This window comes from Chelonia mydas, chromosome 23 (assembly GCF_015237465.2).
Source record: "Chelonia mydas isolate rCheMyd1 chromosome 23, rCheMyd1.pri.v2, whole genome shotgun sequence".
NCBI classification, from domain to species: Eukaryota; Metazoa; Chordata; order Testudines; family Cheloniidae; genus Chelonia; species Chelonia mydas.
This window is the reverse complement of record NC_051263.2, coordinates 11,389,634-11,533,812: the sequence shown is the minus strand read 5'-3', so window position 1 is coordinate 11,533,812 and position 144,179 is coordinate 11,389,634. Positions and strand designations below refer to the sequence as shown.

At 47.6% G+C, this 144,179-nt stretch overlaps 1 protein-coding gene across 1 annotated transcript; it reads right to left on the bottom strand.

Annotated features, from left to right (window-relative positions):
• Positions 1–41,176: 41,176 nt before the first annotated feature.
• Positions 41,177–137,620, bottom strand: LOC119564825 (butyrophilin subfamily 1 member A1-like). Its single transcript, XM_043534788.1, has 13 exons — positions 137,540–137,620; positions 132,131–132,229; positions 122,751–122,771; positions 119,711–119,731; positions 118,165–118,188; positions 117,512–117,538; positions 95,125–95,151; positions 89,840–89,863; positions 59,676–59,696; positions 55,372–55,392; positions 51,201–51,221; positions 43,722–43,748; positions 41,177–42,122 (listed from the first exon to the last, which is right to left on the bottom strand). Exons 1-13 carry the CDS (start codon positions 137,598–137,600, stop codon positions 41,593–41,595), a joined length of 924 nt encoding a protein of 307 aa, XP_043390723.1. The 5' UTR covers positions 137,601–137,620; the 3' UTR covers positions 41,177–41,592.
• Positions 137,621–144,179: the final 6,559 nt, after the last annotated feature.

The window sequence follows — 144,179 nt, the reverse complement described above, 5'->3', positions numbered from 1 at the left end:
GGTTTTGGGAAGTATTTTGGGGGGAAAGACGTGTCCAAACAGCTCTTCCCCAGTAACCAGTATTTGTTTGGTGGTGGTAGCGGCCAATCCAAGGACAAAGGGTGGAAAATTTTGAACCTTGGGGAAGTTTTGACCTAAGCTGGTAAAGAGAAGCTTAGGAGGTTTTTCATGCAGGTCCCCACATCTGTACCCTAGCGTTCAGAGTGGGGAAGGAACCTTGACATGGTAGCAGAGTGGTGGGATTAACCTGAAATCATTTTGAGATCAATTTGAGATTTTTTGAACTAGAAATACAGATTTTAAAAAGGAATTTTTTTTTCCTTTGGAGCTGCTGGAAAAACAGCTTGTTTTCTCTCTGCTTTAGAGCCAGAGCTGAGACAAAAGGGGATTATCTTTGTGAATTGCAGGTTGTCTTTGCCTGGAGGCAGGGTACTTAACTCCTGCAGGGAAATTCACAGTCTTCCAAACCGGAGTTTTTTTTCCCTAAAAGTAAACGGGGGGGGAGGGGGGTGTTCTACCCATTTGCCTGGAGACAAAAGTGGCAAGAGGGTTTGTTTTTTTTTGGATTTTAATTTTTTACAAGGAGCACAAGTTTGAAAAGGAAATTTTTTTTTTCCTTTGGGCTGCTGGTAAGCAGGTTTCCAAGTAGTTGGAGGTTTTTTGCTTTGATTTGGGCCCAGAGCAGAGACAAGGGAATTGTCTTTTTCTGTAGGCTGACAATCACTATCAGAGAATAGGTATTCTATTCCAGCACAGCAAAATTTTACAGCCAAGTTTTGTTTGTTTATTTCTAAACCTCGGGTGTAAAGTTAGTTAAAAACAGAGAGGTAAAGATGACAGACACCAAGGCACTACACAAATTGGAGTTAGGCAAACTGGAGACAATGAAAGCAACCGAAAAAGCTCTAGAAGCTGCTCACAGGAGAGCAATGGAGGCAAAGGACAAAGAAAGGGAGGCAAAGGACAAAGAAAGGGAGGCAGCGAAAGAGGCAGAACAACACCAAGTGGCTGCTCACAGGAGAGCTATGGAAGCAAGGGACAAAAAAATGGAAGCAAGGGACAAAGAAATGGAGGCAAGGGCCAAAGAACTGGAGGAGAAGGAAAAAGAGAGGAAGCATGTGGAGGAGATGGAGAAGATAAAGGCTCAGCGGAATATCCCAACAAACCCTAGCAATCCTTCTCCAGGTACCACTTCCCATCCCAGAAAGTTCCCCACCTACAAGGCAGGCGATGATACTGAGGCCTTCTTAGAAAACTTCGAAAGGGCCTGCCTTGGGTACAGCATCTCTACCGACCAATACATGGTAGAGCTGAGGTCACAGCTCAGTGGACCCTTAGCTGAGGTGGCAGCTGAAATGCCTAAAGAACACATGAACAAGTATGAACTGTTTAAATCCAAGGCGAGAGTCAGAATGGGGATAACACCCGAGCATTCTCGTCGGAGGTTCAGAGCCCTAAGGTGGAAACCAGACGTGTCATTTACCCGACATGCCTACCACGTTGTGAAACATTGGGATGCCTGGATATCAGGAGCAAGTGGTGAGTCTCCAGTAAATTTGCCCTTCCTAATGCAAATGGAACAATTCTTAGAGGGTGTTCCTGAGGAAATAGAAAGATACATCCTAGATGGGAAGCCCAAAACTGTAATCGAGGCAGGAGAGATTGGAGCCAGATGGGTGGAGGTGGCAGAGAAGAAGAAAACTGGTCGCAGTTGGAGAGGAGACCAGAAGGGACAACCCCAGACCACCCCCTATTACCGGGTCCGCCCAAGGCCCCACCTACCTCCCAAAGAACCCTCCAGACACCTTATCATCCCACCACCCCGTTCTCCAGCAACCCACCTCGCCCCAGTGACCCGTCAGCTGGACGATGTTTTAAATGTAACGAGCTGGGGCATGTAAAGGCCAACTGCCCCAAGAACCCCAACAGATTACAATTCATTGCACCGGAATCACACCAGAGGTCCGAAGGCCCAGATACCTCCCAGATACCCTTGGAGCGGAGGGAAACTGTGAGAGTGGGCGGGAAGAAGGTCACCGCGTAGAGGGACACCGGAGCACAAGTGTCAGCTATCCATGCTTCCTTAGTGGACCCCAATTTAATCAACCCAGAGATCCAGGTGACGATTCAACCCTTCAAGTCCAACTCTTTCAATTTGCCTACAGCCAAGTTGCCTGGCCAGTACAAGGGCTGGTCAGGAACGTGGACTTTTGCAGTCTATGATGATTATCCCATCCCCATGCTGTTGGGGGAAGACTTGGCCAATCAAGTGAAGCAGGCCAAGAGGGTGGGAACGGTCACCCGCAGCCAGGCTAAACAAGCCGTGAGGCCTAGCTCTGTTCCGGAAACTTCTATCAGGACCCGGTCAGAGGTGATGGACCCGGACCCCAGGCCAATGTCTGCAACAGCAGTAGAGGATCCAGTCCCAGAGACCCAGATGGAACTAGTCCCAGAACCGGAACCAGCCGAACAACCAACACCAGACCCATTGCCAGCACTGAATCCGGTACTTGCAACCTCAACACCAGAGGGCCCCACCAAACCTGAACCGGCAGCAGCCCATAACCCTACACAAGAGGCTCAGCCGGAGCCTGAATCCCAACATAGTGCACCAGCGGAGAGCGGTTCACAGTCAACAGAAACAGCTCCATCCCCTACATCGCTTCCAGAGGGACCAAGCATAGGTCCACAATCCCATGAGGAACTGATGTCTCCAACATCAAGGGAACAGTTCCAGATCAAACAGAAAGCAGAGGAAAGCCTCCAGAGAGCTTGGACGGCCGCACAGAGCAACCCACCGCCTCTCAGCTCTTCAAATCGATCCAGGTTTGTTGTAAAAAGAGGACTTTTATACAAGGAAACTCTTTCTGGTGGACACCAGGAAGACTGGCATCCTCAGAGACAGTTGGTAGTTCCAACTAAGTACCAGGCCAAGCTCTTGAGCTTAGCCCACGATCACACTAGTGGCCATGCTGGGGTGAACTGGACCAAAGACCGTTTGGGGGGGTCATTCCACTGGGAGGGAATGGGCAAGGATGTTTCTACCTATGTCCGGTCTTGTGAGGTGTGCCAAAGATTGGGAAAACCTCAAGACCAGGTCAAAGCCCCTCTTCAGCAACTCCCCATCATTGAGGTCCCATTTCAGCGAGTAGCTGTGGATCTTCTGTGTCCTTTTCCGGAAAAGACACCCAGAGGAAAGCAGTACATACTGACTTTCATGGATTTTGCCACCCGATGACCGGAAGCAGTAGCTCTAAGCAACACCAGGGCTAAAAGTGTGTGTCAGGCACTAGCAGACATTTTTGCCAGGGTAGGTTGGCCCTCCAACATCCTCACAGATGCAGGAACTAATTTCCTGGCAGGAACTGTGGAAAGCCTTTGGGAAGCTCATGGGGTGAATCACTTGGTTGCCACCCCTTACCATCATCAAACAAGTGGCCTGGTGGAGAAATTTAATGGAACTTTGGGGGCCATGATATTTAAATTCGTAAATGAGGACTCCAATGACTGAGACCTCATGTTGCAGCAGTTGCTCTTTGCCTACAGAGCTGTACCACATCCCAGTTTAGGGTTTTCACCATTTGAACTTGAATATGGCCGCGAGGTTAAAGGGCCATTACAGTTGGTGAAGCAGCAATGGGAGGGATTTACACCTTCTCCAGGAACTAACATTCTGGACTTTGTAACCAACCTACAAAACACCCTCCGAACCTCTTTAGCCCTTGCTAAAGAAAACTTACAGGATGCTCAAAAAGAGCAAAAAGTCTGGTATGGTAAACATGCCAGAGAGCGTTCCTTCAAAGTAGGAGACCAGGTCATGGCCTTAAAGGCGCTCCAGGCCCATAAAATGGAAGCATCGTGGGAAGGGCCATTCACAGTCCAGGAGCGCCTGGGAGCTGTTAATTATCTCATAGCATTCCCCACCTCCAACCGAAAGCCTAAGGTGTACCATATTAATTCTCTAAAGCCCTTTTATTCCAGAGAATTAAAGGTTTGTCAGTTTACAGCCCAGGGAGGAGACGACGCTGAGTGGCCTGAAGGTGTCTACTACGCAGGGAAATGTGCTGGTGGTGTGGAAGAGATGAACCTCTCCATGACCCTTGGGAGTATGCAGCGACAGCAGATCAAGGAGCTGTGCACTAGCTACGCGCCAACGTTCTCAGCCACCCCAGGACTGACTGAACGGGCATACCACTCCATTGACACAGGTAATGCTCACCCAATTAGGGTCCAACCTTACCGGGTGTCTCCTCAAGCTAAAACTGCTATAGAACGGGAGATCCAGGATATGTTACAGATGGGTGTAATCCTCCCCTCCGAAAGTGCATGGGCATCTCCAGTGGTTCTAGTTCCCAAACCAGATGGGGAAATACGTTTTTGCGTGGACTACTGTAAGCTAAATGCTGTAACTCGCCCAGACAACTATCCAATGCCACGCACAGATGAACTATTAGAGAAACTGGGACGGGCCCAGTTCATCTCTATCTTGGACTTAACCAAGGGGTACTGGCACGTACCGCTAGATGAATCCACCAAGGAAAGGTCAGCCTTCACCACACATGTCGGGCTGTATGAATTTAATGAACTCCCTTTCGGGCTGCGAAATGCACCCGCCACCTTCCAAAGACTTGTAGATGGTCTCCTAGAGGGATTAGGAGAATATGCAGTCGCCTACCTCGACGATGTGGCCATATTTTCGGATTCCTGGGCAGACCACCTGGAACATCTACAAAAAGTCCTTGAGCGCATAAGGGAGGCAGGACTAACTGTTAAGGCTAAGAAGTGTCAAATAGGCCTAAACAGAGTGACTTACCTTGGACACCAGGTGGGTCAAGGAACTATCAGCCCCCTACAGGCCAAAGTGGATGCTATCCAAAAGTGGCCTGTCCCAAAGTCAAAGAAACAGGTTCAATCCTTCTTAGGCTTGGCCGGTTATTACAGACGATTTGTACCGCAATACAGCCAAATCGCCGCCCCACTGACAGACCTAACCAAACAGAAACAGCCAAATGCTGTTCAGTGGACCGAAAAGTGTCAGAAGGCCTTTAACAAGCTTAAAGCGACACTCATGTCTGACCCTGTACTAAGGGCCCCAGACTTTGACAAACCGTTCCTAGTAACCACAGATGCATCCGAGCGTGGTGTGGGAGCAGTTTTAATGCAGAAAGGACATGATCAAGAATTCCACCCTGTAGTGTTTCTCAGCAAAAAACTGTCTGAGAGGGAAAGCAACTGGTCAGTTACTGAAAAAGAATGTTACGCCATTGTCTACACTCTGGAAAAGCTACGCCCATATGTTTGGGGACGGCGTTTCCACCTGCAAACCGACCACGCTGCACTGAAGTGGCTTCACACCGTCAAAGAAAATAGCAAAAAACTTCTTCGGTGGAGTTTAGCTCTCCAAGATTTTGATTTCGACATCCAACACATCTCAGGAGCTTCTAACAAAGTGGCTGATGCACTCTCCCGTGAAAGTTTCCCAGAATCAACTGGTTAAAATCGTCCTTGAGATGTGGAAAATATTGTTAGTCTTTATGTACTTGGTAGTATATTTAGAGGTGCATGTGTCTTATTAACTCTGTTTTCCTAGAGCTCCAGGAAGAAATCCCAGCCAGTGTTTCACCCTAGCTGAGATTTGGGGGGCGTGTCATAAAAATAAAGGGAAGGGTAAACTCCTTTAAAATCCCTCCTGGCCAGAGGAAAAACCCTCTCACCTGTAAAGGGTTAAGAAGCTAAAGGTAACCTCACTGGCACCTGACCAAAATGACCAATGAGGAGACAAGATACTTTCAAAAGCTGGGAGGAGGGAGAGAAACAGAGGAGTCAGTCTGTCTATATGCTTTTTTTGGTTGGGGATAGACCAGGAATGGAGTCTTAGAACTTTTAGTAGAGTAATCTAGCTAGGTATGTGTTAGATTATGATTTCTTTAAATGGCTGAGAAAATAATTGTGCTGAATAGAATAACTATTTCTGTCTGTGTATCTTTTTTGTAACTTAACGTTTTGCCTAGAGGGGTTCTCTATGTTTTGAATCTAATTACCCTGTAAGGTATCTACCATCCTGATGTTAAAGGGGGGATTTCTTTACTTCTATTTACTTCTATTTCTATTAAAAGTCTTCTTGTAAGAAAACTGAATGCTTTTTCATTGTTCTCAGATACAAGGGTTTGGGTCTGTGGTCACCTATTCAAATTGGTGAGGCTTTTTATCCAACATTTCCCTTGAAAGGGGGGTGCAAGTGTTGGGAGGATTGTTCATTGTTCTTAAGATCCAAGGGTCTGGGTCTGTAGTCACCTAGGCAAATTGGTGAGGCTTTTTATCAAACCCTGTCCAGGAAGTGGGGTGCAAGGTTTTGGGAAGTATTTTGGGGGGGAAAGACGTGTCCAAACAGCTCTTCCCCAGTAACCAGTATTTGTTTGGTGGTGGTAGCGGCCAATCCAAGGACAAAGGGTGGAAAATTTTGTACCTTGGGGAAGTTTTGACCTAAGCTGGTAAAGAGAAGCTTAGGAGGTTTTTCATGCAGGTCCCCACATCTGTACCCTAGCGTTCAGAGTGGGGAAGGAACCTTGACAGCTCTGTTTTCGAGTGCTCAGTTTTACAGATTTCAGTACAATTCTATTCTTTATATGAGGAGCCATCCCCGCAGAATCACCAATATATGTAACTATAATTTCACAGGCAATTTTTTTCAGATCACCTTTCTTCTGGCTGCAAAGCATTCAATTACTTTGGTGCATCTTGGTCAGTGCCATGAAGCATAGTAGGGCTTTGGCTGAGTTGGGTCAACAAAACAGAGCATAAAAGCCATTTCAAATTTATGAACAAATTCTCATTGTTGTTTCTTTGTGGGAATTTCTAAAAAAAGGATAAAACTTTCCTGAGAATGAACAATCGTTAAATGTGAACACCAGAGTCCCCTCAGTTACACTGAAAAAGGTCACCTGCCCCTCTTGGCAACTAAGATAAACTCCAATTTTCTTGGGCTTTTCCTGCACCATGACTGCCGTCCATGGAGCTGTTTTTGCCCAGTAATTGCTCCCACACAAACCCATAATCCAGAATCCCTCTCTAGTGGAAAAGGAAAGTTTTCCTTTTCTCTGTGTTGATTTTCTGGCCACTCCCAGGTCCCAGTCAGTGCTTGTCCCAACATCCACCTCCCAGTAGTGCTTTCCAGAAGAGAATCCTTCAGAGCCCAACACAGAGACAATCAAATCAAACCTCTCTGGATTTGGTGAAAGTCTTTGAGGTTGAGCTTCATGTGCAAAAGTCTTCCTATCCCAAGAAATTTTGAGATGGGGTGGGCTGTTCCTGCATCAAGAATGATGTTATCTGCAAAGAGAGATTGGGTTTTCAAAAACACTAGTCTAATGTCCGTCTGAGCTGGGATAAGGGGATGTTGACAGGATGGGCCTCATCCTGCGCTCGGTTCTCAGAGGGGCATTTTGCCTGCTTGACAATGTTTTTGTTGTATTGAAATATTTCAGATATATGAGAGTTGTGTGAATTTCACATAAAACTGAAAGTGATTCTGAATTATTTGGGTGGCATTCACAAGGGGGAGACAGCCAAATAAGTCCAACATATAGGTGAGACTGGAATCCATGACACCCTTGCTAAGCTGCTGCCTAGCTCTTCAGGCACATAAATTCACTAGGCATCTAGGTTTTCACCATTAAAGTGCCAAAACTTTGGCAGCTGGGTCTGCACTTCGCCACCTGAGTCCTGACATTGCTGAGCAGCACGGCACCTAATGCATGCCCAAGCCCCAGCAGGATTCAGAAACTAGGTACTTTGTTAACTAGGTACCTGTCTAGCCTGCCTTTGGGGCCTGATCCAGTAGATGTGAGAGAGACAGGGTGAGTGAGGTAATATCTTTGATTGGACCAACTTCTCTTGTTGAGAGAGACAAGTTTTCGAGCTACACAGAGCTCTTCTGCTCACTAACAGAAGTTGGTCCAATCAAAGACAAACACCTCACCCACCTTCTCCCACTAATATCCTGGGAACAACACAGCTAGAACACTACTGTATATACCACTAGATGTTCTCAGATGAGGAGGTGCCATTGTTATATGTGCTTGAAGTTTATCCCATGCTTAAGTACCCTGCTGAATTGAGGCCAAGAAAAAAATGTTAATATTCAAACAGCCAATCAGGTTGTAGAGAAGAAAATTATTACACCTAGTATGTTGCATCACTGTATTTCTGTATTGTATTCATTATTGCACTACAAATGTTGTAATGGACTATCTTAGTAATAAAAATAATTTTTTGTCTAGAAGCAGGGATTGAGAGTCAGCACTCCTGAGTTCTATTGACTTCTTGACAATGACTCATTGAGTGTTCAAATATCTTAAGCAGTCTCTGTGAACTGTGTATAATACCTACTTCCCTGACGGATCGAGCCAGCTGGACAAATATTTGCAAAGAGCTTTGAGATAAGAAGAATATTTCAATAAAATGTGAATTACTGTCACCACTGTCATATACATATCAGCCATAAATCACCATGATTACAGCTGTCTTTCACCATCCCCTTAATGAATATCATTCAGTCTGATATTCAGTTTTTTCCACCATCAATCTCAAATCAACAGCATCACCACTGCCAGAGCTAACTTTTCCCCACTGTCTTCATCAATACCAAATGCATTCACGATCCCGTACGTTTCACTCTTGCACACAAGTACCCAGCATCATAACCGCTGTCATCATTACACTTATTACTATGATCAAAGGAATCACCATCACCACAACCACCTCATCTGTGCTTTTACCCTGCTCCAAATCCTGAGTCCCTGATTTAGGGTTTCCTCAGATAAAACTCTCATTTTGGCTGATTCTGATCTCACATCAGTGTAAATAAGGAGTGACTCCACATAAATCCATGAAATCATACTGGTGTGAAATTGTTATGAGGTCAGAATCAGGTCTTGATATAAATGTGATTGTTGCACAAGTAAACACTGTGTGAAAACTTAGCAATGCTCTCAGGAGAACAGCATTTTATGGTATGTTTCCACTTTGATTGCTGTATTAACACAATGATTGCTGAATAATGTGTTTTCTGTTGCCTGTTTTATCACAAGCCCTTCTCCATTCTGAAATCAGAGTGAGAAATAACAAATATTGAATTAAAAGAGGTCCATGCGAAAGATTTCTCTCATTCTGGCAGTCAGATACTCCAGACTGAGGATGCATTAAAGGACTATTTAATTGTGCAGCAGAAAGAAATGTAGATATTAATATACACAAGAATGTGCCTAGAATGCACACAGAGACACACATAGTACACCATACCTACATGTGGGTTTTTCTGAACTCCTATGATTAGAAACCTGAGCAGTGGTGTCACGGGGCACAGGCCCTCATTGCCACTCTGGCACCTCCTCCTGGCTGTTCTGGGGATTAGCTTCTGCCGAATGCCCATGTCCATGGTCTGCACGCTGGCACTCTGTCACTGCTCCTGCGTACGGCTCCTTTCTCAGTTCCCTAAACCACAGCATCCTCTTTGTGACTCAAACCTCTGGCTGTGTCACAAGCTGGGTTTTCCCCCCTCGAGGTGTGTGTGGGGTGGGGATCTCTGTCCCACAGTCCAGTCACTTCCCCAGTGCTGAGTGGGGGAGACCCAGGCCTGCCCACTACTCTCGGCCCTAGACCAGGGACCCTGTAAATAGCAGGCTCCTGCTGCTCTTCTGTAACCTCTCTCAATGCTGCTATATTTCCCTGGGCCATTTCCCCATGTCCCCAGCACCTTCTTCACCCTCAACTCAGGGCGCTCAGCTGCTCAATCCCAGCAGCCAGCCAGGAGCTCCCTCTTACTCTGTCCAAGGGGCTTAGCTCTCTCAGCCCTCCAGGGACACAGTCCTTACTCCCTGGGCTCACAGCAGCAAGTGACCTACTCTGCCCTGCAGCTCCCTTTTATCTGAATCTGCCAGTCCCAGATTGGTCTCTCCCTGCAACTCCTCCCTGATTGGTTGTGCTTCATGCAGCCTCTCTGGGTCAGTCAGAGGACTTCACTCCATTCCTCCTTCCAGGGCAGAGCATGATTATCCCCTTCTATGCCATGACATTACATTGACATGAAATTGATATGAGGTGAGAATTAGGTCCTGATATAAATGTGATTTTTGCACAAGTAAACATTATGTAAAAACTGAGCATGGTTCTCATGATTTGTTCTCAGGATAACAGCGGGCTATGGGATATTTATAGTTTGGTTGCTATATTAACACAATGGTTTCTTAATCCTGGAAGAAATGTGTATTTTGTTACCTGTGTTATTGCAAGCCCTTCTCCAGTCTGAAATGAGACTGAGAAATAATAGACACTGAAGGAGGACCATACTGAAGATTTTCCTGCCTCTGACAGTAGGAGGTTCCAGACTAAGGAAGCATTAAAGGGTCATTTAATTGCACAGCAGAAAGAAGTGTAGATATTAATACACACAAAAATATCCCTAAAATGCACACACAGACAGACATAATACACAATACCTACATATGGACTTTTCTGAACTGCTATGATTAGAACCTGAGGCCTTGGTCTGCCTAAGAACTGCTTTGTCGGTCTTGCACCGCAAGCCAATGCCTCATCTCATCATGTAACCTGCTCATTTTGCGGTGTGGTATGTTTTCAGCTATTTCGTACACAAATCAAACTCCCTCATGCTTCCCCCTCATCTACACACACTGTCCCAGACCACTGGAGACTATTTTGGCAGTTTGGCTGTAGCATTACACCTCAAATAACATACAGACTAGGGATCAAAGCCATAAAATGACTTGACTGTTGCAGCATCTAACTTTTAGGCACCTAGCTACCCAATGTAATTCACAAGGCCTGTTCTCTGCTCCCTATTCACTGCATAGTGTAGTTTGTAATTAATAAATTAATCTATTATTAGAGCTGGATATAAAAGACTAATATCTGATAGATGATGGGTAAAAATAGAGTTTAAGGTTTAATCATAGAATCATAGAATATCAGGGTTGGAAGGGACCTCAGGAGGTCATCTAGTCCAACCCCCTGCTCAAAGCAGGACCAATCCCCAATTAAATCATCCCAGCCAGGGCTTTCTCAAGCCTGACCTTAAAAACCTCTAAGGAAGTAGATTCCACCACCTCCCTAGGTAATGCATTCCAGTGCTTCACCACACTCCTAATGAAAAAGTTTTTCCTAATATCCAACCAAAACTTCCCCCACTGCAACTTGAGACCATTACTCCTTGTTCTGTCATCTGGTACCACTGAGAACAGTCTAGATCCATCCTCTTTGGAACCCCATTTCAGGTAGTTGAAAGCAGCTATCAAATCCCCCCTCATTCTTCTCTTCTGAAGACTAAATAATCCCAGGTCCCTCAGCCTTCATAAGTCATGTGCTCCAGCCCCCAATCACTTTTGTTGCCCTCTGCTGGACTCTTTCCAATTTTTCCACATCCTTCTTGTAGTGTGGGGCCCAAAACTGGACACAGTACTCCAGATGAGGCCTTAACAATGCCAAACAGAGGGGAACGATCACGTCCCTCGATCTGCTGGCTATGCCCCTACTTATACATTCCAAAATGCCATTGGCCTTCTTGGCAACAAGGGCACACTGTTGACTCATATCCAGCTTCTCGTCCACTGTCACCCCTAGGTCCTTTTCCGCAGAACTGCTGCCTAGCCATTCGGTCCCTAGTCTGTAGCGGTGCATTGGATTCTTCCGTCCTAAGTGCAGGACTCTGCACTTATCCTTGTTGAACCTCATCAGATTTCTTTTGGCCCAATCCTCCAATTTGTCTAGGTCCCTCTGTATCCTAACCCTACCTGCCACCGTATCTACCACTCCTCCTAGTTTAGTATCATCCGCAAATTTGCTGAGAGTGCAATCCACACCATCCTCCAGATCATTTATGAAGATGTTGAACAAAACCGGCCCCAGGACCGACCCTTGGGACACTCCACTTGATACCGGCTGCCAACTAGACATGGAGCCATTGATCACTACCCGTTGAGCCCAACAATCTAGCCAACTTTCTACCCACCTTATAGTGCATTCATCCAGCCCATACTTCTTTAACCTGCTGACAAGAATCCTGTGGGAGACCGTGTCAAAAGCTTTGCTAAAGTCAAGAAACAATACATCCACTGCTTTCCCTTCATCCACAGAACCAGTAATCTCATCATAGAAGGCGATTAGATTAGTCAGGCATGACCTTCCCTTGGTGAATCCATGCTGACTGTTCCTGATCACTTTCCTCTCGTGTAAGTGCTTCAGGATTGATTCCTTGAGGACCTGCTCCATGATTTTTCCGGGACTGAGGTGAGGCTGACTGGCCTGTAGTTCCCAGGATCCTCCTTCTTCCCTTTTTTAAAGATGGGCACTACATTAGCCTTTTTCCAGTCGTCCGGGACTTCCCGCGATCGCCATGAGTTTTCAAAGGTAATGGCCAATGGCTCTGCAATCACATCCGCCAACTCCTTTAGCACTCTCGGATGCAACGCATCCGGCCCCATGGACTTGTGCACGTCCAGCTTTTCTAAATAGTCCCTAACCACTTCTTTCTCCACAGAGGGCTGGCCACCTACTCTCCATGCTGTGTTGCCCAGTGCAGCAGTCTGGGAGCTGACCTTGTTTGTGAAGACAGAGGCAAAAAAAGCATTGAGTACATTAGCTTTTTCCACAGCCTCTGTCACTAGGTTGCCTCCCTCATTCAGTAAGGGGCCCACACTTTTCTTGGCTTTCTTCTTGTTGCCAACATACCTGAAGAAACCCTTCTTGTTACTCTTAACATCTCTTGCTAGCTGCAGCTCCAGGTGCGATTTGGCCCTCCTGATTTCATTCCTACATGCCCGAGCAATATTTTTATACTCTTCCCTGGTCATTTGTCCAATCTTCCACTTCTTGTAAGCTTCTTTTTTATGTTTAAGATCCGCTTCCATGACTTCAGCCTGTGGTGGTCAGGAGCTGCAGGCTCCCCCATTGCCCATGGGGTCAGGAAGCTCCCGGCTGCCACGGGAGGCTAGGGCACCCCACTGCTCCCAGCCACCACTGGCAGCGGGGGGAGTCCCAGAGCTGCAGGCAGCAGGGATACCCTGAAGCCTCCAGCTGCTGCAGGCAGCTCCTAGCCCCTATGCAGCTGCCCCACTTCAGGCCATGTGGGGACCCACAGATCCCCATTTTTTTAGTGATATTTTTAGTAAAAGTCACAGACTGGCCATGGCTTCCATTAATTTTTCTTTTTTGCCTGTGCTCTGTCCATGACTTTTACTAAAAATATCCGTGACAAAATCTTATCCTTATTGTTAACCTCTCAGGATAGGTGTGACACAGGGCCAGAAAGGGTTAAACAACTTGTGGGCTAATTGACCCAGATTCAATCTTTAGAGACATATTAGTCGATAATGTTTGTGTTTTTGTGTGTTTACATATATGTTGTTAGAGGTTAACAATGTAACCAAATAGTTCCTGTCTATCAATGTATTCTGTTAATTCAGAGATCAAAAGAAGATGTTAACATTTAAATGAACTGTAAATATAGTGATATCACTCTTAATTTATCTTTGAAGTTTGTGGTAAATCACCTGCAAATGGTGGGAAATAGGCAATTGCCTTTTGTTAATCCACGTAGCTAATTACAGGTGATGTTTAGGAAATAGGAGGTCATTTCAAAGACACTATTGTTCACTCAAGGACTGCATGCTGTCAAGAGGCTATCATAGCCTGCCAGTAATCTCTATACAAATTCTTGGGACCTGATCCTTTCATCTCAAATGTGCTTATGCTTTTTCAGTGGAAGCTTGAAATACAAGATTGAGGGCTCCAGTTCCATTCTTGATCACCTTGATTTTGCACATTGGATGGAACCTATGGACTAATTCTGAAAGAACTTTTTGCAACTCTAAAGCTCACCATCTCTAATATTAAACGGACCTAAAAACTCTATTCATAGCTGTACGTATAATGACCTTTAACCAATATTCTCTCTCTTTTCTTTTTTAATAAATGTTAGTTTAGTTAATAAGAATTGACTGTAAGTGTGGGTAAGCTCTGAAATATTTGCGTAAGATATGAAATATTCATTAACCTGGAGGGTAATGTGTCCCATCCTTTGGGAAGGGTAGAACTTTTAAATGATTAACAAGATTTTCAGTAATCCTCATCATATTTGACTTGGCTGTCTCGGAGGAAGCCCAAGCCTGGGTTGCTTTAAGGAAGATGTTTTATTGCTGGCTTGGTAAATCTAAGTATTAAAATAACCACCAGTTCTGGGGATTGGCTGCCCCATTCTTTGCAGTTTTCCCTAACTGAGCAATCTCAGCATGCCCCCCCCTCGAATCCCCGCCCCAATAGGATAAGAAGAAATGGGCTTAAATTGCAGAAAGGATGTCTTAGGTTGGACATTAGGAAAAATTTCCTAACTGTCAGGGTAGTTAAGCACTGGAACAAATTGCCTAGGGAGGCTGTGGAATCTCCATCACTGGAGATTTTTTAGAGCAGGTTAGAGAAACACCTGTCAGGGATGGTCTAGAAAATACTTAGTCCTGCCTTGAGTGCAGGCTACAGGACTTGATGACCTATTGAGGTCCTTTCCAGTCCTACATTTCTATGATTAACACTTCCCTAAAATAAGTTACTTTTTTAAAATCCCCACCCTTAAAATAATACACAAAACTAAGATAGCAAATAAATTTAAAAAAAAAGAATACATTTTTTGATTTAGGTAAGAAATAACCCCTCTTTAACATACATTTTTCTTTCAATAAAGATTGAGTGCCAACTCCAGAATTTAGCCTTATATTATAAATATGTAAAAAGTCTAGAAATGTATAAGATTTTTCATACTTAAATAACAAATTCTGAAGATGATCCCAATGTTGATGATGAAGAAAACAACAGGGATAACAACTATGCCCATGGAAATCATGTTGTCTAGGACTAGTTTAGTCACATCCATTTTTTCTATAGAAAAAGACAAAAAATGGTCAGAAGTTGCTGAAAATATCTAATACCTATATTTGTCCTGCTCCAGAAATGTATTTTCCATTTTAAAGATAGAGAATGATTCTAGATTGTCTTGGTATTTTGTTATGTGTGTTTGCTGAAAGCACAATTATAATTATTTGACAAATGAAATGGATAGAGAACTGTTGGACTTTCAAGAAAACAAGGAGAACAGCATCATAATGTATTCTTATGTTTCTCACTTTTTATTTATTTATTATTATTATTAGTAGTAGTAGTATTCAGTATTCCATATTTTAAATAGCCTTCACAACATACACGATCTTCAAGCATAAAAAGGGGAAAGTTATGGTCTATAATTTATTCCCATGAATCACCAATAAATCCTGCTCACAAACTGACTCCATAGGTTTGGGTGCTCAGGAGTTTTGTTAAGTCCTCCATAGAATTCCTGCATTTCAGATGCTCAAACACACTTATTCTCCTTTGAATCTCTTTAAAGTTCTCAGTGACTAAAAGCACTATTTGCTGAAGGTTACTGAACATATTCCTGAGCAGTTCATTAGAGATCAGTCCAACTGTTCCAGTAATCACTGGGATCATCTTTGTTCTAGTTTTCCATAATCATACTAAGTTCTTCATACTTTGCTATCTTCTCAACAGTCTATTGAGCTGCTTAGAAACAGTGAGCTATGTGTGAGTGGGGGAGGAGGAAATGTATTCCATTTACAGATCTAGTCCATTTCAGTTAGCAATGGTTCATGCAGTCCATAGCTGACAATATCATTTGCTCCCAAAAATACTCTGGGGTTTTAAATGTTGTCCAGAAATATGCTGGGGGTGGGGAGAAGGAAGGCAGTGGAGTTCTATGTGTTTGCATGTAGCCATAACAGGGAAAGCCATGTGGAAGCTAACATAGCATACCGTTGATTCCCTCATGAATTCTGACCCAATCCTGGGTACTGATAGCTGCAAACTTTTCCTAAAGCAAGAATTCCAAATAGGTAGTCACATTTTGGGGAAGGACATATTTTCCAGGGCCACCTTGGTAGCTGACCAGTACACTCCATTCAGAGATGTTCTGTTGAGTCACTATATGTTTGAAAACTTCTGTTGCATAAACTTCAGGTTTTCCCACCAGCAGCTTGGAATAACATCTCCCTTTGCCAGTCAGGCAACACAAAAACTGTTATGTCCTCCAAAATGTGGAGGGTGCGAAATGATAGAAAAAGCTTTTGTAGCCTGGGCACTGATGGGAGCCACCCACCCTGACCCAGTTAGTTTCAAGATTTTCTAAAATAAAAAAGCAGCTTTACATTTTCAACTTCCTGTTGTGCTGTAAATTATTTCACTGGGATTAGCCAGGCTGTGTCCAGGGAGCCTCTGCCATCTGAATCATCCCTCTCACGATATATTGGAATTTGGTTTGTAAAAGTATCATTTTATGTCCTTGAAATTTCACAAAGAATTTTTTATGCATTCCTGCAGTGAATTATTTGGGACAATAACCAGCTGTGTCTTGTCCTGTTCTAGGTCTCTGAGCCTCTACTGGCTGCAATACCTCCACAGCTCATCCACAGTGCAGTACAAGGCTGGGCCAAAGAACCTTCGTGGACTGTTCCAAGAGGAATTATTTTTGTGACAAACTTATGGTTGAAGTTCTGGAGACAGCCAACAAGAAGATCCAACACCAAAACCGGATGAACTTGTGGCTAGAGGAATGGTATGGTGAGATGCAAGAGGAATGGCTCAGACTGGCTTCACACCTGGAAGACAAGGTTTCAGCACAGGAACAGGCATTTAATTCACAGTTCCTGGAACAGGAATGGCTGCTAAGGGAGGAGGACAGAGCTCAGCAGAAAGAACTGTTCCTTTGCCCCCATGCAGCCTTCCATATTTATCCCCTCCCTGTGGATGCTTCCACCCCCTCCAGTAATTTCATAAGTGGTCATGTCATTGCATGGCACTAAAATTCCACACCTATCCCCAAGCACCCCCATCCCTCCTGGCAATCATTAATCCCCTGTACCACCTACCCCAACAAGCACATTCATAAAGGTACTATTCCTCCTCTCCCACTGGGTCATGCAAATCCATAATGTGGGAGCACCAAGCATCCCTGACTCCTGTTGCCTAGGTGCATCCACCTCCAGCAGTGATAGCTCCACTTTCTGGCTGAGCGTACCCATTCAGTAGCCCCTCGCTGTCATGGGTCCATTCTAGGGGAAATGGCTCGCCTTTGGCTTCACAAAGATTGGGGAGAGCACAGCAAGTCACAGTAATGCAGACAACATTGATGACAATGGAAGTTGCAGTGGGGGAGGTTTAGGTTGGATATTAGGAAAAACTTTTTCACGAGGAGGATGGTGAAACACTGGAATGCATTACCTAGGGAGGTGGTGGAATCTCCTTCCTTAGAAGTTTTTAAGGTCAGGCTTGACAAAGCCCTGGCTGGGATGATTTAATTGGGGATTGGTCCTGCTTTGAGCAGGGGGTTGGACTAGATGACCTCCTGAGGTCCCTTCCAACCCTGATATTCTATGATTCTATGAATCCAAACAGTTCTGTAAACCTCTCTAATGTGAGTTTAATCTGCCAAAAGCACATTCAGCAACCATTCCACACCTGCTGAGAGTGTAATTAAACCTTCTTTTGCCTGGGCCTCTGAAATCAGGGTTCAGTTCCATTGGCCAAGGCAAAAGCGTGTATGCAGGTTCCCTCAGAATAACCATGGGGGACAGAAACTCTGTTTATGACAATGTCATTGGGTGGGAATAATGTCCCATCTTGTCCATGAATGTAGACTCCCAAGTAGTAATAAATACTGGCATTGTGAACTATCCGAGAACAACCCACATTAACATTCATAAATGGTCTTCTATGGTCCATAAGGATTTGCATAACAATGGAGTTGTTGGCAGTTTATGTACCACATGCTCCTTAAGGAGGACAAACTCCGCCAAGTGCAAATTGGAAACCCCATTCTCCCAAACCGTGAGAAATTAGTTCTGTAACATCTTTTATGCCAGCCACTTTTTGGTGAATCACACGTCTGATTGTCTCAGAAAACTCCATCACCACTTTACCCACACTTGAGTTTCCAACCCCAAACTAATTTTCACCAGACTGGTAGCAGTCTGGGGTAACCAGCTATAGCAACCTGCTTCTGGACTGGCAAGACTGGCATCATGCATGTGTCTTTATGCTGGAGGGTCAGGGTAAGCTACTCACAAAGTTCCAGAAATGTGGCTTTCTTCATGCAGAAGTTCTGGATCCACTCCTAGTCATCCCAGGTCTACAAGACAATGTGATCCCACCAGTCTGTGCTTGTGGCCTTGCGCCAGAAGCACCAGTTTAAGCAGGGGACTCAGTGGCTGTACTGAATATCAAGAGCAGCATCAGCCACTTTCAGTTTGCCAGGTGAGCGTATGCCTCCTACTCCTCCATCGTATGCCTCCTACTCCTCCATCATAGAATCTCAGGGTTGGAAGGGACCTCAGGAGGTCATCTAGTCCAACCCCCTACTCAAAGCAGGACCAATCCCCAATTTTTGCCCCGGATCCCTAAATGACCCCCTCAAGGATTGAACTCACAACCCTGGGTTTAGCAGGCCAATGCTCAAACCACTGAGCTATCCCTCCGCCACCCACCCAACCATACATACCCTACAAACCAAATAATAAATTGTGTCAGGGTCAGAAAATGCTGCCAAAATGTCCACCAGTATCTCATGGAAGCTCTGCCTGTTTCCTGACACAGGAGTGAGACCACAAGCAAGAGAAGTTCATTAAAAGGTGATCCTCCATGTTGCTGGCTTTGGCAGCTGAAAGCACACGGACCAAAATGACCATTCAGCAGGCTGTGTTGGTGTTAGTTGTTTAAACTTCCTGAAACATGCAGGCTGGGCAGTAAAGTTTTCCGACAGTGCTCTACTTTCAAAGGACTTGAGTGACCACATTTCCAGCAGGTCCTTGGAAGTCTGGGATGTGGCTGGTTTGACTCAGGTCTGTGTACTGCAGTGTGGATGCCAAAGGCCCAGGTTCAAGCTGGGGTTAGAAAATTCGTAATGTAGAGTTAACAAGCAGTGTAAATGTTCTAACCCAGAGTCAGCTGACTCAAGCCCCACTAATCCAGGGCTTACATAACAATGTAGACATACCAAACCCATATTGTCTTTTTAGGACATAGCTGTATCCATATTTCTGTGAATAACAGATCACAGACTATTAGAACCAGATGGATCCAGTAAAAACCTACTCTCAAACAATTCCCTGAATTAGAAACCAAAGTTACATTTAGCCAGTTCTCAACTGTTTGTTCTTTGTTGTTGGTACAGTTTTATGAAAGTGCAGTACACCCTGCAAGGAGATCCACTGGCAGAATCTAGCCTTTAGGCTTCGTGTACACTGGGGAAATGAGGTGTGTTAGCAAATGTGTTCACTGTTATGCTTCAGTTAACACCTTTTAAACATCACAAAGCACCTAGTGTACACAAAGACAGTTGTGTTGACATTAGTGTGACAATATGTGACACTTCAGTAATGATAGTTTAGATGTGTGACTGACGAACACTTTTAAAATTAATCCTAAAAAATATTTTCCTAGTGCTTACAATCCAACACTGATGGAGATAAGTTCTCTGACAAACAAACGACTCTGGATTTGTCCTCATTATTTATAAAGGTGAGTTTTTTTCTATAAACTGGAGTTGTGCCAATTGGAAGCAACAGAGGAGGAGAAAGACCTGGGTGTATTAGCTGATCACAGGATGACTATGAGCCACAAATGTGATGCAGCTGTGAAAAAAGCTAATGGAATCCTAGGATGCATCCTAGGATGTCCCCCTAGGATGCAGAAGGTATTTCCAGGAGCAATAAGGAACTGTTATTATTATTGTGCAAGGCACTGGTGAGACCTCATCTGGAATACTGTGTGCAATTCTGGTCTCCCAAGTTTGAGAAAGTTCAATTCAAACTGGAACATGTGCAGAGAAGGGCTACGAGGGTGATCAGAGGAATGGAAAACCTACCTTATGAGAGGAGAGTCAAGGAGTTTCATTTATTTTTCCTAACCAAACGAAGGCTGAGGGGAGATATGACTGCAGTCTGTAAATACATCAGAGGGATAAATACCAGGGAAGAAGAGGAGTTATTTCCGTTAAGCACTAATATTGACAAAAGAACAAATAGATATAAACTGGCCATCAACAAGTTCGGTGTTGAAATTACATGAAGGTTTCTAACAATCTGAGGAGTGAAGCTCTGGAATGACCTTCCAAGGGTAGAAGGGGGGGCAAAAAAACCTAACTGGCTTCAAGACTGAGCTTGAAAAGTTTATGGATGGGGATGTTATGACAAGGTTGCATATAATGGCATGTGGCCCAGCTGCAACTGCTAATAGTAAATACCCCAATGGTCTCAAAGGGGGATACTAAATAGGGAGGGCCCAAAGTTACTTCAGATAATTCTTTCCCAGGGGTCTGGCTGGTAGGTCTCACCAACATGGTCAGGGTATAATTGATTGCCATAATTGGAGTCAGGAAGGAATTTTCCACCAGGTGAGGTGGCAGAGACCCTAAGGGGCAAGGGGGAGTTCACTTTCCTCTGCAGTTTGGAGTATGGGTCCCTTGCAGGTATAAACTAGTGTAAAGGGTGGGTTCTCTATTAATTGAAGCCTTTTAATCAAGATTTCAGTACTTCAGTAACTCATCCAGAGGTTGTGCATCTATTACAGGAGTGGGTGGGTGCAGTTCTGTGGGCTGCAGTGTGCAGAAGGTCAGACTAGAAGGTCATGATGGTCTCTTCTGGACCTTAATTTTATGAGTATTAATGAATGAAATAAATTCAAAACAAAATATGCAAGGTGTTCATCCATAAGTAAATCATGTTAGCTGTGTTATTAAATCTTTAGGTTTTATTGCATGAATGTGAGAACTTTAAACTAGTAAATATGGAAAGGAATTCTAAGGCATGAACCTATCCATTAATGCATGCAGCAGCCTACACATCCATGTTTACCTGCTATACAGTGGTTTGTGCAAATAGCTTTGAAAAGTACCTACAGATCTGATATTTTCCTTTCATTTTCACTAATAGCCTTGGGTTATCACACAGGATTTATTTATGAATTCTTAGAAACCAGATAAAGTTCTTCCACATTCTTTCATATTAATATAAAAGAAGGAATTCTTCTATATAATTTCCTCATACATGGCTGGATCTTATACTCATTCTAATTAGTGGAAATACTTTAACTGAGTTCAGTAAGCATTCTGTTAGGCACATAGGGAAACTATGTATATTAATTTTGGGATTTCACTCTAAATAAACCAATGCCTGCAGGCATTCTTAACTTTGGCAGTTCCCTGATTCCTGAGAATATTACCATGACATCTCATGTGACCCACAATAACAGTCTGTCTCTTTTTCTCCAGATAATACCCAGACCAGATTGAGAGGTTTATGAGTCTGCTATAGACTTCAGGTTGATTGTTGTAGTGCTTTATCTAAGACTGTAACAAATCCTGCCTTTAGATACAGGGAGCCTGGGTTCAGTCCCCACAGATTGCATATTATGCTACAAAATTTGGTTGACCTAACTTACATCAGCATATGGCCATTGTGATAATTACATCACTTTTGCATTTCTACATTTTGCTCCTTGTGTTGGTGGTTTGCGTCCTCAGGAGGCGCACTTGTATTGATTGCACTGTCAGTGTTGGATGGCTTCTGAGAGCCAGTAACAGTTGAGGTAAGCAACACAATGTCTATGTTAACACCTCATTGACCTAACTACATTGATATTGACTTTGGTGGGAGCAAAATTTTAGCGCAGAGACTTACAGAGTAAGGTTGATGTAAGCTGCTTTGTGTTGACCTAACTCTGTTGCGTAGACCAGATCTCTGCTATGGCATCATTACCATTGAGCATCAATGTGGGGAACTGAATTTCTGTGGAGCACTGAAACCCAGGTTGGGCTACTCTAGCCAGTAGCCAGCATGGCTTTCTGTCCCCTTCCAGTGACTACATTGTGTACACAGATATATGAGTCTGGTCCTGCCTCTGAGCACAGTAACCTGAATCCTGAGCAATTATAGTCTATTCTTTCTGATCTAGAAGTCCTGGGTTCAGCCCCCTCAAGGGGCATTGTTATACTTAACATTCATTTAACATAGATTTTGCATGAAATAAAACTAAAATTTCAGCAAAGTTGAAGCTGGGCAAATACTTTAAAGAATTATATGACTATTCACTTCAATCTTTAAATGAATTCAAAGCACAAAGTATGCAAATTGTTCACCCGGAAGTAAATCATGCTAGCTGTGTTATATTGCTCTGTTATTAAATCTTGGGTTTTATTGCATGAATGTGAAAACTGTAAACTAGTATATACGGAAAGGAATTCTAAGGCATGAAACGATGCCTTAATGCATGAAGCAGCCTACACACCCATGTTTATCTACTAAGCGATGGTTTGTGCAAACAGCTTTGAAAAGTACCTACAGATCTGATATTTTCCTTTCATTTTCACTAATAGTCTTGGGCTATCACAGAGGATTTATTTATGATTTCTTAGTAACCAGATAAAGTTCTTCCACATTCTATCATATTAACATAAAAGAAGGAATTATTCTACGTAATTTCCTCATACATGGCTGGATCCATTCCTCAACCTAATTAGTGGAAATAATTTCATTGACTGCAAGAGGCATTGTATCAGGCACATATGGAATCTTAAATTGTCAAATAGATTTTGTGGGTATGGGGAAATTTTATTTCTGTGAACTGCTTATTTTTCCAAGAGTATCTATGGCAAACCTGAAATAATTTGAAGAACAAAAAGCTTGGGGAAAGAGAAGTCCCTTGCCTGTTTGTAAAGCATCCCCCTGAATCTGCAGGCAAAGCAATGTAATAGGAATCAGGTTAGCAGGGTTGGTGGCTGAAAATGGAAATGTGAGAATCAATACAATGCCAATTAAAGTGAGAGTTTTGTGTTGAACAGATTAATGTTAGAGTCACCTATAACTGAGATGATATTTGTCACAGTTCAGGGCAATGGCATCAGTATTCTTCCTCATGGTCCATCAAGGGCACCCACTTTCAGGCTCCCAGCTCCCCACCCATCTCCTCTCTTGGGTGGAGACATGAGCCTGTCTCCCTTCTGACTGTGTTTTTTTCCAGGCTGCACAGTTCTCTGCCTTCAGTGTGATAATCCCAGCAAGCCAGACTGGTAAAGGAGGCCAGTGTCTGTGTTTTCCTTTGTCTTCATGGGATATAAACAGTATAATTTGGAAATCTAACCCTAGTGAAGCCAATAAACAGCAGCTTAAATTACATCATCCAATAAGTAAGAAGACTTTTAGAAGGGTCAAAATGGATTTGAGGAGCAAATCACAAAAGATGAAATAACAAATGAGATTCTTTAAGTCTTTTGAACGTGAATCATTTGCAAAATAATTGTTGGGTCTGCTGAATCAGCCCCGGGGTAAAAGGAACTATTTGGGAGGATAAGGAAATTGCTGAGAAGCTAAAGGATTTCTTTGAATCCATCTTCATGACAGGGAGAGAGACTTATACCAGCTCTACCACTTTCTGGCAATAGACATGAGGTACTCTCTGAAATGGAGGTTTCAGAAGAAAAAAATCATAATTTCAGTTCCAATGAGCTCAGGGATGGGCTCAGATGGTCCATCCAATAGTTCCAAAGGAGATTATGTCTGATATGTTGAACTGCTATCAAAAATATCCAATCCCTCACTACAAACTGCTACTGTTTCAGTAGACTGGATGGTGGCAAATGTTGTATATATATATATATATATATATATATATATATATATATATATATATATATATATATATATATATACATTTGCCACCATATATATATATAAAAGGCTCTAGGGGTGATCTGGGGAATGAGAGACTAGCAAACATTAGATCTGCACCTGGCAAATTGGTTGAAACAATTAAAATATATAATAAGAAAACACCTGGAAGATCATGGACTGACTAGCACAGATTCTGTAAAAAGAACATTGTGTCTCACTAATCTCTTTGAATGTGTCAATAAAGTAGTGGATAAGAAATATTTGCAATAAACAAAATGTATTTAGGCTTTTTTCCAAGTTTCCTCATTAGAAGCTACTACAGAAATTATTTAGTCATGGGGCAGAGACAAAGTATCATCATGGATCAAAACATGGCTAGGAGAGAGAAAATAAAAAGTAGGTCAATATCTCCTTATGGCTAAAAGTTGAGAGTGGGATGACAGTTTAATTTAACAAGTGTAGTTTAACATGTTCACTAATTATCCGGAAAGTGGGGTGAATAGTGAGGTAACAACCGTTGCTGATGTCACAAAGTTATTTAGATTAACCGGGAACAAAAACAACTGTGAAGAATTTCAGAAATAATGAAAAGAGCTGGGTGAATGGGCAAAATGATGGCAATTAAAGTTCAGTGTTAATAAATGCAAAACAACAAACAAAGAAGAGGGACTGTGTTACTTTGAAAGTGTATGTTATGAGATGTTGTTATAGGATAAAGGTTCTTATTTTACAATGGGGTATGTTGTTGGGTGAAGATCAAAAGAAATACATGCCATTGGGTGCCCAGAGACACAGAGGCAGTGACTCCTGGACAGAAGCTCTACCCTGATGGCTTGTTTGGAATTTGTGGGATTTTAAATTTAAGGCTTTTGTGTGGCTCCTGAAGACAGAGGGAGAAGTATTGCTGGGTGCGCTAGGGAGTTAGATAGTGATCAAGAAGAAAAGCACTGCCTGAATTTTTTCAGATTAGATTTCCCTAGTGGAGTAAGACCAGGTCTACTCTCAAAAGTTAAATCAACCAAATTATATCACTCAGAAGTGTGAAAAATCCACATCCTTGAGCTACGTAGGTAAACAAACCTAATCCCCAGTGTAGACAGGGTTGGATTCTTCCATCGTCCTAGTTGCTGCCGCATAGGGAGCTGCATTAATTAAACCAACAGGAGCTGACCCACTCTGGAGTTTCCAGTGTAGACAAGTCCCTGAGAAGTAGAAGTGTTATTGATTGCTATTGTTAAGGTTGTTTTATATTTAGTCTGGTTGATTACAAGCTTAGAGTCTTTCCAAGCACATCAGATGGAGGAATAGTCAACCAATCAGTGGGCAGCGGGGTGTGTGTGTGTTTTAAGAGATCTGCAGGGCCATTGGAGCAGAGTTAGGAAAAACAGTCAGGATTTCCTGATATTCATAGGCAAGTGTCCTCAAATGAGCCTTAGAGGGATGTCAAGGTTCCTTCCCCACTCTGAACTCTAGGGTACAGATGTGGGGACCTGCATGAAAGACCCCCTAAGATTATTTTTAACACCTTAGGCTAAAACTTCTCCAAGGTACAAACTGTTTTACCTTTTGTCTTTGAACCTTTATGCTGACACCACCAAAGTGTCTCACAAAAATAACAGGGGAAGTGCCCACTTGGAAACATCTCCCCCCCCCCAAATATCCCCCCAAGCACTACACCCCCTTTCTTCGGGAACGCTTGATAAAAATCCTCACCAGTTTGCATAGGTGAACACAGACCCAAACCCTTGGATCTTAAGAATAATGAAAAAGCAATCAGGTTGTTAAAAGAGAATTTTAATTAAAGAAAAAGTAAAAGAAAAACCTCTATAAAATCAGGAAGGGAAATACCTTACAGAGTAGTCAGATTCAAAACATAGAGAATCCCTCTAGGCAAAACCTTAAGTTACAAAAAGACACAAAAACAGGAATATACATCCCATTCAGCACAACTTATTTTATCAGCCATTTAAATAAAACAGAATCTAACACATATCTAACTAGATTGCTTCCTAACTCTTTACAGGACTTCTGACCTGCATTCCTGCTCTGGTCCCGGCAAAAACACCACACAGACAGAGAGGACCCTTTGTTCCCCCCCACTCCAGCTTTGAAAGTATCTTGTCTCCTCATTGGTCATTTTGGTCAGGTGCCAGCGAGGTTATCTTAGCTTCTTAACCCTTTACAGGTGAAAGGGTTTTTCCTGTGGCCAGGAGGGATTTAAAGGTGTTTACCTTCCCTTTATATTTATGACACCCCCCCCCCAAATCAAAGATAGGGTGAAACGGCAGCTGTGATTTCTTCCTGGAGCTCTAGGAGAAAAGAGTTAATAAGATACATGCACCTCTAAATATACTGCCAAGTATATAACGACTAACAATATTTTTCAGATCTCAAGGACGATTTTAACCAGTTCATTCTGGGAAACTTTCATGGGAGAGTGCATCAGCCACTTTGTTAGAAGCTCCTGAGATGTGTTGTAGGTTGAAATCAAAATCTTGGAGAGCTAAACTCCACCGAATAACTTTTTTATTTCCCGTGTCGGTATGAAGCCACTGTAGCACAGCATGGTCGGTTTGCAGGTGGAAACGCCGTCCTCAAACATATGGGCATAGCTTTTCCAGAGTATAGACCATGGCGTAACATTCTTTTTCACTGACTGACCAGTTACTTTCCCAATCAGACAGCTTCTTGCTAAGAAACACTACAGGATGGAATTCTTGATCCGGTCCTTCCTGAATTAAAACTGCTCCCACACCACGCTTGGATGCATCTGTGGTTACTAGGAACGGTTTGTCAAAGTCTGGGGCCCTTAGTACAGGGTCAGACATGAGTGTCGCTTTAAGTTGGTTAAAGGCCTTCTGACACTCTTCAGTTCACTGAACGGCATTGGGGTGTTTCTTTTTGGTTAGGTCTGTCAGTGGGGCAGCAATTTGGCTGTATTGTGGTACAAATCGCCTGTAATATCCGGCCAAGCCTAAGAAGGATTGGACCTGTTTCTTTGACTTTGGGACAGGCCACTTTTGGATAGCATCCACTTTGGCCTGTAGTTCCTTGACCCACCTGGTGTCCAAGGTAAGTCACTCTGTTTAGGCCTATTTGACACTTCTTAGCCTTAACAGTTAGTCCTGCCTCCCTTATGCGCTCAAAGACTTTTTGTAGATGTTCCAGGTGTTCTGCCCAGGAATCTGAAAAGATGGCCACATCGTCAAGGTAGGCGACTGCATATTCTCCCAATCCCGCTAGGAGACCATCTACAAGTCTTTGGAAGGTGGCGGGTGCATTCTGCAGCCCGAAAGGGAGTTCATTAAATTCATACAGCCTGACATGTGTGGTGAAGGCTGACCTTTCCTTGGCGGATTCATCTAGCGGTACCTGCCAGTACCCCTTGGTTAAGTCCAAGGTAGTGATGAACTGGGCCTGTCCCAGTTTCTCTAATAGTTCATCCGTGCATGGCATTGGATAGTTGTCTGGGCGAGTTACAGCATTTAGCTTATGGTAGTCCATGCAAAAGCGTATCTTCCCTTTTGGTTTGGGAACTAGAACCACTGGAGATGCCCATGCACTGCCAAAGGGGCAGATTACACCCATCTGTACCATATCCTGGATCTCCCGTTCTATAGCAGTTTTAGCTTGAGGAGACACCCGGTAAGGTTGGACCCTAATTGGGTGAGCATTACCTGTGTCAATGGAGTGGTATGCCCGTTCAGTCAGTCCTGGGGTGGCTGAGAACGTCGGCACGTAGCTAGTGCACAGCTCCTTGATCTGCTGTCGCTGCATATGACCAAGGGTCATGGAGAGGTTCACCTCTTCCACGCCACCATCGCTTTTCCCTTTGTAGTAGACACCTTCAGGCCACTCAGCGTCATCTCCTCCCTGGGCTGTAAACTGACAAACCTTTAATTCTCTGGAATAAAAGTCCTTGAGAGAATTAATATGGTACACCTTAGATTTTTGGTTGGAGGTGGGGAATGCTATGAGATAATTAACAGCTCCCAGGGCTCTTAGACCGCGAATTGCCCATCCCACGAGTCTTCCATTTTATGGGCCTGGGGCGCCTTTAAGACCATGACCTGGTCCCCTACTTTGAAGGAACGCTCTCTGGCATGTTTATCATACCAGGCTTTTTGCTCTTTTTGAGCATCCTGTAGGTTTTCTTTAGCAAGGGCTAAAGAGGTTTGGAGGGTGTTTTGTAGGTTGGTTACAAAGTCCAGAATGTTAGTTCCTGGAGAAGGTGTAAACCCCTCCCATTGCTGCTTCACCAACTGTAATGGCCCTTTAACCTCGCGGCCATATTCAAGTTCAAATGGTGAAAACCCTAAACTGGGATGTGGTACAGCTCTGTAGGCAAAGAGCAACTGCTGCAACATGAGGTCTCAGTCATTGGAGTCCTCATTTACGAATTTACACATCATGGCCCCCAAAGTTCCATTAAATTTCTCCACCAGGCCACTTGTTTGATGATGGTAAGGGGTGGCAACCAAGTGATTCACCCCATGAGCTTCCCAAAGGCTTTCCACAGTTCCTGCCAGGAAATTAGTTCCTGCATCTGTGAGGATGTTGGAGGGCCAACCTACCCTGGCAAAAATGTCTGCTAGTGCCTGACACACACTTTTAGCCCTGGTGTTGCTTAGAGCTACTGCTTCCGGTCATCGGGTGGCAAAATCCATGAAAGTCAGTATGTACTGCTTTCCTCTGGGTGTCTTTTCCGGAAAAGGACACAGAAGATCCACAGCTACTCGCTGAAATGGGACCTCAATGATGGGGAGTTGCTGAAGAGGGGCTTTGACCTGGTCTTGAGGTTTTCCCAATCTTTGGCACACCTCACAAGACCGGACATAGGTAGAAACATCCTTGCCCATTCCCTCCCAGTGGAATGACCCCCCCAAACGGTCTTTGGTCCTGTTCATCCCAGCATGGCCACTAGGATGATCGTGGGCTAAGCTCAAGAGCTTGACCCGGTACTTAGTTGGAACTACCAACTGTCTCTGAGGATGCCAGTCTTCCTGGTGTCCACCAGAAAGAGTTTCCTTGTATAAAAGTCCTCTTTCTACAACAAACCTGGATCGATTAGAAGAGCTGAGAGGCAGTGGGTTGCTCTGTGCCACCGTCGAAGCACTCTGGAGGCTTTCATCTGCTTCCTGTTCGGTCTGGAACTGTTCCCTTGATGCTGGAGACATCAGTTCCTCATTGGATTGTGGAACTAGGCTTGGTCCCTCTGGAAGTGATGTAGGGGATGGGGCTGTTTCCGTTGACTGTGAACCACTCTCCGCTGGGTCACTATGTTGGGGTTCAGGCTCCAGCAGAGCCTCTTGTGTAGGGTTATCGGCTGCTGCCGGTTCAAGTTCAGGGGGGCCCTCTGGTGTTGGGGTTGCAAGTACTGGATTCAGTGCTGGCAATGGGTCTGGTGCTGGTTGTTCCGCTGGTTCTGGTTCTGGGACTGGTTCCGTCTGGGTCTCTGGGACTGGATCCACTACTGCTGTTGCAGACATTGGCCTGGGGTCCGGGTCCATCACCTCTGACCGGGTCCTGATAGAAGTTTCCGGAACAGAGCTAGGCCTCACGGCTTGTTTAGCCTGGCAGTGGGTGACCATTCCCACCCTCTTGGCCCGCTTCACATGATTGGCCAAGTCTTCCCCCAACAGCATGGGGATGGGATAATCATCATAGACTGCAAAAGTCCATGTTCCTGACCAGCCCTTGTACTGGATAGGCAACTTGGGTGTAGGCAAATTGAAAGAGTTGGACTTGAAGGGTTGAATTGTTACTTGGATCTCTGAGTCGATTAAATGTGGGTCCAATAAGGAAGCATGGATAGCCGACACTTGCATTCCAGTGTCCCTCCACGTGGTGACCTTCTTCCCGCCCACACTCACAGTTTCCCTCCACTCTGAGGGTATCTGGGAGGTATCTGGGCCTGAGAACCTCTGGTGTGATTCCGGTGCAATGAACTGTAACCTGTTGGGGTTCTTGGGGCAGTTGGCCTTTACATGCCCCAGTTCGTTACATTTAAAACATCGTCCAGCTGATGGGTCACTGGGGCGAGGTGCGCTGCTGGAGAATGGTGTGGCGGGACAATAAGGTGTCTGGAGTGTTCCTTAGGGTGTAGTTGGGGCCCTGGGCTGCCCCCAGTAGTAGGGTGTGGTCTGAGGTTGTCCCTTCTGGTATCGGCTCCAACTGCGACCAGGATTGTTCCTCTCTCCTTCCTCCACCCGTTTTGTTCCAGTTTCCCCTTCTGATATTCGCCCCAACTGCTACTAGTTTTTTTCTTTTCTGCCACCTCCACCCATTTGGCTCCAATCTCCCCAGCCTTGATTACAGTTGTGAGCTTCCCATCTAGGATGTATCTTTCTATTTCCTCAGGAACACCCTCTAAGAACTGCTCCATTTGCATTAGGAAGGGCAACTCTTCTGGAGATTTAACACTTGCTCCTGATATCCAGGCATCCCAATGTTTCACAATGTGGTAGGCATGTCAGGTAAATGACACATCTGGTTTCCACCTTAGGGCTCTGAACCACTGACGGGAATGCTCGGGTGTTAGCCCCATTCTGACTCTTGCCTGGGTTTTAAACAGTTCATAGTGGTTCATGTGTTCCTTAGGCATTTCAGCTGCCACCTCGGCTAAGGGTCCACTGAGCTGCAGCCTCAGATCTACTATGTATTGGTCTGTAGAAATGCTGTACCCAAGGCAGGCCCTTTCGAAGTTTTCTAAGAAGGCTTCGATATCATCACCTGCCTTGTAGGTGGGGAACTTCCTGGGATGTGAAGCGGTACCTGGAGAAGGATTGCTATTCTGCTGAGCCTTTGCCTTCTCCATCTCCAATGCATGCTTCCTCTCTTTTTCCTTCTCCTTCAGTTCTTTTTTCCTTGCCTCCATAGCTCTCCTGTGGGCATCCTCTTGGGCTTTTTCCTTTTCCTCCATTTCTTTTTCCTTTGCCTCCATAGCTCTCCTGTGGGCAGCCTCTTTGGCTTTTTCTGCCTTGGGCTCTGTCATGGTTGCCTCTCTGTTTTTTAACTAAGTTTACACCTGAGAGTTAGAAATAAAACAAACAAACAAAAAAATTTGGCTTGTAAAAAAAATAAGTTGTGCTGTAACCGGATACCTATGTTCTCTGATAGTGATTGTCAGCCTACAGAAAAATCCTTTTAAAAAAACCCGAACACCTTTGTCTCCAGGCAAATAGACAGAAAAACCCTCTAGTTGCTCTTAGCTAAAAAAAAAAAAAAAAGCTCTTCAGGTCTGTGAAGAACTTGTGAATTTCCCTGCAGGAGGTTAACTACCCTGCCTTTAGGTAGAGAAAACTCCAGCTCACAAAAGCAAGCTCCCTTTTGTCTCTGCTCTGGCCCCCTGGCAGAGACAAAAAAAACTCTAACTGCTTTCAGCTTAAAACCTGTTTCCAAGCAGCCCAAAGGAAAAAAAAAAGTCCTTTAAAAATCTGTGCTTCTGGTTCAAAAAATCTCAAATTGATCTCAAAATGATTTCAAATTAATCCCACCGCTGTGCCACCATGTCAAGGTTCCTTCCCCACTCTGAACTCTAGGGTACAGATGTGGGGACCTGCATGAAAGACCCCCTAAGATTATTTTTACTAGCTTCGGTTAAAACTTCTCCAAGGTACAAACTATTTTACCTTTTGTCCCTGGACTTTACTGCTGCCACCACCAAAGTGTCTAACAAAAATAACAGGGGAAGTGCCCACTTGGAAACGTCTCTCCCCCGCCCCCCCCCCCCCCCAACCACTACACCCCCTTTCCTGGGGAAGGCTTGATAAAAATCCTCACCAATTTGCATAGGTGAACACAGATCCAAACCCTTGGATCTTAAGAACAATGAAAAAGCAATCAGGTTCTTAAAAGAGAATTTTAATTAAAGAAAAAGTAAAAGAAAAACCTCTGTAAAATCAGGAAGGGAAATGCCTTACAGAGTAGTCAGATTCAAAACAGTGTGACAAAGCTCTGTCCTTGCCTCCGTGGGTTCCATGTTTCCTGGCGGTTTCCGCTAGCCTCAGAGGCTCACTGTGACCCTGCACGTAACCCTTCTCTCTCTAGAGACAAGGGTCACAGTCTACTGAGCCATTTTCATCATAAGCCAGCGAGGGAGGTGAGGAGAAGTTATCCTTCATTGCACAGACTCTGTTGTCTCCCAGTTTCAGTGATTAATCAGGGGGAAAAGGTGGCGGGGGGGGGGGAGCCTGGGCCCACCCTCTACTCCGGGCTCCAGCCCAGGGACCCTAATAGTATCAGCTATGGTAGCTGACCTTTTAGAAACATGACATGTACAATTCCCTGGGCTACTTCCCCCACAGCAGCCCTCACTTCCTCAAGCTACACTTCACCCTTACCTCAGGGCCTCCATCCTTGTGCCTGATATGGTGTTTACTACACAGCCTCTCCAACAGCGCAACTTTCTCCCACAGCTCCTGATATGCCCCACCCACCTGACTAACTGGGAGGCTTTTAACTAGTTTCAGCCAGCCCCTGATTGGCTTCAGGTGTCCCAATCAACCTAGCCTTCTCCCTGCCTTCTGGAAAGTTCTTAATTGGCCCCAGGTGTCTTAATTGACCTGGAGCAGCTGCCATTTCACTTATCCTGGTAGCAGGGATTTGTTTAGCCTGGAGCTAATATATCTATCTCCCACTACTTTTCTATAGCCATCTGGCCTTGCCCCGTCACAATAGAGAATCCCTCTAGGCAAAACCTTAAGTTACAAAAAGACACAAAAACAGGAATATACATTCCATTCAGTACAACTTATTTTCTCAGCCATTTAAACAAAACAGCATATCTAACTAGATTGCTTCCTAACTCTTTACAGGAGTTCTGACCTGCATTCCTGCTCTGGTCCCGGCAAAAGCATCACACAGACAGAGAGGACCCTTTGTTTCCTTCCCCTCCAGCTTTGAAAGTATCTTGTCTCCTCATTGGTCATTTTGGTCAGGTGCCAGCGAGGTTATCTTAGCTTCTTAACCCTTTACATGTGAAAGGGTTTTTCCTGTGGCCAGGAGGGATTTAAAGGTGTTTACCCTTCCCTTTATATTTATGACAAGGGATAAAAAGGCTGTAATAGCAACCCAGAGACACTTTTATGGAACAACGTGTGTGTCTAAGAAGGGTCTGGTTGTGACAAACTCATACACTTTACAAGGGTGTAAATAAACTGTATCAGTTCAAGACGGGGACCTGTGCATCACTGCAGGTGGCTAAATAAAGACCTTTCCTCAGTGTGCAGCTGTGTTCACAAAAGCAAACAAGATGCTATGTTGTATAAGGAATGAGATGGAAAATAGTATGGAACATAATATAATGGCATTGTGATGGGTTGGATCACAGAAACCCCTTGGGGGTTGCCATCTGATGTGCCAAGACTACTTCTGCTCCTGCTTTCCTGCCCCGGCAGCTTAGGACTTCAGTGTCTTGCCTGGTTTGAGCCAGACCCACAAGCCTGCTGCAAACCCAGACCCAGGTCTGAACCATGTCCCCTAACAGCTGTAGGCTTAACTGAAAGCAACTTAGGAAGTGTTCCTGTCCTTGACACTCAGATGCCCAACTCCCAATGGAGTCCAAACCCTAAATAAATCTGTTTTACCCTGTATAAAGCTTATACAGGGTAAACTCATAAATTGTTCACCCTCTATAACACTGATAGAGAGATACTCACAGCTGTTCCCCCCCCCCCCCCCGCCCCACATGTATTAATATATACTCTGGGTTAATTAATAAGTAAAAAGTGATTTTATTAAATACAGAAAGTAGGATTTAAGTGGTTCCAAGTGGTAACAGACAGAACAAAGTGAATTACCAAGCAAAATAAAATAAAATACGCAAGTCTATGTCTGGTACGGTAATAAAACTGAATAAAGATAAAAACCTCACCAGTTTCCGTAAGCTTTCTTTTACAGACTAGTCTCCTTCTAGTCTGGGTCCAGCAATCACTCACACCCCCTGTAGTTACTGTCCTTTGTTCCAGTTTCTTTTAGGTATCTTTGGGGGTTGAGAGGCTCTCTGTTTAGTCAGCTGAAGACAAAATGGGGGTGTCTCTGCGGGGTTTAAATAGACTTTCTCTTCGGGGTGGAAACCCCCTCCTCTCTCCTATGCAAAGCCCAGGTACAAAATGGAGTTTTGGAGTCACCTGGGCAAGTCACGTGTCCATGCATGATTGAGTTCCTTACCAGCCAAGCCACATTCCTGGGAAAGCACTGATGTGGATTGGTGTCTCCAAGTTCATTGTTGGCTTAAGGGCTTCTTGAGTGGGTACTTACTGAGAATAGACTTTTCTCAGGAAGCTGACCAACTGCTTCACTAAAAGCTACTTAGAATCAGACAAGTATACAGCCAATATTCATAACTTCGAATACAAAAATGAAACATGCATACAAATAGGATTAATAGATTCAGTAGATCATAACCTCTACAGAGATATATTACATGGCATATGTAGCTGTCATAAATATAAAGGGAAGGGTAACCATCTTTCTGTATACAGAACTTTAAAATCCCTCCTGGCCAGAGGCAAAACCCTTTCACTTGTAAAGGGTTAAGAAGCTAAGATAACCTCGCTGGCACCTGACCAAAATGACCAATGAGGAGACAAGTTACTTTCAAAGCTGGAGGGGGGGGGGGACAAAGGGTCTGTCTGACTGTGTGATGCTTTTGCTGGGAACAGATCATAGAATCATAGAATCATAGAATATCAGGGTTGGAAGGGACCTCAGGAGGTCATCTAGTCCAACCCCTTGCTCAAAGCAGGACAGATCCCCAACTAAATCATCCCAGCCAGGGCTTTCTCAAGCCTGACTTTAAAAACTTCTAAGGAAGGAGATTCCATCACCTCCCAAGGTAACGCATTCCAGTGTTTCACCACCCACCTACTGAAAAAGTTTTTCCTAATATCCAACCTAAACCTCCCCCACTGCAACTTGAGACCATTACTCCTTGTTCTGTCATCTGCTACCACTGAGAACAGTCTAGATCCATCCTCTTTGGAACCCCCTTTCAGGTAGTTGAAAGGAGCTATCAAATCACTCCTCATTCTTCTCTTCTGCAGACTAAACAATCCCAGTTCCCTCAGCCTCTCCTCAGAAGTCATGTGTTCCAGTCCCCTAATCATTTTTGTTGCTCTCCACTGGACTCTTTCCAATTTTTCCACATCCTTCTTGTAGTGTGGGGCCCAAAACTGGACACAATACTCCAGAGGAGGCCTCACCAATGTCGAATAGAGGGGAACGATCATGTCCCTCATCTGCTGGCAATGCCCCTACTTATACATTCCAAAATGCCATTGGCCTTCTTGGCAACAAGGGCACACTGTTGACTCATATCCAGCTTCTCGTCCACTGTAACCCCTAGGTCCTTTTCTGCAGAACTGCTGCCGAGCCATTCGGTCCCTAGTCTGTAGCGGTGCATTGGATTCTTCCGTCCTAAGTGCAGGACTCTGCACTTATCCTTGTTGAACCTCATCTGATTTCTTTTGGCCCAATCCTCTAATTTCTCTAGGGCCCTCTGTATCCTATCCCTACCCTCCAGTGTATCTACCTCTCCTCCCAGTTTAGTGTCATCAGCAAACTTGCTGAGGGTGCAATCCACACCATCCTCCAGATCATTAATGAAGTTATTGAACAAAACTGGCCCCAGGATCAACCCTTGGGGCACTCCACTTGATACCGGCTGCCAACTAGACGTGGAGCCATTGATCACTACCCGTTGAGCCCGACAGTCTAGCCAACTTTCTATCCACCTTAGAGTCCATTCATCCAGCCCATACTTTTTTAACTTGCTGGCAAGAATACCGTGGGAGACCGTGTCAAAAGCTTTGCTAAAGTCAAGGAATAACACGTCCACTGCTTTCCCCTCATCCACAGAGCCAGTTATCTCATCATTGAAGGCAATTAGATTAGTCAGGCATGACTTGCGCTTGGTGAATCCATGCTGACTGTTCCTGATCACTTTCCTCTCCTCTAAGTGCTTCAGAATTGATTCCTTGAGGACCTGCTCCATGATTTTTCCGGGGACTGAGGTGAGGCTGACTGGCCTGTAGTTCCCAGGATCCTCCTTCTTCCCTTTTTTAAAGATAGGCACTACATTAGCCTTTTTCTAGTATTCTGGGACCTCCCCCGATCGCCATGAGTTTTCAAAGATAATGGCCAATGGCTCTGCAATCACATCCGCCAACTCCTTTAGCACTCTCGGATGCAGCACATCTGGCCCCATGGACTTGTGCTCGTCCAGATTTTCTAAGTAGTCCTGAACCACTTCTTTCTCCACAGAGGGCTGGTCACCTCCTCCCCATGCTGTGCTGCCCAGTGCAGTAGTCTGGGATCTGACCTAGTTCGTGAAGACAGAGGCAAAAAAAGCATTGAGTACATTAGCTTTTTCCACAGCCTCTGTCACTAGGTTGCCTCCCTCATTCAGTAAGGGGCCCACACTTTCCTTGACTTTCTTCTTGTTGCCAACATACCTGAAGAAACCCTTCTTGTTACTCTTAACATCTCTTGCTAGGTGCAATTCCAGGTGTGATTTGGCCTTCCTGATTTCCCTCCTGCATGCCCGAGCAATATTTTTATACTCCTCCCTGGTCATTTGTCCAATCTTCCACTTCTTGTAAGCTTCTTTTTTGCGTTTAAGAGCAGCAAGGATTTCACTGTTAAGCCAAGCTGGTCGCCTGCCATATTTACTATTCTTTCTACACATCGGGACGGTTTGTCCCTGTTACCTCAATAAGGATTCTTTAAAATACAGCCAGCTCTCCTGGACTCCTTTCCCCCTCATGTTATTCTCCCAGGGGATCCTGCCCATCAATTCCCTGGGGGAGTCAAAGTCTGCTTTTCTGAAGTCCAGGGTCCGTATTCTGCTGCTCTCCTTTCTTCCCTCTGTCAGGATCCTGAACTCGACCATCTCATGGTCACTGCCTCCCAGGTTCCCATCCACTTTTGCTTCTCCTACTAATTCTTCCCAGTTTGTGAGCAGCAGGTCAAGAAGAGCTCTGCCCCTAGTTGGTTCCTCCAGCACTTGCACCAGGAAATTGTCCCCTACAGTTTCCAAAAACTTCCTGGATTGTCTGTGCACCGCTGTATTGCTCTCCCAGCAGATATCAGGGTGATTGAAGTCTCCCATGAGAACAGGGCCTGCGACCTAGTAACTTCCGTGAGTTGCCGGAAGAAAGCCTCGTGCACCTCATCCCCCTAGTCTGGTGGTCTATAGCAGACTCCCACCACAACATCACCCTTGTTGCTCACGCTTCTAAACTTAATCCAGAGACTCTCAGGTTTTTCTGCAGTTTCATACCGGAGCTCTGAGCAGTCATACTGCTCCCTTACATACAGTGCAACTCCCCCACCTTTTCTGCCCTGCCTGTCCTTCCTGAACAGTTTATATCCATCCATGACAGTACTCCAGTCATGTGAGTTATCCCTTCTTCCATTTGTGTATAGGCATTTGAGATAACTCGCTGATCGTCCCTCTTTCTCAGTATGAGGCAGGAGCCCTGCCCTTTCGCACGCTCCTGCTCGTGCTTCCTCGTGGTATCCCACTTCCCCACTTACCTCAGGGCTTTGGTCTCATTCCCTCGGTGAACCTATTTTAAAGCCCTCCTCACTAGGTTAGCCAGCCTGCTTGTGAAGATGCTCTTTCCTCTCTTCTTTAGGTGAAGCCCGTCTCTGCCTAGCACTCCTCCCTCTTGGAACACCATCCCATGGTCAAAGAATCCAAAGCCTTCTCTCCGACACCACCTGCGTAGCCATTCGTTGACTTCCACAATACGACGGTCTCTACCCAGGCCTTTTCCTTCCACAGGGAGGATGGACAAGAACACCACTTGCACCTCAAACTCCTTTATCCTTCTTCCCAGAGCCACGTAGTCTGCAGTGATCCGCTCAAGGTCATTCTTGGCAGTATTATTGGTGCCCACGTGGAGAAGCAGGAAGGGGTAGCGATCCGAGGGCTTGATGAGTCTCGGCAGTCTCTCTGTCACATCGTGAATCCTAGCTCCGGGCAAGCAGCAGACTTCTCGGTTTTCCCGATCAGGGCGGTAGATAGATGACTCAGTCCCCCTGAGGAGAGAGTCCCCGACCACCACCACCCGCCTCCTTCTCTTGGGAGCGGTGGTCGTGGAACCTCCATCCCTAGGACAGTGCATCTCATGCCTTCCAATCATCGGAGTCTCCTTCTGTTCCCTTCCCTCAGATGTCTCATCTCGTCCACTCTCCGCATTAGTACCTGTGGAGAGAACATGGAAATGGTTACTTACCTGTATCTGCGTTGCTGGTACATGGACGCTCCCCTTTCTTCTTCTGGAGGTCACATGCTGCCAAATTTCTTCTCCGTCCTCCTGTCCCCGCAGTGCAGCCTGCTCTGAATCTTCAGAACGTTGTGTCTGTAAAAGCATATTCTGACGTCTGTCCAGGAAATCTTCAGTTTCTCTTATGCAACGCAGGGTCGATACCTGTTGCTCCAGACCTTGAACCTTCTCTTCCAATATGGAGACCAGCTTGCACTTTGTTCAGACAAAGTCGCTTCTGTCCTGTGGAAGAAAGACAAACATGGCACATCCAGTGCAGGTCACAACAGCTGAACACTCTCCATCCATATTACCTTCCTTCTATGAGCTTCCTCAGGAGTTGTAGTAACTACTCAGAGAAGCCGGCAAGATGTAAGCCTCAGTGGGCTCTCCCCGGGCGAACTCCCAGGCAAACTCCCTCTGTTAGCCGCTCTGCTGTTCGCTGCTCAGGAATGCTCTTCAGAACTCCTGTAAAAAGTTAGTAAGTAATCTAGCTAGAAATGCGTTAGATTTTCTTTTGTTTAATGGCTGGTAAATAAGCTGTGCTGAATGGAACGTATATTCCTGTTTTTGTGTCTTTTTGTAACTTAAGGTTTTGCCTAGAGGGATTCTCTATGTTTTTAATCTGATTACCCTGTAAGGTATTTACCATCCTGATTTTACAGAGGTGATTCTTTTACTTTTTCTTTAATTACAATTCTTCTTTTAAGATCCTGATTGCTTTTTCATTATTCTTAAGATCCAAGAGTTTGGGTCTGTGTTCACCTATGTGAATTGGTGAGGATTTTTATCAAGCCTTCCCCAGGAAAGGCAGTGTAGGGCTTGGGGGGATATTTTTGGGGGAAGACGTCTCCAAGTGGGCTCTTTCTCTGTTCTTTATTTAACATGCTTGGTGGTGGCAGCATGGGGTTCAAGGACAAGGCAAAGTTTGTACCTTGAGGAAGTTTTTAACCTAAGCTGGTAAGAATAAGCTTAGGTGGTCTTTCATGCAGGTCCCCACATCTGTACCCTAGAGTTCAGAGTGGGGAAGGAACCTTGACAAGCCCCTTTTAACATTTCCAGGAAATGTTGTCTCCACCCACAAAGCCACTGCAAGTGGTTTACCAAAAGGTATAATAACTGGTTAGAGCAGATCGCTTTTCACCAGGTTTTATTATTGCTTAAGTTTGGGTCAGTATGAACTGGTTTAGTACTAGAGTGGAAGCAGAACAGCTGAAACAGTTCAGATAACCTCACTGTCACTGCCTATGGTGAACCAGTGCCCTTGAAGAAAAAATAGGCTCCAGAGGCAATCCTGGCAATTTCAGGCCCCAGTAAGCCTAACTTCAATCAGAGGCAATTTGTGGAAACTATAAAGAAGAGATTTATCGGACATATGGGTGAACATGAGATGTTGGGGAGGAGTCAGCACAGCTTTTGTAAAGAGAAATCATGCCTAACCAAACAATTAGAATTCTTTGAGGGTGTCAATAAGCATGTGACTAAGGGTGATGCTCTTGATGTTGTGTACTGAGACTTTCAGAGAGCCTTTGACAAGGTCTCACACCCAAGGCTTTTAAGCCAACTAAGCATTAATGGGATAAGAGGAAGGTCCTGTCATTGACCAGTGACTGGCTAAGAGGTAGGAAACAAACGGTAGGACTAACTGGTCAGTTGTAACAATGGAGTGAAGTAAATAGCAAGGAACCACAAGGATCTGTATTGTGATCTGTACATTCAACATGTTTAAAAAATGATCTTGAAAAGGATCTGCCAGGATGGCAAGGACAGTCTCTCCTTTTGCCGTATGGCATATTTCTAATCTCCCTGAGACTCACAATCACTGTCACCATCCTGTTCAGGTGGTTGGTCGTATATTCCTACTGCTATACTCTTATTATTCGAGCATGGGATTTCTATCCTGAGAGATTCCAGGGTACAGTTCTAGTCATTTAAGATCTTTGCTGTATTTGACTCTATGCTTTCTTTCACATATAGTGCCACTCCCCCACCAGCAAAACATGCTCTTTGATTGCTACAGATTTTGCACCACGGTATTGATATGTCCCATTGACTATCATCATTCCACCAAGTTTCTATGATGCCCATTATATCAATAACCTCTGGCCAAGGGGATAGTGGAAAGTCCCACCACTAACTGAGCTGGTCTATTGCCACAAGCATACATGTGCTAGTGTTCCTATAACCATTGAGCTGGGGCATTAGCTTCGTCAGCAATAAACCTGACCATGTTCCTTCACTGAAAACCGTGTCTGTGGATTTATTGGACAGTTCAAAGTCTGCTGTCTCCAGTATCTGTGCAGAGCTGGGGCAGCATACAAAGCGAACAAACACACACACAGCCGAAAATCTATCAACACGTGCTATGGAAAGAAAGGTGTGGTCATAGATGCATCCATAGGTGGAACATCATCTGTATCAGAAGGGAAACATGACGGCTGCCCACCTCCTCTGAACTGTATTTACCTGTGAAGTGTGAAAGTGTTTTTAAAGGCTACTAGACAGTGCTGGCAATAGCTGAGCTCCTGTGATACCTGCTGACAGCGGGAGAGACATACACAAATAGACCTATACAGCTGGATATAGACCCAGATTATAGTTATTAGTCAGACATCAATCTGAAATGTAATAATAAACTTGGTGTTACTGTGTTTCCAAAACCAATTATATGAAACAAGGCTCTGTTTTCCTCAATGAAATCCTCATATTCTCGGTCAGAAACATCATGTTCTTAAAAGGCTACACAGATTACAGATATTGGTAACTGCCAAGAGGCTGAACACTAATTTTATGGAAAACATACAGATGTGATGGCACTACAAACAATATACAGCATAGGTGCTGGAACTAGGGGGCTGAGGGTGCTTCCGCACCTGCTGGCTTGAAGTGGTTTCCATTATATACAGGGTTTACAGTTTGATTCAATGACTCTCAGCACCCCAACTATAAAAAATTGTTCCAGCACCCCATAACACACAGATATAAATTAATAATGAGATGTCAAATAATTAGGCTCAATCAACTTTTATTAATCAAAAATTATTAATCAAAATTAACACAACATAATACAGAAAGGAAAAGTCAATTATTTACCAACCCATTCTGAAGACAGCAGTGCAGCTGGTCAAACTTTCTCAAGATGGGGTGCATCCCCCTCTGTATTTATACCTGACTCAGAGATTGCAATTAAGCAGAGAAACATTAGTATAATATAGGATATTATTTGCCTACTCTTAGCTGCTAATACACCTAATCCAGATAAACTGGTAGTTAGCAATGAAAAAAAAAATACTTTCATTATTAATAGTTCAGTTTGTGAGATTCCACTACAGTTCCATTCATTATATGGGAAGCCACCCCTGTAACATTAGCAATATATATATATAACTATAATTTCATAGGGAATGTTATTCCAGATCACCATTCTCCTGGCTGCAAAGCATTCTGTTACTTTGATTCAGTTTGGTGAATAGTGCCATGAAGCAGCAGGGGGCTTTGGCTGAGTTTGGTCAACAAAACAGGACATCACAACCATTTTAAATTTAGTCCTCTTCTTTAATTGAACAAACACTCATTGCTGTTCCTTTGTGGGAATTTTTAAAGAATGGACAAACATCTCCTGAGAATGAACAATCTTTAAATGTGAACAACACAGAGATGTCAGTTACATTAAAAAAAGTCACCCACCCCTCTTGGTAACTCAGGTAAACTCCAATTTTCTTGGGCTTTTTCTGAACTGTGACCCGGGTCCATGGATCTGTTTTTGCCCAATAATCTCTGCCACTCAGACCCAGAGTCCAGAATCCCTCTTTAGGGGACAGGGAAAGTTTTCCTTTTCTCTCTATTGATTTTCTGGCCACTCCCAGGTCCCAGTCACTGATCTTCTCAACATTCACCTCCCAGTAGTGCTTTCCAAAGGAGAATGCTTCGGAGCCCAACACACAGACAGTTGAATCGAACCTCTGTGGATTTGATAGAACTTGTTGAGGTTGGGCTTCATGTTTCAAACTCTTCTGATCCCCAGCAATAAAGAGGTTGGGGTGGGCTGTTTCTGCATTGAGAGTGATGTCATCTGCAAAGAAAGACTGGGTTGTCAAAAGCAGCGATCTAATGTCAGTCTGAGCTGGAATAAGGGAAGTTTACAGGATGGGCCCCATCCTGCACTCCGTTCTCAGGTTGGGGTTTTGCCTGATTCAAGCCTTCTTGACAATGTTTTTGTTGTATTGAAATTCTTCAGATAAATGAGAGTTGTCTGAATTTCGCCCAAAAATGAAAAGTGATTCTGAATTATTTGGTGGCATTCTCAAGGGGGATATAGTCAAATTCGTCCAACATTTAGTGACACTGGCATTCACAAAACCCTTACTCAACTGCTGCCTAACCTTGCAGGCACATAAATTCCCTACGTACCTAGGTTTCCACCATTAAAGTGCCCAAGGTGCCTAAACTTTGGCAGCTGGGCCTGCACCCAGCCACCTGAGTCCTGGCATTGCCCAGCAGTTTGGCACTTAACTCATGCCCAAGCCCAAGCAGGATTCATAAAGTAGGCGCAGCCCTGCCTGGCCTGCCTTCGGGGTCTGATCCAGTAGATGTGCTCAGATGAGGTGCTACCCTTATATGTGCTTAAAGTTTAGTACTTGCTTCAGTACCTACTGAACTGGAGCCTTCGGGGGGGGGGGGGGGGGGGTTGGACCATTAATCTTCACACAATCAGACTGTACAGCACCTATTAGGTTGGATCACTGTACTTCCCCACTGCATTCACAATTGTACTATCAATGTGATAATGAACTATTTTAGTAATGAAAATAATGTTTTCTCTATTAGTTGGAGGTGGGTATTGAGAATTAGGACTCATAAATTCTATTCCTCTCCGTGACACTGACCTGATCAATGAGCTTGTTTGAATAACTTAAGCAGATTCTGTAAACTATGCATAATTCCAAACTCAATGAGGGATAGACCGGACTGGATTATTTGTAAAGAGCTCTGAGATGATTAGAAGAAAATTACAATGAAATGTAAATTACTGTCACCACTCTCTTGTCCATATCTGCCATAAATCACCATGATTGCAACTGTGTCTTTCATCATCCCCTAAATGAACATCACTCGGTATCATATTCATTTTTTCCAACATCACCATAATCACCATCAATCTCCAATCAACACCACTACTGCCAGAGCTAACTTTTCACCACTGTCTTCATCAGTATCAAATGCCATCACAATACCACATATTTCACTTCTGGTCACAACTACCCACCTTCATAACTCCTGTCAGCATTACTCATCTTAGTGTGACTAATGGAGTTACCATCACCACCATTACATCAGCTGTGCTTTTACCCAGCTCAAATCCTGAGGCCCTGACTTAGCATTTCCTTGCCCAGATCTAACACTCAGTGCAGGCTGATTCTGATCTTACATCTGTGTGAATTAGGAGTGACTTCACATAGATCCATGAGGTTACACTGGTGTGAAATTAGTATAAAGTCAGAATCAGGTCCTGATATAAATGTGAGTTTTGCCTAACTAAAGAGGGTGTAAAACTGAGCATGGCTCTCAGGATTTGTTCTCAGGATAACAGCATTTTCTGGTATGTTTCTAGTTTGGTTGCTATATTAACATAATGATTTCTTAATACTGGAAGAAATGTGTATACTGTTACCTGTCTTATTACGAGCCTTTCTCCATTCTGAAATCAGAATAAGAAATAACAGACATTGAATTAAAAGAGGCCCATACTAAAGAGTTTCCTGCTTCTGGCAGTAGAATATTAAATGTTAAATTACACACAGAACATGTTCCTAGAATGCACACAGACAGATGTACTACATAGATTCATAGATACTAAGGTCAGAAGGGACCATTATGATCATCTAGTCCGACCTCCTGCAGAATGCAGGCCACAGAATCTCACCCACCCACTCATGCGAAAAAACTCTCACCTATGTCTCAGCTATTGAAGTCCTCAAATCGTGGTTTAAAGACTTCAAGGAGCAGAGAATCCTCCAGCAAGTGACCCATGCCCCATGCTACAGAGGAAGGCGAAAAACCTCCAGGGCCTCCTCCAATCTGCCCTGGAGGAAAATTCCTTCCCGACCCCAAATATGGCGATCAGCTAAACCCTGAGCATATGGGCAAGATTCACCAGCCAGATACTACAGAAAATACTTTTCTGGGTAACTCAGATCCCATCCCATCTAACATCCCATCACAGGCCATTAGACCTATTTACCATGAATATTTAAAGATCAATTAATTACCAAAATCATGTTATCCCATCATACCATCTCCTCCATAAACTTATCGAGTTTAATCTTAAAGCCAGATAGATCTTTTGCCCCCACTGCTTCCCTTGGAAGGCTATTCCAAAACTTCACTCCTCTGATGGTTAGAAACCTTTGTCTAATTTCAAGTCTAAACTTCCCAATGACCAGTTTGTATCCATTTGTTCTTGTGTCCACATTCATACTGAGCTTAAATAATTCCTCTCCCTCTCCGGTATTTATCCCTCTGATATATTTATAGAGAGCAACCATATCTCCCCTCAACCTTCTTTTAGTTAGGCTAAACAAGCCAAGCTCCTTGAGTCTCCTTTCATAAGACAAGTTTTCCATTCCTCTGATCATCCTAGTAGCCCTTCTCTGTACCTCTTCCGGTTTGAATTCATCCTTCTTAAACATGGGAGACCAGAACTGCACACAGTATTCCAGGTGAGGTCTCACCAGTGCCTTGTATAACGGTACTAAAACCTCCTTATCCCTACTGGAAATACCTCTCCGGATGCATCCCAAGACCGCATTAGCTTTTTTCATGGCCATATCACATTGGCGGCTCATAGTCATCCTATGATCAACCAATACTCCAAGGTCCTTCTCCTCCTCCGTTACTTCTAATTGATGCGTCCCCAGCTTATTACTAAAATTCTTGTTATTAATCCCTAAATGCATAACCTGACACTTCTCACTATTAAATTTTATCCTATTACTATTACTCCAGTTTACATCATGCCTACATGTGGGCTTTGCTGAGCTCCAATGATTAGAAACCTGGGCAAGGGTCTTGGTCTGCCTAAAAACTGCTTTGTTTATCTTGAATCTCAAGCCAATGCCTCACTTCATCATGTGACCTGCTCTTTTTTGGGTGTTGTATGATTTCAGCTTTTTCTTACACAAACAAAACTCCCTCACACTCCCCACACCCCTCACACACACACTGGTTCAGACCACCTATTCTCTCTAACAACAATTCGGACACTGCTATTGTTATTTATTTTGCTGGGTTTGGTGTGGCAGTATGCACCAAGTGAGATGGGGCTAGGGCCCAGGTCCACAAAGAGATTTAGATGTTGAATCCTTTTCACTGCAGTGTAACAGGATTAGGGACAGGGGTATTATAAAATGGGACCCTCCTCCACCCTAAATTATCTTCGTGGGATGAGAAGTAACCTGTCTCTCACTGCCCCTGGTGTTACCCAGAGGAACAGGCTTGGTGTGGTTCCCTGCGTGTGAGAAGAGGTGGGGCACGAGTAACTCCAGGGGACTTCCTTTCCCCTGATCTCCCTAGCGAGGCTACACCAGCAGGGCCTTGCCTACTGGGTCCCCAGGACACACTGGGATTGGGTTTAAAGGCTGCAACCCAATTACCAGTTATCCTCCCTCTTGAGGGATCTCAGAGCTACTTGGGGGGCCCTGGTATGGAGCTTGAACACTGGAGGCTATAGCAAAGGAGCTTCCAAATTACCTCATCCTCTCATCACAGTACCTGCCCTCCAGTTGCTCCTCTTACCATGTTGGAGTGCTCCCATTTGGCTGCTATACAGATCCCCGAAAAGTAACATTTCCCTAACTGGGGTAGTAGCTTTATCCACAACTAAGCTGTTAAAAGGAGCACACACACTAAATGCCAGCTCAAATACAACAGATTTCTCTCTCTCAGGAAGAGCCTGAAAACAGGAAAAAACTTAACAGGTTTCAAAATATACTAAGCAGCTGACGGGCTTTAAAATACATGATAACTATTGTCACACCACTGCCTACACCTGGCTGGGAACCATACTGAACTATTCACTCTGTATGTACACACACAAACCAACACACTTTACACAGTAACAGTCTCTTCTGTGGGGTGATGAAACTTGGCTCCTTGGTTTGATAGCCCCAGAAGGGGTTTGTGATGGGGATAATGCCACACCCACTGGGTTATGGTGTCACACAAATTACCACAGCAGTGTCTGCTCATACTCTTATGTAACCAAGGGTCACCTGAAAAGGAAAGAAATAGCGGGGGGAAAACCCATCCTCCTCTGAGCCCCGGATTCCCCAGACTGCTGCAAACTGGTACCACCTTTTCTTGGGCCATGCACGGCTCGCATAGGGCCTTGCCTTGGGACCGGACCAGACAATCCTCTGCAGACCTGACTGCAGTCATCCCCAAGGACTCATGCCTCTTCCTGGCTCAGGGGCTGTCAGGAACCCTGCAAGCTGGGCCAGTCATGGTAGTACTGGGAATTTCTGGGAGCCCACAGTTCGGGCCCTCCCAGCTACCCTACATACTCCCCCTCGCTGGGTCTCTGTGCCTGTCTCCTGCTCACTCACAGTGAGGCCCTGATCCCCCAGGCCCTCCTTGCAGCCCCTGTCTCTGGTGGTAGGCTTGCTCCCTTCCATGGGGATCAGCCTGGCTAGGTTTGTCTCCGCATTTAGGCAGGACCCTTCCCCCTCACCACCCTTCGCCCCACCCACTCACCGACCCTGCCCCTGCCCCCTCATTGTCCTCACACTTCCCTGCTCACTGCCCCTCACCTCTCTCATCAGACCCACTTCCTCAGCAACCCTGGCATCAACCCCTCACCACCCCTCACCCAGCCACCTTGCCCTATCCTCCTCACCACCCTCGCCTCACCCCCTCGCTGCCACTTGCCCTGTTCACACTGCCCTGTGCCCCATGCTCCTCACTGACCCTGGCCCTGCCCCCCTCACCACCCCTCTCCCCGACTCCCTCACCACTCCTTGCCCACTCTCCAGCCCCACCCCCTGTAGTCCTGTTTCTGGTGCTGGGTTCACTGCCCTACACAGGGCCCTTCCAGGCTGGGTCTGTTACTGTGTCATGGAGGTTTTCTGCTCTCTGTGCTGACCTCCACCAGCTCACTGGGTCTCTAGGCCTCTCCCCACTCTTTCACGAGTCTCTTCTCTCCCTGGCCCTGCCCCCAGCTCCTCTCCCCAGGGGCTGCTCTCGCTGTCTTCTTCCCCAGCACATACAGAGGCTGTGACCTGAGTTGGGCTTCCTGATTGGCCCATCTGCCTGATCAATCAAACTGACTTGGGCTGTGGGATACTTCACACTGGCCCTGATCTGGAGCCCTCTGATTGGCCAGAGGGCCTCTCAGTACCAGGGCCCTGACTCTCTTCTTGGCCCCACTCCTCTCTCCTGCCATGGGGAGAGGCCAGCCAAACAAACCCACCAAGTTTTAATGAGGGGCCAAATGTCCCCTTACAGCAACATCTCACTTTTAGGCACCTAGGCACCCAATGGAATTCACAAGGCCTCAGTTTGGTGCCAGGGTCCCTGTTCATTGCATGGTGTAGCTTGTAATTTATCCATTAATCTATTATAAGAGACTAATATATAAGAGACTAATAATGGGTTAAAATATTGCAAGGTTTAACGCTGAAATGCAAGAAACCTACAGGCTGAGGCCTGTAAAATATTTAGCTTAGCCAAATTAGGCCTTAGGACTTAGGATGAGTTACCCATATTATAAAAATATTAGCACAAGTAAGTTAATGATAAATCTGCTGAGCTTGTGTTTATGTTTGTATGCTGATTTTTTGAAAAAATAACAGCTGAGTTTGGATAATAATGTCTGAGGAAATCACAGGCTGACTTCTGGTAGCTGGGGTGTAATGTTAGAGACATCCTTAAGGTATCCACATGTTACTATGTTGATCAAGTGACATAAATGTTAACAAGTTAAAAGAAGAACTATCCAAATGGCCTATCAGCTGAAGAGTCCCCCGTGAATATTAGAGTGACACTCCCAAAGATGGACATGTGAGGTTCAACCCTCATACATGTTAATGACCTTTGGTGGGCATATGCATAACTTATTATGAATAGGGCCTGACAGATGGCTAGAGGACATCGTTTCCTGGAGGTCATTTCTTGACCCTCAACAGCAGCCAGATGCCTCCACTCTTTTTCAGGATTCCATGTGAGCATGAAAGAATTGGAAATGCTGGTGCTGGACACTTTGTTTTTTCTAGCCATTGCCATTTATGCAACAGTTATATTAGTTGTGGTTTTCTATATGAGAAGACTTTTAATAAAGGTAGATCTGATTAAATGTGATCATTTTTCTCACATGCTCCTCAAATATCCCACAATGATGCTAGTTGACATGGTGAAGAGATAGGTGCCTAGCAATAGGCTCTACAAAAGCCAGTGCACTAAGCAGAGTGCGATTTAATTTAGCCAATGGGAGATGCTAAACCCTGCCCTCTCAGGGAGTTTGGCACCTCCGTCTGAGCTGGAGGGAGATGCCTAAGCTGTATCTTATAAGAAAAGCAGCAGTGTGTCCCTATCTCCACACAAAATTGCTCAGAAGGAGGGCAACCTCCCTTTTAACCTTGCTCAGTGGTTACAGCAGTCACCCAGAATGGGGGAGACCTAGTTCTCACCCTCTGCCTGAGGTACAGTAGGGATTAGAACTTGACTTTCCCACCTCCCAGTCTTAATCACTGGGCTGAAGGTTATAAGGGAGGTCCAGAACAGTAGCTAAAGAACACTCAATGATACTTGGGGTGGGGGGTGGGAAAAGGAGTAATGAAGGGTTCTGTTTCCATCTTATCCTTCAACTCTGAGCTGGCTCTTCAGTGGGAGGTTCCCAATGTGCAGAATACACCATCATAAAGGATTCTTAAGGATTCTTAAGGATTCTGCCCATTATCTTTGAAAACTTGTGGTGATCGGGGGAGGTCCTGGACGATTGGAAAAAGGCAAATATAGTGCCCATCTTTGAAAAAAGGGAAGAAGGAGAACCCAGGCAACTACAGACCGGTCAGCCTCACCTCAGTCCCTGGAAAAATCATGGAGCAGTTCCTCAAGGTAACCATTTTGAAGCACTTGGAGGAGAGGAAGGCGATTAGGAACAGTCAACATGGATTCACCAAAGGCAAGTCATGCCTGACCGGTTGGTTGCCTGATTGCCTTCTATGATGAGATAACTGGTTCTATGGATATGGGAAAAGCAGTGGACGTGATATATCTTGACTTTAGCAAAGCTTTTGATACAGTCTCCCACAGTATTCTTGACAGCAAGTTAAAAAAGTTTGGATGGGATGAATGGACTCTAAGGTGGATAGAAAGTTGGCTAGATTGTCGGGCTCAATGGGTACTGATCAACAGCTTGATGTCTAGTTGGCAGCCGGTATCAAGTGGAGTGCCCCAGGGGTCGGTCCTAGGGCCGGTTTTGTTCAACATCTTTATTAATGATCTGGACGATGGGATAGATTGCACCCTCAGCAAGTTTGCGGATGACGCTAAACGGAGGGGAGAGGTAGATATGCTGGAGGGTAGGGATAGGGTCCAGAGTGACCTAGAAAAATTGGAGGATTGGGCCAAAAGAAATCTAATGAGGTTCCACTAGGACAAGTACAGAGTCCTGCACTTAGGATGGAAGAATCCCAGGCACTGCTACAGACTGGGTACTGACTGGCTAAGCAGAAGTTCTGCAGAAAAGGACCTGGGGATTACAGTGGATGAGAAGCTGGATATGAGTCAGCAGTATGACCTTGTTGCCAAGAAGGCTAACAGCATATTGGGCTGCATTAGTAGGAGCATTGCCAGCAGATTGAGGGAAGTGATAATTCCCCTCTATTTGGCACTGGTGAGGCCACATCTGGAATATTGTGTCCAGTTTTGGTCCCCCCACTACAGAAAGGATGTGGACAAATTGGAGAGTGTCCAGTGGAGGGAAAAAAAAAAAAAAAGATTAGGGGGCTGTGGCACATGACTTATGAGGAGAGGCTGGGGGAACTGGGCTTTAGTCTGCAGAAGAGAAGAGTGAGGGGGGATATGATAGTAGCCTTCAACTACCTGAAGGGGGGTTCCAAAGAGGATGGATCTAGACTGTTCTCAGTGGTAGCAGATGAAAGAACAAGGAGTAATGGTCTCAAGTTGCAGTGGGGGAGGTCTACGTTGGATATTACAAAACACTATTTCACTAGGAGGGTGCTGAAGCACTGGAATGGATTACCTAGGGAGGTGGTGGAATCTCCATCCTTAGAGGTTTTTAAGGCCCGGCTTGAAGAAGCCCTGGATGGGATGATTTAGTTGTTGTTGGTCCTGCTTTATGCCGGGGGTTGGACTAGAAGACCTTCTGAGGTCTCTTCCAACCCTAATCTTCTGTGATTCAATGATTCTCTAAACTGTTAGCATTACCAGCAGATCCCATGGCAAATACACAAGGCACGTATTATGGATGCCAAGAAATGTCCCCTTTTCCTGGCGAAACACCTTACACTAGGCCAGAAGGAGCTTATATAGGAGCATGTATAGTGCCTGTACACTATACAAGGATTCCCTAATTCTAGTGGACATCCCTAGAGCTCAGATCCATTGATTTTTATGGACATTTGAAGCAGCATGAAGAAGATACAATGTGGCTCAGAATCTGACAATTTTTTATATTCAAAGAGCTACTATTCCACAGTCGAGTGCAACACTTAAAATAGATATAATTTTATCAATTCAAAATGATTTTCCCAATGACTAACACACACCATATCCTATCATGAAAAAAATTATCCCATAGAACATTTCTGCTAACCTCCTATATACACTCAAAGATAAAATTAACAGAAGAGGAGGCATTCATTATGGAATATCCATACTGTACAGAGATTCTGAAAATCATTCCTTCGATTTTAGACTGTAGAGGAAATAAATACAGATATTCTAGGGTAATAACTCAACTTGGTGTGAGAGAAACTCATCACAGTTCTGTTATGGGGTTTCAAAGAAATCTGCTGAGGTATTCACTCTCATTGAATTGAGCAAAGGCAATGAAATGAAGAAATATCTTTTTTTTCATTTAAGAACATTCTTCTGAAGGACAGTAGCAGCTGAGAAATCAAAGAGAGCTTACCAAGTTCATTCTGGAGTTGATCTGCAAAAAAACAGTGCAATTTCCATTAGAAACTGGTGAACTGACAATCATCAGCTGCCAGTTTTCTCTTTTCTATACACCATACCTGATCCATCACCCAGACCTAGTAACAATTCAGAATCCTGAGTTTCAGAACTAAACAAGGCAAAGGTCCTGTGCTCGCACAAAACTGGAAACTCACCCCACAGACTCTGCAGTACTAATTCCCGTCTCCCAGCCACCCATTACCACACACACCTTATCGTCTATGGCTTGAACCCTCAGTGTCTTGAAGGAACTACTATGGTACCAACAAATACAAGTAATTTGTGCCCAGTCTGATTTACATTAAACTCAAAAATGAAAGTAAACCTACATTTCTCTTTTTCAAACTTCTCTTAAATAGCATAAAATAAAATTTATTTCAAAATAATATAAGTCTTTCAATATGCTATTTGTGCTGTAGCATCCATATGTAAAGTAATGGACAGATTCCCTGCACTCCTGTACTTCAAATGTGACATTCAGGGTATGTCACCATAGCAGCTGTGAGGTGTGATTTCCAGCTTGGGTGGATGTACACGCAACAAACTCTGCTTGAGTTTCCACATAAAAATAGCAGTGAGGCCACACCAGATAGTGGTGAAGTCTTGGGCTATCTGCCCAAGTATGTACCCAGTGGGATGGGAGGCACTGTACATGTGTGGCTAACCTGAATTTCTGCCTCTGCCACCATGTCCGCAATGCTCTTTTTATTTCACTAGCTTGAGCAAGAAAATTAACTAGATACATGAATCCCCGTCTTCAAATGTGTGGGGTTTTTCTTTTTCAAATTTAAAGAGAGAGCCAGGCATCCAAAATGAGGCCAATATTTTTTAGGTTAGTGAGATGAACACATTTATGGTTATTGATTTCCCACACAGCCTGCTTTTTGTGTGAGTGAAACTGTTCACAAACTGATCCTCATTATCTTCTGGAGATATAAAACATTATATATAAATCAACCATGTCACAAATTTCAGCTGATAGTGATTACCACCACTTTTCTTTAGAGTGTGAATATGGTCACTAAGCAGTTAAAAATGAGGCGTAAGAAACTGAAAACCCAAATTTAACTTGATATAACTTGCTCTCCAGCACTATGAAATCCAATATTAACTTAACTGTTTGAGGTACAACACAGAACAAAATACACCAGTGATGTGAACTGAAATGGGAGGGAGCTAGATCTATGTATATAATATCATAAAAATAAAAAGATAGCTGTCATAAATACAAAGGGAAGCGTAACCACCTTTCTGTATACAGTGCTATAAACTCCCTCCTGGCCAAAGGCAAAATCCAGTCACCTGTAAAGGGTTAAAAAGCTAAGGTAACCTCGCTGGCACCTGACCCAAAATGACCAATGAGGAGACAAAATACTTTCAAATCTGGAAGGTGGGAACAAGGGTTTGGTCTGTCTGTGTGATACCTTTGCTGGGAACAGATCAAGGATGCAAGCCTTCCAACTCCTGTAAAGTTAGTAAGTAATCTAGCTAGAAAATGAGTTAGATTTTCTTTTGTTTTTTGGCTTGTAAAATTTTCTGTGCTGGAGGGAATGTGTATTCCTGTTTTTGTGTCTTTTTGTAACTTAAGGTTTTGCCTGGAGGGATTCTCTATGTTTTGAATCTGATTACCCTGTAAAGTATTTACCATCCTGATTTTACAGAGGTGATTCTTTTACCTTTTCTTTAAATAAAATTCTTCTCTTAAGAACCTGATTGATTTTTCATTGTTCTTAAGATCCAAGGGTTTGGGTCTGTGTTCACCTGTACCAATGGTGAGGATATTATTATCAAGCCTTCCCCAGGAAAGGCGGTGTAGGGCTTGGGGGGATATTTTGGGGGAAGATGTCTCCAAGTGGGCTCTTTCCCTGTTCTTTGTTTAAATCGCTTGATGGTGGCAGCATACGGTTCAAGGACAAGGCAAAGTTTGTACCTTGGGGAAGTTTTTAACCTAAGCTGGTAAGAATAAGCTTAGGGGGTCTTTCATGCAGGTCCCCACATCTGTACCCTAGAGTTCAGACTGGGGAAGGAACCTTGACAGTAGCCTTGAGAACAGATTCTATCTACATATTTATATGGCATTCATTGTTATATAATCTCACAGGTTGAGAAATAAGATGACTAAAACAGAGACAGAGAAAGAGAATATGGCACATAAAGAGCAAGATTAAAGGGGAATGGTGAAAGAGACTTTGGAATGTGAGAAAAAGTAAAAACAAATTGTAGAAAAAAATAACAGAATTGTTTAAATTAAGTAAAATGGAAAGATCTGTTCAGAGTCTAAGATGAGCTCCCTTTTGCTGCTGCATATCTCAAAGTAAATTTTCAATAGTTGACATGGACTGTTAGTGTGTAATTTGAGACCTCCTGAGTCCAGACAACCTGTATCTCCTGTTGACTTAATTTGGAGTTGTGGGAGCTCATTCTTCTAGAAATCAGGGGAAAGCTAGCTGAAGTGGGAGATGCCCAACAAATGGTAAGTATAACAAAAAATGTGATCCCTAGACAGTAAAATACGTTTCTGAGCTAAGAGAAGGGGGGGGGGTAATAAAAATTCATATATATATATATATATATATATATATATATATATATATAATTTAAATTATAGAGGTTTTCTCATATTTTTTTCTTTCTATTTATTTATACTTTTGTTTATTTCTTTTTATTTTATTTGGGTGAAGCCACCTGGCAATCCCATACGTACCATATTTTTCCCTTAATGTTTCTGTCAAAGAAATCAATGTTTAAGCATTCCCAAATAGGCTGTACTCTGCCTCAGATAATCACAAACAGCTCCTATGGAAATTAGCAGAGATGCTCATAGAGTTACTTGGAACAGAATTGTTCTTTTCTTCAAAAATAGATAAAGGATGTAACTGCTCTTCTCAGCTCAAGATCCTCCTACAAACACAGAAAGGCCATCTCCATCCAGGGGCACTGGTTACAGCACTCACTCAGGATGTGAGCAACCCAGTTCTCACCCTCTGCCTGAGGTGGAGCAGAGATTTGAACCTGGGTTTCCCACCTCTCACTGAGTGCACTAATCACTGGGTCAAGATTGTAATGGAGTTCCGGAGCTGTGGCTAAAGAACACTCAGTGAAACTTTGTGGGTGGGGAGGAGAAGTAATAAAAGATTCTGTTTCCATCCTATCCTCCAATTCTGAGCTTTCACTGCAGTGGGATGTTCCCACTGTGCTTAGTACAACAGCTCAAAGGATTTTCTAAACTGATTTGGTTACTAACGGATCCCTGGCATAGTGCAGAAGACAAACTGTATGAATGCGGAGCCATGTCCCCTTTTTTCTGGCCAAACGCCTTGCACTGGGCCAGAAGGAAGTGATATAGGAGCATGTATAGTGCCTGTACACCATACAAAGATTCCCTAGTGCTAGGGGAAATCCCTAGAACACAGATCCATTGATTCTGGGGGACATTTTTGTAATTAGAGCAGCATGAAGAAGTTGCAATGTGGCTCAGAATCTGACAGAAAACACTTATTTTATTCAAAGAGCTACTATTCCACAGCCGAGTGCAACACTTAAAATAGATATAATTTTATCAACTCAAAATGATTTTCCCAATGACTAACACACACCATATCCTATCATGAAAAAATAACCCCATAGAAAATTTCTGCTAGCCTTCTACACACACTCAAAGATAAAATTATTAGAAGAGGAGCCATAGCATTATGAAATGTCCATACTGCACAGTGATTCTGAAAATCAGTCCTTCAATTTTACACCATAGAGGAAATAAATACAAATATTCGAGGGTGATAAATCAACTTGATGTGAGAGAAACTCATCACATTTCTGTTATGGGGTTTAAAATAAATCTACTGAGGTATTCACTCTCCTTGAATTGAGTAAAGGCAATGAAATGAAAACAAATATATATTTGTTTTCATTTGTAACTGCTCTTCTCAGCTCAAGATCCTCCTACATACACAGAAAAGCCATCTCCAACCAGGGCCACTGGTTACAGAACTCACTCAGGATGTGAGCAACCCAGTTCTCATCCTCTGCCTGAGGTGGAGCAGGCAGCAACAAATATATATTTGTTTTCATTTAAGAACATTCTTCTGAAGGATAGTAGCAGTGAGAAATCAAAGAGAACTTACCAAATTCATTCTGGAGTTTGTCTGCAAAAGAACAATGTGATTTCAATTAGAAATTGGATGAATGGGTATTACTTTAGCTAACTGAAGGAGCAGTCCCTGCAGAATTCCCCAATCATCAGCTGCCAGTTTTCTCTTTCCTCTCCTTTCCAACACAGCACACTTTAATCATTACCCAGATATACTAACTACTCAGAGTCTTGCATTCCAGCACTAAACAAAGCAAAGGCCCTGTGATCTCACAAAACTGGAGAACCAGCCCACACCCCACTAACTCCTCTTTGCACATGTTCTTCTCCCAACCACCCATTACCTCAGAAAGCTTATTGACAAAGGCTTAAACTGTGAGTTTGTTGAAGGTATTATAGTGATACACAATCTACCAGTAACTTGTGCTCAGTCTGATTAACACTAAACTCAAAAAGCAAAGTAAACGTAATGTTCTATTTCTTAAGCTTGTCAGAAAAAGACAAAAATAAAATTTTCTGTCAAAATAATGCAAATCTTTCAATATGCAAAATGTGCTGTAGATCCCAAACTAAAGTAATGCATAGATTCATAGATTCCCTGCACTCCTGTACTTCCTTTGTGACACTCAGGGTACTTCAACATAGAATCATAGAACCCTGCAGGATATTGTGCCTAAATCATCCAAGACAGATGGCTATCTAGCCTCTTTTTGAAAACCTACAGTGAAGGAGCATCCACGACTTCCCTAGGCATTGTGTTCCATTGTCCTACTGTTCTTAAAATTTTTCTTCATCTTTTATGTGGCAGACTTTTAAGTATTAGAACACTGCTATCCTTTTCCCCCTTAATCTCCTCTTTTCCAAACTAAACATACCCAGTTCCCTCACTCTTTGCTCCTACGGCTTGCATTCCATCTCTTTGATCATCTTTATCTCTTGCCTATAGATCCTTTCCAGTTTCTCTACATCCCTTCTATACATGGGTGACCAAACTTGGACACAGTACTACAGCTGACGCCTAACCAGTGTTGAGTAGAGTGCTACTATTATCTTCTGTGACTTGCATGCTATACCTCTGTTAATGCAACTAAAATTGCACTTTCTTTTTTTTTGCAACAGCAACACACTGCTGACTCATATTGAGGTTGCGGTCCACAACTCCCAGATTATTCTCAGCAGCGCTGCTGCCATGCCAGTTATCCCTCATTTCTGTATTTGTGCATTTGTTTTTTTCTTTCTGAAGGATAGCACTTTGTTTCATTTTGTTGTCTAGCCCAGTTCTCCAATGAATCAAGAATTTTAGCTCTGTGCTCCAAAATGTGTGATACCACTCTAACTTTGTGTCATCTTTAAATTTGATAATTATGCTCTCTATTCATACATCCAGGTTTTTAATAAAGATATTAAACAAAACCGGACCCAGAACAGATCCCTGTAGAACCTGACTTGGGACTTCCTTGCAATCATTCCATTAATAGTTATACTTTGCAGTTGTTTAACCAATTATTTGTCCACTTAATTGTAGTTCCACCTGTGATGTTATTGACTTGAACTGGGACCATATAGAACATTGTTGCAACCAAGGTCCTGTAGTGGCACCACATCTTGTATAAAGAGGGTCAAATAAGGTGTCTAAGATGAGGTTATGGTTTGCTGGTTATGATTGTGCTATCTGTTTGCATGTATCATTTTTGTATTGAAAGATATAAGTATTGACTCTATATTGTCTGTATTTCAAACTTATGCTATGCTTCTGGGTAATACTCCAGACAAGTTGGTGTCAGCTCTGCCTAGGCTGCTGGATGGCCCATTAAGGACCATCAGCTATACAAATGACCCATTGAGAGAAGGCAGACACGCCTTGCGACTCAGCAAGGTATGCAGGGACCTGCCTATGGACAGAACTCTGAGGTTTTTCCAGGCCATGTGATGGACAGCTTGTCTTTGGAACAAAGAAAGAAAGACCACATGGCAAGAAAATATAAAAAGCTGCTGCAGCACCTCCATCTTGTCTTCAATCCTGCTTCTGACCTCTGGAGGGACTTTGCTACACTGAAACTCTGAACAAAGGACTGAAAGAACCATTCCAGCTGTGGATGTTCTCCAGAGACTTGATTTGAACCTGCAGTTTATTCTGCCACTGCTACAAGCCTGAACCAAGAACTTTGCCAGGACTGTATGTCATTGATTCCATTTCACCAATTCTAGCTTTCATCTATATTTCTTTCCTTTTATGAATAAACCTTTAGATTTAAGATTCAAAAGGATTGGCAACAGCGTGATTTGTGGGTAAGATCCGATTTGTATATTGACCTGGGTCTGGGGCTTGGTCCTTTGGGATCGAGAGAACCTTTTTTCTTTTACTGGGGTATTGGTTTTCATAACCATTTGTCTCCATAAATGCAGCAGCTTTTTATATCCTCTTGCCATGTGGTCTTTCTTTTTTTGTTCCAAAGACAAGCTGTCCATCACATGGCCTGGAAAAACCTCAGAGTTCTGTCCATAGGCAGGTCCCTGCATACCTTGCTGAGTCGCAAGGCATGTCTGCCTTCTCTCAATGGGTCAATTGTATAGCTGATGGTCCTTAATGGGCCATCCAGCAGCCTAGGCAGAGCTGACACCAACTTGTCTGGAGTGTCACCCAGAAGCATAGCATAAGTTTGAAATACAAATAGTATAGAGTCAATACTTATATCTTTCAATACAAAAATGATACATGCAAACAGATAGCATAATCATAACCAGCAAATCATAACCTCATCTTAGACACCTTATTTGATCCTCTTTATACAAGATTTGGTGCCACTACAGGACCTTGGTTACTGGTCCCTGTTCAAGTCAATAACGTCACACCACCGAGCCCACATTTCTCCAGTTTACTTGTCAGAATGTCATGTGGGACTGTGTCTAAAGCCTTTCTAAAGTCCAGGTATATTATGTTCACCACATTCCCCCATCCACAAAACCAGTTACCCTGGCAAGGAAGAAATCAAACTGGATTGGCATGATTTGTTCTTAGTAAATCCATGTTTGGTGCCCCTTCATCCTCCAGGTATTAGCAAGTTAAATGTTTTATACATTGCTCTAGTATCTTCCCAGGTATCAACGTCAGGCTGCCTGGTCTATAGTTCCTCAGCTCCTTCTTCCCCCCCCCCCCCCTTTTTAAAAGATGGGCACTACCTTACCCCTCCTCCAGTCTTCTGGTACCTCTCCTGTCATCCATGAGTTTACACATATTATTGCCAGTGGCTGTGAGATTTGAGATTTCTTCAGCTAATTCCTTCAGCACCCTGGGGGGAGTAGCATCAGACCCTGCTGACTTGAATTCATTCAAATTAGTTAGAAGAACTGATGTGTTCTTTACTTATCCTGATCTGCATCCCTTCCCCTTTATTGTCTATGGTAACTACACTAGTCACCCAGTCACGTTATTTTTCGTTTGAAGATTGAAGCAAAGTAGGCACTGCCACCTTATCATCTCCTATTACCAGCTCACCTTCTTCATTGAGCAGCGGACCCACAGCATCCCTGAATTTTCTTTTCTGTCTGACATATTTGTAAAACCCCTTCTTGTTGTTGCTAAAATTTCTTGCCAGCTGTAACTCATTTATTGCCTTGGCTTTCCTGATTTTGTCCCTAATCACTCACACTATTGCCATGTATACTTCCTGGGTGAGTTGCCCCTCCTTCCATTTCCTGTGTGTATCCCTTTTGGTTTTTAGATAGCTAAAAAGTTCCTTGTGCAGCCACATTTGTCTCCTGTTGGTCTTCTTATCTTTCCTGTGAATCAGAATAGCTTGATGTTTAGCCTCTAGAATCACATCATTTAGCAATTGCCAGTCCCCTTTGATTCCTTTTCTTTCTAATTGATCTCTCCATGGGACCTTGACTACTAGTTCTCTGAATTGGTTGAAATCGGCATAGTAGCTGGGAGGTGTGATTCGCAGCTTCAGTGTATGTACATGTGACAGGTGTGCTCAAGATTGTGCATAAAAACAGCAGTGTGGTCACGGTGGCCCAGTGGGTTGCATGAGCCCTCTGACCAAACAGGGTTGATCAGCATTTTAATTGGGTGTCTAACCTGAGCCACTACCTCCTCCATCATGCCCACACTTCAATTTTTAGTGAGTTTTGTCAAGCAAGATAACCAGCTAATTACATGAATTCACTTCCTGGGTTGTGTGTGTTTTCTTTTTTCCACACATTTAAAGAGAGAGCCATTTGAATCAAGGATGATTTTTTTAAGGACAGTGAGATTAATACATTAGTAGTTCTCAATTTCAGTACAAACCCTACTTCTGTGTGAGTGAAATTGTTCACAAACCAATTCCAACTTACTCATTTTCTCCTGAAGATCACCTATGGGATGAGCAAAAATGTTAGAATCAAAGCAGCCATATTTAAAAATTCAGCTGAAAATGACTAACCCCCCTTTTCTGTGAAGTGTGAATATGGTTACTAAGCAGTTAATAATGAGATGTGAGGAGGTAAAAGCCCAAATTTAGCTTGATGTAAGTTGTTCTGCAGCACTATGAAATCCAGCATTAAGGCAAGTGTTTAAGGCATGACACAAGACAAAGTAAACCAATTATTTGACCTAGAGTGAGAGGGATATTTATATCTGTATCTATATCTAATATCTTAATAATGAAAAGATAGCCTTAAAAACAGATTATATCTAGATTTTTATACTCCATTCTTCATTATATATTCTGATAGGATGAGAAATGAGAGGACTAAAACAGACTGGAAGAGAGAGAATATAGCACTTAGATAGAAAGATTTAAAGGAAATGATGAAGAAAATATTTGAAATGTGAGAAAAAATGTAAAAAATATTAGTAAACATTAACAGAAATATTATAATTAAGTAAAATGGAAAAGTTTATTCAGAGTCTAAGATGATCTCCCTTTTGCTGTTGCTCACTTAGGACTTAAATTTTCAATAGCAAGTACTGATTATCAGTGTATAGTCTGAGACCTTTTTGTGTCCAGAGAACCTTTATCTCCTGTTGAAGAAATCTGGAGTTGTGAGCACTCAGCAGCTCTGAAAATGACACCAAGCTGCCTGAAATTGGCAAGTACCAATGGCAAGTGAAAAAAAAAAAAGTGATCCCTAGGCAGTAGAAGACAAATGTGAGCTGAGGGAGAAGGAAGGAAGAAGACTAAGGCCTGGTTTACACTACGAGGTTAGGTCGAATTTAGCTGTGTTAGGCTGATTTTATAACGAATGCGTCTACACAACCAAACCTGTTCTGCCAACCTAAAGGGCCCTTAAAATCAACTGCTGTACTCCTCTCCGATGAGGGGAGTAGCACTAAAATCAACTTTCCTGGGTCTAATTTGGGGTAGTGTAGACGCAGCGCTGTGCAATTCAATGGTATTGGCCTCTGGGAGCTAACCCAGAGTGCTCCAATGTGACTGCTCTGGACAGCATTTTCAACTCCAATGCACTAGCCAGGTACACAGGAAAAGCACCAGGAACTTTTGAATTTCATGTCCTGTTTGGTCAGCGTGGTGAGCTCAACAGAACAGAACAGGTGACCATGCAGTCCCAGAATCGCAAACGAGCTCCAGCATGGAGTGAACGGGAGACACTGGATCTGATTGCTGTACGGGGAGAAGAATCTGTGCAGGCAGAACTCTGATCCAGCAGAAGAAATGCTGATATATATGCCAAAATCGCATAGGGCATGGTGGAGAGAGGCTACACCAGGGATGCACAGCAGTGCCATGTAAAAATTAAGGAGCTCAGGGAAGCCTACCAAAAGACAAAGGAGGCAAACGGTCGCTCAGGGTCAGAGCCCCAGACATGCCCCTTCTATGATCAGCTGCATGACATTCTAAGGGGGGACCCTACCAGTACCCCAACACACTCATGGACACCTGCAAGGAGGCAGCTTCATGCAACATGGATGAGGATTTTGTGGATGAGGAAGAGGAGGAGGAGGAGGAGAATGAGCAGCAGGCAAATAGAGAATCCATTCTTCCCGGCAGCCAGGACCTTTTCCTCACCCTGGAGCCAATACCATCCCAGGGCCTATTGTTCCCAGACCCTGAAGGCAGAGAAGGCACCTCTGGTGAGTGCACATTTGTAAGGACACTACAGGGGTTAAAAGCAATTGTGTTTAATTTTTGATTTGCCCTGAGCAGTTGGGATGCATTCGTGGCCAATACAGCTAATGGAAAAGTCTGTTAACGTGTCTGGGGATGGAGCGGGAATCCTCCAGGGACATCTCCATAAAGCTCTCCTGGAGGTAATCTGAAAGCCTTTGCAGAAGGTTTCTGGGGAGGACTGCCTTATTTCGTTCTCCATGGTAGGACACTTTACTACACCAAGCCAGTAGCAAGTGGTCTGGAATCATTGCAGCACAAAGCATGGCAGCGAATGGTCCTGGGTTTTGGTTGCATTCATGGAACATTTGGTCTTTATCTTTCTGTGTCAGCCTCAGGAGAGTGATATCATTCATGGTCACCTGGTTGAAATAGGGGAAGTTTTGTAAGGGAACAGTAATCCCCTCTGTTTGCTGATCCCTGACACATTAAACCCTGGGCATGCTTGGCTGTTTGTGCTTGGCTAAAAGGGATCATCCCGGAGAACAGCCATGCTGGGGGTGGGGAGGGGTGTGCTGCACATCCATCACAAAACTGCTGCCCCTCCTTTTAAACAGCAACCACAGCCCGTCCTTTCAAATGCAGCCCCTTCTTTTAAATGGCAAGTACAACTAGCATTGGTTGCTATGGGAAAGGAGGCTGCTGCAGTTTGAAACCATTCCCACACTTTATGAATGTGGAAGAAGCCAACCCCACATACCCTTTGGCTTACCATGGCTTCCTGCAAACCGAATTCTGTTGACCAGCCGTGTGTGATGTGTCACCATACCGGCAGGCACTCAATATAAAAGGCAAAATGCAACCTAGTACCTAAAACACATGTGCTGTCTCCTGTGAATTGCTTGATTCACTGTGAAAGAGTCTCCCTTTTGTTCTCAAAAAGGTATCTTCTTAAAAGTCTACTCTCCTTTTTTCCCTCCCTGCAGCTGCAAATGTTTCTAAGCTCCCCGTATCAACTCCATCCCTGAGGTTATCACAGATTAGAAGGCGAAAAAACCACACTCGTGATGACATGTTTTCAGAGCTCATGCAATCCTCCCACACTGATAGGGCACAGCTGAATGCATGGAGGCATTCGGTGGCAGACGCCAGGAAAGCATACAGTGAGTGTGATCGGAACACACGGGAGGAGATGCTGAGGCTAATGGGGGAGCAAACAGACATGATGAGGAGTCTGGTGGAGCTGCAGGAATGGCAACTAGAGTACAGACCACCACTGCAGCCATTGTGTAACCACCTGCCCTCCTCACCAAGTTCCATATCCTCCTCACCCAGATGCCCAAGAACACAGGTGGGAGGCTCCGGGAACCCTGCCACTCAACTCCAAGGAATAGTCCAAGCAACAGAAGTCTGACATTCAACCAGCTTTGATTCGTAGTGTGGATACAATAAGCAATGCACCTTGTCCTTCCCTCCTCCCCCACCCCACCCCAAACCCTTTGTACACCCGGGCTTCCTTTTACTAGTCAGCTTTGTCAGTGATCTCAAGCATTTTTTAATAAATAACGAATGAATGGTTTCAGAACAATTGGGACTTTATTTCCTGTGCCAGCTGTGGTCAAAGGGGGAGGGGGATTGGCTTACAGGGAAGTACATTCACCAAAGGGGGCGTCTTTGCATCAAGGACAAACACACACAACTGTCACACTGTAGCCTGGTCAGTCATGAAACTGTTTTTCAAAGCATCTCTGATGTGCAGTGCACCTCGGTATGCTCTTCTAATTGCCCTGGTGTCTGGCTGTTCAAAATTGGCCACCAGGCGATATGCCTCAACCTCCCAACCCGCCATAAACTTCTCCCCCTTACTCTCACAGATATTATGGAGCACACAGCAAGCAGCAATAACAATGAGCATATTGCTTTCTCTGAGGTCTAACCTACTGAGCAACTGCGCCAGGGCCCCTTTAAACATTCAAAGACACATTCTACCACTATTCTGCACTTGCTCAGCCTATAGTTGAACTGCTTCTTACTTCTGTCCAGGCTGCCTGTGTACGGCTTCATGAGCCATGGGAGCGAGGAGTAGGCTGGGTCCCCAAGGATAACTATTGGCATTTCAACATCCCCAATGGTAATTTTCTGGTCTGGGAAGAAAGTTCCTTCCTGCAGCTTTCTGAACAGCCCGGAGTGCCGAAAGATGCGAGTGTCATGCACCTTTCCCGACCATCCCACGTTGATGTTGGTGAAATGGCCCTTGTGATCCACCAGTGCTTGCAACACCATTGAGAAGTACCCCTTGCGGTTTATGTACTCTTTGGCAAGGTGGTCTGGTGCCAAGATAGGGATATGCATTCTGTCTATTGCCCCATCACAGTTAGGGAACCCCATTGCAGCAAAGCCATACACTATGACCTGCACATTTCCCAGAGTCACTACCCTTCTTAGCAGAAGGGTATTGATTGCCCTGGCTACTTGGATCACAGCAGCCCCCACGGTAGATTTGCCCACTCCGAATTGATTACTGACTGACTGGTAGCAGTCAGGCATTGCAAGCTTCCACAGGGCTATCACCACTGGCTTCTCAACTGTCAGGGAAGGTCTCATCTTGGTATTCTTGCACTTCGGGGGGAGGGGGGAAAGCAACTCACAAAGTTCCATGAAAGTGGCTTTATGCATGTGAAAGTTTCGCAGCCACTGGGAATCATCCCATACCTGCAACACTATGTGGTCCCACCAGTCTGTGCTTGTTTTCCGGGCCCAGAATCGGCGTTCCACTGTATCAATATGCCCCAGTGCTGCCATGATATCCCAATTGCCACATCTCATGCTTTCAGGAATGTCTGTGTCCATGTCGTCCTCACAATCTTCCTCATGCTGGCGGCTCCTAGCTAGGGTCTGCACATACCGCAGGATAATGTGCAATGTGTTTACAATGCTCACAAAAGCAGTGTGCAGCTGAGTGGGCTCCATGCTTGATGTGCTATGGTGTCTCCACAGCTAACCCAGGAAAAAAGGTGTGAAATGATTGTTTGCCGTTACTTTCAAGGAGGGAGGAAGGAGACTGATGACATGTACCCAAACCCACCAATGTTTTTGCCCCATCAGGCATTGGGAGCTTAACCCAGAATTCCAATGGGCAGCGGGGACTTTGGGATAGCTACTCACAGTGCACCACTCCGTGAGTCGATGCTAGCCATGGTACTGAGGATGTACTCCACCGACCAAATTCTCTTAGTGGGGACATGTGCGATCAACTGTATAAAATCGGTTACTAAAGATTGACTTCTATAAAATCAACCTAATATCGTAGTGTAGACATGTCCTAAGTTCAAGAAATAAATTATATTTGTTTTGCCATTATAGCATTTTCCCTTATCATTTTATTTATTTAATTTCTGTGAAATTATGAGACAGACCCTTCTTTTCCCTGCAACGTTTCTGAAAATCAATATTTAAGAATTCAGAAAAGGGGTCAAACTATCTCTGGGATAAGCACAAATGGCTTCAATGAAGATTAATGGAGAAGCACAAAGGATTTGTTGGAACAGAATTGTTCTTTTCTTCCAAAATTGAGAAAGTATGTAACTACGAGCAGCGAACAGCAGAGCAGCTAACAGAAGGAGTTTGCCTGGGATCTGCCTGAGAGGAGGTACACTAAGGGCTGCAGTAAGGAGGCTGTGTTGGTGAGTACCTGAGTGTTTGTTGTGAGGACAGTCTGACCGTGTGCTTGATTGGTTGTTTGAAAAAGGAGGGGATTTGGGAGTGCTTTGGTCCAGGTGAGCCTTAAGAGGGCCTGACTGTTATAAAAAGCCAGTCAGCTGCGAACCAGCTGAGCAGTGAACAGCAGAGCAGCTAACAGAAGGAGTTTGCCTGGGAGTTCGCCTGGGGAGAGCCCACTGAGGCTTACATCTTGCCGGCTTCTCTGAGTAATTACTACTACTCCTGAGGAAGCTCGTAGAAGGAAGGTAATATGGATGGAGAGCGTTCAGCTGTTGCGACCTGCACTGGATGTGCCATGTTTGTCTTTCTTCCACAGGACAGAAGCGACTTTGTCTGTACAAAGTGCAAGCTGGTCTCCATATTGGAAGAGAAGGTTCAAGGTCTGGAGCAACAGGTATTGACTCTGCGGTGTTTAAGAGAAACTGAAGATTTCCTGGACAGATGTCAGGATATGCTTCAACGGGCACAAGGTTCTGAAGATTCAGAGCAGGCTGCACTGCAGGGACAGGAGGACGGAGAAGAAATTTGGCATCATGTGACCTCCAGAAGAAGAAAGGGGAGTATCCATGTACCAGCAATGCAGATACAGGTAAGTAACCATTTTCATGTTCTCTCCACAGGTACTAATGCGGAGAGTGGATTAGATGATACATCTGAGGGAAGGGAGCAAAAGGAGACTCCGCCGATTGGATGAGATGCACTGTCCTAGGGTTGAGGGTTCCACGACCACTGCCCCCAAGAAAAGGAGGCGGGTGGTGGTGGTCGGGGACTCTCTCCTCAGGGGGACTGAGTCATCTATCTGCCACCCCGACTGGGAAAACCGGGAAGTCTGCTGCTTGCCAGGAGCTAAGATTCACGATGTGACGGAGAGACTGCCGAGACTCATCAAGCCCTCGGATCGCTACCCCTTCCTGCTTCTCCACGTGGGCACCAATGATACTGCCAAGAATGACCTTGAGCGGATCACTGCAGACTACGTGGCTCTGGGAAGAAGGATAAAGGAGTTTGAAGTGCAAGTGGTGTTCTTGTCCATCCTCCCTGTGGAAGGAAAAGGCCTGGGTAGAAACCGTCGAATCGTGGAAATCAACAAATGGCTACGCAGGTGGTGTCGGAGAGAAGGCTTTGGATTCTTTGACCATGGGATGGTGTTCCAAGAAGGAGGAGTGCTAGGCAGAGACGGGCTCCACCTAATGAAGAGAGGGAAGAGCATCTTCGCAAGCAGGCTGGTTAACCTAGTGAGGAGGGCTTTAAACTAGGTTCACCGGGGGAAGGAGACCAAAGCCCTGAGGTAAGTGGGGAAGTGGGATACCGGGAGGAAGCACGAGCAGGAGCGTGTGAGAGGGGAGGGCTCCTGCCTCATACTGAGAAAGAGGGGCGATCTGTGAGTTATCTCAAGTGCCTATACACAAATGCAAGAAGCCTGGGAAACAAGCAGGGAGAACTGGAAGTCCTGGCAAAGTCAAGGAATTATGATGTATTTGTAATAACAGAGACTTGGTGGGATAAGTCACATGACTGGAGTACTGTCATGGATGGATATAAGCTGTTCAGGAAGGACAGGCAGGGCAGAAAAGGTGGGGGAGTTGCACTGTATGTAAGAGAGCAGTATGACTGCTCAGAGCTCAAGTATGAAACTGCAGAAAAACATGAGAGTCTCTGGATTAAGTTTAGAAGCGTGAGCAACAAGGGTGATGTTGTGGTGGGAGTCTGCTATAGACCACCGGACTAGGGGGATGAGGTGGACGAGGCTTTCTTCCGGCAACTCACAGAAGTTACTAGATCGCACGCCCTGGTTCTCATGGGAGACTTCAATCATCCTGATATCTGCTGGGAGAGCAATACAGCGGTGCACAGACAATCCAGGAAGTTTTTGGAAAATGTAGGGGACAATTTCCTGGTGCAAGTGCTGGAGGAACCAACTAGGGGCAGAGTTCTTCTTGACCTGCTGCTCACAAACCAGGAAGAATTAGTAGGGGAAGCAAAAGGGGATGGGAACCTGGGAGGCAGTGACCATGAGATGGTCGAGTTCAGGATTCTGACACAAGGAAGAAAGGAAAGCAGCAGAATACAGACCCTGGACTTCAGAAAAGCAGACTTTGACTCCCTCAGGGAACTGATAGGCAGGATCCCCTGGGAGAATAACATGACAGGGAAAGGAGTCCAGGGTAGCAGGCTGTATTTTAAAGAATCCTTACTCAGGTTACAGGGACAAACCATCCCGATGTGTAGAAAGAATAGTAAATATGGCAGGAGACTAGCTTGGCTTAACAGTGAAATCCTTGCTGATCTTAAGCACAAAAAAGAAGCTTACAAGAAGTGTAAGAAGAAGTCATTGGACAAATGACCAGGGAAGATTATAAAAATATTGCTCGGGCATGTAGGAGTGAAATCAGGAAGGCGAAATCACACCTGGAATTGCACCTAGCAAGAGATGTTAAGAGTAACAACAAAGGTTTCTTCAGGTATGTTAGCAACAAGAAGAAAGTCAAGGAAAGTGTGGGCCCCTTACTGAATGAGGGAGGCAATCTCATGTCACAGGATGTGGAAAAAGTTAATGTACTCAATGCTTTTTTTGCCTCTGTCTTCACGAACAAGGTCAGCTCCCAGACTACTGCACTGGGGAGCACAGCATGGGGAGGAGGTGACCAGCCCTCTGTGGAGAAAGAAGTGGTTCGGGACTATTTAGAAAAGCTGGACGAGCACAAGTCCATGGGGCCGGATGCATTGCATCCGAGAGTGCTAAAGGAGTTGGGGGAAGTGATTGCAGAGCCATTGGCCATTATCTTTGAAAACTCATGGCCATCGGGGGAAGTCCCAGACGACTGGAAAAAGGCTAATGTAGTGCCCATCTTTAAAAAAGAGAAGAAGGAGGATCCTGGGAACTACAGGCCAGTCAGCCTCACCTCAGTCCCTGGAAAAATCATGGAGCAGGTCCTCAAGGAATCAATTCTGAAGCACTTAGAGGAGAGGAAAGTGATCAGCAATAGTCAGCATGGATTCACCAAGGGCAAGTCATGCCTGACTAATCTAATTGCCTTCTATGATGAGATAACTGGTTCTGTGGATGAAGGGAAAGCAGTGGACATGTTGTTCCTTGACTTTAGCAAAGGTTTTGACACTGTCTCCCACAGTATTCTTGCCAGCAAGTTAAAGAAGTATGGGCTGGATGAATGGACTATAAGGTGGGTAGAAAGTTGGCTAGATTGTCGGGCTCAACGGGTAGTGATCAATGGCTCCATGTCTAGTTGGCAGCCAGTATCAAGTGGAGTGCCCCAAGGGTCGGTCCTGGGGCCGGTTTTGTTCAATATCTTCGTAAATGATCTGGAGGTTGGTGTGGATTGCACCCTCAGCAAGTTTGCAGATGACACTAAACTGGTAGGAGAGGTAGATACGCTGGAGGGTAGGGATAGGATACAGAGGGACCTAGACAAATTGGGGGATTGGGCCAAAAGAAATCTGATGAGGTTCAACAAGGATAAGTGCAGAGTCCTGCACTTAGGACGGAAGAATCCCATGCACCGCTACAGACTAGGGACCGAATGGCTCGGCAGCAGTTCTGCAGAAAAGGACCTAGGGGTTCCAGTGGACGAGAAGCTGGATATGAGTCAACAGTGTGCCCTTGTTGCCAAGAAGGCCAATGGCATTTTGGGATGTATAAGTAAGGGCATTGCCAGCAGATCGAGGGACGTGATTGTTCCCCTCTATTCGACATTGGTGAGGCCTCATCTGGAGTACTGTGTCCAGTTTTGGGCCCACACTACAAGAAGGATGTGGAAAAATTGCAAAGAGTCCAGCGGAGGGCAACAAAAATGATTAGGGGACTGGAACACATGACTTATGAGGAGAGGCTGAGGGGACTGGGATTGTTTAGTCTATGGAAGAGAAGAATGAGGGGGGATTTGATAGCTGCTTTCAACTACGTGAAAGGGGGTTCCAAGGAGGATGGACCTAGAGTGTTCTCAGTAGTAGCAGATGACAGAACAAGGAGTAATGGTCTCAAGTTGCAGTGGGGGAGGTTTAGGTTGGATATTAGGAAAAACTTTTTCAGTAGGTGGGTGGTGAAACACTGGAATGCGTTACCTAGGGAGGTGGTGGAATCTCCTTCCTTAGAAGTTTTTAAGGTCAGGCTTGACAAAGCCCTGGCTGGGATGATTTGATTGGGGATTGGTCCTGCTTTGAGCAGGGGGTTGGACTAGATGACCTCCTGAGGTCCCTTCCAACCCTGATATTCTATGATTCTATGATACTGTTCTCAGCTAAATGCCCTCCTACATAGACACAGAAGCAGGGTTAGATTAAGGCAGGGGCTTTAGGGGGCTGCAGCCCAGAGCCCCAGCTCAAGGGGGCCCCGCAAAAATAAACCACAGGCAGCGATCTCTGGGCCGTTAAAAGGGGTCGGCTGCTGGCATGTCTCTGTGACTCCTGGTGGTGGGGGTAGAGGCAGCTCCGCATGCTGCCCCTGCCACCAGCACTGTCCCCGCAGCTGCCATTGGCCAGTTCCTGGCCAATGGGAGCTACAGTGGTGGTGCTTGCAGGCGTGGGCAGTGCACGGAGACATGCTGACCCCTTCTCCCCAGAGGCCACAGAGACGTGCTAGCAGCCAGCCGCTTCTGGGAGTGGTGTTGGGCCATGGCATGCAGGCAGCCTGCCAGTGCCCTGCTGCATCGCTGGCCAGGAGCTGCCTGTGGTAAGCACCTCCCGGCCAGAGCCTACACCTTGCACCGCCTCTTCCACCCAATCCCCTGCCCCAGAACAGAATCCCCCTCCTGCAGCCAAAGTCTCTGCAGACCCCGCACCACCTCCTGCACCCCAATCCCCTGTCTCAGCGCCCTCCTGCACCAAAATCCCTCCCAGAAAAAATACTTGTATACAGGGGCCCCCACAAAATCTAATAGCCCCGGGCCAACAGGAGAGTTAATCTGGCCCTGCACAGTAGGCATCTCTAAACAGGACTGTCTACACTCTCAAAGGAGAGCATAGTCCCTGCTCCTGTCTAGCATCCCTGTAGTTGTTCAAAAGTGAATGCAGTAGAGTGGGCCAAAGACTTCTCCACAACAGTCAATGAAGTTGGGAAGGGCAGGAATTTGAGAACTCCCTAAACTCCCTGCATGAGTGTAAACATGCTACTGCAGCATGGATCCCTCAGGACAAATGGTGGATTTGCAACACCTCATTACTTTTAAAAATACATCCGTTTGTGTTTTATGCCTACATTTTTCAATATGGTACATGGTTGAAAGCTTAGTGTCAATTATGAAGCTCAGGAAACAAAACATACAGGAAAATTGGTGTTGTGAACATTCCATATAGGTTGTGTCAATATTCCAGAAGCCACTTAACAAAATAACACACTTCAGCTACACTAAAGAGTTTTATTCTTTTACACTCAAAATTATTTTTTCCTGGAATCACAGTCTGCAGTATAAAGAAACGATCAGAATGGTTTTAGCATACCCATTATTTATTTTTCAAAACCAGAAGAATTAATAATATATTTCACTATTCTAGGTCCTAGAGAACTCCAAGAAGGCAGAGTTTACTTGTTTTCTCTCCTTATCTTTGCAATTTGTGAGATGGCAGATCGGACAGAAATTACCTTAGCAATTAATATATGTTTCTTTTCTATCTATTCTTTTTCTCACTTTTCCTTTTCTCTCTCAATAGGAAGCTGAGTTTGCAGAAGTCAACACAAAATGGAGATAAATCATTTTATGCAATCCTCTCCCTAGGTGGGATACATTAATTAGGGATGTGTCTTGTGTCTTCCATATACAACTCTGGCTCTGATGACAGCCAGCCTGAATTAAGTTTGGAAAAGATGGTGATAACAACTAACAGTTTGCTCCAGGCTTACCACTGATGTCTTTCTTTATAGATATATTCCATATCGCAGTGGGTCCCAGTCACATAATATAGATCCTAATTTCAAAGCCCCAGAAATTCAGGTAGGGGTAGGAAGGAGGAGGTCAAGATCTGAGGTTTTAGTGTGGGCAATTATAGAGAAAGGGGACAACAAAGAAATTCAGATCCAGCTTCATGTTTTAAACCTTACAGTTGTCTGTCCAGTGTCATTAACTGAGATACACTGAAGGGAACCGTGGCCAACTATCTGTGAGTTAGACCCTCAAACAGATGGTTGTGAGGCCACTCCTTCAGAACTATTTCTTGAAACTAAATAAACTTGCCATTTATCACAGAGTCTGTAACCTAGTACTTCAACAGAAGGTTGAGAAGAAATGGTGTGTGAGATATTTCAATAATATCTTGATACCACGGGTTCACTCAACTTGTATAACTTCAGATAGTGGAATAGCAGAGAGATAGTGCTTTTACCTCTATTTTATGACCTTCATCTAGCCATGGATTAAGTATCCTGGTTGCATTCTTAAAACTCTATCATCAGCATTTGATAGGAAGACAGGGATTGACAGACTGGATCAGAGCAGGAGGTCCATTCTGTGATCTGCACCAGATGATTAAGGTTTAAGAAAGAAACCCTGTAGGAAGCAGCTATGGAATAAACATGTCCATAACAACATTTTCTTTGCAATTTTATCATTTAGCAGTTGGCTTTTACCCTGAAGCAAAAAGGTTTATAATCTGTGTATACTTTTATCTTATCTAATGTAACAGAGGACATACTTATTGATCAGTGGTTCGAAAACTTTTTCATAGTGCAGATATTCTCCCATGGACACCTCTCCATCGAATAGCAATCAAATAACATCAATGCGACAATAACAGTAATTGCTTACATGGAAAACCAATTTTAGGGATGTAATTTAATATATATTTTAGCTGTCTTCAATGGAATTTAGCATCTGGAAACAAAGAGGAGGCTCAACACCATGTGGTCAGTCCAACAGCAACTGCTCCAGGAATCACTGTTTGAGAAATATTTTTATTCAGGTAAGGATATAATCCTTTCCTAGAAACCAACTAAGCTTTTTTCCTCAATTGTATTTTTTGGCAGTGAGTTCTGGGCTGTGGTAGTGGTATGTTGCATACCTCACATGAACTCAGTTTAGCCATAGTATCTATGCAGTTTGTAGACAGACTGACCAGCTCCCAATCCAAACTGTCCATTCCTCATTCTTGTGGAGAGAACTGCAACACAAAAGTGCTCTACAAAAGGCAGGGTTGTGGAGTCCCCTGTACAGGATCTCTGCTGCTTGTCTCCTCATGCGGGAGAAGCAGCAGTTCAACATTATGGGCCTGTTGTTCCTGCACAGGCTACGTGGTAGCAGAAAGGTCTGATTCACCATATTCTGAGTTTGTGCATAGGGAATTTTCAATTTTCCAATCCTGAGGTTACTTAGTTGCAGCAAGATCCAATGTCAGGGTGCAGTTTCTATTGTTTGAGTAGTCCTAGTAGTAGTACAACAGCTTAGTCACATAAGTAAAGAAAATAAACCTCTGGGTAAAACTTTGTTTTTAGTCTCTGTTATACAGGTGTACATTTAAAGAAATGAATGCACATGGCTGTTCCCACTATGGTGGGGCATTGCAAATGCTTTAATTAGCTTTGTTTGTATCTTTCTTTGATTAATTGGGACGATAATACTTGCCTGCCTAAATCACAGGAGAACTGAGAAAATTAATTAGTTAATGTCTGTACAGCGCTTTGATCACAAAATGTCCCACAAAAATGTCAAATAGTTTTAGAGAGCCTATTGTGACAGGATCAGGCCAGATGGCTACAGGAGAGTAATAGAAGGCAGATATATTAGCCCCAGGTTAAGTAGGTCCCTTTTCCCTGGGTAAGGTAACAGGGAAGGTTTTTTTTTTTTTTTTTTTTTTTGAAACAGAAAAAAAAAATTATTGTGACAATTACAAGAATCACCAAAGAACCAAATCAAAGTATGCAACAAAACAACGCAAACAGAAGGTATAACACAGCAGCTTTCAGGAGGGAGAAGTGTTCAGGCTAGCCTGGGCCCAGAGCGGGGGGGCTTCCTCGACACTCGTGGTCTTCCACCCCCTCGAGTTACCCAGTGCCGCGCCCGGTATCACCGATTATCCCCCCCCGAGAGTGCCCGGCAAGATGGGCACGGCTGCGGGGTGGGTGGTTTGGGGGTGGGGGGGGCACCCACGTATTATAGGACCCTTCCTAGATGACAGTGACGATGGTGTCCACAGCGGCAATGGCTGGGGCTGGTGTCTCTCGCTCTTCCCCTCAATCAAAGGTCAGACGGAGGGAACCAGACGGGGTCACCGAGCAGAGAGCCCCGGACAGCGCCCACCGCTCTTCGAAGGTGTCAAGGGAGTCAGTGGACGCCGCCCAGAGAAACTCCGCTCGGATACGTGAATGTACTGAGGATCGGAAAAAGGCCCTACAATCGCAGGACGTTTCATGGGCCAACCTCTTCTCTCTGGTTTTGTAAATGGCTGTTTTAGCCAAGGCTAGGAGGAGGTTAACCAGGAGATCCCGTGACTTTGTGGGGCCACGGATGGGGAGTGTATAGATAAAGAGGTGGGGAGAAAAATGAAGCCAGAAGCGCAATAGAAGATTTGTGAGGAGCCGAAAAAGGGGCTGCAATCTAGCACACTCTAAATAGACATGCGCCAGGGTTTCCCTCACATTACAAAAAGGACAAGTATCCGGGATGGAAGTAAACCGTGTCAAAAACACGCCCGTGCTCACAGCTCCGTGAAGGAGCCGCCAACTGATGTCCCCGATGGGCCTCGGGACCAGGGTGGAGTACAGGCTGGCCCACCGAGGTTGCTCACCCTCCAAAGGTAGCAGGAGGTCCCGCCACTTTGTGTCGGGACGGGGCACCAGGGTGTGGGCGTGGAGGGTGTGAAGCGTGAGTGTATACAAATATTTCCGTGATGCAAGTTGAAAACTGACCGGCTGCAGTTCATGCAGCCGGCTCGCTGTGAAAGGGTGAGGGGTTTGTCGGGATCGGCAGGGTAGGGGCCCAATGGAAAGGTCCGGTGGGCCTGGGGTAAAGGATGGGCGGGGTGCGCCCTCGCACAAGGCGCGGTTAACATAAGCCCGAGCAGCGGGGGTCAAGGCAGCCCTCACCTCCTGAAGTACGCGCCGGGGAGTACGGGGGCTGGAGAGCCCCATGCGCCGAGCGAGCGTCAGGGGATCCAGCCAGTCTCTCCGGTCGTAGTCCAGGAGGTCTCCGACCCTCGTGACTTCCGCCAGGACCAGCCTCTGGAGCACCGAGCGGGACTCCGCCACCTGCACACAGAGTTGGGGGTTGTGTAGCAGGGGCTCCGTGAGGAGATCTGCTCCCACGGTGGCCGCCACGGACCTGGTCGTGAGAAACAGTTTCCAGGTCCGGAGGAGGTCCTGGTAGAAGACCGGCAGCTCGGAGAGGTCTCGCGGAAAACCTCTCGAACAAAGATAAAAGAGCTGCCGGTCGTATCAGAGCCCGTGGAAGCGGCGCAGGAAGGCGTGCGCCAATATGCTCCACGTCGAACTACCTGCACTGTAAAGGAGCCTCTGCAGGGCCTGGAGGCGGAAAACGCGGACCTGAGTGTACAGACATTTCAGGCCCTGCCCTCCTTCCTTCAGGGGTAAATGAAGAACTCCGACAGGGGCCCAGTGCATTCCCGACCAAAAGAACTCTAAAATCAATCTCCGGAGGTGGGACAGGAATCCCGGGGCCGGGGCCAGGGTGTTGAGCCGGTACCAGAGCGTGGACAGGACTAGTTGGTTAAGCACCAGTGCTCTCCCTCGGAGGGAGAGACATCGGAGTAGCCTCGTCCATTTCCGGATCCGCTCTATCACCCCGCCCTCTAAATTTTGCCAGTTCTCCGGCGGGGAAGGGTGCGTGGCGGAAAGGTAAACGCCGAGATAGAGCAGAGGACCCTCGCTCCACCGGATGGTCTGAAGCGCGGGTGGGAGGGAGCTTGCCTGCCGCCAGTCCCCTACCGCCAAGCCAGGGCTCTTGACCCAGTTGACTCGGGCGGAGGAGGCTGCCGAATAGATGGCCTGGCATACCTCCACTCGCGCCAGGTCGCCCGCGTCCTGGACCACGAGAAGCACGTCATCGGCGTACGCCGACAGGACCAGCCGCAGCTCCGGCTCCCGCAGCACCAACCCCGTCAACCTCCTGCGGAGGAGACAGAGGAAAGGCTCGATCGCAAGAGCGTACAGCTGGCCTGAGAGGGGGCACCCCTGTCGCACTCCTCGCCCGAAGCTGACCGGTTCGGTCAGGGTCCAGTTGAGCCTAACCAAACACTCCGCGGAGGCATACAGCACCTGGAGAAAACTCACAAACTGAGGTCCGAATCCAAACGCCTGCAGAGTGCTCAGGAGGTACCCATGGTCTACTCTATCAAACGCCTTCTCCTGATCAAGAGACAGGAGGGCGAACGACAGACCGTCTCTCCGCCCGAGTTCCAAAAGGTCTCGGACTAGAAATAGGTTGTCAAAAATGCAGCGACCTGGGACAGTATAGGTCTGGTCTGGGTGGATCACGTCCGCCATCACGGACCCTAGCCGCAGCGAAATTGCTTTCGCTACGATTTTGTAATCCGTGCTAAGGAGTGAGACGGGACGCCAGTTTCGTAAATCGCGGAGGTCCCCCTTCTTCGGCAGCAAGGCGAGCACCGCTCGCCTGCACGACAGAGGGAGGACCCCGCCCTGCAAAGACTCAGCCCAGACAGTGACTAGGTCTGGGCCGAGGATGTCCCAGAACGCGCGGTAAAACTCCACGGTCAGCCCGTCCATGCCCGGAGATTTATTGGTGGGCATGCGGCGGAGGGCTTCCGAGAACTCGGCCAGGGTGAGAGGCAGCTCCAGCCGGTCTCGGTCGCCTACGCTGACCGTGGGGAGTTCCTCCCAGAGCACCTCGCAAGCGTCAGGATCGGTCGGATCCGGGGAGAAAAGGCTTGTGTAGAAGTCGCGGGCCCTCCCACACATCTCCTCCGGATCTGTGAGGGGGGTGCCGTCTTCCGCTAGAAGGCAGGTGACGTGTTTCTTGGCCCCCCTCGTTTTCTCCAGGGCATAGAAGAAGCGGGAGACGCGGTCCATCTCCCGAAGGAGGCGGATGCGGGACCGGACGAAGGCACCTCGGGCCCGGTGGTCCTCGAGGGCCCGAAGCTCCTCCCGCTTCTCCCAGCACGCTCCGCAGAGGGACGGATCCTTGGGGTCGGCGGCCAGGCGCCTCTCCAGCTCCAAGACCTCCCGTTCCAACTGCTCTATCGCCGCATTTCTCCGCCGGCTGGTGCCCCGAGTGTAGTCGCGGCAGAAGAGCTTGGCGCGTACCTTCCCTAGATCCCACCAGCGCCGCACCGAGGGAAAGGCACGCCACTGCTCTCGCCAGGCCAGCCAAAACTCCCGGAAGGACGTCACAAAGCTCTCGTCCTCCAACAGGCTATTATTAAAGTGCCAATAGGCCGGCCCCGGTCTCTCTGCACGGAGGGAGACTGTTATAGTAACTAAATGATGGTCGGAAAAAGGGGCCGGCCGAATGGTGGAGGAGTGAGCCTGTGAAAGATGAAAACGGGATAAATAAATACGGTCCAAACGAGAATGGTGTGACCGATGGGCCTCCACCCGGACAAAAGTAAACGTGGAGGTGTCATCTGGGTGATGGTCACGCCAGACATCCACTAGGGAGTGATACTCAACTATTCCCCGGAGGATGTTCGCAGCAGTTGGGCTCGGCTCGGCCCCTGAGCGGTCCTGTTCCTCGAGGGTGGTGTTGAAGTCCCCTCCCAGGACCAGGCACTCGTGCGAATCTAGGATGCCGAGAAAGTCGGACACCCGCTGGTAAAATTGTGGCCGCTTTGGGCTCATTTGTGGGGCATAGATATTAACAAGGTTGACCACGAGCCCCTCCATACGGACTCGAAGGTGCAACAGGTGGCCCGGCACGACCTCAGTGACCCCTAGCACCTCGGGCTGTAGGGTGGGGGAGAACAGGGTCACCACTCCAGCTTGCCAAGTCGCGAAGTGGCTAAAGTAGACCCCGTCCCCCCACTCCAGCCGCCACCTGTCCTCAAAGGTCGGGTCCATATGGGTCTCCTGCAGGAAAACTACAGAGTACCCCCCTTCCCGAAGGTAAGAGAGCACCTGGGACCTGCGGAGAGCCATCCTACAGCCCCTGGTATTCAAGGTTGCAATAGTAAAAGGCATCATGCGGAGGGCTGGGGGGGTGGGGGTTTCTCAGTGGCGGGGGTGTTCGTGGCCCTCGGCGGGTTGCGCAGCAACCCGTGACCCATCTCATAGATGAGTAGATCGCTTTGGAAGTTGCGGGCCCGCTCGTAGGCCGTAGCACCGCGCCTGCCGTGCCCTCTGCCCTCCTTTATAAGGGCCCTTGTGGCCTGAAAAACTTGTTCAAAGTCCCCCCAGAGCTGAAGAGCTAGCTGTACTTTATTGCGGGCACCACGGGTGTGTTCTAAGAACTTCCGTAGTGCATGCCGCAGCTCATGGGGGGATGGGGTTACGGTTCCCGGGGTACTCCCCGGTGGGATTCTTAATACAGCCTCGAGGTCCGCTAAGGCGGGTAGGCAGGGTGCGGACCACCGACGGGGCGTCTGACAGGCTGGGGTTGTTAAATCCATTTCATGCCTTGGGGTGGAAGGGGATGGCGGGGGGAAAATTGCAACTCCTAATGGGTCGCAAGTAAAAAGTGCAGAAACTGCTCCCTGGGGGGAATCTGCAACCCCAGGGGCGGCAGGAGCATTGCAGGAGGGGGTAAACTGGGTGGGGGCAGAGGAGGGGGCAGGGGCAGAGGTAAGGCTCTGAGATTCAGGAGGCAAGCAGCTAAAGGAAGGTGCCTCCTGAGCAGAGTCGAGGGTTAAGGGGTAAGGGAGGGGGTTCCCAGTAATGCTAGGCATTGACTCCGCGGTGGTCTTGGCGGCCGTGGCATCAGGTGGTGGACCACCTTCTGCATGGTGCTCACCCGGGAAGGCAAGCAGGGGGAGGGAGCATGGGGAAAAAGGGTCTGGGGTGAAATTGCCCATCCCGAGGCCAGCTGGGAGTAGATCATCCTCTCCCTGGGTGACCAGGGTCAAATCTAGGGCCTCAATCTCCGCGTACACGGAGGAGAGGCCAACGCCTGCTACCCCGGGGGCCTCTCCTCTAGGGCCCGCTTCAGCAGTCGCCTCGGGGTTCGCGGGGGGTTCGGATGGTATCCGGGCAGAAGGGGCGTCTTCAGGGGTCTCGGAGGGGAGGGTCTCCCGTGGACGGGGAGTGCTGCCCTCCAAAGCCAGTCTGTCTTCCCCTCCCGACACCAGCGGATGGATCTCACTCGCGGTCGCAGCGGAGGGCTCGATGCCAGTGCCTCCCTTCCTGGTCTTCCGGGGGGCTTCCGCGTCGGATGGATGCAGCGGAGCTCGAGCCTTCCGCTTGCTCCGTTTCCCCTGGACTAGGTTCCAGCCCTCCATAGCGTCGTCTGGGGGCTGGTTAGCAGGGGTCATGTCGGGGGGGGGAGGCGATGGTTCAGGGGTTCGGGGGGGCAGCGGTGAGGCAGCATGAGGAAGGGGAAGGGGTTCTCCTTGGGGTGGGCCCTCTCCCATGCCTGATAATATCTTTGTCGCACCCTCCTCCATAGGCTCTGCTGAAGTGGAAATGGCAAGGGTGGGACTCCCTCGCTCGCCCAGGCGTAGGAGGGAAGAAGTCTCCTGGGCCTGGGCGGGAGCAGTGATGGATTGAGTAGGAGGAGGGTTGGTTTCAGGTGCTGGGCAGCCAGGGGCGTCGGCAACAACGGGGCCGATATCCTGCCAGGTCTCGGGGGGCTCAGGTGCCCCTCCCCTCCGGGCCAAAGGGCAGTCTCTGCGGACATGCCTGGCCGAGCGGCAGAGGTAGCACCGGGCCTCTCCGGTGGAGTAGAAGACCCGATAGCGGGCTCCCTGGTAGGGGACTAGGAAGGACCCCTAGAGCGCCTCCCCGTCACGCACCTCTGCCGGCAGTAGAAGCTGCACTTGCCGGCGGAAAGAAAGGACGTGACGGAGGGTGGGGTCCTTGCAGCCCAACGGGAGAAAGCTGATGACAGAGGTAAGTTTTCCTAGGGCGGAGAGAGCGGGTAACAGGGCAGCATTGGGTAAAAAGGGAGGAACGGAGGTGAGGACGAGGCGAACGCCCAGGTCTTCTTGCGGCTCTAGGGGGACGAACACCCCCACCAACACCAGGCCCCTCTCCACCGCCTCTTGGGCGGCAGTCTCCGTAGCTAAGAAAAAAACGACCTTCCCATACATCTTGGAGGCCGCCACAATAGCCGTGGGTCCTACCACCTTCGCCAACGCCTGCACGTATGTCTCCACGTGGGGTGAGGTGGGCACCAGGAGGCAACGGACACCGTGCCTCCTGGTCAAGGCGGAAAAAGGGCCCCGGCTGCTGGTGATGGTAGCGGAGGCAGTGGGTGGGCGAGATGACGAGGCGCCAGGCAAGGGGGAACCTGCCACCGCCCAGGCATACGTCCTGGGGCCTGGGGGAGGGGCACTCGCAGAGCTGGTGGAGGGAACCGCGGGGAGGAGCGTCGCGGTCGATGACGAGGCTACGGCTGTGGGGGCAGCCCCTGCCATGGAGGGCCCAGATGTTTTAGCGGGGCCCTTTCCTTTCGGCCCGCCCTGGTTTTTGCGGCCAGCTGGCAGGGGGTGCTTAGAACCTGAGGGGGCAGGGGGCGTAGCAGCAGCAGTAAGCACTCTGGTACCTCCTGCTGCCGGTGCCCCAGCGGGGGCGGTGGCAAGTATTTTGACAATCGTGGTGGTGGGGGGGAGGTTGGGGGTTGGGCGGGGGGGGGGAGAAACAACTAAATTTGCTAAAGGGGCCTCGCCCCTCCCATTCCCTGCCATCGTGAGCAGGGAGAGACGGGGAGACACCGGAAGGAGAAGGGGGGAGGGGGGGAGGGGAATTAACCACTCCTCCCTACTAGACTACAGGCAGGGGAAAAGGGGAAAAATACCAAATGGGGTGGACAAGGAGGGGGGGGGGGGAATTCAGTAATAGGGACAGGCTATAGAATAAGCAGTCCGGAAGGGGGGGGGTATAAACCCACGCACGTTTGTCCAAAGAGTCTCGTACGGTGAGCTGTTATGTCCGGTCCGAAAGGCAAAGTCCAAAGCAAACAGCTGGATCCGAAAGCAGATGGCAGATTGCCAGCAGGGACGAAGCAGCGGGGGCCGTGACAGTTGTAGTAGTGGGGGGGGGGGGGTGAGGGGGGCACCGATGGATCAGGGGGCAGCTTGTTGCCACACCCCCTGTGCCGCCACAAACGCGATTAAAACACAGTCAAACTCCCCCCCACGAGAGTAGAATTCGAAAAATTAGTCGTACGGCCCCCTTCACGGTGATTGATAGCTTCGTAAATTATTTCTCCTGTCTTCCGAAATCCTTCTTCTCCGGCCATGTTGGCTGTGTTCCAAGGCTTCCGGCATGCGAAGAATGTTGTAGAGATAGTCCGAGCTGCCAGCAAAGCGGCTGGGTCTGGGGGCTTCCACTCTCCCCTCCGGATAGCAAAATCAGCAATCTTCCCCCCCTCCTCCGGGGGTCTCAGCTAAAACAAATAGCTGCGCCTGATAGCAGGCGAGGGGGGCGAATGGTGCTGGCTGCAAGATGGCAGCCTGTCAGCACTCAGACAAAAGCAAAAAGTGGCAGAAAACCAAACCAAACCAAAAAAAAAAACACAAAAAGCATCCGGCCCGTTCGGGGGTAAACTAAGGCAGGGTCCAAAAGTAAGAAAAATCCAGGCCAGGGGGCTTTAGGAAAGAATAGAAAGCAGATAGTTAAGGAGCAAGCTAGGGACGGTCCGTCCTCCAACAGGGAAGGTTTTTTTTTTTTTTTTTTTGAAACAGAAAAAAAAAAAATTATTGTGACAATTACAAGAATTACCAAAGAACCAAATCAAAGTATGCAACAAAACAACGCAAACAGAAGGTATAACACAGCAGCTTTCAGGAGGGAGAAGTGTTCAGGCTAGCCTGGGCCCAGAGCGGGGGGGCTTCCTCGACACACGTGGTCTTCCACCCCCTCGAGTTACCCAGTGCCGCGCCCGGTATCACCGATTATCCCCCCCCTGAGAGTGCCCGGCAAGATGGGCACGGCTGCGGGGTGGGTGGTTTGGGGGTGGGGGGGGACACCCACGTATTATAGGACCCCTCCTAGATGACAGTGACAATGGTGTCCACAGCGGCAATGGCTGGGGCTGGTGTCTCTCGCTCTTCCCCTCAATCAAAAGGTCAGACGGAGGGAACCGGACGGGGTCACCGAGCAGAGAGCCCCGGACAGCGCCCACCGCTCTTCGAAGGTGTCAAGGGAGTCAGTGGACGCCGCCCAGAGAAACTCCGCTCGGATACGTGAATGTACTGAGGATCGGAAAAAGGCCCTACAATCGCAGGACGTTTCATGGGCCAACCTCTTCTCTCTGGTTTTGTAAATGGCTGTTTTAGCCAAGGCTAGGAGGAGGTTAACCAGGAGATCCCGCGACTTTGTGGGGCCACGGATGGGGAGTGTATAGATAAAGAGGTGGGGAGAAAAATGAAGCCAGAAGCGCAATAGAAGATTTGTGAGGAGCCGAAAAAGGGGCTGCAATCTGGCACACTCTAAATAGACATGCGCCAGGGTTTCCCTCACATTACAAAAAGGACAAGTATCCGGGATGGAAGTAAACCGTGTCAAAAACACGCCCGTGCTCACAGCTCCGTGAAGGAGCCGCCAACTGATGTCCCCGACGGGCCTTGGGACCAGGGTGGAGTACAGGCTGGCCCACCGAGGTTGCTCACCCTCCAAAGGTAGCAGGAGGTCCCGCCACTTTGTGTCGGGGCGGGACACCAGGGTGTGGGCGTGAAGGGTGTGAAGCGTGAGTGTATACAAATATTTCCGTGATGCAAGTTGAAAACTGACCGGCTGCAGTTCATGCAGCCGGCTCGCTGTGAAAGGGTGAGGGGTTTGTCGGGATCGGCAGGGTAGGGGCCCAATGGAAAGGTCCGGTGGGCCTGGGGTAGAGGATGGGCAGGGTGCGCCCTCGCACAAGGCGCGGTTAACATAAGCCCGAGCAGCGGGGGTCAAGGCAGCCCTTACCTCCTGAAGCACGCGCCGGGGAGTACGGGGGCTGGAGAGCCCCATGCGCCGAGCGAGCGTCAGGGGATCCAGCCAGTCTCTCCGGTCGTAGTCCAGGAGGTCTCCGACCCTCGTGACTTCTGCCAGGACCAGCCTCTGGCGCACCGAGCGGGACTCCGCCACCTGCACACAGAGTTGGGGGTTGTGTAGCAGGGGCTCTGTGAGGAGATCTGCTCCCACGGTGGCCGCCACGGACCTGGTCGTGAGAAACAGTTTCCAGGTCCGGAGGAGGTCCTGGTAGAAGACCGGCAGCTCGGAGAGGTCTCGCGGAAAACCTCTCGGACAAAGATAAAAGAGCTGCCGGTCGTATCGGAGCCCGTGGAAGCGGCGCAGGAAGGCGTGCGCCAATATGCTCCACGTTGAACTACCTGCACTGTAAAGGAGCCTCTGCAGGGCCTGGAGGCGGAAAACGCGGACCTGAGTGTACAGACATTTCAGGCCCTGCCCTCCTTCCTTCAGGGGTAAATGAAGAACTCCGACAGGGGCCCAGTGCATTCCCGACCAAAAGAACTCTAGAATCAATCTCCGGAGGTGGGACAGGAAACCCGGGGCCGGGGCCAGGGTGTTGAGCCGGTACCAGAGCGTGGACAGGACTAGTTGGTTAAGCACCAGTGCTCTCCCTCGGAGGGAGAGACATCGGAGTAGCCTCGTCCATTTCCGGATCCGCTCTATCACCCCGCCCTCTAAATTTTGCCAGTTCTCCGGCGGGGAAGGGTGCGTGGCGGAAAGGTAAACGCCGAGATAGAGCAGAGGACCCTCGCTCCACCGGATGGTCTGAAGCGCGGGTGGGAGGGAGCTTGCCTGCCGCCAGTCCCCTACCGCCAAGCCAGAGCTCTTGACCCAGTTGACTCGGGCGGAGGAGGCTGCCGAATAGATGGCCTGGCATGCCTCCACTCGCGCCAGGTCGCCCGGGTCCTGGACCACGAGAAGCACGTCATCGGCGTACGCCGACAGGACCAGCCGCAGCTCCGGCTCCCGCAGCACCAACCCCGTCAACCTCCTGCGGAGGAGACAGAGGAAAGGCTCGATCGCAAGAGCGTACAGCTGGCCTGAGAGGGGGCACCCCTGTCGCACTCCTCGCCCGAAGCTGACCGGTTCGGTCAGGGTCCAGTTGAGCCTAACCAAACACTCCGCGGAGGCATACAGCACCCGGAGAAAACTCACAAACCGATGTCCGAATCCAAACGCCTGCAGAGTGCTCAGGAGGTACCCGTGGTCTACTCTATCAAACGCCTTCTCCTGATCAAGAGACAGGAGGGCGAACGACAGACCGTCTCTCCGCCCGAGTTCCAAAAGGTCTCGGACTAGAAATAGGTTGTCAAAAATGCAGCGACCTGGGACAGTATAGGTCTGGTCTGGGTGGATCACGTCCGCCATCACGGACCCTAGCCGCAGCGAAATTGCTTTCGCTACGATTTTGTAATCCGTGCTAAGGAGTGAGAGGGGACGGCAGTTTCGTAAGTCGCGGAGGTCCCCCTTCTTTGGCAGCAAGGCGAGCACCGCTCGCCTGCACGACAGAGGGAGGACCCCGCCCTGCAAAGACTCAGCCCAGACAGTGACTAGGTCTGGGCCGAGGATGTCCCAGAACGCGCGGTAAAACTCCACGGTCAGCCCGTCCATGCCCGGAGATTTATTGGTGGGCATGCGGCGGAGGGCTTCCGAGAACTCGGCCAGGGTGAGAGGCAGCTCCAGCCGGTCTCGGTCGCCTACGCTGACCGTGGGGAGTTCCTCCCAGAGCACCTCGCAAGCGTCAGGATCGGTCGGATCCGGGGAGAAAAGGCTTGTGTAGAAGTCGCGGGCCCTCCCACACATCTCCTCCGGATCCGTGAGGGGGGTGCCGTCTTCCGCTAGAAGGCAGGTGACGTGTTTCTTGGCCCCCCTCGTTTTCTCCAGGGCATAGAAGAAGCGGGAGACGCGGTCCATCTCCCGAAGGAGGCGGATGCGGGACCGGACGAAGGCACCTCGGGCCCGGTGGTCCTCGAGGGCCCGAAGCTCCTCCCGCTTCTCCCGGCACGCTCCACAGAGGGACGGATCCTTGGGGTCGGCGGCCAGGCGCCTCTCCAGCTCCAAGACCTCCCGTTCCAACTGCTCTATCGCCGCATTTCTCCGCCGGCTGGTGCCCCGAGTGTAGTCGCGGCAGAAGAGCTTAGCACGTACCTTCCCTAGATCCCACCAGCGCCGTACCGAGGGAAAGGCACGCCACTGCTCTCGCCAGGCCAGCCAAAACTCCCGAAAGGACGTCACAAAGCTCTCGTCCTCCAACAGGCTATTATTAAAGTGCCAATAGGCCGGCCCCGGTCTCTCTGCATGGAGGGAGACCGTTATAGTAACTAAATGATGGTCGGAAAAAGGGGCCGGCCGAATGGTGGAGGAGTGAGCCTGTGAAAGATGGAAACGGGATAAATAAATACGGTCCAAACGAGAGTGGTGTGACCGATGGGCCTCCACCCGGACAAAAGTAAACGTGGAGGTGTCATCTGGGTGATGGTCACGCCAGACATCCACTAGGGAGTGATACTCAACTATTCCCCGGAGGATGTTCGCAGCAGTTGGGCTCGGCTCGGCCCCTGAGCGGTCCTGTTCCTCGAGGGTGGTGTTGAAGTCCCCTCCCAGGACCAGGCACTCGTGCGAATCTAGGGTGCCGAGGAAGTCGGACACCCGCTGGTAAAATTGTGGCCGCTTTGGGCTCATTTGCGGGGCATAGATATTAACAAGGTTGACCACGAGCCCCTCCATACGGACTCGAAGGTGCAACAGGTGGCCCGGCACGACCTCAGTGACCCCTAGCACCTTGGGCTGTAGGGTGGGGGAGAACAGGGTCACCACTCCAGCTTGCCAAGTCGCGAAGTGGCTAAAGTAGACCCCGTCCCCCCACTCCAGCCGCCACCTGTCCTCAAAGGTCGGGTCCATATGGGTCTCCTGCAGGAAAACTACAGAGTACCCCCCTTCCCGAAGGTAAGAGAGCACCTGGGACCTGCGGAGAGCCATCCTACAGCCCCTGGTATTCAAGGTTGCAATGATAAAAGGCATCATGCGGAGGGCTGGGGGGGTGGGGGTTTCTCAGTGGCGGGGGTGTTCGTGGCCCTCGGCGGGTTGCGCAACAACCCGTGACCCATCTCATAGATGAGTAGATCGCTTTGGAAGTTGCGGGCCCGCTCGTAGGCCGTAGCACCGCGCCTGCCGTGTCCTCTGCCCTCCTTTATAAGGGCCCTTGTGGCCTGAAAAACTTGTTCAAAGTCCCCCCAGAGCTGAAGAGCTAGCTGTACTTTATTGCGGGCACCACGGGTGTGTTCTAAGAACTTCCGTAGTGCATGCCGCTGCTCATGGGGGGATGGGGTTACGGTTCCCGGGGTACTCCCCGGTGGGATTCTTAATACAGCCTCGAGGTCCGCTAAGGCGGGTAGGCAGGGTGCGGACCACCGACGGGGCGTCTGACAGGCTGGGGTTGTTAAATCCATTTCATGCCTTGGGGTGGAAGGGGATGGCGGGGGAAAAATTGCAGCTCCTAATGGGTCGCAACTAAAAAGTGCAGAAACTGCTCCCTGGGGGGAATCTGCAACCCCAGGGGCGGCAGGAGCATTGCAGGAGGGGGTAAACTGGGTGGGGGCAGGGGAGGGGGCAGGGGCAGAGGTAAGGCTCTGAGATTCAGGAGGCAAGCAGCTAAAGGAAGGTGCCTCCTGAGCAGAGTCGAGGGTTAAGGGGTAAGGGAGGGGGCTCCCAGTAATGCTAGGCATTGACTCCGCGGTGGTCTTGGCGGCCGTGGCATCAGGTGGTGGACCACCTTCTGCATGGTGCTCGCCGGGAAGGCAAGCAAGGGGAGGGAGCATGGGGAAAAAGGGGCTGGGGTGAAATTGCCCATCCCGAGGCCAGCTGGGAGTAGATCATCCTCTCCCTGGGTGACTGGGGTCAAATCTAGGGCCTCAATCTCCGCGTACACGGAGGAGAGGCCAACGCCTGCTACCCCGGGGGCCTCTCCTCTAGGGCCCGCTTCAGCAGTCGCCTCGGGATTCGCGGGGGGTTCGGATGGTATCCGGGCAGAAGGGGCATCCTCAGGGGCCTCGGAGGGGAGGGTCTCCCGTGGAGGGGGGGTCCTGCCCTCCAAAGCCAGTCTGTCTTCCCCTCCCGACACCAGCGGATGGATCTCACTCGTGGTCGCAGCGGAGGGCTCGATGTCAGTGCCTCCCTTCCTGGTCTTCTGGGGGGCTTCCGCGTCGGATGGATGCAGCGGAGCTCGAGCCTTCCGCTTGCTCCGTTTCCCCTGGACTAGGTTCCAGCCCTCCATAGCGTCGTCTGGGGGCTGGTTAGCAGGGGTCGTGTCAGGGGGCGGAGGCGATAATTCAGGGGTTCGGGGGGGCAACGGTGAGGCAGCATAAGGAGTGGGGGGTTCTCCTTGGGGTGGGCCCTCTCCCATGCCTGATAATATCTTTGTCGCACCCTCCTCCATAGGTTCTGCTGAAATGGAAATGGCAAGGGTGGGACTCCCTTGCTCGCCCGGGCGTAGTAGGGAAGAAGTCTCCGGGGCCCGGGCGGGAGCAGCGATGGATTGAGTAGGAGGAGGGTTGGTTTCAGGTGCTGGGCAGCCAGGGGTGTCAGCAACAACGGGGCCGATATCCTGCCGGGTCTCGGGGGGTTCGGGTGCCCCTCCCCTCCGGGCCAAAGGGCAGTCTCTGCGGACATGCCCGGCCGAGCGGCAGAGGTAGCACCGGGCCTCTCCGGTGGAGTAAAAGACCCGATAGCGGGCTCCCTGGTAGGGGACTAGGAAGGACCCCTCGAGCGCCTCCCCGTCACGCACCCCCGCCGGCGGTAGAAGCTGCACTTGCCGGCGGAAAGAAAGGACGTGACGGAGGGTGGGGTCCTTGCAGCCCAACGGGAGAGGGCTGATGACAGAGGTAAATTTCCCCAGGGCGGAGAGAGCGGGTAACAGGGCAGCATTGGGTAAAAAGGGAGGAACGGAGGTGAGGACGAGGCGAACGCCCAGGTCTTCTTGCGGCTCTAGGGGGACGAACACCCCCCCCACCACCAGGCCCCTCTCCACCGCCTCTTGGGCGGCAGTCTCCGTAGCTAAGAAAAAAACGACCTTCCCATACATCTTGGAGGCCGCCACAATAGCCGTGGGTCCTACCACCTTCGCCAACGCCTGCACGTATGTCTCCACGTGGGGTGAGGTGGGCACCAGGAGGCAACGGACACCGTGCCTCCTGGTCAAGGCGGAAAAAGGGCCCCGGCTGCTGGTGATGGTAGCGGAGGCAGTGGGTGGGCGAGATGACGAGGCGGCAGGCAAGGGGGAACCTGCCACCGCCCGGGCATATGTCCTGGGGCCCGGGGGAGGGGCACTCGCAGAGCTGGTGGAGGGAACCGCGGGGAGGGGCGTCGCGGTCGATGACGAGGCTACGGCTGTGGGGGCAGCCCCTGCCATGGAGGGCCTAGATGTTTTAGCGGGGCCTTTCCTTTCGGCCCGCCCTGGTTTTTGCGGCCAGCTGGCAGGGGGTGCTTAGAACCTGAGGAGGCAGGGGGCAGAGCAGCAGCAGTAAGCACTCCGGTACTTCCTGCTGCCAGTGCCTCAGCAGGGGCGGTGGCAAGTATTTTAACAATCGTGGTGGGGGGGGGGGAGGTTGGGGGTTGGGCAGCGGGGGGGTGGGGGAGAAACAACTAAATTTGCCAAAGGGGCCTCGCCCCTCCCATTCCCTGCCATCGTGAGCAGGGAGAGACGGGGAGACAACCGGAAGGAGAAGGGGGGGAAAAGGGGGAGGCGATTTAACCACTCCTCCCTACTAGACTACAGGCGAGGGAAAAGGGGAAAAATACCAAATGGGGTGGACAAGGAGCGGGGGGGGGATTCAGTAATAGGGACAGGCTATAGAATAAGCAGTCCGGAAGGGGGGGGGGGTATAAACCCACGCACGTTTGTCCAAAGAGTCTCGTTTGGTCAGCTGTTATGTCCGGTCCGAAAGGCAAAGTCCAAAGCAAACAGCTGGATCCGAAGGCAGATGGCAGATTGCCAGCAGGGACGAAGCAGCAGGGGCCGTGACAGTTGTAGTAGTGGTGGGGGGGGTGAGGGGGCACCGATGGATCAGGGGGCAGCTCGTTGCCACACCCCCTGTGCCGCCACAAGCGCGATTAAACACAGTCAAACTCCCCCCCACGAGAGTAGAATTCGAAAAATTAGTCAGTCGTACGGCCCCCTTCACGGTGATTGATAACTTCGTAAATTATTTCTCCTGTCTTCTGAAATCCTTCTTCTCCGGCCATGTTGGCTGTGTTCCAAGGCTTCCGGCATGCGAAGAATGTTGTAGAGATAGTCCGAGCTGCCAGCAAAGCGGCTGGGTCTGGGGGCTTCCACTCTCCCCTCCGGATAGCAAAATCAGCAATCTTCCCCCCCTCCTCCGGGGGTCTCAGCTAAAACAAATAGCTGCGCCCGAAAGCAGGCGAGGGGGGCGAGTGGTGCTGGCTGCAAGATGGCAGCCTGTCAGCACTCAGACACAAGCAAAAAGCGGCAGAAAATCAAACCAAAACAAACAAAAAAAAAAACACAAAAAGCATCCGGCCCGTTCGGGGGTAAACTAAGGCAAGGTCCAAAAGTAAGAAAAATCCAGGCCAGGGGGCTTTAGGAAAGAATAGAAAGCAGATAGTTAAGGAGCGAGCTAGGAAACGATTCCGTCACCGTAACAGGGAAGGTTCCAGAACAATCAGGAACCTTCTGGAGACAATTAAGACAGGCTGATTAGAACACCTGCAGCCAATCAAGAAGCCGCTAGAATCAATTAAGGCAGGCTAATCAGGGCACCTGGGTTTTAAAAAGGAGCTCACTTCAGTTTGTGGTGTGCGTGTGAGGAGCTTGGAGCAAGAGGCACTAGGACCTGAGAGTGAGAACGCATACTGTTGGAGGACTGAGGAGTACAAGCATCATCAGACACCAGGAGGAAGGTCCTATGGTGAGGATAAAGAAGGTGTTGGGAGGAGGCCATGGGGAAGTATCCCAGGGAGTTGTAGCTGTCGCACAGCTATTCCAGGAGGCACTCTAGACAGCTGCATTCCACAGGGCCCTGGGCTGGAACCTGGAGTAGAGGGCGGGCCCAGGTTCCCCCCAAATCCTCCCAACTCCTGGTCAGACACAGGAGGAGCTGACCTGGACTGTGGGTTCATGAAAATGGCCCATCTGAGGGCTGCTGTGAAGCTCCAAGGCGAGTAAATCCGCCAATAAGCGCAAGACCCACCAAGGTAGAGGAGGAACTTTGTCACACTATATATATGAACTTGCTGAAAACCAATGCTGTAACTGTCACACAGATGTAATTCAATGACTGAGAACTTAAAAACTGGATAGAAACAGATCATGATCCCAGTGATGATTGAACCTCGTGATATTCTGAACAAAAAAGAGCTCTCTTAACCATACATGTAGCTGTTTCTGTCACATCACACTGACTCAACAGATATTCTAGGCTTCAAAGTGATACACAGGCAGAGCAACAATTATGGAATCTTATATAGGTAAAAAAAAATAGACAGTATTCTTCTAAAAACAAAATAAACAAACAAACAACAAAACCTCAAGACATTCCTTCCCTTGCCCAGTGTTTGACCCCTTATGCCCTTTCAGAAACCCTACTGGTTTTAGCTTCCCTAACTTCTAGAGTATTTAGCTTTCCTAAGCAAGTAATAAAACAAACCCACTCTTGTGGTACATGTAGGAATCAATAGAAACATACCCTTGGCTGGATCAGCTGTCTCTGCTAAGACAAAAAACAATATTATATATATTTTTAAATCCACATTGTTTTTCTCCAAAAGGTAATTGCACTTTCCTGTCACTTACATTTTCATTTAATTGACTCTTAAACATCATAGTAAAACTTTATAGAAAACTTTTGAATTATGTAATTATATTACTAATTATTCAAATCTTTGAGAGAAATAGTTATGGTAGGAGAGTGAGGATTCCGTTATAATTAGTATTAGAGTTGTGACAGAACCAAAACAGGTGGTATTTGAAATCTGAACCCTGAGATGGATCCATATATTGAAAATGGTCTCGTCATGATAATAAGATGGACAAAGATTGTGGATCCAAGCTCAAACAAACTACAGCATATACATTCTTTTAAAAAAATGCCTTTCAACCAGAAATTTGAGATACTTAGAAGCCTCAGAAATACTTGACATGTTTTCTAAGCTCCATGAACCAGATACTTTTGGTGGAAGAAGATTACAAACTCTGCAGACCTAGCAAATGTAGTCTTTAAGCATTTTAAACTAAAGAGATAAAGACAGTCACTGAGTATTATTATTGTTTATTTGTATAACACTAACATCTAGAACAATGCAATCAATGCCCTGCTGTGCAAGACACTCTCCATACACATAGTAAGAGGAAGTCTTTGCCCCTAGAGCTCCCAATCTCCATAAACAAGGCAGACACAGGGTGGGAAAATGAAAGGACTATTACTCTCATTTCATAGGGCACTCAACTTCTCACAGGGTTGTGAATAATTTGAACAACTGTATTGTCAAGCTTGAACTGAACAAAAGTATTGTCAACGTTAGGCCTCAAACTTCCGGAAACTCTAAAAAGCAAGCTTTGCAAAAGGAAGCTAAGATTTGTGGTCAAAACATGCTGACTCCTATGTGGTAAAATAATCCATGAAACAATTGGCTACAATGAGATAAGTAACCATAAATTATACAGTCAAATCAACAACGCTAACTACACTGAAAATTTGGCCTACCCTAATTGGTTGGTCTGTTTTAAAACATGGCCAACAGATCAGATAAAAAGTACAAGGCACGGGACTGTGTGTGTGTTTCGGTCATACGGGAAACCTCACCCACACCTCCTGAACCGAAAGGACGTGCACTTCTCGACTGTCTGTACCTGACCAGTGAGGAAAACGGCCGACCGAAGGGTAACGTATTTTTGGACAAATGCAGGGTAAGTTTATGGAGTAGAGAAGTCTGGTTGCATGCAGTATAAGTTTATGGAGTAAAGAAGTCTGGTTGCTTGAGCTGAATTGATCTCAAGTCTGTATTGATACTCTAGTGTTAAGAATAGTAGTAAGTAGCTGATGAATAATAACTTTACATGTACTTGTGCTTGTGTTCAGTATAACTTGCCATTTATATTAATCCTTATTCAGTGTTGGTCTTTATTCTTGCTTTTCTTATTTTGTCTGTGTTGCCTTTATAGTCAAAAGTCATTAAAAACTTTTTTTGAGGAATAATCAATAGTTTTAATTTTTCTTATATGGGCACTACTCTACCTCATTACATCTGTGTTGGGTGGTGGGAAGTAGCGATCACCCAGGGCCCAATTAGGGTCCTGACGCATGCCTCCTTCTTCCTTTATCTCAGCAAGGGTCCGGCCCAAAAAATAACTCCTCTCTTTTCAAAGAAAGAATTTGGTAAGATATCATACACATGGTAACAAAGTGCTGTAAGAAATGGTTTTCTGCTTTTCCTTAATTGTTGTTCTTTGGGATGTGTTGCACATGTCATAGAATCATAGAACCAGAGGGGTAAAAAGGACTGCAAGGGTCATCTAGTCTAACCACCTGCAAAGATGCAGAATGTGTTGTGTCTAAACCATCCGAGAAAGATGGCTACCCAGCTTCTTTTTGAAAACCTCCAATGAAGGAGCTTCCACAACCTCTCTAGGCAGCCTGTTCCATTGTCCTACTGTTCTTATAACAAGCCTTCACATTTAAGAGCAAAGACTCAAAAAGAGTAGACCTGTTCGATCATAAATTTTATTCCTTATGGGGCCTGCAACTCAGGATTGCAATCCAGTAGGCACTCCTGAGTCAATATGGCTACACAAGCTGGGGAACATTGCTAAATTCTAGGACAAATTATTCAAGGATTGCAAACAATCGCTTCTTTATGCCTTCCCTACAATTCCTTTGCTCCCCAGAGTCGTATCCAAAATAAAAAAGGACCATGCTTGTCTCATCCTTATAGCACTGGTGTGGTCCCTTCAGTACTGGTACTCAACTCTGCTGATTCTGTTGACAGAGCATTCTCTATCCCTCCCATTGAATTCACATCCGATAGTGAAACAAAATAAATTGTCCCAAAGGACAAAAAAAGAAAAAAAAAGAAAGAAAAAAATAGAAACGAAAAGAAAAAAGAAAAACAGAAATCTAACACTAAGTTACATAAGAAACTATCTAACAACAAACAATAATTAACCACAATTATTTACAATGAATTATTTACAATAAACAAGTTTGAAATCGCTCCATGAACCATCACTGGCAATAAGGAACTGAGGGGGTCCAGGGTGGCTCTGGCTTCTTATACCCGCACACAGTAGCACATATTGATAGAGGGTGCTCAAGCCACCCTGACAGGTACCACTGAGGGAAAAAATCTCCAACATCTGTGCACGAGGCATGCACATACCTACAGTAGAATCAACATGGGAAATCACTCAAAGAAGAATCCACCTTTTTTAAATTAATAGATTTATAGAATCTAAAGCCATATATATAACTGCTGTATAACAACAAAGGCCATATAACTTCCCAGAAATATTTCCTAGAGGAGATAATTTAGAAAAAAAACATCCAATCTTCATTTAAAAATTGTCAGTGATGGAGAATCTCTCATGACCCTTGCTAAATTGTTGCAATGGTCCATTAGCCTCACTGTAAAAATATATGTCTTATTTCCAGCCTGAATTTGCCTATCTTCAACTTCCAGCCATTGGATCATGTTACACTTTTCTCTGCTAGACTGAAGATCCCATTATTAAAAATTTCTTTTCCACGTAGCTACTTATAGAAAATCAAGTCACCCCTTAATCTTTCCTTTGTTAAGCCAAATAGACTGATCTCCTTGTGTCTATCACTATTTCATTTTTTTGTGGTTCTTGCTAAGTCCCCAGTCCTGTAAATAAATGCACATGTGCAGATGTTTGACTGACTGGATCCTCACTGATGTCAGTGAGGATTTGTGTAGACAAAAGTGTCCACCTTCACAGACCCACTTGCAAGATTGGGGTATACGATTGTAGAAGTGTAAGATCATACTGAATGTATTAGAATAAGTTTTAGGCATTTTTTTGTACTCCTGTAATGTCAGCCACTACCCCAAAATAAGGAGAATTAAGCCCTTCCAATTAAATAGTTTAGTCATAATTTACTCATCTAGAGTTTAAATTAATCAATATTATTATTATTGATATTAATATTAATATTACAATTTAGCTATCTAAATAACAGCAGTTAGGTCTAATTCTTCTCTCATTTACTCCTGTTTTATATTGATGTAACTAGTGAATTCTAAGCAGCTGTACACTGTGACAGATATCAGGAACACAACTGTAAATTGGGTGCAGGCATGATTTACGGCCTGTATAGATTTCAAGTTGACACCATTTCCTCAGCTGACTTCTGGACAAGTTGGGCCTCTTGATCCCCACACCTGCACACTTTTCCTATGGGCTGCAGGCATTTTAATGGGTGAAACAGTCAAAGTAAGATGATGATTTTTACTAGACCCTAAATTTCCATGCCTTGTAATGGAATTTTCAACTGTATTCTACTATTCAGCCACTAATTGGCATGGTGTGCAAAATACCTTATTTAAACTAACTTGAGCCATACTTGGCAGAGCATGAAAGGATCTTCTGATGAAAACATGTGGTGTGTACCTGTGTCAGAAGGAAGACATGTGGCCAGTCCAAATCTGGCACTGGACATGACATCTGTCAGAAGTTAATTAGTGGCAGAGGAGAACACAACCAGGGGAAAACAGAAAGTTGCAAACAGAAGGAACAAGAAGTAAGGTTGCAGGATCTCATCAACATGCCACTCTACAATGCAACAGAAAACTGAAGTTTTGACAAACCTTCACGATGGACAGACTGGAACAAATATTTACAACATTTTGAATTATAAAACAAGCTTATTAAAGGAACTGAAGAAAAAGAATTCAGCAACTAGATAATATGTGATAGAGACCAACAGTGGAGAGTTCAAAAAAAGCCAGCAACATCTACAGTTTGTTCCTTAGAAAGAAAAAATCAACACAGGAATGGTGAAGGTAGAATCTGAAGAAGACCCCACAGACACTCTTTGACACTAATGGACAGCCAGATGACCAAGCTGTTATGCATTCTGCACATATAATTAGAAAACCAGTATGATTCAGAGACAGTTAACAGACTGATACATAGTGAACTTCAAAAATTGCGAGAAAGAATAAATTCTGTAAATGACAGGAATGTCGAACTTCAAGGGGGAGATGTAATGAAAAGTAACTATATCATACTTTTCAGTGACTAGGTGGCATTGTAAGTAAGTTAACTTATTCAAGCTAACCTCCCCAATACCTGGCAGAGCATTAAAGGATCTTATGATGACCACATCTGGTGTGTACCTTGCTAAAAGGGAAGACCTGAAGGCAGACCATATCTAGTACAGTAGCATGACAGGCCTGTCTGGAACAGTTTTAGTGACTGGGAAGATGATGCAAGACTATGATAGTTGCATGTGCATGATTCCAATACTGAACTGAAATGTTTAGCTGAATAACTTACTCCACAAACTCGGTATATGATTTTCAGAAGCTCATAACTAGCAATAGTCCAAATCAACCTCCTCTTCCAGAGCAAAACTGAACAAAACTGATCAGTGAGGCGCAGATGCTATACAAAATTGAAAACCTTTGAAAAGTTGACCTGAGGGCAATTAAGAACATTTAGAAAAAAGTACGTACACAGGTGAATTGTCAAAGTCTTCTCAGTCAAAAGAATGAGAGAGAAAAGGAAAAAAAATAGCAAATGAACCTGCTTTGGTCAGAGAAAAAGGTTGAGCATTTGGAGCCCCAAAGGTGGCTGTTTCTATGATTCTATGTTTCACAAAGTTATCAGCATTTGAAAATAGGAACCATTTCCCATCGTTCTGTATATTGGACTCTCCTGTGCTGGCTGTGATCTGAAATAGGAGTACTATGTAGTGATCTACTTCATTAACTGAAAAGTCATTCTTCTTACCTATTTGAGTTCTCAGTTCACCAGGTTCTGAAAGACAGACATGAAAATGGTTAGAAAAGATTAATTCATGGGCAAGTTTTCTGGTTCCTCAAGGACCTTCCTGTTCAGGCCTTTCTAAGGGCTCAATCCAATTCCCAATGAAGTCAATGGAAGCAGTAGCAGCCATTACCCAATAACCTCAATTTTTCAAAAGTCACTGCAGTATCATAGAACACATAGAGAGCTACCTCCCACTCTGGAGATTCCCAACATAAACTGGAATTTTCCCAGCTCTTTTAGTATTACTGACATGTGGATGTTGTTCTGTACTAGACCATGTTAATCCCATGTATTAGTGATGCTGACAAATCTGTTTTGAGTGTGTGTATATCTGTGTGTGTTTGTGTCTGTGAATACTAAGCCCTTTTCTACAATTACCAGCAAAATAACATCAGATGCTTTGAATACTAGTAAGTCAGAAACATTTCTAATTCAACTGGGATTGACATTAAAAAAACACACACAAAAAACCACATGTATTTAAAGTTTCCTCTTCTTCAGTCACAGCTCTCTACAATTGGGGCCTGAAATAACCAAGTACTCTTTCCTCTCTTTTCTGTCAATATTGTTGAGTGAGAGTGAACAGTAAAGAGAAAACATTTGTCAATCATTAATGGAATGTGGATTTTTTTTCAGTGTTACACAAGGGCATATATGTGCATGTGCAGACACCCTCCCACACCCACCCATATTGTTAAATCATGTTCCCATGGTTTTACATGGCAACTTCTTCTTAACTTCAGTGGAAGCAGGATGACAGCCAATCTCTACTAATTGAAAGAATCTCCATAATTCTCATTCTTCAGCTGAAAAATATAAACCTGTTCCTCTGATTTAGCTTTCCTGCTATAACAGAACAGCAAAACCAAATCAAACATTAAGAGTAAGAATGTTCCAACATTGGTGTTAGAGAAAAGAGGGAGAAAAAGGAGATTTTATTGTGGTGACCTTTTCAAACTGTAAGATAACCAGAACCCCAGTGGTGAGCACTGCGTAAGTGTCAAGAGGGAGAGAGCGACTAGATTAAACAAATAAAGAAATTAGCTGCTAATTAATAGTAAAAGTACACAATTATAAGAGCCTGCTTGATTTATGAGGTATCATTCAGCAATCACAAGGACTTTACTGGGAGTTCTGAGCATGCAGTGATTCCAGACTCTGAGTCATAAACTGCTCAGTAACTTCCTGGTTAGATGAAGGAAATAGGTGAGGTGAAATCCTGGTTCCACTGAAATAAATGGCAACACTCACAATGTTACCCTAGATTTGAGGGATGTGTGTACCCTAGAATGTGATCTAGCCAATTGCAAACATATTATGTGCATTCAGCCACCATGTATTAATAAAATAGAACACCACATAGGTAAGGGATAATTGGAAAACAGGCTTTCAGAAGCAAGGTCAAAACTAGTTGACAGTTTTTGCTAATAAGAATGGGAGGAGGGGGAGAAAAGGAAACAAGTGAGACTGAAAACCTTGGTGGTTGGAAGCCCTTGAGTCTGGGCTCCTCTGATAGTAGAAGTTTATTGAAAGTTAGGAAAAGTGATGATCCAGTAGGGGCATTATGATCTATGTATTTTGTAGAAGTTAGCTATAAAAAATCTAGATAATAGAGTGTACTTTGGAGCAGTCCTCTGAAGCCATCTTAAGAGAGACTTTTTTCTGACACCTTTTCTCCCCACACAAATGTCTGAAACAGACACACCAGCATTTGAGAGGAGCGTGTGAGAGGGGAGGGCTCCTGCCTCATACTGAGAACAAGGGGCGATCAGCGGGTTATCTCAAGTGCCTATATACAAATGCACAAAGCCTGGGAAACAAGCAGGGAGAACTGGAGGTCCTGGCAAAGTCAGGGAATTATGATGTGATTGGAATAACGGAGACTTGGTGGGATAACTCACATGACTGGAGTACTGTCATGGATGGGTATAAACTGTTCAGGAAGGACAGGGAGGCCAGAAAAGGTGGGGGAGTTGCACTGTATGTAAGGGAGCAGTATGACTGCTCAGAGCTCCGGTATGAAACTGCAGAAAAACCTGAGAGTCTCTGGATTAAGTTTAGAAGCCTGAGCAACAAGGGTGATGTCGTGGTGGGAGTCTGCTATAGACCGCCGGACCAGGGGGATGAGGTGGACGAGGCTTTCTTCCGGCAACTCACGGAAGTTACTAGATCGCAGGCCCTGGTTCTCATGGGAGACTTCAATCACTCTGATATCTGCTGGGAGAGCAATACAGCGGTGCACAGACAATCCAGGAAGTTTTTGGAAACTGTAGGGGACAATTTCCTGGTGCAAGTGCTGGAGGACCCAACTAGGGGCAGAGCTCTTCTTGACCTGCTGCTCACAAACCAGGAAGAATTAGTAGGGGAAGCAAAAGGGGATGGGAACCTGGGAGGCAGTGACCATGAGATGGTTGAGTTCAGGATCCTGACACAAGGAAGAAAGGAAAGCAGCAGAATACGGACCCTGGACTTCAGAAGAGCAGATTTTGACTCCCTCAGGGAACTGATGGGCAAGATCCCCTGGGAGAATAACATGAGGGGGAAAGGAGTCCAGGAGAGCTGGCTGTATTTTAAAGAATCCTTATTGAGGTTACAGGGACAAACCATACTGATGTGTAGAAAGAATAGTAAATATGGCAGGCGACCACCTTGGCTTAACAGTGAAATCCTTGCTGATCTTAAACACAAAAAAGAGGCTTACAAGAAGTGGAAGATTGGACAAATGACCAGGGATGAGTATATAAATATTGCTCGGGCATGTAGGAATGGAATCAGGAAGGCTAAATCACACCTGGAGTTGCAGCTAGCGAGGAATGTTAAGAGTAACAAGAAAGGTTTCTTCAGGTATGTTGGCAATAAGAAGAAAGCCAAGGAAAGTGTGGGCCCCTTACTAAATGAGGGAGGCAACCTAGTGACAGAGGATGTGGAAAAAGCTAACGTACTCAATCCTTGTTTTGCCTCTGTCTTCACGAACAAGGTCAGCTCCCAGACTACTGCACTGGGCAGCACAGCATGGGGAGGAGGTGGCCAGCCCTCTGTGAAGGAAGAAGTGGTTCAGGACTATTTAGAAAAACTGAACGAGCACAAGTCCATGGGGCCGGATGCGTTGCATCCGAGAGTGCTAAAGGAGTTGGCGGATGTGATTGCAGAGCCATTGGCCATTATCTTTGAAAACTCATGGCGATCGGGGGAAGTCCCGGAAGATTGGAAAAAGGCTAATGTAGTGCCCATCTTTAAAAAAGGGAAGAAGGAGGATCCTGGGAACTACAGGCCAGTCAGCCTCACCTCAGTCCCCGGAAAAATCATGGAGCATGTCCTCAAGGAATCAATTCTGAAGCACTTAGAGGAGAGGAAAGTGATCAGGAACAGTCAGCATGGATTCACCAAGGGCAAGTCATGCCTGACTAATCTAATCACCTTCTATGATGAGATTACTGGTTCTGTGGATGAAGGGAAAGCAGTGGATGTATTGTTTCTTGACTTTAGCAAAGCTTTTGACACGGTCTCCCACAGGATTCTTGTCAGCAGGTTAAAGAAGTATGGGCTGGATGTTTTTGTTCTTCTCTTGCCAAGCAACTCTGGAAAGAAATTGGTATGCACTCTTATGTTTTCACCTGAATTTATAAGGTGGGTAGAAAGTTGGCTAGATTGTCGGGCTCAACGGGTAGTGATCAATGGCTCCATGTCTAATTGGCAGCCGGTATCTAGTGGAGTGCCCCAAGGGTTGGTCCTGGGGCCGGTTTTGTTCAATATCTTCATTAATGATCTGGAGGATGGTGTGGATTGCACCCTCAGCAAGTTTGCGGATGACACTAAACTGGGAGGAGTGGTAGATACGCTGGAGGGTAGGGATAGGATACAGAGGGACCTAGACAAATTGGAGGATTGGGCCAAAAGAAATCTGATGAGGTTCAACAAGGACAAGTGCAGAGTCCTGCACTTAGGACGGAAGAATCCCATGCACCGCTACAGGGACAGAATGGCTAGGCAGCAGTTCTGCAGAGAAGGACCAAGGGGTGACAGTGGACAAGAAGCTGGATATGAGTCAACAGTGTGCCCTTGTTGCCAAGAAGGCCAATAGCATTTTGGGGTGTATAAGTAGGGGCAATGTCAGCAGATCAAGGGACGAGATCGTTCCCCTCTATTCGACATTGGTGAGGCCTCATCTGTAGTACTGTGTCCAGTTTTGGGCCCCTCACTACAAGAAGGATGTGGATAAATTGGAGAGAGTCCAGCGAAGGGCAACAAAAATGATTAGGGGACTGGATAGCTGCTTTTAACTACCTGAAAGGTGGATCCAAAGAGGACGGATCTAGACTATTCTTAGTGATAGCAGATGACAGGACAAGGAGTAATGGTCTCAAGTTGCAGTGGAGGAGGTTTAGGTTGGATATTAGGAAAAACTTTTTCACTAGGAGGGTGGTGAAACACTGGAATGCGTTACCTAGGGAGGTGGTGGAATCCCCTTCCTTAGAAGTTTTTAAGGTCAGGCTTGACAAAGCCCTGGCTGGGATGATTTAGTTGTGATTGGTCCTGCTCTGGGCAGGGGGTTGGACTAGATGGCCTCCAGAGGTCCCTTCCAACTCTGTTATTCTATGATTTTATGTTTCAAAGTTATTTTCTCATCTAAGCAGCAATGGCTTGCTTGTTTTACTCCATGCTTATTTTCACAATCAGAATAAAAATAATAGCCAGAATTAAAGTCTCCAAGCTTTCTGGTATGCAGCGTTTACAGTTAAAATGAGTCTCATTCTGGTAAAGATCAAAATTCAGGTGAAAACATAAGAGTGCATACCAATTTCTTTCCAGAGTTGCTTGGCAAGAGAAGAACAAAATTTACAGTTCCTACCACTGTTAACATTGTAACAAATGTGGTAATTTCCTCCCTTCTCTTTAGGAAATCTGAAAGTACTATGTTTATGAATCCTGGCAGGGTTTTTATGATCCTGGCAGGCCAGGGTTCTTATGTAATTCCACGAGGAAGGGTAACCACCGCTCTCCAGGAACTAAGAACAGTGGGGGGTCATTAGAGAAATTAACAGTGCAGAGAGGCCCCACCTCCAGGGGAGGCTCCCCTATCCTAGTTTGAACTGGATTCTCCAGAGGACAAAGGACAAAGAAAGGATAAGTAGCCTGAGTTATAACCGACTGAGAGCCTTCTCTCTGATCCAGCAAATGGACAGAAGGGCCCAAATCTTTATGGATGGGTTGGAAGCACTGACACCAACCAGAGCCCATGTTGGAATAATAGTGTTTTAAAACATGTTCATTAAAACGGGCTAGCAAATACATTTCAGAAGACAGCTTTCCATTGAGCATAGACAAGATTTTACACCTTGAAAAATCCATTAGCATTGACCACAACCAGCTACAAAATTTTATCACTTAACCTGTCTGCTGAGTCTTGACATGCAGATTAGAAATCTGATTCCTGGGAGAAGGAGGAAAGGAAAGTTCATACACAGCCCAGAATCTCCCGTAACGTTACAATTTCCAACAGCATGAGAGATACCCCTGGTTCTATCTGTATTCCCTCTTGTATATAAAGGGGATTTTAAACAAATAGGAAATTTCCAAAGGGAAGAAGCAATGATACTGTAACTGCTATAGCTAATGGGCAGGACAATGAGGAGACCCGAGTTCCTACCTCTGCCAAAAATTCCTGAATCTAGAGGGGAGAGTGACCAAAGCTCCCTGTACTTCACTTTCCCCATCTGTACAAGGAGACAATACTGCTCATTGCCTCACAAGGTGGTAGGTTGTTTTATTCATTAATGTTGAGAGAATGCTTTGATCTCCTCCAGTGGAGGCTGGTTGTGATAGGAGGAAATCCCTCCATGAGAACAGGAAAGAGAATTAGTTCCTGCCCAGAGAAACTGCCAGAGCCTAAAGAGAGGGGTGCCTTGATGGGGCTTCTTAGGAAGCAGAGACAGATTTTTAAGGCATTTAGGCACCTCAAAATGCAGATAGGTGTTTAACTGGATATATTAAAGTGCCTAGGCACCTCACTCCCATTCTATCATCACTGGCAAATTCATTTTCAGATCTTTCTCCATTTCCACTGTAACAATTTGGTTATTAAAAATGAGTCCCTTTTTGCCGCTCCTCATTATCTGCAAAAGAATAACAGCAGTCTAAGATTATGCACATTTGCTTCATATTTCAAAGACCGGGGATCATTATTGGTGTAGTATGAGCAGGGTATCTGAGAAGTTAACAAGATATAAGTAGATCCATGTTTAAAGAAATACAGCATGGGCTAACATCCTGCTATACTGTATGAAAATGGAAAGCACTCTGAAAAGTGTTTTTCAGGCATAGCACTAGTCAAGGTCCCTTGTGCTCTCAACCATTCCAGGATATGCCATATTTTCTACTGGCCTAATCCTATAGCCTCTGCTAACCTCTGCTCAAAAGTGCCCCACCCCTCCAGCTTCTGTCTTGTCCCCCTCTGCTTTAATTAAGCCCTCCACCCCCTGTTTGATCACCACCATCTGGGTCCTGCCTTGTACATCTCTGCTCTCCCCCCATTGCAATTTGGGGGTGGAGCGACCGGCATGACTCACAGGCCTGTCTGCACAAGGTTTTCAAAAGGTTTTTATCTCAAAACAATTGAATTTTCCTTTTAAACCTCTGTGCTGGGTGAATGTAAGTACTCAGAATTCAATGGTAAAAAATAGTTACTCACCTTCTCCTAACTGTTGTTCTTCGAGATGTGTTGTTCATGTGCAATGCCAATCAGGTGCGTGTGCTGGAAGATTTTTCCCTTAGCAGCATCCGTCGGGTCGGTCTGGGGGCCCCCTGGAGGCGTGCCTTCATGGTGCTCAATATAGAGCCCTGCCGACCTGCCAACCCCTCAGTTCCTTCTTGCCGGCTACTCCAACAGAGGGGTAGGAGGGTGGGTATTGGAATGGACATGAACAACATATCTCGAAGAACAACAGTTACAAGAAGGTGAATAACTGTTTTTTTTCCCTTCGAGTGCTTGTTCATGTCCATTCCAATCAGGTGACTCATAAGCCCAAGTTCAGGAGGTGGGGTCAGAGTTGTCCACTGATTGGAGTACTGCTCATCTGAAGGACGCATAGTCTCTGGCCTGCTGGGTAATCACATAGTGCCCGGTGAAAGTGTGTATGGAGGACCACGTTGCCACTCTGCAGATTTCCTGAGTGGGAACCTGAGCCAGGAATTCTGTAGATGAAGCATGCGCCCTGGTGGAGTGTGCAGTGATCGGAGGTGCAGGAACACCTGCCATGTTGTAGTGTCCTGTATTCATGAGTGCTATCCATGACGAGATGCATTGGGATGACACAGGCTGACCTTTCATCCTGTGCACCACTGCCACAAATAACTGGACCAATTTTGTAAATGGTTTTGTTCTCTTGATGTAGAAGACCAGTGCCCTGCGGACATTCAGAGAGTGGAGTCTCTGCTCCCTGCCGCTGGAATGCAGCTTAGGGTAGAATACCAGGAGAAAGATGTCCTGGTTCATGTGAAACTGAGATGCAACCTTTGGGAGGAAAGCAGGATGAGGTCTGAGCTGAATCTTGTCCTTATAGAACATGGTGTAGGGAGGGTCTGATATTAGGTTCCTGAGCTCAGACACCCTCCTCGCCGAGGTTATCACTACCAGGAACGCCACCTTGTAAGAGAGGTAGAGCAGGGAGCATGTTGCTAATGGATCAAAGGGGGGCCCCATGACCCTAGAAAGGACCAAGTTGAGGTCACAAGAAGGGACAGGCTGATGGACCTCTGATGGTTCCAGGCTGATGGACAGGCTGATGTTAGGGTATAGCCTGTCAAGCCCTTTTAGGAATTGACTGACCATGGGGTTAGCAAACACAGAGCAGCCCTGCGTGCCCGTGTGGAAGGCTGAGATGGTGGCTAAGTGCACCCTTATAGAAGACAACGAGAGACCCTCCTGTTTCAGATGGAGGAGGTAGTCCAGAATAAGCGGCATTGAAGCTAGTGTTGGGGGCGAATGGTGCTGTGCCGACCAGATTGAAATTCTCTTCCACTTTGCAAGGTATGTGGCTCTCATAAAGAGTTTTCTACTTCCAAGGAGGACCTGTTTAACCTGGTCTGAAAGGAAAGCTCCAACAGTTTTAACCATGGAGCTTCCATGCCATGAGACGAAGAGACTGGAGGTTTGGATGCTGGAGATGTCCGTGATCTTGTGTAAGAAGGTCTGGGGAGAGTTGCAAGGCAACTGGGGCTCCCACGGACATGAGTAGGAGGGAAGTGTACCACTGCTGACAGGGCCAGGCCAGTGCTATCAGTATGACCTGAGCTCGATCTCTGCGGATCTTGAGGAGCACCTGGTGAACAACCGGTATGAGTGGAAAGGCATATAGGAGAGAACCTCCCCAATGGAGGAGGAATGCATCCATGCTGGAGCCCAGGCTGTGATTCTGGAAGGAGCAGAACTGCTGGCATTTCCTGTTGCATCGCATGGCAAAGAGGTCTATCAGGGGAAAACCCCACCTCTGGAAGATTGAAATTGTGACCTCTGGGTGAAAGGGCCACTCATGGCTGTGGAACGACCTGCTGAGGTGGTCCACCAGCTCGTTCTGTACCTCAGGGAGGTACGACTCCTGCAGGTGTATTGAATGTTCTACACAGAAGTCCCACAGCATCAGGGCTTCCTGGCACAGGGGAGAGGAATGTGCACCCCCGTTTGTTGATATAGAACACTGCTGTTGTATTGTCCATCATGATTGATACACATTGTCCAGTTAGATAAGGACAGAATGTCTGACATGCCAGGCACACCGCTCTCAGCTCTCTGACATTGATGTGGAGACCCAGATCTGCTTGAAACCAGAGGTCTTGAGTCCTGCAGTGTCCCAGATGAGCTCCCCAGCCCAAGTCTGACATGTCCATCACCAGTGACAGAGACCGCTATGGGGCGGCAAAGGGAACCCCTGAGCACACCTCCTGAACGTTGATCCGCCACAGGAGGGAGTCGAGGACTGGGTGAGGCAGGGTCACGATCCTATCCAAGCTGTCCTGGGCTGGGCGATACACTGACACAAGCCATGACTGAAGCGGTCGAAGCCCGAGTCTGGCATGCTGCACCACGTAGGTACAGGCAGTCATGTGTCCGAGAAGTTTCAGGCAGTTCCTCACTGTAGTGGTGGGAAACTGTCTGAGGCCTCGAATTATATCGTTCAGGGCCTGAAACCTTGCCTCCGGCAGGTATGGCCTAGCTTGGATCGAGTCCAGTACTGCCCCTAGGAACTCTATCCTTTGGACAGAAGACAGAGTCGATTTTGCTTCAATTAGAAGTAGACCCATGCTGCTGAAGGTGGCTCTGATGAATCTGACCTGAGCTTCCCCTTGGGTCCTGGAGTGGCTTTTGAGGTCGAGGTATGAAAATACCTGTACCAGGTGCCTTTGCAAGAATGCAGCGACAACTGCCATGCACTTGGTGAAGACTCGAGGTGCTGCGGACAGGCCGAATGGGAGGATGGTAAATTGGTAGTGGGTACTGTTGACCACAAACCTGAGGTACTTTCTGTGGGGCTGAATGATTGCGATATGAAAATATGTGTCCTTCAAGTCGAGGGCGGCATACCAGTCTGCTGGATCTAGTGAGGGGATGACGGATGCCTAGGAGACCATGCAGAACCTGAGTTTATTCATGAACTTGTTAAGTTCTCTCAGATCCAGGATAGGCCTGAGGACGCCTTTGGCTTTCAGTATTAGGAAATACCGGGAATAAAAGCCCTCACCCCTGTGTTCCTGAGGAACCTCCTCCACTGCCCCTAGTGATAGGAACAACTGCACCTCCTGGATAAGGAGCTGCTTGTGAGAAGGGTCCCTGAAGAGGGATGGGGAAGAAGGGTGGAAGGGCGGGAGGGCACAGAATTGGATGGAGTATCCCCTCTCTACCGTGCAGAGCACCCAACAGTCTGAAGTGATACGGGACCATGCACGGTAGAAAGGGGAAAGACAGAAGAAAAAGGTAAGGTGGGGTAGATCCAGATTTTGATCTGGTGTGCCGTCCTCAACTACACCTTCAAAAGGACAGCTTAGGGCCAGAAAGCGGTTTGGGTTGGCCAGAGCCCTGAGTTTTTCAGGCGGTGTAGCCTCTTGTCTGTCTTTTCAGAAAAAAGAGTTACACCCTCAAATGGGAGGTCCTGAATAGTCTGCTGGGCTTCATAAGGGAGCCCCAAGACTTGGAGGCAGGAGACCCTTCTCATGGCTACCCCAGTAGCCGTGACCCTAGTGCTGGCATTTGCACCATCCAACACAGCCTGGAGGGAAGCCCGGGAGACTAGCTTCCCCTCCTCTACCAAGGCCAAGAACTCAGCTTGGGAGTCTGAAGGGAGGAGCTCCATAAATTGGGCCATTACCGCTCAGGTGTTTTAAGAGTACCTGCTGATGATAGCCTGCAGGTTCGAGATACGAAGCTGCAGGCACCCTGTAAAATAGACCTTTCTCCCAACAAGGGCTAGTCACTTAGCCTCCCTGTTTTTTGGGAAGGGCCCTTGGAAACCCTGTCTCTCACGCTGGTTAGCAGCATCCACAACAAGAGAGTCAGGTGGTGGGTGGGAATACAAATGTTCATACCCTTTGGAGGGCATGAAATAACACCTCTCATTGCACTTGGCAGTGGGCAGCAATGAATCTGGGGTCTGCCACAGGGTCTTGGTGGTGTCCACAATGGTTTTAATAAGCAGAAAGGCAATACGGGAAGGTCCGGAGGGTGCGAGGATGTCCACCATGGGATCAGCCTCCTCGACTACCTCCTCGGGCTTAATGCCCAGACTCTGAGCAGCCCTTCGCAGCAACTGCTGCAGCACCCCGTTGTTCTCAAGTGCTGGGACTATGGCTGTGCCCGCCAATGCCTCTTCTGGCGACGATGAGCAGGAAGCACCTATAAGAAGTGTATGCTCCCTGCCATCCACTCCCAAAGGGTCCCGCATCTGTCAGAGCAGTGTTGGTGCCGACAGAGCACTCGCCAGCACTGGGGCTGTTGACGCCAAACCCAGAGTTGGCACAGCCATTGGCAACACCGATGGAACCATCAATGGAGTCGGTGCCAACCCCCTTGCCTGTGCCGATAAAGGTGGTGGGCCCAGCGCTGAAAACATCGCCGGGGTCGTCAGTGCCCGTGCCGTAGTCAGTGTCGAGCTCGGTGCTGGTGCCGAAGTCAGACGGGTCTTCAGTGCCGAGGCTGGTGCTGGCAACGGCGCCTCAGCTGGAGGCATTGGCATGTGGGCAGGCGCCAAGGCAAACTGCGCAGTTGATGGCAGGACAAAGGTGGCTGAGGACTCAGAAGACGCAGCGGAGTGGTGCCCTTGAATTCTTCCCTGGCTTTGGTGAGAGACCCAGGGAGTCCAGAATGGCCACTGTGGTGGATTCTGCCACCGTGGTGGTCACGCTTTGGGCTCTCTCCTGTCTCTCCCTGACCTTGATCTTCAGCTTCTACTCCTCCTAGATCAGTAGGAGTCAGACCCTGACTCCGAGGTCTCAGAGACTGAAGACTATGGAGGAGCCGAGCTTTGGTGCTTTGAGCATCGAGAGCTTGGGGACCGAGTAGGTTCTCTGTCCAAGTGGGAGAGTGCCAAAGGACATGGAGAGGGGGACTGCTTGGACATCATTGCCAGCTTCCCTCTCGACTGCACCTGGGGGCGAGGTGGGACTGCCAGCGCTGCAAGTTCCTCCCTCCTCAGGGGCGAGAACAGTGCTGTAACATGCAGCAGGTCCCGAGCAGCTTTGAAAGCTTCCAGCATCAAAGGGAGCTGTAGCTGCTGACCCGTACGGACCAGTGACCATGGGAGGCCCGGACTCAATTGCCTCGCCTGGGCAGGAGTCAATGCAACCCCAGTAGGGGATCCGGAGGTGCGGCCCTCCTGAGGTCTTACTTCTCTGGATTTAGCCAGAGGTGACCGACTGTCTGGCTTCTTTTTCTTCTGAGGCAGCAGCGAGTGGGATCAATGCCTGCTCTCAGCTGGGCCTTGTGAGGTACCGTGTGGGTGCCGAGCACCCTGGGATGAGTCTTTTCTCGGTGCCAAGCTTAACGATGGGATCGGGGCACTCCACATCGAGGAGGCTGTGTTAGGAACTGGCTCCCCTGAGCCCGGTGGAGAGCTGCCTCCATGAGGATCAGTTACCCACTGTTTCCTTTCTTTAAGAGTTCTAGGGCGGAACTCGTGGCAGATCTTACAGTGATCTTTTTGGTGACCCTCCACTAGGCACCATAAGCATGAGGAGTGTGGATCGCTCATCAGCATGCGCTTCACACAGGCCACACAGGTTTTAAACCCTGAGGACCGCAGCATACCACGGTTCCAGGGAGTCGAAATGGGAGGGACCCCCAACAACTCTAATTACTAATTACTCTAATTACTAATGACTAAGGTAAACAATATACAAAGAACTGTAGAATACACTCTCTAAGCAAGGGCTATGGGAAGTTCTAGCCAACTGTCACTGGCAGTAAGAAGGAACTGAAGGAGTGGTGGGTCAGCAGGCAGGACTCCAGGATGACGGATGCTGCTAGGGGAAAAATCTTCTGGCCACCGTGCACGTGCGCACACACACACACCTGATTGGAATGGACATGAACAAGCACTCGAAGAAGAACTTACTGTTTTCATCAAGGTTTCAGACTCCAAAAGAACACTACATTTTTACATATTCCTTTTTTTTTTAAATTCTTTTAACTGGGAAAATTAACAGTAAAGGTTGTTTTGCTAAATATATTACTAAAGTATTCCACACACAATCAGAATAAAAGCACTCCAAATATAAAACCTTGGGGACAATTCTGCTCTGAGTTATATAAGTTTAAGTACAGCAAATCCTCTCACTCTCACAAAGTTATATCCACGGGAGGTTTTTTTTTTTCTGAAATAAACACTGAAAAATAGGACCCTATATTTTGTCTAACTGGGTCATGTTTTTTCATAGTTGGGGGCAAAGGGACAAAATCTGCTCTTAGTTGCAGTTGTGTGATTCCGGAAAAAAGTCTTGATGTCAGTGGAAAAACTCTGTATTTGAACTTGCGTAACTAAGCTCAGATAGATTGATAGATAGATAAATAGATAGATAGATAGATAGATAATCAACGAAAGTTTTCCTTGAGTGAGGATAGCACGGATAGCCTCTTACTGCAGAAATAAATATTACTTCTATTCCATTATTGAGATTTTAGTGACAAATATTTGAGAACATTTCAGAGCAGTGGTTCTCACAATAATTATACCTCTGTGCCTTGCACCTATTTACTAGAAAACATTATTGTAGAGGGAGCTGGTATGGATCCTTATATTTAGGTTGCCTAATTCTAATATAAAATACTTTGTGTGATCTGAGAAACTCTGACACCTTCATTTTTTTGGATTAGCCCTGAAAATTCAAGGGGGGGAAAATCCTTGGACTAGGTATGCACCTTTTCTTTCCCCCATGAAATTATTTCAGGTTTTGTTGAGATATACACTGTGATTAGATATTAAACCCTACAATTATTTTATACAGATAGAAACCAAAATCCTTTTTGTGTATAAACCGAAGTGTTTGTTATCTCCAAATTTAGGGCTTTGTATCTGTGAAATTAAAATGTTCTCTATAATTAGATTAAATCTTACTGATTTACTGTAGGGAGCCAGGGTGGCTCCCCTCCGAAACAGAGGGTAAAGAGCCACCCTCTGAGCCTGAGTGGGCGGGGCCAGACCAAGCTTCCGCCAATCCCCGGAAGGGGAAGGGTGGGGCAGGAAGTACAAAGGGAGGAGCCCTCTTCCCAGTGAGGAGAGCACCAGGGAGGGAGACAGACACAGGCTGCTCAGTCGCGATCCTGCTGCCGACCCAGGCGAAGCCCTGGGCAAGGAGGAACCTGACCGGGGGAAGGCCTGTGGCAACCAGGGCTACCGGCCGCTGAATACCCGGAGGAACCGGGGCTGCCCGCAGTGGATTATCCGGAGGAACCGGAGCTGCCTGCAGCAGATTACCCGGAGGAGATGGAGGTTCTGGAGCTGCCCGCAGCGGAATACCCGGAGGAGATGGAGGGACCGGAGCGACCCGCCTGAGAGAAACTGGGTAGGAAGTAGCCCAGGGGCCCAACTACACCGTGGGGTGGGTGTGTTTGGTCAGTGGGCGCAGATTGCCCCGCTGACCCAGCGGTGGGACCTTCGCCTCCTGCCACTGTCAGGGCCCTGGGCTGGAACGCAGTGGAGTTGGGTGGGCCTGCGTTCCCCTACCCCGGCGCTCCCCTGCCCGAGGGGCGCGCCACTGACTCGTGCCGGCGCTCCCCTGCCCGAGGGGCGCGCCACTGACTCGTGCCGGCGCTCCCCTGCCCGAGGGGCGCGCTACTGACTCGTGCCGGCGCTCCCCTGCCCGAGGGGCGCGCTACTGACTCGTGCCGGCGCTCCCCCGCCCGAGGGGCACGCTACTGACTCGTGCCGGCGCTCCCCCGCCCGAGGGGCGCGCTACTGACTCGTGCCGGCGCTCCCCCGCCCGAGGGGCGCGCTACTGACTCGTGCCGGCGCTCCCCCGCCCGAGGGGCGCGCTACTGACTCGTGCCGGCGCTCCCCCGCCCGAGGGGCGCGCTACTGACTCGTGCCGGCGCTCCCCTGCCTGAGGGGCGTGCTACTGACTCCTGCCGGCGCACCTCCCCGCTAATTCCCCAACGCCCGGGAGGTGGGGCCGAGGCCTGCCACGGAGACCATTGCTCTCCATCGCCCCTAGGGGCTCGGAGGACCGACCACCACCCGTCACAAGTGGTGGAGAATGCGGGCAGGTGATCCCTACCCCTGCAGAAAGGGGTTAGTGCGAGGGGACCTCTGAAGCTCCCCTATTGGAAAGATGGAGATAGAAAGGCTCATCAAGTTCCTGGCTGAGAGCCAGCAATAGCGGCAGCACCAACTCATGCAGCAGCTGGGTGCCCACCAGCAGCAGTTGCTTCAAACCCTGGGGGCCCAGCACCAGGAACAACAAACCCAGTGCTTCCAGCAGCTTGCAACCCTGTGGCCGGGCCATGGTGGTGTTCAACCGGAGCGGGCAGCCATCTCGACCCCGCCCGCCCCACCGATCCATCTGGCCAAGATGGGGCCTGAGGATGACCCGAAAGCCTACCTAGTGACCTTCGAGCGGGTTGCCTCCATGGCTGGGTGGGCGCCTGACCAATGGGCAACACTCCTCGCCCCATATCTGACGGGGCTAGCTCAGAAGGCTTACCGTGGGCTCCCAGATGATGAGGCCAGCATTTATGCGCGAGTGAAAGCTGCTATCTTGGATGCCTTCGACATTACCCCGGAAACATTTTGGCGACGGTTTCGGGAAAAGGTCTACCCCCCGGGTGCCAGACCCCGGGCTGTAGCCCAGGAACTGAAGGATGCGGGTACCCAATGGCTCCAATCTGAGCGTCGAACCGCAGCTGAGGTGACAGAACAGGTCATCCTCGAACAATTCGTGCACATCCTCCCGCCCCAGGGGAGGGCTTGGGTGTTACGGCACAGGCCACAAAGTCTAAGCGCGGCCGTCGCGCTTATGGAGGACTTTCTCGAGGCTGAGGCCCCGATAGGACCGGCCGCTGGCCCCCCAAGTCCTGGACCCAATGCACAGAAACCTGAACGGAGGGGGGCCACCTCCCAAACCAACACACCCCACTGTACCCGACAACCAGAAAGCGGCAGGACCGAGTTTTCCCGAAGGCCCGAGTCCCCACCACTCTCCGGCCCTGGACGCTCAACCCGACCACCAGGCCCTAGCCCACTCTGCAGCCCCATGGATGCCCCCATGCGGCCGGCGCACCCAGAGGTAGGACCTTGTTTCCGATGTGGCGAGTATGGGCATCTGCAACGGGGCTGTCCTGCAATGGATTGCAACTTTGGCCTGGTGTGCGCCGGGGAGCGACGGGCCCGTTTGCCCTCTGTGGCCAAACTGACAGCTCCCATGGAAGTCGCCGGGGTCCCTGTGGTGAGTCTAGTCGATTTGGGCTGTGGGCAGACCCTTGTCCGCCAGGCGCTCTTCTCGGACACCAAGCGGACCGGTGGGGAAGTACGGATTCAGTGCATCCACGGAGACGTAAAATCGTACCCCACGGTGCCGGTCCCCATCACGATGCACGGAGTAACTCAGTTAATGAATGTGGCGGTAGCATCATCCCTCGCCTATCCAGTGATCCTGGACCGTGACTGGCCAGACTTCGTCGAGGTGCTCCACTCCCTACCCACCAAAGAGGCGTTCGAGGGAGCCCCGCCTGAGAAGAAGACAGGACCTGACTCGACCTCCGACCCTGGAGCTGACCCAGGTCCCACCGCCAGGCCGGATGGCCTGGAAATGGCGGGTCCCCTTCCTGACCTGGTGGACTTTAGCCGAGATCAAAGGGAAGATCCTACGCTCCGGTTTGCCTATGAGCAGCTGGCCCGGGTGGATGGTGAGGTCGTGGAGGCGCAGCGCACCACCCAGTGGCCCAGATTTGAACTTAACCACGAGTGGCTCTACCGCCTTGACCGAGACCCCCAGACCCAACAGGTCCGAACCCAACTCGTGGTCCCCCGCATCCATCGTCGGGCTGTGCTGAAGCTTGCACATGACATCCCGGCTGCAGGCCACTTAGGGCAAGAAAAAACGGTGGCCAGGGTTCTGGCCAGGTTCTTCTGGCCCGGTGTCCACCAAGAGGTGAAGGATTATTGTGCGTCGTGCCCGGACTGCCAACATGCAGCCCCGGCTGGGGTACGGAAGGCCCCCCTGGTCCCATTACCAGTCGTAGGTGTGCCATTTGAGCGGGTAGCAATGGACCTGATCGGGCCTTTCCCAAAAAGCAAGGCGGGCCATCAATACATCCTCGTCCTGATGGACTATGCCACCCGCTTCCCAGAGGCCATCCCCTTAAGAAGTATCACCGCCCGCACTATTGCTGCGGAGCTCGTGAAGATCTTCGCAAGGGTGGGCCTCCCACGGGAGATACTCACTGACCAAGGGACCAACTTCACGTCTAAGCTGTTCTGCCAGGTATGCGCCCTATTGGGGATTAAGAAGTTGCAGACCTCGGTCTACCATCCCCAGACTGACGGATTGGTCGAGCGGTTTAACCGGACCCTGAAGGAAATGTTGCGGCGTTTCCCCATCCAGGACTTCCGCCAGTGGGACCAGCTGCTCCCTCCGTTGCTACTGGCGATTTGAGAAGTCCCACAGGCGTCCACGAAGTTCTCCCCGTTCGAGCTCCTCTATGGGCAGCGACCCCGCGGGGTGTTGGACCTCTTGAGGGAGACGTGGGAACACAACCCGTCTGCAACACAGGGTCTCTTGCAATATGTCTTACAACTGCAGGGGCGGCTGGAGCGGGCGGGTGAGCTCGCGAGGGAGAACTTAAGCACCGCCCAAAGAGCCCAGGAGCAGCACTACAATTGGGGTGCCCAGGCTCGATCATTCGGGCCAGGGGACCGAGTACTCCTCCTGCTCCCCTCGGAGGAATCAAAGCTGTTTGCCCGCTGGCAGGGCCCGTATGAGGTCCTTCGCCAGGTAGGGCCGGTAACTTATGAGATTCAGCAACCCGGTCACCGTAAGGAAAAGCAGATTTATCATGTAAACCTCTTAAAACCTTGGCGGGACCGGGAAGGGCTCCTAGTGGCCCCCTATCCCCCCGAACCGGAACTGGGGCCCCAACCACCCGAGGAGTCGGATAATGATGAACCCCAGCTAGCAGAGACACTCACTGTCGAGCAGCGAGAACAGGCACTCTGCCTAGTGAGGGCGTTCCCCAAGACGTTCACCACAAAACCCGGGCAGACTATGCTCACCCATCATGTGATCCAGACGGAACCCGGGGTGGTGGTCCGAGAGACAACCCGGCCATTGCCTAGGCGAATGCGGGAGGCCATAGAGGAGGAAGTCCAGGCGATGTTGGAACTGGGGGTTATTGAACCCTCCCAGAGGGAGTGGCGGAGCACCGTCATCCTCGTACCGAAGCCCGATGGGAGCCGGCGGTTTTGCATTGACTTCCGGAGGGTAAACGCCATCTCAAAATTTGACGCCTATCCGATGCCCCGTGTCGATGAGCTTCTTGACCGGCTCGGGGAGGCCTGTTATATTACCACTTTAGATCTCACCAAAGGGTACTGGCAGATCCCCTTGGATCCCAGGTCCAAGGAGAAGACCGCGTTTGCCACCCCTTCAGGGTTATACCAGTTCACCCGGATGCCTTTTGGCCTACATGGGGCCCCAGCAACCTTCCAGCGGTTGATGGACTGGGTATTGCAACCACATACGAGATACGCGGCAGCCTACCTGGACGATGTGGTCATCTATGGCAATAACTGGGAGAAACATCTTAACCAAGTAGCGGCAGTCCTCTGGGGCCTCCGCGCAGCCGGGCTTACGGCCAACCCAAAAAAATGCCGGATCAGGCGGGAGGAAACCACTTACCTGGGGTACACCTTGGGCCGGGGACAGGTCCGCCCCCTCATCGGGAAGGTCCAAGCACTCCAGGAATGTCCGGTGCCGACCACGAAGAGGCAAGTGCATCAATTTTTGGGCTTAGCTGGTTATTACCGGCGGTTTGTACCCCACTTCGCAAGCATTACGGCTCCGCTAACGGAGCTCTCGACCAAGGACAGTCCCCGCCAGGTGCATTGGTCCAACAAGTGTGAGATGGCCTTTCGAACTGTCAAAGAGCGGCTGTGTAGCGACCCAATACTCTTCAGCCCTGACTTTCATCAGGACTTTATTGTTCAGACAGATGCCTCAGGCGTTGGGCTTGGGGCGGTCCTCTCGCAGGAGGTGGACGGGGAGGAACACCCAATTGTTTACCTCAGTCGGAAGCTGTTCCCCAGAGAGCGGAACTACTCCGTCGTGGAGAAAGAGGCCCTAGCCATTAAGTGGGCAGTCGATGCTCTCCGCTACTACCTCCTCGGGGCCCCCTTCATATTGGTTATGGACCACGCACCCCTGAAGTGGCTTAATAAGATGAAGGACAATAATGCCAGGCTGATGCGGTGGTATCTCGCTCTGCAGCCCTATGCCTTCACGATTCACCATCGGGCGGGACGAGACAACGCCAATGCGGATTTCCTATCCCGCCTCGGAGAGGGTGAGGACGCCAGCTCCGAAGATCGGGAGCTGGATTTGAGGGGTGGGGTATGTAGGGAGCCAGGGTGGCTCCCCTCCGAACCAGAGGGTAAAGAGCCACCCTCTGAGCCTGAGTGGGCGGGGCCAGGCCAAGCTTCCGCCAAACCCCGGAAGGGGAAGGGTGGGGCAGGAAGTACAAAGGGAGGAGCCCTCTGCCCAGTGAGGAGAGCACCAGGGAGGGAGACAGACACAGGCTGCTCCCTCGCGATCCTGCTGCCGACCCAGGCGAAGCCCTGGGCAAGGAGGAACCTGACCGGGGGGAAGGCCTGTGGCAACCAGGACTACCGGCCACTGAATACCCGGAGGAACCGGGGCTGCCCGCAGCGGATTACCCGGAGGAGATGGAGGGACCGGAGCGACCCGCCTGAGAGAGACCGGGTAGGAAGTAGCCCAGGGGCCCAACTACACCGTGGGGTGGGTGTGTTTGGTCAGTGGGGGCGGATTGCCCCGCTGACCCAGCGGTGGGACCTTCGCCTCCCGCCACTGTCAGGGCCCTGGGCTGGAACGCAGTGGAGTTGGGTGGGCCTGCGTTCCCCTACCCCGGCGCTCCCCTGCCTGAGGGGTGCGCTACTGACTCTTGCCGGCGCTCCCCTGCCTGAGGGGCGCACTACTGACTCCAGCCGGTGCACCTCCCCGCTAATTCCCCAACGCCCGGGAGGTGGGGCTGAGGCCTGCCACGGAGACCATTGCTCTCCATCGCCCCTAGGGGCTCGGAGGACCGACCGCCACCCGTCACATTTACCAAAAGTTGGAATATATGAAATCAGTAAAGGAGTTTGTGTAATCCCTGGCTCTGACCCTTCACAGAGCGGGGCTAGTAGTAATGGACAAGTAATTTTTGCTATGTGTTTTGTGACAGGTGCCATAATAAAGCTGAACTTGATGTTTAGGTCAATAAGACTCATTTGTTGTCACAGACAGCTCACTTGCAGATGTCTTTAGCTTACTGATAAGTAAGATGAGATATCTGGGCTAGAACTCAGATCAATTGTGGGAAAGGAATTTTTTGTCCTGAACAGTATATACAAAAAGGGGGTTTTGAAGTTAGGAGTGCATCGAGGTACAGTCACTTCCCCAGTCTTCAGATATGTAGAGTAATGTATAAAAACTTATTTTCTGTATTCTGTGGGAAGTGGCGCAGGCCAAGGGACGTGCTGGCTGCCCTTCCTGCAGCCCCCATTGGCCTGGAGTGGTGTACCGTGGCCAGTGGGAGCCGCAATTGGCCGAACTTGTGGACGCGGCAGGTAAACAAACCAGTCTGGTGCGCCAGGGGCTTTCCCTGAACAAGTGGCGGACCAGCTTTGAGAACCACTGTACTAGATGACCTCCTGAGGTCCCTTCCAACCCTGATATTCTATGATTCTAAGATCTGGAGACAATCCCCTCATGTAGTGGTCTATGACCAAAGTTTCCAACATTTCCTCTGGGTTGCATGCCTCAGGTCGTAACCATTTTCGTGCGAGGTGCATGAGGTCGAACTATTGGGACCTCGGAGGCTTGCCCTCCTGGTACCTCTACTCATGATATCTCTGGGCCTGTACTGCAGTCGTTACCCCCGATCGCGCCAGGATCTCTGCTTTCAGCTAGGGTAGTCAACGGCAGCTTCAGCGGGCATGTCATGATAGGATTTGTGAGTTTCTCCACATACGAAGGGAGCAAGAATGCTGGCCCACTGGTCCTGGGGCCATGCCTCTTGCAAGGCAGTCCTCTCAATGGAGAGGAGATATGCCTCTATGTCATCATCGGCTGTCATCTTCGGTATACAACCGGCAGCCCTCCATACTCACAACCCTTTAGACCCTTGTTTTTTGGCGGTGAGGGCTTTCAACTGGTCTACCACCTCCTACAAGAGGGCTCGATCCTGGGTGGCCTGCCCTATCGATAATATGTTAATCTTCTGTTGTAGCCGCATGGATTCTTGTTGCGCCATCACCTGGATTGGGCGGCTTCCTGCTGGGCTGCAGTGGCTTGTATCAGTGCTTTTATTATATCTTCCATCATGGTGAGGACACCCAAACCCAGTGCACATTTTTTTTTAAAAACTCTCCCCTTCTTCCATGGCGCGGTGAATGATAAATCAACTAATCCCACTGCTAACACCAGTTGTGACAAAGTTCTGAGCCTGTATTGGTGGGTCCTGCACTTCTGGGCGGATTCAGTGGCCTCAGAAACTCGATAAGGCCCCAATGTGACCTCCCTTTTCTCAGTGCAGTGGCAAGAATCACAGCCTGTTGAGTTACTGTCATCACTGGCCAGTATGAGAGATGGGAAAGGGGAATACCCCACAGTCTCTGTTGCTCCATAGAGCTCAGTGAGCACAGTTTGGCCTCCTGCCTGGACCGAGTCTTGCTTCCCCTCTCAAGAGGCTCTCTGTAGAGTATGGGGGTGGTGGGGTGAACCCGGGCCCGCCCTCTACTTCGGGTTCCAGCCCAGGGACCCTAATGGTAGCAGCTGTTGGCGGCTTTCTCTTCACCACTGATGCTGCTTTGATTCCCTGGGCCACTTCCCCGTGGTCCCCTTCTCCTAGCTTCACCCTTACCCCAGGTTTCAGCAATGCTTCCTCTCCTCCAGCTCCTTTCACCTGGGCTCTCTCGATAGAACTGGAAAGGAGAGCTTTTAAGTAGTATGAGTGGGATCTTAATTGGTTCCAGCTGTCTCCCTTAGCCTAACGGCCTTAACTGACCCTTAGCCAGTTAATTGGTGTTAGGTGCCAGCAATAGCCTAACTACCATAATTGGCTAATTGGCATCTGGTGTCTTGATTGGCCTGGAGTAGCCTTTGTTTGGCTATCCAGGAAAAAGGGACCTGCTCATTCTGAGGCTGATACACCTGCCTTCTACTACTCTCTTATCTCCTTCTGGTCTGAGTTGTCACACTAGCAATAGTCCAAACCAACCTCCTTTTCCACAGCAAAGCTGAGCAAAACTCATCAGCCAGAACAGTTGCTGTACACAATTTGAAAACTCACAAAAGTTGACCTCAGGGCTGCTAAGAACATTTAGAAAATAATGTAGATACACAGGTGAATTGTCACAGTCTTCTCAGTCAAAAGAAACAGTGATAAAAGAAAAAGAAATATTAAAAAATCTGCTTTGTTCACAGAAAAACAAGGTGGCATTTTCCACCCAAAAGGTGGCTGTTTCATCAGCATTTGAAAATAGGCCCCATTTTCTACCATACTGTGTATTGGTTTCTCCTGTGCTGGCTGTGATCTGAAATAGGAGTACTATGTTGTGGTCTACTTCATTAACTAAGAAGACGTTCTTCTTACCTATTTGAGTTCTCAGATCACCATGTTCTGAAAGAGACATGAAAATGGTCAGGAAAGGTTAATTCATGCATGAGTTTTCTGGTTCCTCAAAGACCTTCTTGCCCGGGCCTTTCTAAGGGTTCCATCCAATTGCCAGTGAAGTAAATAGGAGCCATTACCCAATCACCTCAATCTTTCCAAAGACTCTGCAGTATCACAGAACACATAGAGAACCACCCCTCCCACACACACACACACACACACTGAAGATTCCCAACATAAACTGGAATTCCCCCAGCTCTTTTAATATTATTGAAATGGGGATGTTGTTCTATAGTAGCCATATTAATCCCATGTTTTAGTGATGCTGACAAATCTGTTTTGAGTATGTGTGTTTGTCTGTGTGAATACTAAGCCCCTTTCTACAATTACCAGCAAAATAACGTAAAATGCTTTGAAAACTAGCAACTCAGATTAACATTTTTTAATTCATTTGGGACTGACCTTGTTAAAAAAAAAACACACACACATATTTACATTTCCTCTTTTTCTGTCACAATTCTCTTTAACTGGGGCCTGAAATAACCAAGTACTATTTCATCTCTTTTCTATCAATATTGCTGAGTGAGAGTGAACCCTATATGATGTGGGAGATGGCATGTAGAAAATCTTACCTGCTTCTGAAGGTTTTGCTTTTTCTAAAAATGGAAAGTAAACAGAAAACATTTCTCAATCATTAACTTGATTTTCCTTCTTTTGCCAGAGCTGCACAATGGCATGCTTGTGAAAACACACACACACAGAGCCAAATGACAGTCCCATTGATTTCCATGCCAAGCTCTTCTTGACTTCAGTAATAGCAGGGTCTGGTCCATACTCTACTGATTGAAAGAATCCCCACAAATCTCATTCTTCAGCTGAAAATATAAACTCGTTTCTCTGATTTAGCCTTCCTGCTCTCACAGAACAGTGACACCAAATCAAACACTAACAGTAAGCACATTCTAACTTTGGGGTTGGAGGAAAGAGAGAGAGAGAATTTATTGTGGTGAATTTTAGAAATTGTAAAGTACCCAGAAACCCTAGTGGTGAAAACAGACTAAACATTGAGATAGAGAGAGAGAGAAACTAGATTAAGCAAATATAGATATTAGCATTTTATTAACAGTAAAAGTATGCAACTATAACATCCTGCTTGATTTATGAGGTATGTCTCTGTGATCCTTGAACATTCAACAATCACAAGGACTTTATGGGGAGCATGAGTTTGCAGTAATTCCAGACTCTGATGAAAAAACTTCTCAGTAACATCCTGCTTAGTTGAGGAAATAGGTGAGGTGAAGCCCTGGTTCCATTGAAATCAAAGGAAACACTCACAATGGGACCAGAATTTCATATATAGTGTACTAAATTAATTAAAATAGGTTAGCTAACATGTTTTAAAACACAGCAGTTTATCTAGCATAGACACAATTTATCACCTTTAAAAATACCTTAGCATTGACCACGACCAGCTACTAAATTTTATCACTAAATCTATTTTCTGAGTCTAAACATGAACATTTGAAATGTGATTCCTGAGAGAAGGAGGAAAAGAAAGTTCATACACAAGACCTTAACCTTAACGTTACAATTAGTAGCTCATAGCCAAAAAGTAGGATTTTCTAAAACACCCAAATCATTGAAAAGCACAGACTTTCAAGAGGACTTATGCTGCTAAATCACTCAGACTGTGTCAAAATCCCACCATCACTGAATAAGAAGATGGGGGCAAAGCGACTTGTTCTCTCTGCTCATTATCACAACCATAACTTTAATGGCAATATATGCACAAATGTTTTAGAAAGAAGTACCTGTATTTTATGTTTCAAAGTTATTTTCCATATAAGGCAGCCATAGCTTGTTCTACCCCATGCTTATTTTCACAGTGAGAATGAAGATAATACCAGAATCAAAGTCTCCACACTTTAGGTATGCAGCTTTACAGCTAAAATCAATCAGGTAATTGATCTGATTGCATTCCTAAGAAAAATTGAAATAGTTAGCTTTTTTTTTTGTTAACTGGGGGAATTAATTGTACACAGTCCTCATGGTCATTGATTGATGCAGTTAGGAAAAAGGTGGAGGTGGGGTGCGGGGGAGCTCCAAGTATTCATTTCATTCTCAGAGTCCCATTCTGGTAAAGTACAAAAATCAGGAGACAAAAATTAGAGTGCATACCAATTTTTTTCTGGAGTTGCTCTGCAAGAAAAGAACAATTTTTTCAGTTACTAACTGTGGTAACATTGTGAGAGATATGGCAATTTTCTCCCTTATAGTTAGGAGATTTTAATGTATTAAATTTATTAATCCTGTTGGGCAAGGGGTTTTATGTAATTCCACGAGAGAGGGTAACCACAACCAGGGGCAGCGAGTTACATAGGCCCGTGGTGCCAGGGCTCCAGCAATATTCAGGGCCAGGGGCCCCTCTCCACCAATATTTGGAGCCGGGTCTCTCCCCTGGACCTGCCTGGAGCGTCTCCCTGCCTCCGTGTGCCGCCCCCCCCGCATGTCTCGCCCGGGCCCCGGAGTGTCCCTGCCTGATTAAAAGCAGACGGCTGCCCTGTCTCTCCATGCTGCTGTCCTTTGCCTGCGCTGCTGCCTAAGGCTACCTACAGCAAAAGAGCAGGCTGAGGCAGCTGGCTGCTGCTGCACCGGAGGAGGTGCACAATGATTGACAGCCCTGCCCACACCCAGCACCCAGCAGGAAGAGAGGCTGGAAGAGGCCTCTGGACCTTACTCACCTGAGCAGCTGCTGGGGCTTGAGTGTTTGACCCTGTGATCCTGCCCCTCCCAATCCGCAGCACCCCCACGCCCCCAGTGAGGCTATGGTGTGGGGCAGCAGGCTGCAGCAGGGGAGGAAGCCACATGTGATGGCAGCCCCCTCCGCCTCCAGCAACCACCCACCACAGGGGAGGTGAGGGGGCTTCCTGGACCTGAGCAGGTGAGGCTTGGGTGAGTGTTGTGACACCCTGCACCCCTCACCCCGCCCACAGTCCCTGCTTCTGCCCCATTCTGGGCAAGGGGCAGCCCCTCCCCGACCCCCAATCAGGCTATGGTGAGGGGCAGCAGCGGGGGAGAGGGTTGGGGGGAGTCCTCCTCTCTGGCCCTAGCCCCGGGGAAGCATGTCTGCACCCCAAGCTCCTCATCCCTGGCCCTGCCCCACCCCAGAGCCTGTGCCTCCAAGCCAGAGCCCTCACCCCCTGCACCCCAACCCTGAGCCCCCTCCTGCACCCCTGCCCCAGCCCAGACCCCTAACCCAAACTCCCTCCCAGAACCTACCCCCTGCACCCAAACGCCTTCCCAGAGTCCCCCCTGTGCCCCAGCCTGGAGTCCACACCCCACACCCAAATGCCATCCCAGAGTCTGACACCTCCCCGCTCCCAAACCCAGACTTCCTCCCAGACCCTTAGATAGGCATTGACGGACAATTTGGACCCGTTCTGGGGACCACCAAAAATTATACAAACCTGCTGCCCCTGACTACAACCCGGCAGGAACTAAGAACAGTGTGTGTGTGTGTGTGTGTGTGTGGGCGGGGGGGGGGAGGTTATTAAGCAAATTCACACCCCAAGAGAGGCCCCACATCCAGGCGAGGCTCCCATATGCTAGTTTAAACTGGATTCTACAGAGGCCAACAGACATAGAAAGGACCTTTTTAATAATAGCTGGAGTTTAAACTGACTCAGGGCCTTTTCTTTGATACAGCAAATGGACAGGACTTTCTGTCAAGGGGAGGGTTGGAAGCACCGACACCAACCAGAGTTGGGGTTATAGTGTTTTAAAACATGTTCATTAAAATGGGTTAGCTAACACATTTTAAAACACAGCTTTTTATCTAGCACAGACAGGATTTTACACCTTGAAAAATCCATTAGCATTGGCCAGGACGAGCTACTAAATTTTATTATCCAAGTGACATGCATATTAGAAATCTGATTCCTGAGAGAAGGAGGAAAGGAAAGTTCATACACAGCCCACTATCTCCCTTGAGGTTACAATTTCCACGGGTTTGAGAGACAGCCCTGGTTCAGTCTGTATTCCCTCTTGTACATAAAAGGGATTTCAAAAGAACTGGAACTTTCCAAATGGAAGAAGCAATGTTAGTGTGACTGCTATAGCCAATGGGCAAGACAATGATTGAGGAGACCTGGGTTCCCACATCTGGCAAAAATTCCCATATCTCCTTGGGACAGCAACCAAAGCTTCCTGTTCTTCACTTTCCCCACGTGTAGAAGGGAGACAGTAATACTCAGGGCCTCACAATTTGGTAGATTGTTTCATTCATTAATATTGAGAGAATGTTTTGAGCTCCTCCGGTGGAGGCTGGTTGTGATTGGAGGAAATCCCTCCTTGGGAACAGGTAAGAGAATCAGTCCCTGCCCAGAGAAACTGCCAGAGCCTAAAGGGAGGACAGCCTTGATGGGGCTTCTTAGGAAGCAGAGGCAGATTATTGAAGGCATGTAGACACCTCAAAGTGCAGATAAGCAGCTAGCTGGATGTTTTAAAGTGTCTTGGCACCTCACTCCGACTGAAATCCAGAAGAAATGACTGATGTCACTTATCCCATCTCGTCCCCATTTGGACAGTCTAAAACTAATGTATACACAAGTCTGGTACATAGCACTGCCATAGGCTGGGGCCAATAGTATCCCAGAGGCAAGGAGAAGGATTTTCAAAAACACTCACTTGAGTGAGAAACAGAGACTTTCCGGGGGGACTTGTGGTCCTACATCACTCAGGCTGTTGAAAACTCCCACCGATATTGAATAAAACGGTTTAAGGCAGAGCTCCTTGTGAGCCTCTCTCCTCATTATGACCCACATGATTGTAATAAGAATATATGCACAAATACAGATGTACCTGTATTTTATGTTTCAAGGTAATTTTCCACATAAGGCAACTACGGCTTGTTTTACCCTATGATTATTTTTACAATTAGAATGAAGATAATGGCAGGAATCAGAGTCTCCAGCTCTCTGGTATGCAGCATTACAGCTCAGATCAGTCAGGGAACTGATCTTTGTGCATTCCTAAGATACACTGAAATTGTCATCAGCTGGTCTGCTTGGGGAAAGAATTAAACTCAATCCTCATGGCCATTGGTGCGGTTAGGAAAGAGATGGAGGTGAGAAGAGGGAGTCATCCAGGCACGTATTCAGAGCATTCTTATGGTAAGGAACAACGTTCATATGACAAATTAAAAAAAGGAAGCACATACCAATTGCTTTCTCCAGTTGCTCTACAAGAGAAGAACAAAATTTCAATTACTATGGTAACATTTATCACCTTGAAGTCAAGCAGCAGTTCCTTCTGGAGCCAAACCCAGAATCTTTGGCCAGATCCTCCCTATTGTATCATTGTTGGCAGATTAATTTTCAGAACTTTCTCCTTTTCTATTCTGACAATTTGGGTATTAAAATTACTTTCTTTCCCCCTCCTCATCATTAGCCAAACGAGAATAACAGCAGTCTAAGATTACATACTGTGACAAAGTTCCAAGCCTGTATTGGTGGGTCCCGCACTTCTGGGTGGAATAATTGGCCTCAGAAACTCGATAAGGCCCCAATGTAACTTCCCTTTCTCAATGTAGTGGCAAGAGTCACAGCCTATTGAGTTACTTTCATCACCAGCCAGTATGGAAGATGGGAAGGGGGAATACCCCATGTTAGGATATAGATATTCAGGCCTGTCTGTAAAGGCCTATACTCTAAGAATTTAGGTGTGTTCTTATCACTTAGCTAGTTCTAGAGGTATAAAAGAAAGAATCAAAATCACTGTCTGCCAGTGTAAGGTCCTTCTCTTACTGTGACAGTCTGAGGCCCTGTGCTTAGGCTAAGATCTTTGGCTAAGCAGCAGAGGCAGCCATAAGCTGGGAAGCGACCGGTCACATTCTCACATTCCAAACCAGTCACATTGAAATCAGGTGCTATTGGGCTGTTAGGAATACAATCCTGTCCTGATAATGCCTATCGCCTCCAGAGAAAGGGAAGTGCCTAGAAGATGTAAAAGGAAACTTAGTTTGATAGCATCCTGTCTGGCAAGAACTCACTTATCAATAGCTGGGATGTGAAATCCTCATTTCTGTGTTTGTTCTATCACTGTAGCCCCATTTCCCTGTTGTTTGTCTGTATAATCGCTGTCTGGTTCTGTGATTGTTTCTATCTGCTGTATAATTAATTTTGCTGGGTGTAAACTAATTAAGGTGGTGGGATATAATTGGTTACATAATCATGTTACAATATGTTAGGATTGGTTAGTTAAATTTCAGGAAAACGATTGGTTAAGGTATAGCTAAGCAGAACTCAAGTTTTACTATATAGTCTGCAGTCAATCAGGAAGTGAGGGGGTGGGTTTGTGGGTGGGGGAGATGGGAACAGGGAACAGGGAATGGGGGTGGGGAAATTGGAATCATGTTTTGCTAAGGGCAGGAATGGGAACAGGGACACAGGTGTAAGGCTTTGCGGTGTCAGAGCTGGGAAGGGGGACACTAAGGAAGGAAACTGGAATCATGCTTGCTGGAAGTTCACCCCAATAAACATCAAATTGTTTGCACCTTTGGACTTCGGGTACTGTTGCTCTCTGTTCATGCGAGAAGGACCAGGGAAGTAAGTGGGTGAAGGAATAAGCCCCCTAACACCCCACAGTCTCTGTTGCTCTGTCGAGCTCAGTGGGTGCAGTTCGGCCTCCTGCTGATATACCTGCCTTCCACTCTGGCTTATGGCTGTCCTGCTGCCCTGCTGCTGCTGTGCGGAAGACCCTGCTAGTGTGACCCTCAGAAGGGATTGCGAGGCCCCACTTTTCCCATCATTTTTGGGGCCTCCCCTGGCTGGGTTGCTGCTGCCCTTGCTGCTGCTGCTGCTGGAGAGCCTGTTACTGCTGCTGGAGCTGAGGAGGGAGTGGAGGAGGCCTTGCTTTATGGAGGGGGTTTGTAACATCCTTGCTTCTGTGGTGGTAGGTGCCGTTGTAGTGGGGAGCTGGGGGAGTGGCGTGGAGCACTTCCCCTGGTCTGTCTGCTCCCCCACTGCCACCACCACCCCCTCCACCTTCCCAATTACCATCTGGTTCTGTTCTCCACTCCCCAGCCTAGCAGTTTGCTCTGTCCTTTTTCACATCTTGGGACAGTAGCAGCAGCGAGCAGGCACTTGTTTTTTGGGCACCCATGGGTGCACGTTTCCTCTTTACTCCCTTGGACTTGCCCTCCCTCCCCTGCTGCATTTGGCTGGTGGGCTCCCTTTTCCCCTGCTTCGCCCTCTGACCTGTCCTTGCAGCTCTTTGCCCCCTTTCCCTTGGCTGCCTGCCCCCCCACCGCCCCGTTCTAGCCACCCTGTTCGCTCCATTTTGCCCTGCCCTGTTTTTTGAGGGGCTTCTTTCTTTGTTGGCCTGAGGTTAGTTTGTTTGCCCCGCTCTTGTCCCATGGTGCAGGGATTGATGCCAGCCCCATTTCCCTTTTTTCGGTTTGGTTGCTCTTGAGCCCACCCTGTTTTTTGCTCCTTGCCTGTGGCATACTTGTCCTCCCCACCCTTCATTCCAGTCCCTTGCTGTCCCACGCCCCCCCACCCCCAGTTTGCCCTCTTTGCCTGTGTGCCCACGTTCCATTTTCGGCACTTGAGATTCCCTTCCCCTCTTTGGTTCTTCGCTTCACTGATGCACACTCCTCCATGATGTTTTAGTTCTCTCTTCCTTTCCTTAGTGCAGCCAGGGGAGCCAGTTTTTTCATCCTGTGCCAGAAGTTGTGTTCTTTGTTTTCCTGTGTCCCTTTCTGTTGGCGCCCTCCTGCCCTGCTTTCAGCCTAGCAGAGGGGTGTGGTAGCCTTTCCCCCCTTCCCCCCGTTCCCTTTGTTTCCAGCTCTAAGTGGCTGTCCCTATCCCTCCCTTCCTGTGGTGGGTGATTCGGGGGGTGGGACTTCCCTGGATGCCCCTGCAGCTCCCCTTTAGTCTCCCTTCCACCCTTCCCTTGTGATGGCTACCTCGACCGCCGCTGCCGGATTGACTGCCATCGCTGTCACTGAGGCACTGGTGGCAGCGGGCACGGATAGGCACTCCCGAGACTCTGCTGCTGCTACAACCTCTGCCACCCCCGCTTCTGAGACTGCTCCCTTGGCCGGTGGGAAGGGCCGGGGGATGAAAAAAGGCAAAGGCCCCTCCCGGAAGGTGAAACCTCCCATGGTGGCGGTTCCTTCTCCTGCTGCGGCCTCGCTGACAGCCGTGACTCCCTCTCTTCCCCGACCCATTCTTCCCTCCACCAGCCCTGGAGGTGCTGCTCCTTCGGCCCCCAGGGCATATGCCCAGGTAGCTGCGACCTCTCCGCTTGCTGTCTTGCAGTCTGCTCTGGCCGCCTCCTGGAATACCATTCCCGGTGGCCAGGGCCCCTTTCCCATCCTCACCAGGGAGCACGGGGTGCGTTGCCTCCTGGTATCGGCCTCACCCCATGCGGAAACCAGTGTGCAGGCGATAGTGCGGGTAGTGGGGTCCACAGCCATCGTGGCAGCCTCTAAGAAGTTTGGGAAGGTTGTGTTCTTCCTGGCATCGGAGGCCGCTGCCCAGGAGGTGGTGGAGAGGGGCTTGGTGGTGGGGGGTGTTCATGTCCTCCTTGAGCCTTTGGAGGATCTGGGCGTATGGGTGGTGTTCTCCTCTGTTCCTCCCTTCCTCCCCAATGCTGCCCTTTTGCCATTCCTCTCCACCCTGGGGAAGCCCCTGTCCGTCCTCAGCCCCCTTCCATTGGGCTGCAAGGACCCCACTCTCTGCCACATTTTATCGTTCTGCCGGCAGGTGCAGATTCAAGTACCGCCGGCGGCACGTGACGGGGAGACTCTGGAGGGCTCTTTTCTGGTGCCCCATCAAGGGGCCCAATACCGGGTTTACTATTCTTCGGGGAAGGCCCAGTGCTTTCTCTGCCGGGTGGCGGGGCACGTCCAGAGGGACTTCCCCCTGGCCCAGCTTAGAGGAGAATCTGGGACCCCCGTTACCCGGAAGGGCATTGACCCTTTCATCACCAGCGGCCCTGATTGCCCGGTCCTTGGGGTCGCCCCTCCTCCATCTGTGACTGTTGTCAACTCCGCTCAGGTCCCGGGGGAGGCCCCCCGGTGTGCCCAGATGAGCAAGCAGGCACCGCTGTTGTGATGGGTAGTAGACCAGGGCCTGCGGAGGAGAGGGTGGCAGGGCCGGTGGTGGGAACTGAGCAGAGCTTGACCCAGGGGGAGTCTGTCCCTTTCCTTGCTGCCCTGACCATGTCTTCCCTTACCCTCCTGTCATTGCCCTCACTCCCTGGCTCTGACCCGGCTGGCCAGCCCCCCTCTACGGGAGCTGGGAGCTCGTGCGAGGGAGGCACCATAAGCAGGGGGCACGGGCCCAGCACCCCCTCCTCATTAGTGAGGGGGAAGGGACCCCCTGTAAAACTATGAAGCGGGTTGCTGGTGCTGGGTTTTCCATTGTCTCCCCTGCTGATGTTCACCACTTGGAGTCGGCCGAGGTCGTTGCAGCCACGGCGGTGGGTAGTACCACCTCTCTCATGGAGTTCCTTCCTGAGGGGGTCTTGCAAGGTGTCCCCCCTGCCCTTTTGCCATCTGTGCCCCTTGTAGGCGCCAAGGTGGCTACTGCCCCTGCTGCTGTTGAGGGGGACCCCATGGAGGCGGGTGGGGACTTTGCCTCAATTTTTGATGAGATTGAGGCCCCAGGCCGGGGTGGCTACCCTGTTCTCCCCTGACCTACAGCCTGATGTGCTGGGGACAGCCAAGGTCATGCCAGGTCACCTGCTGTACCTCCGGGCCTGGGTGGAGGGGCTGACATTGAATTTAGTCAACGTCTATGCGCCAACATCGGTCCTGGAGCGGGTGCGTCCGCCTTCCTCATCTCTCTAGATCCTCACGAGTGTCTAGTCCTGGGCGGGGATTTTAACGCTACCCTTGAGGCACGACCACAACCCGGATGATGACTCCACCTTTACGTATGTCCGGGTGGAGGTAGATTGGTCGTGCCACTCCCGGTTGGATCGCATTTACTTATCTCGTCACCATCTCTCACAGGTCCACTCCTCCAGTGTCCGGCCAGCCCTGTTCTCAGACCACCATCTGGTGGTCGTGAAGGCCTCTCTTACGCCAGAGGGGCCAGGTCAGGCCTATTGGCACTTTAATAATAGCTTGCTGGAGGATGTGGGCTTCGTGGCATCCTTCCGGGAGTTCTGGCTGGCCTGGCGCAGGCAGAGGCAGGCCTTTCCCTTGGTGCAATGGTGGTGGGATGTGGGGAAGGTTCAAGCCTGGCTCTTCTGTCATAGCTACACCTGGGGCGCCAGCCAGCTGAGGGATGTGGTGATAGAGCAGTTGGAACGGGAGGTCTTAGAGTTGGAGAGGCATCTGGCCGCCAGCCCCAGGAGTCCATCCCTCTGCAGAGCGTGCTGGGAGAAGCGGGAGGAGATCTGAGCCTTTTACGATCTCCGGGCCTGGGGTGCCTTTGTTCGATTTTGCATGCATCTTCTGTGGGATATGGATCACAGCTCTCACTTCTTCTACACCCTGGAGAAAAAGAGGGAGGCAAAAAAGCACATCCTCTTCCTTTTGGCAGAGGACGGCACCCCCCTCACGGATCTGGTGGAGTTGCGTGAGAGGGCCAGGGCCTTCCACGCTGGCCTTTTCTCCCCGGATCCGACCAAAGCTGATGCCGGTGGGGTGCTTTGGGACGAACCCTCGGTGGTCAGCGCGGGCGACCGGTACCGGCTAGCGCTGCCTCTCACTCTGGCCGAGTTCTCGGAAGCCCTCTCATGCCCACTAATAAGTCGCCAGGCATGGACGGGCTGACCGTGGAGTTCTACCGTGTGTTCTGGGACTTCCTCAGCCTGGACCTTGGCATCATCTGTGCCGAGTCCTTGGGGAGTGGGGTCCTCCCTCTGTCATGCAGGCGAGCAGTGCTCACCTCCCTTCCGAAGAAGGGGGACCTCCGTGACCTTAGGAATTGGTGTCCCTTCTCGCTCCTCAGCTCGGGCTATAAGGTCGTGGCGAAGGCCATCTCGCTACAACTGGGGTCCGTGCTGGCAGACGTGGTCCATCATGACCAAACCTACACCATCCTGGGCCATATCATCTTCGCCAATCTTTATTTGGTCCGGGATCTCCTTGAGCTTGGGTGTAGAGATGGTCTGTTGTTCACCCTCCTTTCCCTGAATCAGGAGAAGGCGTTCTACCGGATGGACCACAGATATCTCCTGGGCACTCTGCAGGCATTCGACTTTGGGCCCTGTTTTGTGGGTTTTCTCCAGGTGCTGTACGCTTCCACAGAGTGCTTGGTCAGGCTCGACTAGACCCTGACTGCACCTGTCAGCTTTGGGCAAGGAGTGTGTCAAGGCTGTCCGCTGTCAGGCCACTTGTATACTCTGGCCATTGAGCCCTTCCTCCATCTCCTCCGGAAGAGGTTGACGGGGATGGTGCTCCATGAGCTGGGGATGCAGATGGTCCTGTCAGCGTACACCGATGACTTGCTCCTCGTGGTCCAGGACCCGGGCGACCTGGTGTGGGTGGAGGCCTGCCAAGCTGTGTACTTGGTGGCCTCCTCCACCCAGGTTAACTGGGTCAAGAGCTCTGGCCTGATGGTCGGGGCTGGGTGGCAGGCAAGCTCCATCCCACCTGCGCTTCTGGCCATTCAGTGGGGCGCGGGTCCACTGTTCAATCTTGGTGTTTATCTTTCTGCCAGCATCTTTCTCCACCGGAGAACTGGCACCATTTGGAGGGCAGGGTGGTTGAGTTGGACAGGACTGCTCCAGTGCCTCTCCTTTCGGAGGAGGGCACTGGTGCTTAATCAGCTAGTCCTGTCCATGCTCTGGCACTGGCTCAACACCCTGTGCCCGGCCCAGGGGTTCCTGGCCCAGCTCCAGAAGTTAGTTCTGGAGTTCTTTTGGCCAGGATTACACTGGGTCTCTGCGAAGGTTTTGCATCTTCCTCTAGAGGAGGGAGGACAGAGCTTGACATGCTTGCGCATGCAGGTCCATGTCTTTCGCCTCCTGGGCCTGCAGAGACTCCTTTATGGTGCAGGTACTCGGGGTGGAGTACATTGGCTCATGCCTTTCTCTGCCGCTTCCAAGGGCTCCGATATGACTGGCAACTCTTTTATCTCTTCCTGAGAGGTCTTCCGCAAGACCTCTCCAAGCTGCCGGTCTTCTACCAGGACCTCCTCTGGACATGGAAGATGGTTTCGGCAACCAGGTCTGTGGCTGCCACCGGGGGGGCAGATCTCCTCACGGAGCCTCTTTTGCACAATTCCCATCTTCGTGTGCAGGTGGCGGATTCCCCCTTGGTGCGCCAGAGGTTGGTCCTGGCAGAAGCTACCAGGATCAGAGACCTCCTGGACTATGGCCGGGGGGATAGGGTGGATCCCTCTGTGCTCGGCAGGCGCATGGGACTCTCCGCCCTTGGCATCCCCTGGCGCGTTCTTCGGGAGGTGGAGGCAGCCTTATTGCCCACTTCTCGGCTTTTTCTCGAGCGGGTCCTGCAAGAGGGTATTCCCCGCCTGCCCCTTACCCTGGGCCCTCCAGATCTCTTCATCGGGCCCCTGCCCCGTGAGCCTTCAAGACCCCCACCCCTTTATATCCTGAGCTGGCTGCGTGATTTGCAGCCGGTTCGTTTCCGAACCGCGCCACGGGACCATCTCTACACGTTCGTGCTCCACACTCTTTATTTCCCCACCCTCACGTCCCACCCTGATACTAAGTGTCGGGAACTTTTACCAGCTGCAGAGCGTGGAGGACCCCAGTGGGCCAGCCTGTATTCCACCCTAGTTCCACGGCCCACCGGGGACATTAGTTGGTGTCTCCTTCATGGAGCCATGAGCACAGGCGTGTACCTCTTCCCGACGCTTGCCCTTTTTGCGGTGTGAGGGAGACCCTGGTGCATGTCTATCTGCACTGCGCCAGGTTGCAGCCCCTCTTCCGGCTCCTCCAGAACCTCTTGTTGAGGTTCTGGCTGCACTTTTCCCCACACCTTTTTCTATATGCTCACCCCATATGTGGCCCCACGAAGTCGCGGGACCACCTCGTCAACCTCCTCCTAGCCATGGCCAAAGTGGCCATTTTTATAAGACCAGGGAGAGGAAGTTGGCTTGGGCGGGGCTGTGACTGTGGGGCCTGTTTTCGTTCTTTCATCTGTTCATGCATCCAGGCAGAGTTCCTTTGGGTGTCATCCTCTGGCTCCTTGGATGCTTTTGAGGAGCAGTGAGGGCTGTACGAGGTTCTCTGCTCAGTGTCCCCTTCTGGTTCCCTAGTTATGGCCCTTTGACCCCACACCTCTCCTTTTTTTTTTTCCCTTCGTTGTCCTACAACTTTAGTTGAGGCCTGGGATCAGTAGCTCCTCCCCAGGCTGGGGGAGGGGCCTTTAGCTGTGGGCAGGCTTCTGCCCACCCACTTCCCAGTAACCAATATGACCACTCTCTTATATCCTTCTCGTCTGACTCCGTCACAGTACATTGGCTTCATATTTCAAAGACGGAATCATTATCTGTGGCATGAATAGGGTTTCTAAGCAGCTAACAAGATATAAGTAGTTCGGTGCCTAAAGAAATACAGCATGGGCTAACACCCTGCTAAACTTTATAAAAAACAAAGGCACTCTGGAAAGTGTTTTTCAGGCATAGCACCAGTCAAGGTCCCTTGTGCTCTCAACAATTGCAGGATATGCCATATTTTTTACTGGCCAGAGTCTGTGGCCTCTGCCTACCTCTGCTCATAACTGCCCCATCCTCATCTCCTCTCTAGTACCCTTTGTTTCAATCCAGACACCCAACCTAGTTTCTGCTCCCTTCCCTCTCTGCTTGTTCAGCACCACCTAGGTCTGCTGTTCCTCTATTGTCCAGCTCCTGCAAACCCTCTCCACACCACTCCTCCCACTATATGCATTTGAGTAATAAAAAATAGGGTTATTATACACAAAACAAAACAAGCATCCAGTTGTGTTTCATGACTCCGTGCAGTATGGACACTAAGTAATCCCTTTGTAAGAGGTTCCTTTTAGATGAGTCCGACCTTTGATTCCAGTCTGATTTGGTAGCTATGCACACACATTTTGCACTTATCTATATGACAGGAGAAGGTGTCAGGCAGTAGATAGTCAGCTCCACAATGATAACATCCCTCCATGACTCTCCCAGCCTTTCTGCCACACCCATCACTAGCAGCATGCCTGGCTGACATGTCCAACTGATATTACCTGCTCTCACATACTGTGCCTGCCCACCCTCTCTACTGGTCTTTGGAAGTCTTGGAGGAAACATTAATGTAATACATGTCTTCACCAAATTACATAGCAAGGTACTTAATAAGTTACAGCCATTGTTCTTGTGAAGATTCCTTACTCTGTCCCCTTCACTAGATGGCCATGGGCCCCAGATTGCAGAGAGCTGAGAGTGTTTTTTTTTTTTTCTGTAGTGGAGAGATGCTACAATATACACTCCCACCCCAGCTGTTGTTCATTACTGTCATTTTGGACTATTTCTATGTCTTTGTTCCATTCTCTGACTTGCAGTGGGACAGAGCATAAGGCCGCAGTTCATTATTTATTCAAATTGCACATTAAATTAGTGAATGGATCCCTAATGAAATATTGTTTCACTTTGAAATTCTTACCTTTTGCATTACAAAGAATGAAGAGAGTAGTGCCAGTGTTGTTGATGATGATGATATCCATCCAGTGATGGAACATTGTCGAGCTAGAGATACTAGCACCTGTAAATATTTGAAATTGTAAGTTATTTTTACACTTCCTCAAGAAAATTATTTCCATTTCAAACAAATAAAATAAGTCTAGCTGCTTCTGCTTTAAAATACAATTATTTATGCTTTCTAGATATCGAGGAACAAACACGGGGAGAGAACATTGCAATAGGTGGAGATATAGAACTCTATTTAAGGTTCATGTTGGGAGCTGGCCAGAATGTAGAAAATATTGAATACCTAACGACTACACTTGTTCTCAAAGGGCAAGGGAAGTTACTTCCCTGTTCAGTAACTGGAGTTCTTTGAGATGTGGGGTCTCAATAAATTTCACATCTGGTGCGGATGCACTTCATGCTCAGGAGACTGGATCACTTAACTTAGCAGTGGTTGTTGGTCACACTTGCTCCTAGAATAGCCTCAAACCCTTCTCCCCTTACCAGTATAAAAGGGGGCTGAGTGACCAATTGACCTTCAATTCCTTTGCAAATGTCCAGTTTCAAGTATTAGATTCAGCAGTAGCAGTGAAAGGACAGTGGGTCATTGAACACATATAGATAACACATCTCAAAGACTCCAGTTATAGAACTGGTAAGTACGTTCTCTTGCTTTTTTGAGTGCTTTTTTGTGTGCATTCAATGTCTGGTGACTCCCCAGCAGTATTCCATAAAGGCAGAGAGTACTTCAAGTCTAATTAAATAGAGATTTTAATACAGCCCTGCCAAACTGAGCATCTGCACGTCATGTTGCCACAATATTGTCATGTATGATGCTGCCACTGCAGCATTCCAGTTAGCAGCCCAACAAATATTAATGATAGGAACACCACTAAATGAGGCTGCAGAGGCTTCCTCTGCCCTGATTGAATATGCCCTAATGTTCCGAGGGAGCTGTAAATCGGTCATTTCATAACATAACTTTATACACCTCACACTTTCTTCATCTTCCCCATGGCAGCCTTTCAAGTATTTGAAAACCGCCATCATGCCCCCCTTAATCTCCTCTTTTCCAGTTCCTTCAGCCTTTGCTGATATAACTTGCATCTATCCCTTTGTTCATCTTTGTCACTCACCTCTGGATCCTTTCCAGTTTCTCTACATCCTTTCTATACACTGGTGACCAAAATTGGACACAGTACTCCAGATGTATTAATGATCTGGATGATGGGATGGATTGCACCCTCAGCAAGTTTGCAGATGACACTAAGCTGGGGGGAGAAGTAGATATGTTGGAGGGTACGGATATGGTCCAGAGTGACCTAGATAAATTGGAGGATTGGGCCAAAAGAAATCTGATAAGGTTCAACAAGGACAAGTGCAGAGTCCTGCACTCTGGAAAGAAGAATCCCATGCACTGCTACAAGCTGGGGACCGACTGGCTAAGCAGCAGTTCTGCAGAAAAGGACCCGGGGATTACAGTGGATGAGAAGCTGGATATGAGTCAACAGTGTGCCCTTGTTGCCAAGAAGGCTAAAGGCATATTGGGCTGCATTAGTAGGAGTATTGCCAGCAGATTGAGAGAAGTGATTATTCCCCTCTATCAACACTGGTGATGCCACATCTGGAGTATTGCATCCAGTTTTGGTCCCCCCACTACAGAAAGGATGTGGACAAATTGGAGAGAGTCCAGAGGTGGGCAACAGCATTGATTAGGGGGCTGAGGTAGATGATTTATGAGGAGAAGCTGATGGAATTGGGCTTATTTAGTCTGCAGAAGAGAAGAGTGAGGGGGATTTGATAGCAGCCTTCAACTACCTCATGGAGCTAGGCTGTTCTCAGTGTTGGCAGATGACAGAACAAGGAGCAATGGTCTCAAGTTGCAGTGGGGAAGGTCTAGGTTGGATATTAGGAAAAACTATTTCACTAGGAGGGAGTGAAGCACTGGAATGGGTTACTTCGGGAGGTGGTGGAATCTCTACCCTTAGAGATTTTTAAGGCTGGCTTGACAAAGCCCTGGCTGGGATGATTTAGTTGGGGTTGGTACTGCTCTGAGCAGGGGGTAGGGCTAGATGACCTCTTGAGGTCTTTTCCAACCCTAATCTTCTATAAGTCTATGATTCTACAGTATCACAGAGACTGTGGGCTTACTGTAAGAAAAACAGCAACAAAGAATTAGGTCTACCTCTCAGAAAATTCCAGCAGAGTGGTTTCTAAGATGTCAGTTACATACTATATTTGATTTATTTTTACCAGACTTACCAAAAGCACTGAAGGAAAGACAGCAAACAGTGAAAAGCACACAACATAAACCTCCCAGGTATTTCTGCCTAGAGAAGACAGTGCTGGTAAGAAATTTCTGGGGAGGTACTGAATGAGAAAAAGATGTAGGAAAGCAGGTATTGGGACCAGTTACATATCTGGTAGAGACACAGTCTGGGCAGGGGGTAATGAAAAGACTCATTAATTAGCTGTTACCAGATAAAAGTTCAGCCTGATTATAGTATGCAGCCCCTGAAGCTACTAAAAATGATAATAGGGTTCATTTGCCAGAGGGGGAGGAGATGATGTCAGGGAATGGTGGACAAGAGAGGGAGAGCAGAGTGCTCCTGTTGGGGGTGATCCCATCTGTATCCCCAAGGAACACCACAAAGGTCAGATGTGACTTTCTTACCCTGGCAGGCACCACCTGCCACAGTGAAACTGCAGATGCTTCGTAAAGCTAAACTTGTGAGGTTTTTTATTGTGTTTGTTAATTAAGGGAGTTAAAGGGAGGAATTTGGTATACTGAAAATTGTAAAAATTACAAGCTGTTATCCTGGTACTGCTTGCAGGGTAAAGGGAAGAAAGGAAAGCAGGATGAAACCCATCTGAAATCCACCTTGGGATAGATATTCCCATTGTTTTCAACCATGGTCTAAGCTTATAAAAGAAGCTACACCTCTCAAATGGCCAATCAATAAAAGATTATGAAGCTATCTTCATACAAGGGAAAGTAGCAGTAATGGGTGCACAGCAAGCACTGTTTATTTCCATTTCATCGTTAATGGTTCACTCTTGAGACTTCTCTATAGAAGTCTGGGGAAAGGAGATATGTGTTAGTTATTGTGTGTGGATGCCATTGTTATCCTCCCTCCCAGGAACCGTATCTCACTGCCAGGGCCACATAGAGATTACTGGGGGCGGGGGCAAAATCTGAAACTGAGGCCTTCCATCCTTCCACGATACCACTGAGGGGAGGCTCCAGGAGTTGGGAGCAGGCTGGGGAGCGAGCCTGCCCTGCACTCATCGCTCAGTGGCAGCTCCTGCCTTAGGGGTCTCAGCCTGGGTCTCCCCTCTGGATGTTGCATTTTGCAAGACTGGGCCACTTAGGTTTGGTCATGGTTAGGGATGGCTCGGCCACACTTGAGTGGGACTGTGTCCCCATGTACCAGGTCACAATGCCACTCATTCAGATTTGGCTTGGTTGATGGAGAGCCAGCAGGGCAAACGTGAGTGGTGGTTTGACTCTATGTGCCAGGTTGCAATGCCACTCAGTTTGGGGGAGGGGGACTCTCAAATGGGGAGCCAGGGGCAAATGCCCCATTAGCCCCTCCCCTCAGATGGTCCTTCTTGCTGGCCTCCTAATATAGCACCATAGCTGGGGAAGCATTATACTATTTGTGTGAGGAAGAGATTCAATGCAGTGACACTCAGAATGCAGCTGTGTTTCAAGCCTGCATGTGATTTGGACACTGTGCAATCTGTGTCTGAACATTTCCTTTTAGATGAGTCAAATCTCTGATTCCACTCTGATCTGGTAGCTATTCACACGCACTTTGCACAAGTGTATATGACAACACAAGGTGCCAAGCCGTGGAGAATCAGCTCCACAATGAGGACATCCCACAGTGACCCTCACAGACTCTCTGCCACACCTATCGCTAGCAGCACAGCTGGCTGATATGTCCAACTGGTATTACCTGCTCTCACCTACTGTGCTTACGCACCCACTCTGCTAGTCTTTGAAAGCCTTGAGGGAACATAAATGTAATAAATGTACACACGGAATTACACAGCAAGCTACTTAATAAGTCTCAGCCATTGTTTTTTCTGAAGTTGACTGACTCTGTCCCCTGTACTAGATGGCCAAGGGCCCCAGATTACAGAATGGAGGTATATATTTTTAAGTAGTGATGTCATAAATCTAAAGGGAAGGGTAAACCCCTTTAAAATCCCTCCTGGCCAGAGGAAAAATCCTTTCACCTGTAAAGGGTTAAGAAGCTAGGATAACCTCGCTGGCACCTGACCAAAATGACCAATGAGGAGACAAGATACTTTTAAAAGCTGGGAGGAGGAGACCTTCAAAGGGTCTGTGTCTGTCTGTGTGATGCTTTTGCCGGGGACAGAACAGGAATGGAGTCTTAGAATTTAGTAAGTAATCTAGCTAGCTATGCGTTAAATTCTGATTTCTTTAAATGGCTGAGAAAATAAGTTGTGCTGAATAGAATGAATATTCCTGTCTGTGTGTCTTTTTGTAACCTAAGGTTTTGCCTAGAGGGATTCTCTATGTTTTGAATCTAATTACCCTGTAAGGTATTTACCATCCTGATCTTACAGAGGTGATCCTTTTTCTTTTTACTGTTTCTTCTGTTCAAATGTTTCTTTTCAAGAACTGAATGCTTTTTTTTCATTGTTCTAAGATCCAAGTGCTTGGGTCTGTGGTCACCTATGCAAATTGGTGAGGATTTTTACCAAACCTTCCCCAGGAAGTGGGGTGCAAGGGTTGGGAGGATTTTTGGGGGGAAAGACATTTCCAAACAATGCTTTCTCAGGAACCCAGAGAAACGTTTGGTGGTGGCAGTGGAAAACCAAGGGCAAAGGGTAAAATAGTTTGTACCTTGGGGAAGTTTTTACCTAAGTTGGTAAAAGTAAGCTTAGGAGGCTTTCATGCAGGTCCCCACATTTGTACCCTAGAGTTCAAAGTGGGACGGAACCTTGACAACACCAAGAAGAGGGAGGAACTGAACTTGACATGAATTTACAAATATTTTTGGATTTTCCGAAACTGCAGTTTTCAGGTAATAAAACTTGTTCATCTGAAAAATTTCATCCACCTCTACTCATTTAATCTAAATTCAATTCTGGTAAAAGATAGCTGTAGGGTCTTTCTACCCTAGAGTTCAAAGTGGGGAAGGAACCTTGACAAGTGAGTAGATGCTACAATATACACTCCTATCCCTGGTTTTGTTCCCTATTGGATTTTGTCTTATTTCTATGCCTTTGCTCCATTCTCTGACATACAGTGAGACAGAGCACAAGGACCCAGTTCATTACTTATTTGAATTTCACATTAAATCAGTGAAATCATCACTAATGAAATAATGTTGAACTTTGAAATTCTTACCTTTTGCACTCCAAAGAATGAAGAGAATAGTGCCACTGTTGATGATTATAATTTTATCCATCCAGTGATGCAATATTATCGAACGAGAGATACTAGCACCTGTAAATGTTTGAAATTTTAAGTTATTTTCACACTTCCTTTAGAAAGTTATTTCCATTTTAAACAAAGAAATAAGTCTAGCTGCTTCTACCTAAAAATACAATTGATTATTCTTTCTAGATATTGAGGGACAAAAACGGGGAGAGAACGTTACAATAGATGGAGATATAGAACTCTATTTTAGGTTCATCTAGGGAGCTGGCCAGAATGTAAAAAATATTGAGTACCCAATGACTACTCTGGTTCTCAAAGGGCAAGGGAAGTTACTTCCCTGTTCAGTAACTGGAATTCTTTGAGATGTGGGGTCTCAATGAGTTTCACATCTGGTGTGCATGCACTTCATGCTCAGGAGACTGGATCACTTAACTTAGTAGTTTCAGAGTAACAGCCGTGTTAGTCTGTATTCGTAAAAAGAAAAGGAGTACTTGTGGCACCTTAGAGACTAACCAGTTTATTTGAGCATGAGCTTTCGTGAGCTACAGCTCACTTCATCGGATGCATAGCATATCGTGGAAACTGCAGAAGACATTATATACACACAGAGACCATGAAACAAAACTTCCTCCCACCTCACTCCCCCGCATTATATACACACAGAGACCATGAAACAAAACTTCCTCCCACCTCACTCCCCCGCTGGCGGGGGAGTGAGGTGGGAGGAAGTTTTGTTTCATGGTCTCTGTGTGTATATAATGTCTTCTGCAGTTTCCACGATATGCTATGCATCCGATGAAGTGAGCTGTAGCTCACGAAAGCTCATGCTCAAATAAACTGGTTAGTCTCTAAGGTGCCACAAGTACTCCTTTTCTTTTTAACTTAGTAGTGTTTGTTGGTCACACTTGCTCCTAGCATAGACTCAAACCATTCTCCCTTCACCAGTATAAAAGCAGGGAGAGTGACCAATTGACCCTCAGTTTCATCACCAACACCCAGTTCCAAGTATTAGACACAGCACTGGCAGAGAAAGAAGAGAAGGTCATGGAACAGATATAGATAACACATCTCAAAGATCTCCTGGTGCCGGTGGGTGCTCGACCCTTGCCCCCAGCCCTGCCCCCATTCCAACCCCTTCCCCAAAGTCCCCACCCCAACTCCACCCCCTCTCTGTCCCTGTTGGACTCCTTCCCCAAATCCCCACCCTGTCCCCGCCTCTTCCCTGCCTCCTCCCCTGGGCGCACCCTGTTCCCGCTCCTCCCCCCTCCCTCCCACAGCTTGTTACGCTGCAAAACAGCTGTTTTGCAGTGGTAAGTGCTGGGAGAAGCGGGGATGCAGCGCACTCAGGGGAGGAGGCAGAGGTGAGGTTAGCTGGGGTGGGGGGTGGGGAGGGGAGCTTGGCTGCCAGTGGGTGCAGAACACCCACCAATTTTTCCCCATGGGTGCTCCAGCCCCGGAGCACCCACGGAGTCGGTGGCTATGGGACCTTCCTTCTTTGAGTGATTGTGTGCATTCAGTGTCTGGTGACTCCCCAGCAGTATACCATAAAGGAAGAAGGTACTGAAAATATAATTAAATAGAGATTTTAATACAGCCCTGCCAAACTGAGCATTTGCACGTGATGCCTCCACAATAGAATCATGTTCCATGAATGCATGTTAGCAGCCCTACAAAATTAATCATAGGAACATCACTAAACGAGGCTGCAGGCTCCCAGAGACCAGCTGAATGTGACCTAATGGTCCTAGGGAGCTATAAATTGGCCATTTCATAGCATAACTTTATACAGCCTGACTCCCATATAGAAGTTCATTGGCTAGAAATTGCCTGATCCATAAGGTATGTCTACACTGCAGCTGGGAATATGCTTCCCAGCATGGATAAAGAGACATGCTTTAGTTCTGCTCAAACTAGCATGCTAAAGATAGCAGCATGATTGCATAGCTCAGTCTACCTGCTCGAGTACAAACCCACCTGACCCACTAGGTACATACTTAAATGACTGACCTGAGCTGCTGCCCATGCTGCCATGGCCATGCCGTTATTTCTAGCACACTAGCTCAAGCAGATCGATCATGTGTCTATCTGTTCTGGGAAGGATGCTCCAAGCTGCAATGTAGATGTACCCTTAGGTCTTTCAGCAATAGAAACAAACAACCTAGCCCTAGGTAATGACCTAAATATATTTGTCATATTTAAAACAAAGGACAAGGACTGTAGGACATCTAATGTGTGCAGTGCTGCTTCATGCTTCATTGAGTGTGGTTTCAGGAAGAACAGCAGTAAATGAATAGACTGAATATAATGAAAATCAGACAGCACATTAAGAAGAATGTATGATGTGGTCTCAGAGTAACCTTGTCTGTGGAATATCATATACAGGAACTCTGCCATAAGTGCATGCAATTCATTCACCCTACACATCAATGTAATGAGCATGAGGAATGCTGCTTAAGAAAAAAATGGAAGGAACCCAATTGTTCAAAGGAAAGACCCATAAGTCTTTAAGTACAACACTGAGATCCCACAAAGGGGTAGGCTGCTGCACATAGGAAAAATTCTAGCAAGTCCTTTAAAGAAAGAATGAGAAGGATGAGGACAAAAATGTATAGATCTGAACTGCTATCTGAAATAGCAACCAAAGTTACACACAGAAAACTAACCTAAAGACTGGTAGCAAAGATAAAAGGTCATCAAGACTATCAGAAATCATCATTTCTATTGGAGAAATTTTGCTTCATGTTGACCAAATAGAAAAAACTTTTCCATGTTCTTTGTAAGTACTCCTGGCAGGAAGCCTCCTACTTTCAATCAATATCTACTGAACATGAACAGAACAACAGTTTTCTCCAGATCTGTCAGTCATATAGTTTCCATGCTATGAGATGATGGGAAATGGCTCCATTGTTCTAGCTGAAGAGGTCTGCATGCAGTGGAAGAGGTATCGGAGTAAGCACCAACACTGTACTGAGCTCCTGGAGCCCGTACTGCCTGGACCAAATCGTACATAGCAGAAAAAACAAGGCTCTGTCTTGTTTGATTTTCCTCAGCACTAAGAGACTTAAGGGAATCAGAGGGTAAGCATAAAACAGACCTTGAATCCATGTAATTAAATGTATCTCCTTGACAATCTGGACTCTATCCCCCTTTTGAGCAGAAAGTCATGTAGTTCTTGTTGCGCTTAGTGACATACCATGTGGGTACACCCCATTGAACAAATACAGATTTGATTACTGAGTCCTTCATAGTCAATTTGTGGTTCATCTTGAGAAATGCCTGCTTTGGTAGTCTGCCAGCAAATTGTGAAGGTCTAGCAGATGAAATGCAGATATTGTTATGCTGTGCCAGATACACCAGTTCCATTGAAATAGTGTTTCCCTATTTAAGAGAGTGGACCTGCTTGTTCACATGAAAGATTGCAACAGTATTTTTTGGTCATAATTTAAATATAGTGTCCTGCAAAGTGAGAGAGAAAGGATCTCAGACAGTTTGAACAGGGATTTCTGAATCTCTGCCATTCACCAAAGCAACTTCTGGTACAATTTAACACCATCAGAAGACTAAGTCTGAGGAGGTACAGGAGCCTATCATCAGATGATGAAGGGAATGTCTGTGTCAGGATAATATTAACACCCTGATGCTTGGTAACAGCCTTGTCAGAGGTGTGGGTTGGGGGAGGAAGCAGTGTCCCGATCTGCTGATGTAATTGCTGATGCTGAAGCACAGATGGATACAGAGGTGAAGGTGACCTGTCTCTGGAAGCACATGCTGAAGAGTGTCTGGTGGTGAGTTGATAGGGCCATGTGGACCAATAAAACAAAGAGCGCTTATCATACAAGGCATAAATGAGACTTCATCTGGAATACTGTGTGCATTTCTGACCTCACGTGTTTAAAAAAGTAGAATTCAAACTGTAATAGGTGCAGAGAAAGGCTATTGGGATGATCACAGGAACGGAAAATATACCTTACAAGAGGAGATTCAAGAATTTTGGCTTATTTAGCCTAACCAAATGAAAGCTGGGGGGAGATATGATTGCTCTCTATAAATACATCAGAGGGATAAATACCAGGGAGGGAGAGGAGTTATTTAAGTTAAGCACCAGTGCTGATATAAGAATAAATGGATATAAACTGGACATCAACATGTTTAGGCTTGAAATTAGACAAAAGTTTCTAACCTCCTGGACTAACCTCCTGGACTAGATGACCTCCTGAGGTCCCTTCCAACCCTGATATTCTATGATTCTATGAACCATCAGAGGAGTGAAGTTATGGAACAACCTTCCAAGGGAAGCGGGAATGTGGGAGGTGGACAAAAAACCTAACTGGCTTCAAGACTGAGTTTGATAAATGTATGGAGCGTACGGTATGATGTGATTGTCTACAATGGCATGTGGCCCATTTGCAATTGCTAGTAGCAAATATCCCCATTGGCCGGAGATAGGATACTACATGAGGAAGACTGAGTTATTTCAGAGAATTCTTTCCCAGATGTCTGGCTGTTGGGTCTTGCCAACATGCTCAGGGTCCAACTGATTACCATATTTGGGGTTAGGAAGAAATTTTCACCCTGTCACCCCACAGAGGAAAGCACCTCAAGGGCTTGCTCCTTTGCATTCTCCAGGTGCATCTATGCTATTCCTGTTGAGAAATGATGGGGCTTGTGGGACCTGGGCAAGATATTGTGGGGTGTGGCTGGGGTTGCATGGGACCAGGGACTGGTGAACCAGCCAGTTGTTGCAGCAGTTAGAATGGGTGTGTCGGGGACCTCAGGGCATCCCCAGAACCTCTGGGTGCTGCCTCCTCAGGTGGAACCAGAGAGCACTGTTCCCATACTCCCTTTCCCCATGAGCATGTAGGGAACATGTGAGCTCAGGCAGCCACATTTGGGTGCCCAGCCAGCATTGAATAGTTCTCCCAATTGCTGAAGCAGCAACTGCACCTGGAGTGGTAAGGAGCTTCTTTCCCCAGCTTTTCCTTACTAACTCCTACCTGACTCTCCTCTATCTGGTCACTCATCCTAGGCAGGTTTTTGGCTTTTTTTTTCTGGAAAGTCTGTCAGTGTTCTACACCCACTAACTTTCCAACCCCCCTCTCCCTTTTCCCCGTGCTGACTAAAAGATGCACTGAAAATTGCACACCAATTTATAAAATTGACAATATCCTTGAGTAAGTGAAATTGGCATGAGTCTTCCAGGTGACGGCCACCTAAACTGAAAAACTGGTTATCCCGAAAACAGATTTTTTCAGAATTTATGGTCCTCAAAATTTCATTAGGTTTTCAACTTTTTTTCCTGAAATCAGGACAATTTTTTTCTGAAACCTCAAAAGTTTCCTCAGGGTGGAAATTTCATTTTCCAGCCAGCTGTAATGATAATCTCATCCGATCTGCTGCAAAACAAAAAAAACCTCACCCAGTATGTGACATCATTGTGACCCTATGCCTCATATGCTTCATGGAGATATTGTTATGATATGAATAGGGCATAACTAAGATGTGTTCTATGCAAGATGGGCCATATGAGGTATCATTGGAAAGGTTATGATTTAATGATTATGATTATTCTATTTGTATGCACGTGTCATTTCTGTACGTGAGGTTAGAAATATGGACTATGTAACAATTACAAAAGTGTTTGCACCTGCGGAATGAAACATGCAAATCAGTGGGCCATTAGGGAGGACAATAAGACTTTGAAGATGCTAATCTCCCATCTTCCTGAGAAGCTTCCTGGGATACTGCTTTGACACTGCAAGGTAATCTGATCATGTCACCTGGTATTGGACCCCATCTTGTCCTGCTGGTATTTTTCCACAAAAGGGATGGAGACCAAACTGGGAAACAAAGGATTCCAGCCATATGTAAATCCTATTTAAGGCAGGGAAGTGAGTTCATCAGGCCTCCTTCTTCACTGAATCCCTGCCCAGGATGACTGCTGAGAAGATCTAAGAAACAAGGACTGAGTGAGGGAGAAGAGCTGAGCCCAGATCGGAAAAGTGTCTAGCCTGTGAAAGTATCAGAGGGGTAGCCATGTTAGTCTGTATCCACAAAAACAATAGGGAGTCTGGTGGCACCTTAAAGACTAACAGATTTATTTGGGCATAAGCTTTCATGGGTAAAAAACCCACTTCTTCAGATGCATGGAGTGAATATTAGAGATACAGGCATAAATATGTATTGACACATGAAGAGAAGGGAGTTATCTTAAAGTGCAGAACCAATGTTGAAGGCCAATTTAGTCAGGGTGTATGTGGTCCACTCCCAATAACTGATGAGGAGGTGTCAATACCAAGAGAGGGAAAATTGCTTTTGTAGTGAGCCAGCCACTCCCAGTCCCTATTCAAGCCCACATTGATGGTGTTAAGTTTGCAATTGAATTGTAGTTCAGCGGTTTCTCTTTGAAGTCTGTTTTTGAAGTTTTTTTCTTGAAGAATGGCTACTTTTAAATCTGTTATTGAGTGTCCAGGAAGATTGAAGTGCTTTCCTACTGGCTTTCGTATATTACCATTCCTGATGTCTGCTTTGTGTCCATTTATCCTTTTTTGTAGAGACTGTCCGTTCTGGCCAATGTACATGGCAGAGGGGCATTGCTGGCATATATCAC

Excerpts from the sequence above, each read along its gene's own strand:
- LOC119564825 (XM_043534788.1), bottom strand. The coding sequence starts at position 137,600 with ATGGATAAAATTATAATCATCAACAGTGGCACTATTCTCTTCATTCTT. Across the intron at positions 132,230-137,539 it reads CATTCTTTGGAGTGCAAAAG|GTGCTAGTATCTCTAGCTCG; the intron begins GTAAGAATTTCA and ends AAATATTTACAG. Across the intron at positions 55,393-59,675 it reads TGATCTTCAGGAGAAAATGA|ACAAACTCCAGAATGAATTT; the intron begins GTAAGTTGGAAT and ends GTTCTTTTGCAG.